Source organism: Anguilla anguilla, chromosome 17 (assembly GCF_013347855.1).
Source record: "Anguilla anguilla isolate fAngAng1 chromosome 17, fAngAng1.pri, whole genome shotgun sequence".
NCBI classification, from domain to species: Eukaryota; Metazoa; Chordata; class Actinopteri; order Anguilliformes; family Anguillidae; genus Anguilla; species Anguilla anguilla.
In genome coordinates, this window is record NC_049217.1 from 15,371,281 (window position 1) to 15,514,576 (window position 143,296).

General features: G+C 46.2%; 7 protein-coding genes and 2 long non-coding RNA genes across 15 annotated transcripts in view; 2 read left to right on the forward strand and 7 right to left on the reverse strand.

Annotated features, from left to right (window-relative positions):
• Window positions 1–1,184: 1,184 nt before the first annotated feature.
• LOC118216052 lies at window positions 1,185–27,882 on the reverse strand. The gene is made up of 3 exons (XR_004762959.1): window positions 27,821–27,882; window positions 4,440–4,560; window positions 1,185–1,341 (listed from the first exon to the last, which is right to left on the reverse strand). It is a non-coding gene; the product is annotated as an uncharacterized LOC118216052 (long non-coding RNA).
• Window positions 27,883–63,816: 35,934 nt separating this feature from the next.
• Window positions 63,817–66,166, reverse strand: LOC118216092 (cytochrome c oxidase subunit NDUFA4-like). The gene is made up of 4 exons (XM_035397112.1): window positions 65,977–66,166; window positions 64,868–64,956; window positions 64,614–64,674; window positions 63,817–64,125 (listed from the first exon to the last, which is right to left on the reverse strand). The coding sequence occupies exons 1-4, from the start codon at window positions 66,016–66,018 to the stop codon at window positions 64,069–64,071; spliced, it is 249 nt and encodes an 82-aa protein (XP_035253003.1). The 5' UTR covers window positions 66,019–66,166; the 3' UTR covers window positions 63,817–64,068.
• Window positions 66,167–68,076: 1,910 nt separating this feature from the next.
• Window positions 68,077–81,035, reverse strand: LOC118216847 (solute carrier family 35 member B1-like). Of its 2 annotated transcripts, none has more exons than XM_035398412.1 (9): window positions 80,896–81,035; window positions 79,268–79,371; window positions 78,467–78,597; window positions 76,430–76,460; window positions 75,234–75,394; window positions 73,477–73,603; window positions 70,772–70,878; window positions 69,323–69,476; window positions 68,077–69,202 (listed from the first exon to the last, which is right to left on the reverse strand). In XM_035398412.1, the coding sequence occupies exons 1-9, from the start codon at window positions 81,018–81,020 to the stop codon at window positions 69,150–69,152; spliced, it is 993 nt and encodes a 330-aa protein (XP_035254303.1). In that variant the 5' UTR covers window positions 81,021–81,035; the 3' UTR covers window positions 68,077–69,149. The 2 variants fall into 2 exon arrangements, with proteins under 2 accessions (XP_035254303.1, XP_035254304.1); XM_035398413.1 differs by having other exon boundaries at window positions 80,264–81,026.
• A 2,457-nt stretch (window positions 81,036–83,492) lies between these two features.
• On the reverse strand, window positions 83,493–95,563 carry LOC118216846 (protein FAM117A-like). Its single transcript, XM_035398411.1, has 8 exons — window positions 95,027–95,563; window positions 92,142–92,284; window positions 89,922–90,017; window positions 88,332–88,457; window positions 87,702–87,818; window positions 87,281–87,407; window positions 86,949–87,105; window positions 83,493–84,229 (listed from the first exon to the last, which is right to left on the reverse strand). Exons 1-8 carry the CDS (start codon window positions 95,142–95,144, stop codon window positions 83,983–83,985), a joined length of 1,131 nt encoding a protein of 376 aa, XP_035254302.1. The 5' UTR covers window positions 95,145–95,563; the 3' UTR covers window positions 83,493–83,982.
• A 4,628-nt stretch (window positions 95,564–100,191) lies between these two features.
• LOC118216359 lies at window positions 100,192–103,637 on the reverse strand. The gene is made up of 4 exons (XM_035397450.1): window positions 103,623–103,637; window positions 101,547–101,706; window positions 101,168–101,417; window positions 100,192–100,948 (listed from the first exon to the last, which is right to left on the reverse strand). The coding sequence occupies exons 1-4, from the start codon at window positions 103,623–103,625 to the stop codon at window positions 100,657–100,659; spliced, it is 705 nt and encodes a 234-aa protein (XP_035253341.1). The 5' UTR covers window positions 103,626–103,637; the 3' UTR covers window positions 100,192–100,656.
• Window positions 103,638–106,102: 2,465 nt separating this feature from the next.
• LOC118216482 (RUN domain-containing protein 3A-like) lies at window positions 106,103–126,989 on the reverse strand. Of its 3 annotated transcripts, XM_035397656.1 has the most exons (13): window positions 126,856–126,989; window positions 116,146–116,261; window positions 115,515–115,666; window positions 115,073–115,206; window positions 114,142–114,227; window positions 113,816–113,905; window positions 112,873–112,953; window positions 112,372–112,537; window positions 111,006–111,163; window positions 110,450–110,548; window positions 109,043–109,162; window positions 107,609–107,709; window positions 106,103–106,989 (listed from the first exon to the last, which is right to left on the reverse strand). In XM_035397656.1, the coding sequence occupies exons 3-13, from the start codon at window positions 115,582–115,584 to the stop codon at window positions 106,949–106,951; spliced, it is 1,146 nt and encodes a 381-aa protein (XP_035253547.1). In that variant the 5' UTR covers window positions 115,585–115,666; window positions 116,146–116,261; window positions 126,856–126,989; the 3' UTR covers window positions 106,103–106,948. The 3 variants fall into 3 exon arrangements, 2 of the variants coding, with proteins under 2 accessions (XP_035253547.1, XP_035253546.1); XM_035397655.1 differs by lacking the exon at window positions 115,515–115,666 and having other exon boundaries at window positions 126,460–126,906; XR_004763021.1 differs by lacking the exons at window positions 106,103–106,989; window positions 115,515–115,666 and having other exon boundaries at window positions 107,682–107,709; window positions 109,043–109,182; window positions 126,460–126,922.
• On the forward strand, window positions 118,928–124,265 carry LOC118216485. Its single transcript, XR_004763022.1, has 2 exons — window positions 118,928–119,389; window positions 121,307–124,265. It is a non-coding gene; the product is annotated as an uncharacterized LOC118216485 (long non-coding RNA).
• A 236-nt stretch (window positions 126,990–127,225) lies between the features above and the next one.
• rnf113a (ring finger protein 113A) lies at window positions 127,226–131,329 on the forward strand. Its single transcript, XM_035397662.1, has 10 exons — window positions 127,226–127,462; window positions 127,916–127,995; window positions 128,090–128,188; window positions 128,320–128,427; window positions 128,749–128,858; window positions 129,054–129,160; window positions 129,507–129,596; window positions 130,001–130,094; window positions 130,560–130,666; window positions 131,033–131,329. The coding sequence occupies exons 1-10, from the start codon at window positions 127,360–127,362 to the stop codon at window positions 131,098–131,100; spliced, it is 966 nt and encodes a 321-aa protein (XP_035253553.1). The 5' UTR covers window positions 127,226–127,359; the 3' UTR covers window positions 131,101–131,329.
• A 46-nt stretch (window positions 131,330–131,375) lies between these two features.
• LOC118216483 (STE20-related kinase adapter protein alpha-like) overlaps window positions 131,376–143,296 on the reverse strand; it is a 14,681-nt gene continuing 2,760 nt past the window's right edge. For 2 of the 4 annotated variants that reach the window (XM_035397658.1, XM_035397659.1), the window contains exons 5-15: window positions 140,862–140,890; window positions 137,975–138,077; window positions 137,416–137,537; window positions 137,030–137,138; window positions 136,527–136,650; window positions 134,613–134,784; window positions 133,865–133,969; window positions 133,348–133,595; window positions 132,956–132,998; window positions 132,186–132,357; window positions 131,376–132,149 (exon numbers count right to left, since the gene is read on the reverse strand). In XM_035397658.1, coding sequence (XP_035253549.1) covers window positions 132,202–132,357; window positions 132,956–132,998; window positions 133,348–133,595; window positions 133,865–133,969; window positions 134,613–134,784; window positions 136,527–136,650; window positions 137,030–137,138; window positions 137,416–137,537; window positions 137,975–138,077; window positions 140,862–140,890 — 1,211 coding nt within the window. In that variant the 3' untranslated portion in view covers window positions 131,376–132,149; window positions 132,186–132,201. The remainder of the gene's footprint in view (window positions 132,150–132,185; window positions 132,358–132,955; window positions 132,999–133,347; window positions 133,596–133,864; window positions 133,970–134,612; window positions 134,785–136,526; window positions 136,651–137,029; window positions 137,139–137,415; window positions 137,538–137,974; window positions 138,078–140,861; window positions 140,891–143,296) is intronic. The other 2 variants (XM_035397660.1, XM_035397661.1) reach the window with 1 other exon arrangement.

Here is a 143,296-nt window from a genome sequence, read left to right on the forward strand (position 1 = left end):
ACCACAACTTTTGGTCGAGGGTTCGGTCGAAAAGTTGGTCAAAATCAGGAAAATCTGATTCGCCTGTTGGGATATGGAGCCTACCCGTACAGGTTCGCAGACAATTTTCCCAAATCGCGAACTTTTTTTTCCCAAATCACGGACGATGTTCCGGAATCACGGACGATGCGAACGCATGGCCGCACGAGCCGAGAACGTGGAGATGCTGCGGGATTAGCATCGGGATTAGCATCGGGATTAGCATCGGGTTTAGCATCGGGATTAGCATCGGGATTAGCATCGGGTTTAGCATCGGGATTAGCATCGGGATTAGCATCGGGATTAGCATCGGGATTAGCATCGGGCTTCGGCCACGCGATCCTGGACGGGTCTGACGAGGCTAGACGGACGGACAGACAGACGGAGGACGGACGGGGACACGGAAGGTGAGAAAGGGAGGCGCAGAGGACGGGGCGAGCTGAAGGAGAAACAGAAATGCAATCATTAAGCGGCACAAAACCTAACGAGCAGCGAGGCCGGCGTGGGAAACTGCTGCTGGTATTTTGGGGTTGCCCGGGCAACTGGACTTAGGCCTGAGGATAACGAGGCGGCCGAGAGTCTGTGAGAGCCGGTGACAATGGAAGGAAGGGAGAGAGAAGAAACGAGAGAGAGTGCATTACAGGAAGAAGAGAGGACATACTTTTTACATCAATTTATTTAGACATCTAATATGTGTACAAAAAGCTTTGTCGACGAATCGATGACAAGTCATGTTTACAGAAAGAGAGAGGGAAGAGGGTAGAAGATAGGGGAGAGAGAGAGGGTAGAGAGGAAAGGTGAGGACAAGGTACAAGAGAGGAGTGGAGGAGAGAGAAGACAGGAGAGGGGGAGAGGCAAAGCATCGAGAGAACCGAATGAATGACCAAACAACTTCCCAATGCTCAAGCTTCATTTGGGGGTTGCCAGGCAACAGGCAAGAAAACTAGACAGTTTTGCTGTGTGTGTGTGTGTATGTGTGTGTGTGTGTGTGTGTGTGTGTGTGTATGGATAGTTGTGTGGGTACATGTGCATAGGTGATCGAGTGTATGGCAAGTATGTGAGCATACATGGGTGAGAGTGTGTGTGTCTGTGTATGTGCACCTTAAGCAGGCAGTAGTGGGGACTCCAGCAGGCAGTAGTGGGGACTCCAGCAGGCAGTAGTGGCGACTTAAACAGGCAGTAGCAAAGGGCTCGTTAGCATTTTGACAGGAGAGCAGAGCTCAAATTTCTGAAATTCCCCCTCTTGGCTAACGTTAGCTCGGGCGTGCCAGCAGGAGTCTGCTCCATGACCATGTCTCTTGGGGTAGCCTACAAAATTATGATCTAAAGCATAAAGGCAAAAGAAACCGTATCAAGAACATACCCCCAACCACATTCATGACTTCAAATGTGAAATTTTTCCAGAATTATCTTAGCTAATGCAAGCTAGGTATATGGTTTTGTGTTGTTTTATAATGTTATAATGTTACAGCTCGAATTTTTAGAAACTGAATGAAACGTAAGTTCTCCAAATCCTTACTTTATTCTTTTCTCGGAAATCTTTATCTAGCCAACCTGTCCAGGTTCCAGCAGTGGCCTACCTGAATAAAGACAGGTGGATTTGCTGGCAATGACAGCTTGAAGTGTTTCCTTGCCAAGCATGTTCCCTTACAGTAGAAATGAGACGTTTGAAAGCCACCATTCTGCTCATTTACTCTGGGAAACCCCTCATTTCTACACTGCAGTGAGCAGCACACAGGGCAGCCAGAGTTAACTTCCTTTAAATTGTTTTTTTGTTTTTAATACAGGGTTTATTAAAAAAGAGTAGGCTACATGTGCAAAGGAGACCCAGAAGTTAGACCTAGGTTTGCAACAATATTTTCATGACAAATGATTATGCCGCAAAAAAAGTCTGTTCTAAATTTTTTGTCATGTAATGAGACTTTAATATTTTCAAATATTTTTGTATTTTTTTATCAAGTACAAAATAGGAGCTTGTTTTAAGCTACTGTTTGCCTGACAAGTGAAATTTTCTTACCCCGTTGGCGAATCTTAAAATGAGTCTGAGGTCATTGGAAAAATTTTACCCCGTTTAGCAAAAGAATTAATAGAAATAAGTTTAAAATTAAACATAAAAATAAAATAGTTGTTGAGATTGACTTTTTATTTCCAGTGTAGCTGTCCAATTTCTTTGAACTCAAAATTTTTGATCTCGGAAAATGACTAACTGCGGTACAATTCCTTTGTAACGTACTACAAAGCTCAGCAAATAAAGAATTAGAGAAAAGATGCAGTGTGTAGCAATTTATTTTCAAATAGCACAGACGTACAAACGTATATACCGATATACACACAGTATGTGGGATAAGAAACATGGCATGGCACGGGCTATTCAAACGTCATAATTAAACTTTCCGTTCGAAGGACCGCCCTGATTGGCCGTTTCCAGCGTCGTTTGTCACAGAAGACATCTGTAGGGTCTGCTTTTCTATTCTAATCTATTCTGATGACACGCACACCCGGTGGAAACCAGAAGCACGGGGAAGAGAGTTAATTACATTAAGGGAAATGGGCATGTTAAATCAACTCTGACAACACTATGTACACGTGTGTGCGTGCGTGTGTGTGTGTGTGGGGGGGGGGGGGGGGTGCAGTTTTAAGACCACATAACCTCTCTGCAGGCGTGGGTTGGTCCCTGGTCCTTTCTTCTCTCTCAGCGCTCTCTGGTTTCTTGTCTTGTTTTCCCTTCCCTGCATATACACCGCTCCCGGCACGTATCTCCAGCTGAAGGCGAACCGTTGCCTGAGGCTCAGCTCGGCTAAAAATGAAACGCTGCACCTCCCGGCCACGTCCCCCCCCCCCCCGCCTCCTCCCCCTGCTTGGCCTTTCCCTCACCCCGGACGGCACCGTAGCGTCCACCTCCTCGTCTGCGAGGAACCTCGGAGCGGAGCTGCAATCCCTCTCCGAGAACATCGCGGCGGTCCGTCGGACGCGCGGATGCTTCCTGCGCAGCGTCCGGAGAGTCCGCCCCCTTCCTCACCTCCTGCTGAACCCTGCTCTCAGTCCAGGCCCTGCTCATCATCTCCCACCTGGCCGACTGCACTTGGCCTGGCCTCCCTGCCTCTGCCAGTAGACCTCTGCAGAGCATCCAGGATGCTGCGTGCTAGATTCTCAGCCTCCCCGGACCCAGCCACGTCACTCCCCTTTCTCACCTCCCTCCACTGGCTGCCCACATTCACTGTATGACCAAAAGTCTCTGGACACATCTCTGTCTGGGGCTGTTTTTCATGGCTTGGGCTAGGCCCCTTCGTTCCAGTGAAGGCAAATCTTAACGATACAGCACACAATGGCATTCTAGATGATTCTGTACTGCCCCAACAGTTTGGGGGAGACCCACTGCTGTTTAAGCACGACAGTGCCCCCCGGAAACCTTCTGACGCCGTCCGAAAACCCACCTCCTCAGCCAGCACCATCTCCCCTGACGCTCTTTAGCGACCCTCTTTCCTTCTTTCCCCACTTCCTTTTGGGTTAGAAAACGCCGCAGGTACAGCTGTGCGCGAACCGGTTAGCCGAGCAGCGCTATTTACTTCCGTTTATAAAACTGAAAACGAATCGTTTGGATTGTTAGGCAAACGTTACGCTCGCTGATTTAACGTTGGTCTGCCACGCCTCCTTCGGTAACGCCACGGTTAAATTCCGGAGACTAACACAGATGTTCTCCACTTTGCAATTTGCCCTGAATAAGAACATCTGCTGAGCGACCGTGATGTGATAAGTCTCAGCTCTGCGGCACCCATTCAAAATGAAAGCCAAAAGCAACGTGGGAGAATATGCTGCAATCGAGGACAGGTGCAGCTCTATGAAGCTGTCCCTGGACACTAGTGAATACCATGTTTCAGTTGAGCTGACTTGGCATTGAACTCCTTACATTCCTATATATGCTTTATATACTTAAAAAATATACATTTTATTGACCCCATGGGATAATTAGGCCTCTGAATTTGACCCATCCTAGTTACTGAGGAGCAGTGGGCAGCCACAGTGCAGCGTCCGGGGACCAACTCCAGTTCTGAAGCCAGTGCCTTGGTCAAGAGCAAGGGCAGGAGTATACCTAACCTGACATGCATGTCTTTTCCAAATGGACCGGACTAAGTTACAATTGACAGTCAATCAGAAACTAATAAGGAGAGATACTTCCATCTAATTCCTCATTCCATCAGTTCAGATGGAATGCTCGCTCGCTCACTCACTCACTCACTCACTCACTCACTCACTCACTCACTCACTCACTCACTCACTCACTCACTCACTCACTCACTCACTCACTCACTCACTCACTCACTCACTCACGCACGCACGCACGCACGCACGCACGCACGCACGCACGCACACACACAGGCCCCTCTATTCTCACTGCCCAACACCCGAAAGCAGGTGCTCACTTAGATCAAAGTTCCGCGGGCATCTGTGTGGCCGGATGCAGCCAGCACTGTGCCAGCTGTGCTGCCAGTCTGCCAGCCTGCCCGTCTGTCCGTCCGTCTGTCTGTCTGAGTGCTGGCTGAGCTGCAGGGAGGAAGCGGAAGAGAGGCGCGTGTCACTCAGGATATACAGTGGGACCGCCCCGCAAACCTGCTTCAGTCACTGCACCTGCTCGCCTCCACAGTGTGTGTGTGTGTGTGTGTGCGCGTGTGTTTGTGCGGGTGTGTGTTCCTTTGCAAAGCCCAGCTGCTGTTAAAAATGCTAGGGGAAACACTGGAAGGGTTCGGTCTCATCGCTCTCTAGCGACCCCCACTGTCTGCTCGCTAAAGCTGCACGCAAACAGTTTTCTGTCAGCACTCGATTGGCTGAATGGAACAGGGTGGCTGGCAAGCAATTAGACCCGCACCAATCCTGTAACCAGCGTCAGAGTATTCACCACCTCGGCCACACACACACCTGCACACACCCTCGTACACACGCATCCGTACACCGGCACACACACACACACACCTGCACACACCGTCGTACACAGGCACCCATACACCCGTACACACACGCACCCGTACACCCGCACACACACACACACACACACACACACACACACACACACACACACCTGCACACACCCTCGTACACACGCACCCATACACCCGCACACACACACACACACACATACACAAACACACACACACCTGCACACACGCACCCGTACACCCGCACACACACATGCACACACCCTCGTACACACGCACCCGTACACCCGCACACACACATGCCACACTCACGCCCCACACACACAGTCACACACACATGCACACAGACACAATTCCCCGGAGGGGCCAGAAGGAAGGAATAACAGAAGAGCAAGTGACCGCAGCAGTACGGAGGAAAAAGCAGAGAGCAGGAAGGATGGGTGGATATCCTCGCGACTGAAGAAAGAGGAGAGAGAAGCTGGAAGAGGGGATGGAGAGGGGGAACGAGAGGCCAGAAGGATGGGAATCAATCCCTGAGAGGAAGAGAGAGGAGGGAACAGGATGGAAAGGCTTCTGAGGAGCCGCACTGGAGCACTTGAGTACGCTCATAAACACAGCCTGAGACAGAGGAAGAGCCACATTTAGATCTCTACAGCTCTACTGCCACCCAGACAAGGCCCTGCAACTGCACACTGCAGGCTACACACACACACACGCACGCATACACACACTGCGCGCTACACACACGCACACATACACACACACGCACACGCACGCACACACACACGCATACACACACTGCACGCTACACACATGCACGCATACACACACACACACGCACGCATACACACACTGCACGCTACACACATGCACGCATACACACACACACACACGCACGCATACACACACACGCACATGCACCGCGCACCCACGCACACATGCACAGACACACACACACATGCACACGCACACATGCTCACACACATGCATTCACGCACACACACACACACACAGACACACACGCACACACACAAACACACGCACACAGCCATGCACTCACACACACATACTCACACACACACACCGAGTAAGAGAAGTGGGGAGAAAGTGAGTGAGGTGGGCGAGAGAGACAGAGAGAGACATAAAGAGAGAGAGAGAGAAACAGAGAGAGAGAGAAACAGAGAGAGAGAGAGAGAGAGAGAGAGAGAGGGAGAGAGAGAGAGAGAGAGAGAGAGAGAGACTGAGTGAGCAGGTTTTCATTTGACCCGCCATCTGCTTTATCTGAAATTGAAATCATGATTTGGATAGGAAATCACATTACCTACGATTCCCTTTCTAAGCCACTCATAAATACCTCTGCAACTACAGCCCTCAGATCCCACAGAGAGAAGCCTCAGGGGCATCAAACAGATGGGGGGAAAAGAGAGAGAAGAGAGAAGAGAGAGAGAGGAACCAGTGAGCCTATGTGGGTAAGCCTATATGTCTGTAAACTGCATGTCCACGTATATGTTCATGTGTTCAATGGTGTATGTTCTTTATATGTTCTTCTCTGTGCTTTGGCAACATAAGTTGTATCTTGTCATGCAAATAAAGCATTTTTGAATTTGAATTTGAAAGGAACAGAGTGAAAGAGGAAGGGGGGGTAGAGGCAGAGAGGGAGAGCTGCGAGAGAGGGAAGGGAGGGTAGAGGCAGAGAGGGAGAGCAGCGAGAGAGGGAAGGGGGGGTAGAGGCAGAGAAGGAGAGCAGCCAGAGAGGGAAGGGGGGGTAGAGGCAGAGCGGGAGAGCAGCGAGAGAGGGAAGGGGGGGTAGAGGCAGAGAGGGAGAGCAGCGAGAGAGGGGAGGGGGGGTAGAGGCAGAGAGGGAGAGCAGCGAGAGAGGGAAGGGGGGGTAGAGGCAGAGAGGGAGAGCAGTGAGAGCGGGGAGGGGGGGGAGAGGCGGAGAGGGAGAGCAGCGAGAGAGGGAAGGGGGGGTAGAGGCGGAGAGGGAGAGCAGCGAGAGAGGGAAGGGGGGGTAGAGGCAGAGAGGGAGAGCAGCGAGAGAGGGAAGGGGGGGTAGAGGCAGAGAGGGAGAGCAGTGAGAGCGGGGAGGGGGGGGAGAGGCGGAGAGGGAGAGCAGCGAGAGAGGGAAGGGGGGGTAGAGGCGGAGAGGGAGAGCAGCGAGAGAGGGAAGGGGGTAGAGACAGAGAGGGAGAGCAGCGAGAGAGGGAAGGGGGGGTAGAGGCGGAGAGGGAGAGCAGCGAGAGAGGGAAGGGGGGGTAGAGGCGGAGAGGGAGAGCAGCGAGAGAGGGAAGGGGGGGTAGAGGCAGAGAGGGAGAGCAGCGAGAGAGGGAAGGGGGGGTAGAGGCAGAGAGGGAGAGCAGCGAGAGGGGGGAGGGGGGTAGAGGCAGAGAGGGAGAGCAGCGAGAGAGGGAAGGGGGGGGTAGAGGCGGAGAGGGAGAACAGCGAGAGAGGGAAGTGAGGGTAGAGGCAGAGAGGGAGAGCAGCGAGAGAGGGAAGGGGGGGTAGAGGCAGAGAGGGAGAGCAGCGAGAGAGGGAAGGGGGGGTAGAGGCAGAGAGGGAGAGCAGCGAGAGAGGGAAGGGGGGGTAGAGGCAGAGAGGGAGAGCAGCAAGAGAGGGAAGGGGGGGTAGAGGCAGAGAGGGAGAGCAGCGAGAGAGGGAAGGGGGGGTAGAGGCGGAGAGGGAGAGCAGCGAGAGAGGGAAGGGGGGGTAGAGGCGGAGAGGGAGAGCAGCGAGAGAGGGAAGGGGGGGTAGAGGCAGAGAGGGAGAGCAGCGAGAGAGGGAAGGGGGGATTGGGGAAGAGAGGGAGAGCGCTTGCGCTGTCGCTCTCCTCCTCTCTCCTGCGCAGGTGTGTAGTCACCCCCCCCCCCCCCCCACGTCCCTCATCCCCCAGAGCTAACAGACAGCTCCAACAGGCCACACCCTCCTCCCCTCCTCCAGCCAATGAGGACTTATCGTATTTATCAGTGTGTGCCTGGCACTGCGTGAACGGGTGTTCTCAGTTTGATATCAACTGTGTGTGTGTGTGTTTGAGTGTGTGTGTGTGTGTGTTTATGCGTGTGTGCATGTGTGTGTGGTTGAGGGCCACTTTTCTCACCTTGAATCACACTTCCAAATACTGTGAAAACTACAGAATTTCATTTATAGCCCCATAACAGCTGTCACTCCACCACTTTCCTAGTTCTACTCTCTATTGCTACAGTTCTGCTCTCTATTGCTACAGTTCTACACACAACCACTTTGCTACAGTTCTACTCTGTTACAGTTCTACACACAACCACACTGCTACAGTTCTACTCTCTGCTACAGCTCTACACACAACCACCCTGCCACAGTTCTACTCTACCACCCCCCTACAGTTCTACACTTAACCACTCTGCTACAGCTCTACACTCTGCTAAAGTTCCATAGTCCACCACTGCGCTACAAAACCGCCTCCCCTCCCTCTCCCATCTATGAACACACAACATTCCACCACTGCAGAAGAAAGGCCATTTCTCTCCTTTAGAACAGGGGCAGTAAATGCCATGGCTGCAGTTGATGATTATCACTCTTCCCTGGACAGAGCAGGCAGTAGCATGGGGGGGGGGTGTCTCAAAGCGGGAGAGAGGATAAGAGCGAAACAGAGAGACAGAGCCAGCTGCTTTTCCAATTACAATCATCAGATCAATCAAACGCATGCTTTCCTCTGTTTGCTCCTTCTCGGACTCCATCGCGCTTGATCTCCCAGAGAGTGAGGGCTAGTGTTCTACAAAATGGCGGGAAATACTCTCCAACCTGACAAACCTACCACACGCTATGGACAAACCTTATGCCTACCACACACTATGGACAAACCTTACCCCTACACCACACGCTATGGACAAACCTTACCCCTACCACATGCTATGGGCAAACCTACTACCTACCACACACTATGGACAAACCCAATGCCTACCACACGCTGTGGACAAACCTTATGCCTTGCACACAATATAGACAAACCTTACACTTCCACACGCTATGGACAAACCTTATGCTACCACACGCTATGGACAAACCTACTGCCTACCACACTCTATGGACAAACCTTGCCTACCACACGCTCTGGACAAACCTTACACCTACCACACACTATGGACAAACCTTACACCTACCACACGCTAAGGAAAAAAAACAACTTCCTACCACATGCTAAGGACAAAACTGCCCTCTTGGGGCGTGCAGTGATATCACTACCAGTTGCTGTATCTCTTCAACTGAGAAAAACTGCGTAGTCTGTATTTGTATTTGGAAAGGGGGAGTGTCAATCGTGGTTATCTGTTCATCTAGTACTGCTACTTAATAAATGCAACTGTCAGTTTTTCGAGAAACGCATTAAAATGCGTTTTATCGCGCCCATCGAATCACCAGTTTTATTTTCCGTACCGCTCGTTTTCAGCTGATCTCATCTACCGAACACCCCCAGCCAATTTCAGGCAGAAAACGAATATGGTATTCGGGTTCAGGCACATCCCTACCGACTACCGCACACTAGAGCCAAACCTACACATAGTGTAAAAAATAAATAAATAGCCTAAATAAAACCTCCACAGACTACGCAACGACTACAAACCTACCGACAGACGTCCGAAGTAAAGCCCACCACATGCCGACGACAAGCCTGCCGGTTAGCGCAAGCTAATAGCAGACACCCCGAAACCCCACGGAGTGGCCGCCGTGTCCGAGCGCGTGCGTTCACCCGGTGGAGGTCGGAGCCGGCCGGACCACCGTCAGCGAGAACCCAGCCTGGACTGGCCCTCACCAGCTCGGCATCGCTGTGAAACGGCAGGGCCCCCCGGCTACAGCCCGGAGCGGCGTGAAGTAGCCTCCAGCGCTACAAATGGTAAATGGTAAATGGACCGCATTTGTATAGCGCTTTTATCCAAAGCGCTTTACAATTGATGCCGCTCATTCACCAGAGCAGTTAGGGGTTAGGTGTCTTGCTCAGGGACACTTCGACACGTCCAGGGCGGGGATCGAACCAGCAACCCTCCGACTACCAGATAACCGCTCTTACCTCCTGAGCTATGTCGCCCCCCAAAAGCGCGTCAGAGTTTGAGTAAAACCCCCAGGATCCTCGGCTAAGGGAAAGCGAGACGGGGCAGTCGAAGGTACGCAGGGCAAGCCACAGTTCCCTTTCACGGAGAACACGAAGGCTGCCAAAGCCTCGGGTCTTGTTAAGACTTAAGAGCGTGGAAGAAACTTCCGGATTTCTCCACCTTTAATGTGATGCCAAGGTCGCGCTTGTATCACCGGGAGATAAAACGCAGCCGGCGCAGTCTTCGAGGAGGCCGTGAGAAAACTTCCCCAAATAATCACGTTCCATAATTAATCAAAAATCGAGATGGGTGTTAAAGCGGAAAATGTACTCGGGCGAAGCCAGCGTGGGACGGCAAAATTATTAAAATGCCAGAGAGGCCGACGGCGGGTCGATTTCACGCAGAGAGACCTGGAAGATTCCTGGCGGTCCGTCTCCGTGCCCGCAGACGCCCGTCAGACCCTCGCGCAGTAAGGGGCACATACAGCGGCACGATGAGGGAGACCACAGCAGGGGGAGGCGCCCAACGCTGACTCAGACACGCGGAACGGACCGCGGCCACTGCAGGCGGGCGACGCCCAGGCGCGGGGATGCCGACGGCGACGGGACGCGATGGCGGCGGGCGGAGCAGTCGCGCGTAGCCGAAATCCAGAGGGGGGCGAGCCTACGCGGAGAAATAGCACGTTAGCGCTATGGAAGAAGGAAGAGAGGCCGATCGTCTCGGCCGAGAGCCGGCCTCGCCCAATCCCTCTGGGGTTAGACCGGCCGGCTTGGGTGCGGAGCTGATGGAGCGCCGCAGCAGGCAGAGTGTGTGGGGGAGTGTGGGGCGGGGGGGAAAGAGAGGCTTGGCAGGCCAGCTGTGGGGGGGTGGGGGTGGGGGGTGGGGGGCTTTGGCATCAAAGCGTCCTGGGCGGGAGATCCTTGGCCGTCGCCAGGATACAGATAGCTGAACTGACAGCAAAGGGAGAGGGAGCCGGGGAATATTGACCAGCCAATCAGGCCTGCCGCAGACACAGCACTGCCTGAACACAGAGCACACACAAACACACTTTTACACACACACACACACACACACACTTTCACACACACACACACACACACACACAAACACAAACACAAACACTTTTACACACACACACACACACACAAACACAAACACTTTTACACGCACACACACAAACACAAACACAAACACTTTTACACACACACACACACACAAACACTTTCACACACACACACACACACAAACACAAACACAAACACTTTTACACATACACACACAAACACAAACACTTTTACACATACACAAACACTTTCACACGCACACACACAAACAAACACAGACACAAACACACACTTTCACACACACACACTCTTACACACACAGCCGCGGGCACGCCGCAGCGCACACTTATCAGACGGACACACGGACAGATCACAGGCCTGACAGATCGCTCAGCCGCGGGACGAGAGACCGCAGCGGAACGCAGCGCTGGTGCCGTCGCGGCGGGGAGCCAATCAGCCGGACAGAGGGAGCTGACATCACGCAGCGAGCGCGTCTTTACACGGCGAAAGCGAAAGCAGCGCCCCGCGAGGCCCTTCCTGGGCGGCGGATACGCGTCCGGCACATCAAAGGGGACGCGCGCGGCGGAACGAGCCGCACCCCCCCCCCCCCCCGAACACCCCCCCTCTGAGTCCCGCCGAGGGTCCTCATCGCACGGCTTAACCGCGCACTTACCGCCATTCTCCCAGCATCCCTCCCTCTCCTCTGCTCTGTACTTCTTCTCCCTCTCCTCTGCCCTGTACTTCTCCCTCTGCTCTGCTCTGTACGTCTCCTTCTCCCCTGCTCTGTACTTCTCCCTCTCCTCTGCTCTGTACTTCTCCCTCTCCTCTGCTCTGTACTTCTCACTCTCCTCTGCCCTGTACTTCTCCCTCTCCCCTGCTCTGTACTTCTCCCTCTCCTCTGCCCTGTACTTCTCCCTCTCCCCTGCTCTGTACTTCTCCCTCTCCCCTGCTCTGTACTTCTCCCTCTCCTCTGCTCTGTACTTCTTCTCCCTCTCCTCTGCTCTGTACTTCTCCCTCTTCTCTGCCCTGTACTTCTCCCTCTCCTCTCTACTTCTCCCTCTCCCCTGCTCTGTACTTCTCCCTCTCCTCTGCTCTGTACTCCTCCCTCTCCTCTGCTCTGTACTTCTCCCTCTCCTCTGCTCTGTACTTCTCCCTCTCCTCTCTACTTCTCCCTCTCCCCTGCTCTGTACTTCTCCCTCTGCTCTGCTCTGTACTTCTCCCTCTCCTCTGCTCTGTACTTCTCCCTCTCCCCTGCTCTGTACTTCTCCCTCTCCTCTGCTCTGTACTTCTCCCTCTCCCCTGCTCTGTACTTCTCCCTCTCCTCTGCTCTGTACTTCTCCCTCTCCCCTGCTCTGTACTTCTCCCTCTCCTCTGCTCTGTACTTCTCCCTCTCCCCTGCTCTGTACTTCTCCCTCTCCCCTGCTCTCATCTCCCTCTCTCCCCTGCTCTCCTTTCCCTCTCCCCTGCTCTTCTCTTCCCTCTCTCCCACTCTCTTCTTCTCCCTCTCCCCTGCTGTCTTCTCCCTCTCCCACTCTCTTCTTCTCCCTCTCTCCCCCGCTCTCTTTTCCCTCTCCCCTGCTCTCTTCTTCTCCTTCTCCCATGCTCTGTCTTTCCCTCTCCTCCACTCTCTTTTTTTACCTCTCCTCCGCTCTCTTCTTCTCCCTCTCCCTTCTTCTCCTTCGCTCCTGCTCTCTTCTTCTCCCTCTCCCCCGCTCTCTTCTTTTCCCTCTCCGCTAACAACTGAAGCGCTAGCGGAGAGAGGTTCCATTTTTCCACTTGTTTTGTAGTTCATTCAGTCATTCAAGACCGGGGGCAAGCAAAATAATTTGGGTTGACGAGCATACCCCATACCTACACTGGGATAAGAGGTTGCCACTTTGCAGGGTTTCCAACAGAAGAAAACTACAATGACCTCAGAGCCATCCTCACGAACATTAACTTCTGTTCCTCATTCATGCACACAGAATTCTGACGCAACTTTACGCAGCCAAACAGCGGCCATTTAGGTTTTTTTCCCACATTTTCTCCATATCCTTCCTGTCAATCATATCCCCTTTGTGGTTTCAGCAATTTTTGGGCTTTGTCCTGCTTTCGATAGTCCTACTCATCTATATGGGTTTGGTTATGTATTAATAGTTTCGCTTACCCACAGTCAGGCATTTATTAAGTGCCTGATTTTGCAATACATCTATATGCACGTGATTGAACAATACGGATTTGTTTTGAATGAATGAACCATTTAGAAGATCCAAACAACACACTGCGTAGTAGCACAGAATCACAGGTTGTGTCAGCTACCTCGTTCTCCACCGGTAAAGATCTCCGTAGCGCGGTCATGGTTACGGTAAAGACTGACGATCTGGCCCGGCGTGCGGCTGTGTGTACCGCCTGTCAGACGGCTTCAGACCGCGAGCAATCGCAGCGGGTCCTCCCCGCAGACTCCCTAACACACAGCAAACACGCATCACCACCATCACCATCGCCAGAGCCGCACACAGCAAACACGCATCACCACCATCACCATCGCACACGGCGAACACGCATCACCACCACCACCATCGCACACAGCGAACACGCATCACCACCACCACCATCGCCGGAGCCGCACACAGCGAACACGCACCACCACCATCACCACCACCACCATCGCACACAGCGAACACGCACCACCACCATCACCATCGCACACAGCGAACACGCACCACCACCACCGCCATCGCACACAGCGAACACGCATCACCACCACCACCATCGCCGGAGCCGCACACAGCATCGTAAACACTCGCTATTTTCTTTTTTGTGGTGACAAATGATGTGATGTCACCCCGACCAGCTGTCAGTTCTGCCATCTGCTCTTGTTTAGGTGACAAGCTGCAAACGGAATCAAAAAACGCTTTTAACCGTTTTGTGGCCGACAAACTGCTTCTACAGAGCATCTTCAGCTCAAATGAAAACTTCACAGCATGCTCCTTACCAAGCAAACCTTTGTTGAGTAGGAGGCGGCTGTGTAGTATAATTGGTAGGGAACTGGTCTTGTAACCTAAAGGGCACAGGTTCGATTCCCTGCCCTTGTACCCTTGAGCGAGGTGCTCAACCTGCATTGCTTCAGTATATATCCATCAGTATAGATAGATGCAATGCAAATGCTATGTAAAAGTTATGTAAGTCCCTCTGCCTCTGCTAAATGCCTGTAATGTAACGTAATGAGAAGCTTTCCATTTCAAAGGACCGCCGCGTTTCTTTGTGATGTCAGCCGGAGGTAAACCAATCATCTGTAAATTGGAGGAGACGCCCGTTTTCCCGGGGTGCGAAAGTAAAGACTGACAGAAAAAAAAAAATATGACTGAACCCACGCACGCTACATTTGAGTTCTGTCACCTGTTCCACATCAGGAGTATAATTTTCCCATGAAAAAATATTATACGCCGGAGATAGTAAGGTTTTTATTAGACCTCTACCCAGCCAACCAGAACGAAAGCCGTTAGGAAATGAGAAGCGGGATCTATTAGATGCATCTTTCTGTCCGTCGTGACGTTAGCTGTAGTTGTCTCTGGGGACCGCGTGTGGATGTGTTTGTGTCCGTATTAGGCCTGTACGTAAGGTTTGCAACAAAGTATCAATCAACATCAAAAGGAGTTCCATGTGCTTTATGGAGCGTGCCTATTTCAAGGGCAGAACACCAAGTTCACACAAATGGGTTCATACGCACACTTGGGAAGCCGGCTCTGATGCGCTAACATTTAAAGAAGGCAAGATTGAGATCCACATTTTGTTGAGATAATTATTTATTTATTTATTTTAAGTAACAACAGTATTAGTGGGTGCATCCTCTAGGGCTCTTCTCATCTGCTGTATGAAATGAGGCGAGATTTAAATTTGACTGCTGTCAGGGAACCCACAACCAAAAAGGGTTTGTGTTGCTAGCCAGATACACCGGAAGTGCTAGCTAACCAGCAGGATGGATTACCGGACTTGGCCGGACTTCACGCCCATATAAGGATTCCCCCTTTCCCTAACTGCACAGTATACAACATGGCAGCCCCAAAAAAACTGCTCTTTCGCGGTTTTGAAACGCTTTTCACCAAGCCTGTGGGGTGGGAAGCCAATGGGTGACATGACAGTGACTTGGTCCATATTTTCCCTGCAGTCTGCGGCTGGAACTGCGCACGGGTATGAGCTGTTGTGCCCGTTGCGGGCCTGTTCCCGGGCAGACCTCGCGTGGGCGGGGCGTGCGGAGGCAGAGCATTGTTTTCCACGAGCCGTACGTCCAACCGCCGCTAACAGCCCTCATTAAAACGCACCGCTTCTCCGCGCCGCGCGGCTTCGCGGAGCTCGTTAGGCCGGCGCCGCGGCGGCTCGCGCGTCCGTAACGAAGGGGGTAGCCGAGACGGGGCGGGCGATGACCAGCGCACACGAGCAGATGGCACCCGAGGCGTGGGAGAGAGCTAGCCCCGCGGCGCGGCTAACTGGATGAGTCAACGGCGCTAAGTTTAGCCGACGTCTCTCGACTCGAGTGAGGGGCCGCACGCAGAAGGCGAAGGTTAATCTAAAGTTTATGCAAGAACGCAGCATGTGCGCGCAGCAGTTAATGATATTTAGCCTACGTCGCCTTGCCTATTTTTATTTTATTTTAATAAAAAGTAATATTTATCGGAATGCCAACTTTACTTTGACGCCGTCGCATGCATCGGCTATGACCGCCACTGGCAACCAGGCAATATCACCACAACCACCATGTGGAATTCTGGGTAGTGTACCATTTAATCCTTTGAAGGGTAGGTTCTTCGGAATGTTTTTTTCCAAAAAAATTCTAAGTCACTGTTCTAGAACTCCACTGCTTTCAACTGATTGTTGCATCAGCATTAGAATGTTGAGTTATGAACATTCCAATCACATATGTGAGATCTCACTCCTTAAAGGGTTAATTTCCTTTACTGTATTTATGTCCAGATCTATGGTTCTCAGGGTCTACTCTACACTGAGACTGCATTTTTCACCACTCCAAACCTCAGACTGCAGCACGATGCACATTTGCCAGCTCTCAGACAGGGAAATGAAGCGCGTCGATTAATTACTCTACACCGGCCTCTTCGGCCGTCCCTCATCGACATTTAAGAGGACGGATGAAACTCAATTTTTGAAAAATGTTTGTTAATTAGCGTACGCTGGAACACCGATCCATGTCTTCGATTTGGGGTTTCGTAAGTAGAAAATGACTGCTTGTCATCAGCACAATGCCCACTGCAAAAAGTGAGATGGATGAGAGAGAGGGGAAGAGAAAGAGAGACGGAGACTGAGACAGAGAGAGAGAGAGAGACAGAAAAAGAGAGAGACAGAAAGAGAGACACACAGACAGAAAGAGAGACAGAGAGAGAGAGAGAGAGAGACAGAGAGAGACAGAGAGAGACAGAGAGAGAGAAAGAACATGTTCTTGGCCCAACTTACTTTATGAAATCAAGCAGCTCTGATACTGAGCAGTAGGGGAGCGTGCGGAGGGGGGGGGTAGGGGTGTCCGATTCAAGTGGCAAGAATCAAACGCAAAAATGTTAATAGCATTTTCACTTCAGAGAAAGAGATTAGGGGGCGGCGCACGAAACGGCGTGCGGGAAGAGAGACGGGGGGGGGGGGGGGGGGGGGGGAGTGTCCTCGCGTGGCCTCGCCGCGCGGACGGAAAGCACGGCTCTCCGCGGTCCGCCTTCACGGGGCTGGGCACCACGGGCACCGACGCCACCGCAGGCGCAAACCCGTACCTTGCCACCGCCGCCGCCGAGCGTCACGGAAACGCAGCTCTGCGTGGAGGGCGGCGACAGACGCGCGGTGAGAAACCGTGGGCCGCCATCGCCGCGCGAAGGCCGTTCGGCTTTTGCCGGGTTCGGGAAACCTGCCGGGCGCTGGGAAGAAGGGCGGATTTGGGAATTCCACCCCCGGAAAGCGTGGATTTTCCAGCGAGCCCGCCGGCACTGTCCGCCCAGGCGGCGCGAGGCCATTACCCGCACCGCTCGCCCGCCCACCTCATGCATATTCACCTCCCTCATTACTGCGCAGGGAAACGAGCCGCGTCCCAGAATCCTCTGCGTGAGCGCGCCCGTAGGGGCCAGGAACAAGACAGGGTTTGGGGGGGGGGGGGAGGGGGGCAAGACACATGCCAGTCATTAACGTTACCCACAATCCTCTCCCACGCAGCGCGCGCTTGGCCTGAACCCCATCAGGATGACAGGGAGACCGTGTGGTAGACCGACGTTGTTTTACGTTGCGATACGAACGTTTCATATCGCGATACTTACATAGGTTCTAAGCGCCGACAGGCGTCACGATGGATGAACACACTCCTTACAATAACCGCGTGTTTCCCGTCATGACAGACGTGCAGCAGATTCAGCGTCGCCGCCTACTTTGACCATCGCGATAACGGAGTGTTCGCGCGCTTCGGTTTCGCGTGACGCACGCGCGTGGAGGAGCGTGCCTCGCGCGCTAACGAGCCGCGCGCTAACGAGCCGCGCGGGTTCTCGTTTCCCGCTTCCCGCCGCGCGGGCGATAAAACGCCGTAAAGCGGACCACCTGCGCTCGCTTCGCTTCTCTTCCTCGCCTCGCTCTCTCCTTTTTCTTCTTTCCCCTTCAGTCTGATCTCCTGCCTTTCATCACTGCCTGTTGGAGAGAACCAAAGACCACCCCCCCCCACCAGCTCCCCTCTCCTGGGGGCTCTTGCCAGACATAAGAGGACAGGGCCGATAATTAGGCGTTTGAGCGAGTGCAGACACACGCCGACGGTTTGCTAAGGCTAACGGCTGCCGGTGCGCTGATTGAGTCTACAGAGCAGAGCGCGAACGAGCGCGGCTTTACAATAAACCCCGTCCACCGGTGAAGTCACGAGAAGTTTCTTTTTTTCCGTTGTTTCTTTTCCTTTTAGCGCTTTCAGAACCGCTGTGCTGAGGTGGCTGTTAGAGAATCCAGTTCCCGGGTGCTAAACAGAGACTCGACGACCCCGAAGGAAAGCCCAAATCTCGGCTCACTCGGAACGTAGGCTCGGTTATATTCCAGCCCCCGCCCCACGGGGCAAAGGATTCTGGGATACCACCATTTAATCCCATCACGTTTCCAGGGATAAACAAACGCGGGACACGTAGGAATGCTTTTAGTCGCGGACGTACGCCTGACTACAAACCCCTTACGCTGCACAGAACAAAGGCTATTAGAACCTAGCGTCCAGCACAGTCGATATCAACGGTCAGGTATTTTAGATTCCTCGCATTTTGTTCTGCAAATTAAACCTTTCCGGCTGGTGTCCAACTTCTTTCGCTGTAGGCCGTCTTTCCGGCTCGGAGCCAATCAGTGTACTGTTGTGTCTCTCGAACCGCTGCTTGCTCTTCAAGCGAAAAGCTTGTGTTACAAAAAAAAAGATGGTCCGTCCAGGCTGCCATTTTTTAATTGTTCCTTTCTGTTCGTTTTCCTTTTTCTGTGGGTGTACGACCGCGGGGAGCGAAGAAGGCCAAACTCATTTAACGAAGGAACCGGTTTCCGATTCCCGTGACGGCTTTTTGATTGCGCCGCGCAACTCTGAACAGCGATTCACCGCGGCTAACGTACATTTTGAAATGACAGGCGAAACAAACGTTTTGTCATGCGCAAATATTTTAGGCAAGCAAAAAATTTAAAAAATGAACCAAAGAAATGCTCTCTTTGAAAGGCATCTGTAATCTTTCACATCTAAAAACATCATATGTAAAGAAAAAAAACAATCAATTTTATGAACGTTCCACGTAAAAAAAACTACATGTGGGAAAATACCTTCAATACAATATTTCAATATCAATACATTGCCTTTGCAGTGGCACTCTCATAATTTCTTGTACATAAAAAGTGTGAATGTATTCCTAACTTTTTTTCACTGAAATTTAGAGGCCAAATTTATACGCATTTGCCAGTATACAGGTACACAGGAGCTTTCCGTGTTATTTTCTTGTATAGAAATATCACACAGAGCAGTGCACTGCACAGCTGTGCTGAACTGACTGACACTTCCCTCGGCCACGAGGCCACAGATAATACAGAGCTTCCCCCTCGGACGTCCCCGTCCACAGACCGCAGCTCATTTTCAGCAGAGCCCGCTAACGCTCGCTAGCCCGTGACATTTGACGAGCGTCGTTTCGGAGCAATTACAGTTATTATTTCATCATTCCAGAGCGAAAACCATTTAAGCGTCCGGACTGAGCCCGATCCATTCCAATTTATCTAACACCGTTTCGTTTAAAGCAGAATTATTGCGCTGTTAACCTATCAAATTAACGAAGCAGAACCTCGTTTGTGAACCGTCCAGTGAACCAAAAGTTGTGCGGATCCAGAATTAGAATTACGCCCTGTCGAGCCCTTTATCATCGCTAATGGAAAAAAGGGGGTATTATGCCAAACAGACGCAAATCACACCGCCATTCATTAAAATCCCAGAAATACTATTAAATTAGTGCACTTGTGAGTCACTGAATTATACTGGTCAGAAAGAGCACAATTCAATGTTCTAATGAGTTCCTCATTACCATTGGTGTGATTATTGGTAATTTACTCTGATTACTGGTAGACTCATAGCAACCCATTGTAAATTTTAAGGCTGGTCACAAGGGGCTATTCCATCATGACATCATGAGCTTGTCACGCGGTAAGTTTGCCGCATATCATCACAGTTCACCACGGGGAAAGTATGTCATGACACAGCATGTGTATCAGTCCAAACAGATGGACGACAAAAGAAAGTTTTTTAAAAATAAACAATCTTATCGGACCGACGCTGCGGGTCCCAGCAGGAGAAGGACAGTGCGGCTGAGCCATGTGACCTGCGTAAGGGCGTTCCTTCTCACACCGGCTCAAGAGGTGTTATCCAATCACATTTACGCATCCAATTTAATTTAACGGCAAACGCTTCATTTCCTCAAATGGGGGCAAATTCACGGCCAGTAATTATGCGCTCCTTCTTTGCCGCGGTAACCCGAATTTCAGGAGAGCGAGCAAATGCGAACCGCCAGGCAAGCAATCGCGTGAGGCAGCAGGCCAAAACACTGCGCAGTTTAGTAGCACAGGGCTCCAGCATAATCATAGCCTCCTTCACTTAACATTTTTACAAGCTTTAAAACCATAATCCACACAAATGACTTGATGCAGCAGTGACAAACTCTCTCGACAATCGCACTGTCGTGAAAACATTTTGAAAATTGTAACACACACTGGCCCCGCCCACAGAGAGACCGACAGACAGACCCCCCACCCCCCTGCTTCTCCACGCAGCAAGCAGCATTCTAGCCGGTTCTAGCTAACGTGATCTATTTGACAGGTAACGTTAGCTTACCTGGCGAGCCTAGGTAAACTACCTAACTTCACCAATCACGTACGTTAGCAAACATTTGTTTCTTTCAAGAACTAGCCACCGAACTAAGTAACTTTTTCCCCCCTACACATTGTCTCCTTTTTCTACGTAAAAAAATCAGACACCTACTCCTATTTTTACCACTGACATGGTAAAAAAATAAAAAAATAAAAAATTAAACAGACGAGGAAAAAGAAAAGACTGATCCAAAAAGGACAGAGCACGGGCTGCAGGACCTGCAAAGGATGCCGTGAACTTCATTACCCTGCCCCGTTATTATTTCTAAAGCAGGAGATTAGCTCGGGGCTCCAGACCGCAGATACCTAGCCAACATAGCGCAGAACCAAATTAATATTTTTCTCACAGCGCTCGGCAGGCGGAGCGAGCGCACGGGATATTGAATTGCATATTTTAAAGGCCAGTTTTTCCCCGACCCTGGAAGACTTCTTCTGGTTCTCTTTCCCCGGAAAGTGGCAGAGGCGACGTAATTAATATGGAGAAAAAGCACCGGCGCAAGGACAAAAGGGAAGAGAGACGAGCCGGCTGTCGGATTTTCGGGACTTATTACACGGTCGCGGAGGCCGCGGGGCAAATGATGATGAATTCTTCAAAGGCGCACGGAATACGGCGGTTTTGTGAGGGCGGTGGGCGGGGCGGAGGAGTGGGGTCGGGGTAGGGGAGGCGGGGGGGGGGGGGGGGGGGGGGGGGGGGGAGGTGGGGAAGTCTTGAGTCCGTTCGGCATCTGGGAGTTACTCTGAGGAAGCTCAGCGTTTGAAGGAGCAGGCCGGCTCAGGTCTAAGCCCAGCTTCTGGGCCGTAGGCCCGCAGGTCTCCCCCGCAGACCGGGGACGTCTTTCGGCGTCTCGCGAGCAAGCGTTCCGCATGACCGCCAAACGAGTCACATTCCTTCCAACGCGAGGATTAAAGTGGTACAACTTGATCTGTCCTCCACACCGCCAAGCAGGAGAAGGCATCGTGGATCCGTGGATCCACAATGAGAACCCAACGCCAGAATTAGAACCAAAGGATTTAAGCATTAGCCTAGGAGGTCTGAGAAAGAGCCATTTCAAGTATTTCTACATCTAAACGAACTTTTTTGATATAAAAATATATAATAAAATCTTGTCTGAAAGCCATCGTTGCCGAGTACCTGAACGTTGACATCTCGTCAGAGAAATGCCTGCTTCTGCCGCAGCTTCTCAAAAGAGCTGACAGACTGCGACCGCTTCAGAAAACCCATCCCATCTGATCGAGAAAATTGCAAACATCAAAACTTTTGCCCGTCATATTTCAACAACAGGTTTACAATGAGCCGTTTAGACATTAGCACTTCCACCTTCTACCTACACTGAAGGAGCAGAAAAATTGTGAATCCACAAAACAGGTGGATGTGGCACGCATTTCAACCCGTAACAGAAGGCCATGTCTTAATACTGTCGGCCATTTTAGAAAATGCTTAACACTCAGCACAGAGATGCAGATGGAAACGCGCCGAGAAGGACAACGTGAACGGTCCCTTCTGCGACTTGACGCATTCAATTTAATCTCTTCATGTCTTAAACGGGTAACCTTTCAATAGGTACTTAAGGCATTTAGTCTCTTTAGTCTCTGTAAAATGAGGCTCAGAAGGGATTTGATGGAAGTGTTTAAAGTCCGTTTAAGGAGACTGCATGAGCTGGATCACAGAGAGAATTATGAGCCGAGCTGTCTTGGCGGCACCGGAGCGAAAATCAGATCAAAGTAAACTTCGTGCCGACAATTGAAAGTATCATCAAACATTAATGCAGAGAATAGCTCGCTGAGACTTATCCCTGAATTAGAGCGCTGGGGCGGGGCATCCAAGACCAAAGAATAAATGATTTAACTCGCGACGATGAACCTAGACGCTCTCCTTATAACTTTTTCATGGTGTCAAACTCTGGCTGTGCATATAGCCGATATTGTCAAGCTAATACTCCAGAAAGTTCAGTCTCAAGTCATTTCATTGTGGTTTTTTTTATTTTTTTTTTTGAGCGTCAAATACAAAGTGCGTAGAAAATGCCTTTCTTTAAAAAAAACAAAAAAAAAACAAAAAAACAAAAAAACAATGCTGACGCTTAGAAATTACAGACATCGCGCTGAAGATAGATGGAATGACCGCACGCTCCCCTTTCCAGAAAATGACAAACGGGCCCCTGCTTCGGACCCGGACGCATACACCTCCATCTGAAAAGAAAAAAAAAATGAAGGATTCAGAAGGACTGGAGCCCGCGACGCGGGAAACGGAGAGCCAGGTGTCTAACCAGGCTTTGTCTCAATGTGTTATGGATCTTTAAGGCCCGTGGTCTGTCTGGGACAAAACCTAAAACTATAATTGCAGCGGGGTCCGGATCGATACCGCTGCCCGGCATTACGCCTCTCCGAGGGCAATTTCATATTCCACTTTCAATTCCTCCTTTTCGAAAAAAAACTCAATTTCAGAACGGTATGAACTATTGATTTCGCCGGCGCAATTCTCTCCCTCTCTCTCTCTCCCTCTTTCTCTCTCCCTGACGCCGTCCGTCCCAAGGATCCCCTTCAAGGGGATTTGGCGGTGCTGCGCTGGGTGTTAATGCAGAAAACGGATCGTTCCTCTGCTGCGGAGAGCGGCGCGACCGCGGGCCGGCCGCTTCGACCCCGACAGAGAGGCTTGCGCTTTCTCTGCGACGGCTTTGATTCCGCGCAGGCCAGGAGGCAACGAAGCGCCCCCCCTTTAAAAGCCTCGCGTCGCAGCGGCCGCATAACCGACCGAGGCACAACCGCCAAGGACAAAACGGCACTTATTTCACCGATATCGGGAGAGGGCCCCAAATATCCACGTCGCCCAGAAGTTTGAAACCCTTACGTATATAAATTGTGATCGCATAAATTACAACACAGGAGGTTTCGTTAAATTAGATGCATTTCACATATTATTCATTTAAAAAAATGAAAAGCAATTAAACCAAACCAAACACGTTTTTTAAATGTATTTTTATGTCTTTTCTCCCCAAATAGGAATCCCCACTTATCATCGCTGCCGCCGCTGCTATTGATTCAGGAGCGTGCGGACAAGCTCGCTGCTGAGGCGCGCGATGTCAGCCGCCACTTAGCCCGTCGCTCCGCGGTGCGCGAGTCGGGCTCACGCAGACACGCGTCCGTGCGCAGGTTACCAGGCGGACCCGCGGGCGCCCTATCGACCAGCAGGGGTCACTGACGCACGGTGAAACCGAATCGATCACAGCCCGCTCGTGCTCGGTGCGACCGCGCGTCGGCCCGCGGGCCTGGGGGCCGTCCCTGCCGCTGGTGCGGTTCGGGTTCAGCAGCAGGCCGAGGTGAGTGCCTGAACAGGAGCCGCCACTCAAACGAGCAGTTACCAACATGAATAATTATTTTACGAGACCAGGGATACAGTTCCATCGCAACAGCTTTTGTGCTGTATTACAATTTCATTTTGTTCCAGGGCTCCAAACAAGGTCACCAGTTACCATCACTGTACAAATGACCAGGCATCCGAAAAACAAACAAGACCAGTCATTCCTTTATGCTAGGCTGATACGGAGCATGCTCATTGCGAATTTGACCCCTGACCCCATGATGCAGAGAGAACTAAGGTCACTGTTGTACAACTCCTGGACAGACTGCTCATGAAATGGAACAAACTGTTATGTCATGATACATCTTTAAATAGACCATCACTATGACGTGCTGATCGGGTAGTTGTTTTAGCACATCTTTTCCAAGAGTGGTACTTAAATCTGGGGAAAGATATTCTTCGGAACATTTCAGAATAAGAAACCCGTTTTTCTAAAACCGGGAAGCAGGAAGAGGCCGGCAGGGATTGACAGGCCTGACGTTCGTGACCGGGCGAGCTGAACAGGCTCGGGTCGAGGCCGTTTTAATCACGGTTGTCATTCATGTTCAAAGTGCGGTCGAGGTCAGAGAAAGAGCGCCCCGCTGGGAAATGGGCACCTTCGTTCTGCATACATTATATTTTCAAACCGGTCTCGGGGAGAGAAAAAAAAAAAAAAAAAAGATGAACCGCGTTAAAATTTGTGAAAGTCAAAGCGGGTCTGGGGGAAAAAAAGATGGCGCCTCTGCTTGCGGGAGCCCGGTGAGCGGCTCACGCTCCGATAAACAGCCGCTTAATCACTGTCACTTCCTGTCTCGTCTCGTTTACCGAAGGCGGCTCCCGTCGAGGGGCGAAGGAAGGCTTACGCGTCATCCGGGGCCCGCGTCGCTCGAACGCGGCGACGGGCACCGCCGAGCTCCGAGCCGAGCCGGAATTAGCCGCCGTTCCCGCGCCGCCCCGTCCGCGCGTTCCTTACCGTCTTCCCGCTCAAACGCGAGCCGGCGCGGGTTCTCTCCGTCTCATCCGGAAAGTTCCGGATGTGGGGGACGGCCTTTCTCTATTCGGCGGTGTTTACGGCGAGGAGCGAGACTTTCCCGCCAGCGTTTTAATGGCCCCCCGTGTTCCCTCTCCGGTACGTGGTTACGTAGACGGAGCCGGGGCTGGTCGAGAGTGGGGGCAGTGGCGGGCGGGGGGGTGTTGGAAGGGGGAGGCTGGTAGCGGTGATGAATCTCCGCGTTTAATGGCGACAGCTTTACGAGGCCTGCGGCACGTCCTTTGAGCCTAATTTATGTGGGATTCCATTTATTCCTCCCGAGCCGGGCTCCGATTGCTTTATACTCCATCTGCCGCGGAAGGCGGCGGCTCGGAGGGGGCGGGCCCGGCGCCGGAGCGCCTGCACCGGCGGGAGCCCCGCACGCGACCTTCCGCGACGGGCGTCGGCCGTTCGCTCTGGCTCAAAGAGCCGGCGCCGCCCCGGCTAACGCAAAATGTTCACATCACGCGGCTGGAACGTTTAGCGAATGTTCACGTTTCCACCGACAGCCTTAGCGCTTAGCGGAATAAACCCAGCCTGAGCAGCATCATCCCACTCTCATCGATAGGCTTAGGGTTTAGCATGAAACAAACAGCTGTGGAAGCTAGGGCTGGGTGATATACCGCACCGATAATTACGCAATGCTAAATGGTCGTCGCCACCATGTGGTGTATTGCCTTTCTTTTCGCTTTCCCTTTAATTACACCTGATGCGGAAGTAAAGATCCAAACATCAAAGTCTGAATGGAACGCTTCCAGAAAAAAAAAAGAAAAAAACGTCACCACTGTTACCTACTGGGTGATGATAAGACAGCCAATCAGCAGCAAGGTTGTACAGCTTCCATGTGATCATGTGATCTGTTTCTGTCAACGATTTATCAACTTTTCAACACCCAATATATAACAGTGGTGATATTTTGTTCCCCAGAAGCATTTCAAATATTTAAAAAATCCTCTGAAGCTTGGATGTTTGCTACTGCATCAGGTGTTATTAAAGAGAAAAGGTTACTGTCGCGGCATATAACCCAGTCCTGGAGACAGCAGATCCTTTTGTGTCAGTGTAACATTGGGGAACAACTTCACAGTGCAAAGAAACAAGCTTAAATTCAATGCCAACAAATGAATAGCATCACACCCCAAACGCGATGTCGCCCGCAGTTATAAGCCGTTGGTTCCTCATAACTTCCGTTGCTAGCCTAATCAAGGCTTAATTGTTCCACTTTACCATTAGTTACATCCCTGCAGGACACACTTAGCTGCTCTGCCACAGTGTGAAACAATAAAACAGCAGCTGAGTAGCAGCAGTGGCTAATTGCAGTTATACCAATCATTAACCCGTTATAGTGCGAACACAGCCACAGTCGTTTCTGTAAAGCACCTATGGCTTATTCCATGGCCACCATCTCCCCTTTCCCTGTCCATCACAATGGACAAGCTTAGCTTTCTTTAGCGCTAGAGACACTCAGCAGCCTATGGACTAGAATGGAGGGTGTGCAAAAGTAAAATTAAAGCAACAGGAAGGAAAGGTGAGGCGTGTTTTAAGGGAATGTAGGAAATTGCTTTCATATTGCCTAACTTGAAGGAGTTAAAGGAAGAAGCACCGTTTGGGGCCAAATAAATAAGGACATAACTTACAGAAGAACCTGCAACAGGACAGATTACCAATCGTAAAACTGTAGACTTCAGCCAACGTTTATTTTGAAAAGCCAAGCATCACAGAACACTCTAGACAATGAAAAACGCACATGGTGATTGTTCAGACCGGTGTTGTTCATCAGTTCTCAAACAGCTGACTGTGGCTCCTGCAAGCAATCGCAAAAAAGATCCACTTCATTACTCTCCTCCCTTCAGCGTCAGGTAGCACACAGAGTATGGTCCTATACAGCCAACAGGCCATTTCTCCCCAAAGACTATTTGTCAAGTCAATGTATCAAGCAGTTACTGCTGCCACTACTCTGTCCAACAGTAATTTGTTTACAGTGCTGAAACTTTACTGTAATCCAGCCAGGCACACAATCTGATGTTAGAAGAAATAACTTGCCATAACCTCTGACTTTACTGGGGTAATAGAGCAGCTGCATTCAAAAAGCATTCAGCACAACTGATTTTCTACATTCTGAAACCTCCCTGGCTCTACCTGGTCAGGATAATGAGGCCGACAGTCATGCTGTAGGCTAAAAACGGACCTTATCCTGCAATGCAGCATTACCTTTCATACTCTCCATGGAGCTCACTTTCTGGCACTGTGCACCCCAGCAGCGCGGCACTGCGCATGCAAAAAGCGTGCGACCGACCGCTATATGCCAGGATACTCAAATGACCACAGCATCCAGTGGAAGTGAACTGATTGGGCCACTGTTCCAATCAGTTCACTTCCACTGGATGCTTGCTCACAATCTGGCAAACAATACCATATATCGGTAATTTACGCACAGGGTCCTTAAATATAACAAACCCCAGCAATCCGATTTGTAACCTCATTTAACATAAAGAATACGTTCACGCATACAGCTCTGCGAGTAGGCTACACATCACAATAAGCAAACTTCATTCAAACACTACAACAACCGACCGTGCACTAGTTCAAAAACTTAATACAGGTGGCTATGATAACTTGTGAGCTGACAACGGTCATGTCTCACATTTACCTAGTTATCTCCATCTCAGCTAGCTTGCTTCCGAAACAATTACTGTTTTGAAGCGTAATGCGACCACAAATAAACGTGCTGACTCTGGTAGTGGTCCAAGTCAGGAATAGAGTTATTTCTACATTTTTTTTACATTTCACATACCTTCCTAGCTATCAGTAGGATAACTCACACAGCATGAACTAACTTAGCTAACGATAGCTAGCTACGTCTGAGGTGGAGAAATCACAAAAAGTGCAGATTATGCGTTCTGAAAAACACGACAGTCACAATCGTATCGCGTCAACTAAGCCCATAATAATGGTACATTAAGGCACACAAATAAAAGCGATTTTTGTTTTGTTTTCTTTATTTCGTTTCCTAAACTTACCTCTGATGCTGTTCCTTCAGCGTGTTTTCAGGCAAAAACCGTTACACATCCGGTTTACGGTCATGACGGCTATGACACGCCCCCCCAAAGGCACACCTCGAAAAACCATCACACGTGTAGGGCACAACAATTAGCTCTGTGATAACGGCGAAAGATAAAGTCCAGATAACCAACGCTATCTAGATGTGTTGCGTATTTTAATTCCGGATTAATTTGAATATTAATTTTCCATGTATTTGTTATGTGATGTACATTGTCCTCTCATATACATTGTGGTCATGTACAGTTCAGTGTTAATCGGAATCAGAAGAATGAGCAAGAATGGACAAGAATGTTTGCTCAATGCCTGATTGCTAAGAGCAATAAAATCTCATATTTCTCCAAGAAACATGTGGATACATTATCATAAGTTTGTTAATAGGAACATAACTAGAAGGTCAGAACTTCTCGATTTTTGTACTGCATTTCCAAATCACAAATGGAACCTTCCCCTTTAACAGCCACTCTTGTTGCTTTCTTTTTTAATATTCCTCTGCATTTTGTTTGCCATTGATATTCTTCATTATTTGTATCTCGTTCTTTAGATTTATTTCCAAGATTGCGAAGCTAACAAGAACACCAGAAAAAATACACAGTGGCATTTGTATTATATTCCTCAATATTGCCAGCAGCTTCGTTGTGGTTTCAAACCAATGAGCTAAAATAGACCTTCCAGAAAAAAGTTATTGTAATGAGCTACTTCATAACTTCGCCAATTTGTAAGTTGAAAAGTGGTGAACAATGGAAAAATATAAAAGTTTTGAATTTGTAAACATATCACATATGACACATTTATTTTCAGGAAGAAAGTGCTCACGTGACTTGCAAGGAATCATATTTGGGGAAGCTGTATTTTAAAGTTAAGTGTGGTACTCCGTCATTAATTAAAATAAAGGACAACAACCCTCCCCAAACAAATCGACAGCTCATAAAAAAATACAGAAAGAAAGTACAACCTGGAAGCTGGCCTACATTTGTATCCTACAACTATAATACTCACTTCATCCAGAGAGCACTTGCACCACTACTGGCTGAGATATAAAAAAATATAGAGCAACAAGATCTTATCTATACCATAATAGTATATCAATACTAATACTAATTAATACTCCCATTCTATAGTATACTGTAGCAAGAGACCAGAAACAGAGACCAGGCACATCCAGGAAAGCATGTTCATGCATGTTCCTGGTCTGTTATCAGCACAGTAAGCAACACCCATTGCACTTCAGTCCTGAAGTGTTAGATGTATTTCGACAAGATATTAGTGTTCCCTTTAAAGAAGGAGCATATTTGTGCTGATGACACCATTTTGCAACTGAAGTCATGTGAAAGCAGATAAGCGATATTCTGCATTTGTTTACTTTCATTCTGTGACCTACATAAAATAGGCCAATTGCAGGGGAAAAAATTCAGCCTTGCGAGAAATAAACTAAACCGCAATAGGGCGGCACAATCCTGTTGGCACTTTTATGTACTTCATGAAGGCAATTTGTTTGAATTAATATTTTCAATAAAACACCAATGGTATGATTTTCTGATTGGGCAAATTAGGCCATCTATCACAATATGCTGCCTATTGTTTTAGGAGCAATGTGTCACTATTAATAATATTTGTATAAAACATCAATGGTAGTTTTATGTTGGTGGCATCATTCTTTTCTTGCTGTCAAGAGAGTTGCGATTACTGGAAAGGAACTGCCTATCTTTGGCTATGAAGTCTCTCGGAAACCAGAACTGAGATTTCTTAGATTTGTTATGGGATGAATAAATGTAAATAATACAATTAGCTTAGAAGCATTTTCTGACAAGGTACAAAGGCCTACTGACTTATATGGCTACTAAAGTAGCACAGTTTACTTGCGGTAGTATTTTCCGTAACAAAGATCGATAGACATGACTACAAATTAGCATTACCGGTAGGACATTTCGACAAGGCAGTGCAAATCGACAGAACACCAGGTGTTCCCATTTGATTTGGCCCATATGCATACCGTTACTTCTTATTACACACCGGCACTTGTGTACATCCAATTTCAGGAGTATATTAATCATTCCATTGTTTTAATCATTTTATCATTTTAATCATAATCATAATTAAAAAAAAAAAAACATGCAGCCACAGGCACTTCCTTCTCTCTGCAGTCCACCAGCTGAGCTGCGCAGCCCCAACACTTCCTGCGCAGTTGGCGCGGACAGACTGCAGGTGCCTGCACCTCCAGAGGAGGATTCTGCTGTTAACCCTGCACCTCTTAATAAAAATATATTTAATATTATGTGTCCTATGTCCATCATATTATCTATACCCTCTTATACACCCAGGACAGGTTATTATGTAATACAATGCATAACATCAAATATTTCATTGAGATATATCAATTATGGAGAGTTTGATACTGGGGTTCTCAAACTGAGTCACTGGGTCCCCGGTGTAGTCTGGTTTTCGTTTCAGACACAATTGCAACCCCTGACTTATAACAAGCTCTGAATTATTCTGAATTTGGCCGTTTTGATGTGTATTGTGTGAAGATTTACCCTCTTAAGGTGACATAATGTCAGAAACAGCTCCGCATACCATGAATAAAAGTCCCATATTTATAGCCCAGGACTTTTAATCAGTTAGATCACCTAATGATTTCGTGTAATGTGTTTTGTGGCAAAAGATGACTTCAGAATCATTTTTCATTGATTCAACTGTAGACTGACAATTGAAATCAGTGGTGTACTAATAGTTATATGTATGGACACCTTGTCACTGATATTTAATAATTTGTGGAAAATAGAATGCTCAGAGTCTGAGAACCCATGAATTAGCATATGGTCACCTAATAAGATTCCATAAAGGTATTGTTAATGTGCTTTACTGTTTCTGGCAGTTATTTATCATATACAATAATAATGAGATGATGTAATAACAGTAAAACGTTGCATTGGCTGCCGTATCTTTCCCAGGTTTTCTGTGCTGAGAGGTATCATAATGAATAAATTGTAAGGGAAGACTGTGGGAAAAGTGGGTTAGTGGAAAAATAATTGGCTTCAAACAAAATGCAGCTAATTAGATATAAGCGTTGCGCTATGCTCATCTTCCCTAAAATGCGGAATCGAAAAAAGTTGCTGAATCGATAAACGCATATTTAAGGGATACTGGTGTGAAAGACAAATGCGCTCTTAATTATGAACTGAAAACTGCAAACCACGAGGGAAAGAAATAAACAACAACATCATATGTATCCCCGGACCCGGTGATACCAGGAACAAATAGTGTTTATGTTTCACTCGTCTAAGGCGCTGAACTGAACGCACTGCGTGTCGTCTCTTCAGTTTAATCGTGACTCTGGTCAATGTTTTGCTCTGTCTTTGGGACTGAGCACCATTTTTAGATAATAGTAAATTATCACCTAAAACTGTACACTACTCTAATGACTTTCAAGCGCGAAAGTCTGGCAGCCGGTCTGCAAGCAGCTCCAATCTGGAGAGGTTTTAATTGAATTATAAATAAATAATCATTTGAGGGAGAGAAGACACTGCTCTTTGGGGACACGCCAAGAGAATGCAGGGGATGTTTAATTAAAGCTGCAATGGATTCAACCTCCACAATCGCATAAAAGAGAATCTGCTTCTGTGTGTGTGTGCATGCATGTGCGTGTGTGTGTGTATGTATCTTTGTGTATGTGCATGTGTGCACTTCAGAATCTGCTTCTCTGTGTGTTTGTGTGTGTGTGTGTGTGCGTGTTTGTATGGCTGTCTGTCTGTGTAATTAGAGTAGACAGAGAGACGGGTGACAAATTAAAGGAAAAACCAACATAAAGTGTCTTAGTAAGGTGTTGGACCACCACGAGCTGCTAGAACAGCTTCAGTGTGTCTTGGCATAAATTATACAAGTCTCTGGTACTCTACTGGAAGGATGGAATACCATTATTGCAAAAGATATTCCCTCATTTGGCATTTTGAAAATGGTGGTGGAGAGCACTGTCTAACACCTCGGTTCAAAATCTCCCATAGGCGTTCAATTTGGTTGAGATCTGGTGACTGCGAAAGCCATAGCATAAAGTTCACATCATTTCCATACTCATCATACCGTTCAGTGACCCCCCCATGCCCTGTGGATGGGGACATTGTCATCCTGGAAGAGACCACTCCCATCAGAGAAATGCTTCATCATAGGATAAAGCATCAAATCACTCAGAATAACTTTGTATTTATTTGCTGTGACCCTTCCATCTAACGGGACAAGTGAACCCAAACCATGCCAGGAAAATACCCCTCACAGCCCAACAGAGCAACAGAGCAAGGGCGGACATGTAGGCACAGTGGTTAGCACTGTCGCCTCACAGCAAGAAGGTTGTGGGTTTGAATCTCGGCTTGGGGCCTTTCTGTGCAGAGTTTGCATGTTCTCCCTGTGTTCGCGTGGGTTTACTCTGGGTACTCCGGTTACTCCGGTACTCTGCAGTTAGGTGCACTCCTGCAGTTGCCCTTGACCAAGGCACTGGCCTCAGAACGGGAGTTGGTCCCCGGGCGCTGCACTGTGGCTGCCCACTGCTCCTAAGTAACTAGGATGGGTCAGAATGCAGAGGACAAATTACCCCACGGGGTTCAATAAAGTATATCTTATCTTACCCCCTCACTGTAGCGGACATGCATTCTGGCCCGTACCGTTCTCTTGGTGTACGCCACGCATGCACTCGCCCACTTGTCAAGAATGTGGTGAAGGATGACTCATCTGACGATATCACTTTTTCCATCTTGATAAAAAAATCGAGGTCAACTGGGCTTGTTCGGCATTTTTAAACATACCACAGAGCATGATAGGATGTTAATAACGTCATGCAGTACACCTGCATGGAAGCATCTGCATTCATTATGTTTCTCCGCTCATTTATTCAGGCTTTTCCTTTAATTTGTCACCTGTCCATACATGTGTTCTTTTGATGCAGGCCTAGTCTTGGTGACTCTAACATCAGCAAAATCTGGATTTTGCAGAATACTGCTACAGAAGAACTCCTGGGTATTTTCCAAAGACCCAAAGGCTATTCCTGGTGAGATGTGCACTTCTCCTCCTGAGCTAGCTGTGTGGGTGTGAAACAGTCTCTGGCTCTCTTAGCAGTACTACTGTGCTGGTCCATGAATGACTGAATCAGTGCATTTATTTGTGTCTGGAAAACTTCAGAGTAGAATTGGATGACAAATTGCTCTGAAGAAGTATTTGCTGTCTGAAAGGCTTCTAAATTCAGAAAACTGTTTTGAACCCAAGGGATGTTGTTGGCAATTTTTTTTTCTCAATATTTTTAGAATTGAGTAAGCTGTACTAAGCAAGACAAAAGAAAAACACATTTAAGCAGTTTTGCAATCTGCAAGGAAAATTAAATATCTTTTTTTTAATATCTGAAAAACAAAAGAATGGAAAAGAAAAATGAGAAAAAAAATCAGAAGCACAAGTACTGACCTTTCTCCCTTTTTCAGATTAAATGACATATACAAGATTGATTAAAACAAGCTAATCAGCATGTGCTTATAAGGTATTATAGTATTATGGTTTACAAATTATACTTACACATATTTTATGATCAAAATTTTTATTATATATCTCATATTCTCTAACCGTAATTTTTTAAAGCCAAAATGAACTTTTTGTCAGCAGAAAATTAAAAAATGAAGCATGCTGTTTACATTAGTAATCAAACTCCATACATTAACATATGGTAGCACTACTTTTTGCTGCAATTTTTAAGTCTTTTGGAGAAAGTATCCACCAGAACTGTACACTGTTTGGGAGTGATTTTTGGTCATTCTTCTCGGCAGATTTGCTCCAGGTTGTTCAGGTTGGTTGGATGACACGTGTGGGCCACGATTTTCAAAGACAGCTGCAGATTCTCAGTGTGTCTGAGATAAGGACATTGACTGTGCCACTCTAGGACATCCACCTTTTTATTCTCAAGCCGCTCCATTGTTACTTTTGGTTTGTTCTTGGGATAATTGTCCCTTTCCTGCCTCTCACCCAATGCATGCTGGGAAAGGCTCCAGCACCCCCTGTGACCCTGACCAGGATAAGAGGGTTAGATAATGGACGGCCGGATGGGTGGATGGATATTCCCCGTATTTGCTCCATCTATTATATTCTTCCTTCAGTTTAAAAAAAAAAAAGATGCCCAGTCCCTGCTTATGAAAAGCTATCCCCACAGCATGATGCTACCACCACCATACTTCACTGAAGGGATAGTGTTTCCTGAGGCAATGTGTTTGCACCCTCTGTTTGCACCCCACATAGCACTTTGAATTTAGGCCAAAAAGCTCTATCTTGGTCTCATCTGACCACAAAACCTTTTCCCACATCTTTCGATTAGTCACTAAGATGGCTCATCGTGAGTAATCACTTCTTTCTTGCCACCCCTCCATAGAGACAAGTTTTATACAAAGCTCTTGATATTGTTGACGGGTGCACCACGTACTTCACTTTCAGCCTCTGTAGCCCCTCCAGAGCCTTTCCCATCATGAGTCACATTTCTGTTTGGTTTTTTCACCCCGTCATGTGTTTTGTTTTGGGGCTGCTGTGTGTTCTGTTTTTTTGTTTTTTGTTTTTTTGCAGCTGGAGTTCAGGGCGGTGGTGTCTCTTTGCCGGACAATTTGGTGGATGCCGTGGAGCTGGGGATGCTGATGATCGCTACAGAGCCGAAACACAACAATTATTGAACAATGACAGCACGTCATTTTTGGAGGACATGGTATGTATACCACTATTCTTGCTTCTACAGCTTACTGTATGGTTGGACAAGCTGCCACCATAAGGGCTAGTCAATGGGCTATGTTGTGAGACCAAATCTCTGATATAGTCCTGCACAGACCTACCAATGTTTGGTGAGTTTTTCATAACTCATTCATAGCCACATTGGCAGAAGAAAAATAAATAAAGAAACAATACAGTTCCTACGCACCCACAGAGCTTGACCCCAAAACACCAACAACAGTAGTAATCATCATCATTATCATCATCATAATAATATTTGCTGAATCCAAATTCAAACTGCAAGAACTTCTGCCACTGCAAGATTTTCGCACAGGTGCGAACGAAAGCTCATACTGCAACATCAGCCGACGCGCAACACCGCAAGCCGAGAGAGGAAAAAACAACAACCGCGATTTTAAATCCTCCAGCGGGGCCATTTTGACTATTCCGAGCCTGTATGCGGCAGGGGGAGGCTCAAACACAGTCACAGACGGATAGAGAGAAGAAGGGAGCGGGGGGGAAAAAAGGAGGAATAAAGAGTGACGGTTTGTGATGAATGCCGTAATGAGGGTTTGTAATGCCCGGGATGGCGCGGGGGGTCGGCCAGCCGCGGCCCTGCCCTGGCGACAGTCGTGGCGGGATGCCCTTTTCCGCCGCGTGATTGAATCGCTGTCTCCCTATAATTACTTGTGGGGTGTCAGGTGAAGGCGCAGCTAATAAACCCTGATGGGGGAGTATTGAATTTGCACTTCAATTAGAGTGCTTATAAGGTGTGGATTACAGACAGGGCTCAGGGGAGGCTGCTTACTCAATTATAGACACCCCACACAAAAATGTGTGTGTGTGTGTGTGTGTGTGCGTGTGTGTGTGTGCGTGCGTGTCTGTGTGTGTGAGAGAGAGAGAGTCTGAGCATGTGTGTGTGGGACAGAGAGAGAGACTGAGCATGTTTATGTGTGTGTGAGAGAGCAAGAGATTCTGAGCATGTGTGTGTGAGAGAGAGAGATTGAGCATGTTTATGTGTGTGTGAGAGAGCAAGAGAGTCTGAGCATGTGTGTGAGAGAGAAAGAGAGAGAGTGAGAGAGGGGGGGGGGCTGAGGAGGCAGCATATTAGCTTTGGAGTCTTTAAGGTCTGGGCAATGTCCTTCACCGTGAATAGAGCAGAACAGAGTAGTATCTCTGACTACTCTTCATTTCAGACATGTTACGGAGCTCAGTACTGTAGCCCATTTGCATACAAACAGCGACTGTGGTTAGAGAGCTGTGACACTCACAGGTTCCCAAACAAAGTAGTGTGCTATTTATCAGTGAAAAGAGTCAGCACGCTGTCAAATGTATAGCGTAGATGGATGTTAAACATAATACAGAAAAAGATTGCTATCACAACTGGTTCAAAAAGAACAAAAGGAAAACCCCAGAATTGTGTGACAACATTACAATTTCTAATGTGCTTATGTCCCATAATACTCATCCACATATTTCACTTGTGGTTCCTCCGCATGAATATTAATTTTTTTCGGGCCTTTTTTTAAATTTTTTTACCCTGGCTTGTCTTAAAAGGTCTGACAATTCTTCTCAACAAGGCCTTCTCTGATAAAGGGGCGGGGGGGGGGGCTCCAAGAGGACTGTGGATAGCAAGACTGACATATGCAAATTAAGACATAAAACGTAATGAGGAAAAAGGGAAAGAAGTTCACCCCGGAAAATGGCACACTGCACGCGCTGACACATAACGCGCGGAAACACGAGCGAAATGCTGAAAGCGAACATTCGCGCGTTACTCTGGAGGACCGAGTCTGCCGAAGCCTTCATCTCTCCGCGCGTTCCCCGCTCCTGCCGTGTATAACATAATTCCCCGTCAGTTTGAAGAAGCTCTGGAATATCGGCGCCGAAGAAAAACAATAACAATGCACCGAGAGTCCCTGGATAGTATGCTGATGGATTATGGGTAAATAAGCAAATAACTCCATCCATTTAAAGGGGATTTGTCTGTTAGGGAGTGATAAAGGACGGCCGGCTGCGTATAGTTTAGCCGCAGCTTTGAAGGAAAAAGTGTTGAAGGACACGATCTGAAAAAAAAAATAAAGAGGGCGACCAGAAAACAATTAATTTTCTTTTTAACTTTTTGGCCACACTTAATAAGAGGAACTATGAATAATTTATTTGAATCAAACTCTTGATTTGTGTGCATCCAGTTTTAAAATACTGTATCTATAACGTTGGAGGAATGAACAAGGAAGCAAAAAATCAAAACATGCATAATCTTCTCTGGCACACCAGAGTTAGGAGCTCTCTGTGTTGAAACACTGAATACTCCATAGAAGAGCCATTAGAATTCGGAAAATAAAACGGCTTTGTCTGCACCAGGAATGCTAAGTATCTTTTTCTAAACCACACCTCAGCATAACTGAACAATAAACAGAAATGAAGAACCCAAAAAATTCAAATTTTGCGTTAAGCCGTAGATGTACTGGCCTACATATCAACAGTGCAGAAGAATGAGGGTAAAATATTTTTTCAGAGGAATCTTTCTGAACATGTAGCCAATGTTAGGAATTCAGAAAATGGTTTATGTTGTTGTACAATTGAATGGTAATCACCATATGCATTTTTGAATGTTTTTTTTTATTTTTATGTTGTAGGCCTACTTTGTATTTTATGTACGCCCAATTTCAGTTGTTCCCCTTTAATGAGTTTCCTCATAGTTATAAGGTCCTAGCCAATGCAGGTATATTTGGTTTTATTTAAAGTAAGTTAATGATTCCAAAAAATGTTTTTCGACCAGTAATGATTAGAGAGATGCTTGGCTAAAGCAATGTACAATCACCAAACCTGGCAAGGCTACAGGGTGATATTAGGAACCCCCTTTGCCCTGCCACTTCTCATTCTAGAAAACGTTCTATATATTCCATATTTAATTTATTCCTTACTGTATATTAATTCTACAACAAGCAAGTCATTCTTTATTTTAATAAAATTGATCAATCAACAGGTATCATTATAGACTCCGAAAAGTAAGACAAGATCAGTAAAATGAAAAATTTAACAGACTGTAAGATACCCTAATCTATGTATTATTATTATTATTATTATTATTATTATTATTATTATTATTATTATTAATAATAACTTCTTGTAATGTTTCTATATCGAGGATATGCATATGATATTAAAATGATTCAGAAGCATTCCCTATTTAATCTGGTTGGCCGGTTGACATACCAGCATTAAAGAGCAGACATTTCATTTTTATGGTGTCTCATTATCTCTGAGGTTGTGAAGCAGCAGGCATCGCTGTGAAACATGCCGGCTGAGCTCGCCAAATTATTGTCATTACGTTCACCAGTGCTGAAATTGAGTGAGGAAATTTTCCGCTTGTAAAAAAAAAAAAAAAAAGCAGCACATTATTATACAGTTGTTGCCATGTCATTCGGGGGTGCGTTTCACGGTAACAAGAGGGACTGACAATTAAAAACAGATATTTATGAATTTTCACAACTTTTGTATGAGGGAGCTCTGAGCATGCATCCCATGCAATCTCATTTGAATTTTAATTAGAAATAACTTTTTGCATCTTCATTAGCTGCCTCTCTAATTCCGAGGAAAGGTAATCAACTTATAAATAACCACTTCATTATATTCTCTGTGAGTCCTTGTTTTAAAGAAGGTACCATCAAAAATGTAACAAATACAACTGCTCATACATGCATTTATTTATTTATTTACTTATTGTCTTACATATCGGTTATTGTTTGTTTTTCAGTGAACAATATGCTGGGGATTGTATGCACAGAGTAGCAGTTGCTTTCTGTGAGGGATAAGGGTCTACGCCAATTAGCGCTAGCTCTCTCAGGGCTCCATTGATTAGCAAGCATACAGAACCTCTTATGCACCAAATCTGTAATGATCATACCACCGAATTTGTCGTGTACACCACACTCACCTACAAATGCTTTTGCATTAACTTTAATAGATCGCAAGTGCGGTACCAGAATGTTCTTTCAAGCTTTGCATAAAACAGCTCCCTTAACTAATGTTTAGGCGAAACAAGGAAGTGTAATGAATATTATATTGAAGAGAATTCTCCAGAGACTCTGAGCCAGTATTACTTGAGGCAAAGACACCAAGGAAGAGGGGGAGACCTATCTAAAACAGAAACAGAAAAATAAATAATCCACTTTTTGCATTGGTTTGCAAAAAGTAAATGCATGTGTGTGTTCGTGTGTGTGTGTGTGTGTGTGTGTGTCTGTGTAACAGACAGAGACGTCTGTTTGGCTGAGCATGACCAAGTAGTATAAACATTACTGGAACATAGTCTCTGTAAAATAATGAAAATATTTTAATAATTTAGCCTGCAGTGTACATAATCATGTCATAACAAGCAGTAGCCTGCACAGGACAAAAACACTGCTTTGAAGCAGCCCACAATGTAAAAAAGGATTAGCTTTTATTTAATTTTGGTATTTCCAAAAACCGTTACCGGATTAGGCTACGACATGACATATGGAGGAATATACTGTGTTGGAGATATATTTCTCCAGATATTATTAAAATATTTTATTACAAAAATATTGCAAAAAATGATGGATATGTTTTATATATAAAACACAAACACACAGAAATATGTTTCTTCTTTTTTCCTAATGAAGATTTTTCTTCCATGACAAATGAAAGGACATATTCCTTCCACACACTTTAGAGTCTGCACACCAAATAAAATTTTAGCCTCATGATTTTCCATGCTGGGTGATGTAGGCCATTTTATTGCCTGAAAACAATGAAACATTAACAGTCTTACAAGCAGGTCACTTTAATTATTCAACACAGCTAAACTGAGTTGTTCATCTTTGTAGTATTGTCACCATTCAACCCAAAAAAAGTTCTTTAAATATAAAAATGCCAGTGAAGGTAAGAACATTTTTGTGTGACTTTTTAGCAGTACAAATAGCATGCTATGTGTAGAACTGATCATACAGTGTGAAATTTGCGCACACACGGACACGTTATAAATGAGGCCATGTAGTAGGCCTACTGTGGGGCCCGAGAAACCAACATAAACGCTAGCTTCCCGGTGACAGCATCGGAGGCGTACACGCAGCAGAACTGCAGTGCTTTTCACGCGGATACAAACGGCGCAGCAGCGACTCCGGAGGCACAGCCGGCGATTCCAAATTAGGGTGAAGAAGGGAGGCGCAGGCTAGGCTATATGAGAGCTGCCCATTATAAAAGATAGATGGCGGGAGAGCGTGGTCGGTGCACGCGTCCTCTCTCTCTCTCTCTTCGGAGGCTTCGTCACCGTCGACAACAGCAAGCGCCGCAGCGTTCGCGAGCACCCGCGAGCCCCCCGCGGACATCTCTCACGTGATCGCTTCAGACGCCGCCGCTCTGGCCAGCGCCTCCGCCGAGACGCGGCAGCTGCTCGCCCCAGCCCAACTCGAACCGCTGGGGGGGGGGGGGGGGGGGGGAATCGCCGCGAGAGAGAAACAGAGGACTTCGAGTAAGAGAGAGAACAAATCCTTAACAAGCCCCGTTCGTCATTATCGTTTAGTTTTCGTTTTTTTTATCGTTTCATCGTCAGACCACACACGGCTTTTATCCTTCTCTGGGAAGGATTATATTTTTCTGATTCACAAAGTGTTTCGTGTACGAAGATGCCGAAGACACTATAAGGGAGTCCAGAAACTACAATCTGACAGTCGTATGGGGGGGGGGGTGGTTATTGTGGGCAGGAGGATCCAGGGAAATGAAGGACAGCACGGGAAGACAAAGTCTTCGATACACGATGGCAAGTGTTTAAGGGCAGAAGATCAGAAATCCAACATCTATGCGTTCCGCTCAACCCACCCCCACCCCCAACACACAGCTTGGGAAACTCACACTGATTTTCACACGCGAAAGAAACCCAGCAACTCCTCCTTCCAGGATTCCCACTGGGCTGAATTCTGAGCCTCTTCTTTGTTCAGATTTTTTTCTGGGCTCTACTGATCTTGGCTTTTTGCTGATCCGTAGTATTTGTGTTCGAGCTTTGAAACAAGTTGTATTACACTGAGAAAACCCCAAGATGGCCATTCCTTTGACTTGGCGCTGGCGTCTTAGTCACTGGCATTTAACAAGTCATTGGCATTCAGGCCGGGACACAGCCACTGTTCCCTTCAAAATCTCTACGCAGAAAAACAAAACTGCGTATTCAGTTATTTTCCATAAAAAGGCTTAATTTAGAAGGCAGCATTAAAAAGTTGAGCTTGGAAATGACAAATCCTCATTTGAATACAGCGTTCAGTTCATTTCATTTCACAGAGATCGTTCTTGCTTCCAACTTATCCTCCATGTGCACCTCGTTCCATGCTTCAAAAAAACAAGCCAATCTTAACAGCAATTGTGAGAAAGGTCACATGGTTACACCTACTCTGGTTATATGAAATGGCGGAAAAGTGTTAAATTGATTTTAAAGCAAAATGGCAAGGCATAATGAAAAAGACTTCACCAATTATCTTATGTTCACAGCTCTCACACACACACCATTTATAAATACATTTCCCCATGAATTTGTTTCACTTAAATTTTTGAGTAAAAGGGCTCATTATGCATGATTTTCTTACACACTCATGGATTATTTGCAATGACAACTGAATTTTTTAATTGTATAAAAGTGGGATATTAAAGACAGAATACACACACTTGCCCAGTAACTTAATCAGTGAAGGGTCTGTACTTAAAAAAAAAAACAGGCCGCAAATTCTTATAATAAAAAGTTCCCAAATGAAATTTTAATCCATCTAAACGGAGATTCCAGTGCCTGTTTTAGAAGTCATTACAAAAGCACATCCAAGAGTATGTATCTGAATACAACCCTTTCACTTCAAAATAGAGATACCCACTGAACAACAACCCAAGTTTCCTGAATGAGGCGGCTTGTGTTCGGGGGGGGGGGGGGGGCAGCACACTCTCACCAATTCGGCCTGCTAGTTTGTAGGGCTAACACGTCCACACACCACTATTAGGGTTGTGATCTGGACAAAAAAAACCAAGAGGCAATGAACGAGTGCTTGCCCCCTCAACCCAAAAGGTCTTCCTAAAGATACTTCAGATATGTCGTAAACAGCCTCAAAGGGATTGCTGTGGATATAGCCAGTGTTCTCTGTAAGCTCAAACACCTGCTTATTTATAAACACCAAACCTCGAGCCCGAGGATGAAGAGTAATTTAAATATGCCAATTATTGTATGCAGAGTGGTAACTTTAATATCAAAGATGGTATCTCGCTGAAGAAATATCTTGTTTCCTATCTCATTTTCCCTCCGCACTGGCCGCTGAAGAAGCCGGTTATTAATATCCGAATAAGCTGCGGAAATTGAAAAAGTGAGCGAGAAGCGTCGGAAGCGAAAGCCGCTTGCACGCGGCGGACATTGTGCAATTGGAATCCTAATTGGTTAATAAAGCCTGGAATACAAATTTCAGCATGGACCGAATTTCGGCTCACAGATTCCTGTCTGCGCGGAGATTCGGGGGGCCGGTTCCTCCGGGCAACGCGCCCGGCTCCGGCACTTTATGCGCGCCCTCATCAGCGAGACGGAGATCCAGCGGCACCCAAAACGCGCCTCGCAGCAACACAAGCAATAACGCGCAGAATTAAATGTCAGCCAGTGCGACAAAGCTGAAGAGTGACAAATATCAGTCCTGGTCGAACGTCACGGGGCACAATACAGAGAATGCTTTGTGCGTGAGTTTACAATTGCAGCGATAGGTTTTTATTATTTTCACAGCATCGGACAGTCAAAACACTTACACGCACGTAAAAGAAAAGGGCAGACAACTAATTATCTTGGTAATGCATGTAGAATTTACATTTACATTTGCATTTTTTCAATTCCAAACCAACATCTGATACCAGCATATATACTCAGATTGTTCATACACACTTGTGCTACACTTACATAAATCCATAATGAAACATTGTATCAACTCTCTCTATATAATACATTTAGCCACGATTGGAAATCTACACGAGTCGCCTAACACAATGGGCTCTATTTAAACGTCCTCAGCTCATGGTCTAGCGCGCATGGCCCAAGTGTCCAAATCCACTTTTGGGCATGGTTCAAATGGGCTGAACTGCGTCTCTTAATGAATAATACGCGTGTCCTGCGCGTAACATGCAATAAACCAGCCAGTGTCCTTCCCTATCCCTTTAAAAGCCACCTGCGTTTGCACTTTGGCGAATGGCTAATATAATGGCGGATTTAGCAAGACTTCGGAAAGACAGCTTTACCTCTGATGAAACAGACCTGCCCAGGTTAAAGCGCATCAGCAGATAATGCATGGTGACGACAGGGTTTCACCAAAGCTCTTTAAATTCCTTTTGTTCAGTTATGGAGTAACAGGTGAAATCAGCAGGGTTTTAATGGTTGACAGTATGGAAACCTATAGTCATTGTAATTCTTCAAATGTGAAGAACGAACAGGGTTAAAAGCATGTAAAAATGGTGAAATTTGAATCAATCTTTCCTTCTTGAACGGTATTGAGATGTAAAAATCCCTGGGGCCCTATTTTAAAAGCATTTTAAGCAAAAAATGCATTAATGTGATTTCAGTTTTTTTTTCAAATAAAATGCAGTATTCCCTGGACAAAGTTTTTGGCTTTTTTGTCAATCAAACAAACCATTCGGTTTGCTAACCAGGCTTCTGCCAGCTGGTCCCTCCTCACACATGCTGCTTCTGCTGGTGTATCTGTGTACACTGGCATCGGCACACGCAGTTCAGCAAAGGTCTGTAATGGGACCTCAGTGTCATGCAGCACACAGCACCCCACAAAGAATACTCCGACCTACTGAGGCCTGTACTGCTATGTTCCTCCTGACTTATCAGAGCATTTGAAGTGCATTTTCAGCACTGCAAACGTCCTCTCTATTACACTGTCTGTTTTCCTGAGTTTTCCATTCAATGAAAATTCACGCACTGTCGTTGGCATGATATATGGCGCCATTATATATATATATATCCATGTCTTTAATGGATAGCCATTACCTCTTAACAGCCATGTGGGGATCCCCCGAAACACTGGGGGGGGGGGGGGGGGAATCCCCCGAAACACTGCAGGAATGACAGTGTTGGCCAATACCAGAAGACATGGTTTGAATCAGGATCATTTGCAAATGTACGTGTGACCTTAATTTATATTTATTAGGAGTATCAAGTAAGTATTCGAAAATATATCAAGTATCTTGATACATATTAGCTCGTAATCTTGAAATTTGTACGCATGTTTGTGTGCACCCCTGTGTGCGTAACAGACAGGAGGGTGCATGCATGCTGTAGTAGCACATTACTAGCTTAAAGGCATTCTATGCAGGATTTCCTTTTGCCTTGCTGTGGCCTGTGTTCACAATCAAAGAAGTCTCCTCCTCTGTCTTCAACCACGCCAAGTACCCCACCTAACATTACTAGTTGGATAGTTAGAGACAACATTAGTACCGTGAAATGAGCGACCATGAGAAAGAGTAAGAAGGAAGATTCAATTATAGCTTAATAAATTCCATTAGGTTGAATGTACAGCTTAATTAATTTGATTATGTTGAACGTAGTAGTGATTTTATCCTCGGCACTTTTATTTTGAAAGTCTTCGTGGCTATGTTTCAGCTGCATCAAAACAGTAATACAGCAACAATGCTCCTCAACACACCTCAAGATGAGTGCAAGTTCATTTGCTATTTAAACGACTTGGGCGCTGGACAGGAAAATGGCATCTGTGTCGGTCTGAGGCTAGCAAAGACACCGCCACATAGTAGTGAGTATAAGGTAGCGCCAATTGCGTTATGACGTCATTCAATCGCGTGACAGACCCATGCCCCCATAATTCCTAGCAAAATAAAAAATCAGGAGTTGGTTAACATCGAAAATGACTAGCCGTAACCGATCTGTCATTTTTCTGTACTTTTTTTTTCTCTAGCTGGCAGCTGTCCAAGGACTGCGGAGCAATAACAATGGCTGTGCTCATTAATGATGATATCGACTTCCCAATTAACTCTCATTAGGCCACACCACCGCTGCGCCGCGGATTAGCAACGACCGCGCTCACCGATCATCTCTGGCTGGACCTGACAGGAGCTGTTAGCGCAGGAAGGTCCCTTCAAAAGAGGATACAGGGGGAGAACAGCAGATGCTCCATCCGCAAATCCGTAACTCCGCTTAAATTACCGCTGCTCTAAATCCCGCGTTCGCTTCAAACGGCTTACGTGATTACACGGGATAAGTGGTGAAGGGAAGATCTTTGACGGCCGGCTACCCAAGCGAGCGTGGGAGGGCAGAGCTCCGGGATCAGGGCAGGCACGCGGGGGGCCTCCGCTTGCAGGCTGCGGGGCCGCGGCTGGGTTATCCGATGCCTTCCGCGTCGCAGGGGGGATGGAGAGATTTGTTCCACTGGCGCTCTTTTGCCTGCCTGCCTGCCTGCCCGGCGCGGCGGGCTCCCTGTGCACGCGGGTCCACCAGCGCCGTTAGCGTGGAGCTGACAGAGTGGAAATGTGACCCAGCGTTAATGTCCCAGGGCGAGGGCAGCGCTGACACCGTCATCCCAGCGGTTTTACCCCGAGGGCTTCGGTACCGTGGCGAAGATAGCGTTAGCTTTGTGTGTGCGCCCCTCTTATTCGATTCTGCAATGGCAGTGGGGGAGTAAGACAGAGAGAGTATATATATGTGTGTGTGTGTGTGTGTGTGTGTGTATGTACCTATATGTGTATACATATATACACAATCACATTATTCTGTTATTACTATTTGTCATCTGATGTTTCATATGCTCCTTGCCATGCTTTGGCAATACAAATGCAAATTTTTTCATGCCAATAAAGCACTTTGAATTTGAGAGAGAGGGGGAGAGAGAGAGCGAGCAATATGACACAAAATGCAATAAGCAGCAATATGTAACAACAGAAGGGAGGTATTTCAGCCATATTGCCAAGCCGTGGTCTTTGTGTCATCTTGGACGTCAGTTTCAAAAGATTCGAAAAACGATTCAGGTTTTCCCCTGTCGAGTAGCAGGGCAGAAACGCCGTTATTAGAAAGTAATGGGGTAGAAATTTGTCTGTAAGCTTCGGTTGTTTGCTTAATTACAGATCTATGAACAAAATTGACTCTCATTTGTGTATGTAAATCAAAGCTGAACAAAGCTCCGCTTTTGCACGTCGGCTGCGTTCGCTTTGCGCGCTACGCGGCTTCCGCTCAATTTAACTAAAGGGGGATGAGGGCTGTGTAAACGCGCGCTTGATTCGCGCATTTAGAGTCTATTTGGACTCCGCAAATCAGCTGGGGCCCCGAGAATCAACTGACTCCGAAAAGATATAATTGTTTTCCAGCTCGGCTCCGTGAACCTTGTCTCTCGCGCAGACTAATTTGCGAGGTCTAGTGAAGCGACGGGACGGCGGTCTGAAAGTGTTTACGGAATGGGCGTGGCCCGCCTTCTGCGCCCAAGATTCCGCAGGCTGCCGACATGAGAGCAGCCAAATGTGCAGAGGCTGCAAGTATGCTCCACACAGGACACCAGCCAATCACATGTAGGCTACGTGTATGTTCTAGAGTAGGACACCAGTAAATCATATTTAGGCTGCATGTGTGTTCCACAGCACAACACCAGCCAATCACATGTGGGCCAGTTGTGTATGGTATGCATGTTACAGGGTAAAATTTTGCAGTAGCACTGAAAGCTTTAATATGCAATCTGTTCAATATAGGACAAAATACGGACTGCAATGTGTTCAAGGCATGCACTGACCTGTTCTGAGTACTGTGTTGTGTCCTGTTCACCATGCAGTCCTCAGTTAGATGAGCACAGTTCAAAACCTAGCGCTTTAGCAGGGTGCGCTACTCATGAGTTCTCCCACCAGTCCAGTCCCATAGTCTGGAATCATACTGCACAGCTGTCTGTAATAACAGATAATTTGGCTCTTTGAAGAGTCGATACATTGGAATGTTTTTTATGCCAGTGTTCTAGAACTCCACTGCTTTCAATTTACAATAGTGGTTGTTACATCAGCATTAGAATGTTGAGTTAAGAACATTCTAAACACGTATTTGTGATTTTGCACCATTAACTGTCAAAGGCAAAATGGCATTAGTCTTGTATTACCACGTATGACGGCAGCAGCTCTGGTCCTGAAGGGCCACAGGATCCTGCGGAATGTTCTTCACTCTAGTGTGTTTCTTTTGCACCTCGGCACCTTGAACTAATGCACTTGTTGTACGTCGCTCTGGATAAGAGCGTCTGCTAAATGCCTGTAACGTAATGTAATGTAATGTTCCCTTGAAATCACCTGACAGTACACACGAGGAAAAGCCGGTAAGGTGATTTAACTGCGTAATCAGCAGCTTTAATTGATCAATCGAGTGCTGAGCAACAACAAACACCTGCACACCCCGAGGCTTTCCAGGAAGAAGATAGAGTTTTTCCACACACGCCACACGCTGATGAAACCTAAAAGCCTCCGGGCGCTCAGCGAAACACGTCTGAGGTACAAGATGTCCGCGTCTCTGCAGATAAGCCGCTGCAGCGGTAACGCCAGCGGGCAGCGTCATTAACGAAAGTGTCTCGGACCTCATTTCAAATGTAACGGACCTACGAACGTGATCCAAGTCTAATTCTCCCGCATGAATACATGCCCATTTCTCTGAATACGAAGGCCTGATAACACTGGATATGTTCCTACGGACTGGAGCTGCGTCGCCGCTGGGCATGCTAACACAACAACACACTCATCAACAGCTCTGTGACGAATACCGCATAGCCGGCAGCAATGCCAATTACTCCAAATACTTGTGGTCTATCACGAGATTAAACAGTCAAAGACACTGAACATACTCTGTAATAGCCTCCAGTAATAGCCTTTGCCAATCAATAACTAATTTCATAATCATGGCGAAGATAAGACTACAGGTCGCATTTATGTATGTCTCGTTTGCTTCAACACTTGCTATTAGTTTTGCACGGCGATACAACGAATCAGCAATAGCGATTAGAAAATCTTTCTCCTAAAGCCTATCTGTTCACAGTCTGTACAGTGGGCCTATTTACCTTGCTATTTATTTTCACACTTGCTATTAGTTTTTCACGGCAACACTACGAACTAGCAACAGCGATTAGAACATCTTTCTCCTGAAGGGTTGCTGTTCACAGTTTGTATATATCTGTAATATCTGTCATGAGCAAATTAAATCTATGTTTATATTAGTTGTTTAGCAGCCACTCATGTGAGATAAGTATTATTGCCTGAGGGGTCAAAGTGTCCTATTTATAAAACCAGCGATGAACAGTTTGAAATCGCAAAGGTTAAGAATTTACTCCTTGGATTCATAAGGTGCTTCTTCTTCCTTCTTGTATTAGAGTTATAATTTGTAAGTATGCAAACCTGTATGTTTGGGCACTGGTGTAGATTTTCAGTGTTAAGGTGTATATGCATCTGTGCATGTGTGTGTTTGTTGGAGGGGTAGCTTTCACATTAAAACAAGATTAGACTGATCGCATTTTCCTCTATAATGAAGTTGTTTGCTTTATTGCTGAGATCTGTTCCGCTTGTACATTTAACCCTCCACCACCACCAATATTTAAAGTGTCACCTGTATTGACAAGAACTGTCCACTTAAACTGCTCATTTTATGATTTTCCCTTGACATCTTCTCAAGTGTCCACAAGTATTGACCTCAGTATGTTCCGATGACAACTAATGCAGTTGCTCTATACAGTACATACATAGTAGTTATTAAGTTGGATGGAGGCCGGTCTCTGTTTGTGTTTTCCCTTACATTTAAAGCATTATTTCTAGTATATGTACTCTTGGGAAATATATCTTGGAAATAACATTGAAATGTTTGTTTTGTGTTTTACTTTTTCTCAGCCAGTAAACACCTCGCAATATTTTTAAAATCCTTTAAACTCCAGTGTGCCAAACGAAAATGGGATTTGCCATGAAAGAATAGTTTTGGTGTTAACTGGAAGACAAATAATAGAGTTCCTCCTGATTAAGGCATTTCAAACAATTCACACAAATGGGAGTTTCTTGATTTTTCTTCTGCCAAAATGCAAATCTGAAATATAAATGAGGCCAATCTCTAAATTTGGCCAGACTTTAAAGATAATATCTACAAAGGTTAGACTCATTCTGCAGAATTTCTTACATTCACAATTGTTTCCTTGTAGGACAATAGTATACAAAAACATGAAAGGAATCATTTGTGAAAGGCTTGGCTCTGGGTTTAAGTAAAACCATGTAATTAGTGTCTGAGTGATTTGAGGAAATCTGTGAAATATAATTCATATATTAATTTGGTAACACTTTACATTAAGGTACAATTAACTAACACAAGTTAATGCATTAACTAACCCGAACAAGGAATGAACTGATCTATTAACATTAATTCATGTTAACTAAGCCATTAGCAAAGGTGGACTAGGAGCTAGAGGTTGAGCACGTAGGTTTCTTAGGTGTAAATTATGTGGTATTCATGCAGGTGTTACACTAGTGCACAATCTGTTCGTGTTAGGAAATACTTCCTTAAGTATTTCCTGTCAGTATATGAAACATTACTAGTGATGACCAAAAGGGAACAAATGATAGTTTAATGACATTGAATTAATGTGGAAGAGAATGGTTTTGATAAAATGCAAAAAAAAAGAAAAAAGAAAAAAGAAAAAAAAAGTTTTCCTTGTTAACAAATACCTTGTAAATAGATTAGTTCATTCTTTGTTCAGGTTAGTCAATAGAACTTTAATGTAAAGCACTGCCATAAATTCTACTTTCAGTCATCATTTGTAAAATTTGTATTAGAGTGAGTAGATACTGGGCTGGATGAGGCTGAGATAAAGTTTGTAAAGACAGTCATTTTGTAAACATGACCACGGATACCTGTGAATGTTGTATTTTGTATGTTATGCCGCCCAATAAACCTTAGAATGACTGACTGCAGAGCATTATGAATGTAGCGTAGTATATAGTGTAGTATAATCGGTGAGGAGCTGGTCTTGTGACCTAAAGGTCACAGGTTCGATTCCCACACCCTTAAACTACATTGCTTCAGTATATATCCAGTTGTAAAAATGGATGCAATTGTGTAATAGTCGTGTAAGTTCATTCATAAATATCTCAAATTCCGTGCTGCCTACATAACCACCAATGAGCCCCTATGCTCCTAAGACCCAACAATTCATTTTTCTCCCCTGTAGGGGACATGAATCTGGATCTGCATTGTTAATCTCAAGAACCTATTACACACTGCTGAAACCTATACTACAAGACATATTAAATTTTTTTAAAGTACATAATATTTTTGAAAATGTAACGTGTTTGTCATCCAAAACAATTGTAAGCTGTCAAAAAATTTAAATATTTAAATTAAAAGCTGTTTTCTATCTGGTCTCTGGATGCTATAGCACATGGGTCAAGCAATACAAGTATCCCCCTCAAACAAATAAATGTTGTTAGTAAAAATAAAATGCATATAGATTTTTTTTTTTTTAAAACAAGCAGATATTAAAGTACCAGATATAAAAGCGTTTGTGGAAATTCTGAAGGCAGAAAGCAGAGGGGAACAAGCCAGTCATCTCGTAAGGGTTTCAGTCGCCATTAAAGTAGGCTAATTATAATGCTGTAGAAAAAGTGTGGCAGTAACACCAGCAATGCGATAAATCTTTTCATAAAAACGGGTGGGGGCATTTAGCATAATCGTCTGTGGCACTCCGTGGCTTTAATCTAAGTTATAGGCACCATCAAAACTCGTCGCAGCCTTGCGGACCCACCAAATCACGATTCCAGTACACTATGATTCATAAACCGCAATAAACAGATTCAGGCGCGAGCTGCCCAACCGGGAAAAACTTACTGGGGGACAGGGCCAGCGATATCCAGAACCTTGGACAGCTCTACACCAGGCGTGAAATTAATTTCGATAACTGCTCCCGAGCACCAACGAGCTTTATAATGTGCACCAAAAGGTTACTGAAATTTTGAAAAATTTTCCTCGAAAAATTATAAAGGTCTAATCTACCATCATTGCTATAATACACGCAATAAAGTGCAACCGAAACCACCCATGTTGAACGGAATATGTTGGATTCAAATACAATTTGCTGTCCTGCCTGAACTCTCGGTAAACTCAGTCGGCGCCTTACTGAATTACGGAACTGCAGGAAATGAAGACACGATGTGTCAGTGGGCTTTCTTAATGCGACATTTAGTTAAATTAACGACACCGACTCCACGTCATAGTCAAAAGTATAATTAACCCAACCACGCCCAGCATTGAACGTCATGGAAATCCCACGACTGATTTGGAAAAAAAACGGATTGAATTAAAATAATTACATTTTTAAAACTGAAATTATAATACAACTTGATATTCTATGCCTGGGAATTTTCTTTTTACTGAGGGGGGTGGGGGGGGGGGGGGGGGGGGGGGGTGGTCAGTAACAGCGGGGATTGAAAATATTTGGGAAAGGGCCTGTTTGGGTAATTCCTAATGTCTGGTGAAAAGACGGGCTACAGGCAGCGGTCCAGCGCTGCCTTTTCGCGAATGAGATTCTGAACTGAGTCCGCCATCTTCTGGGACACACCAGGTAGGAGATTAATGTAATTCACTTCACGCAGCTGCTTGTTGTCCTGAGCCATATAAGAGCTCTCTGTTCGCCAATACTAATATCTGTTATGACTGCCTGGATGGCGGTATCTTTGTAGCCAACCCCATACGCGAATATTGGGTTACCTCTCAAAAATCAATAAGTCAATAAATAACTGGCCTCACGAAAAAAGCTTTTACTTTATAAATGTCCCAAATATTTATTTTCTGAAAGTATGGGCGGTGAGGCCAACATTGTAAAAAAATGTTTTTCTTGTCGTTTTATTTTATTTATAATTGCTTTGATTAGAAAAGGTGACACTCAATGGAACACTCATCGGGTCCTCGAGGCCAATAGTAGGATAGTGCTGCTTTTCATTCGTATGCTCTATTCAGGATTGACTAGACTGAATCTGTGACAGGAGGCGAGTTAAATCTCTGGCCAATCAGTGGCATTTATCAACTAGTTAACTATCGGGTTGAATTTCAACAAATTAAATCTCAACATGAGCTTAGATATGTCAAGTATTTCCTGTGTGTGCGTGTGTGTGTGTGTGTGTGAGAGAGAAAGAGAGAGAGAGAGAGAGAGAGAGAGAGAGATGTCCCCCATGTCTCAATTAGGCCAGTCCCCTTTGCACTGTACCTTGTCAGGAAGAACGTGATGGGACGGCATTTGACGTACTGTAGCACAAAGCCATGGTGAGTGTGGCCAAGGGAAGACGGGTCTTAAATGTCAGACCTATCACTGAATATTAGATGATAAAATGCACGGAGCTAGAAACACTTAGCCGTCTACGGCCAGGAGCACCGCTGCAGCACGAGACAAATGACTTTTAATAACGGCAGCATTTCGACCGAATTGTTTAACATTCCGGTAACGGGAGGCACGCGGTCGGCTCTGCCACTTTGCGTATTCACGGCACGCTTTCAACGAGCTATAAGCGCCGGCGGAAAGACACAACTCCCCGCCGCCCTAATGTGGACAACATTAATACATGTAATAACACCTGGAACTGCGCTTCGCAGCACGTAGCTATTGAGGAGAGAGAACGATGCCTCAGAGTGGTGTTCTTTATGTAAGACCACGGAATAGCTATAAGAGTTTGTTATCTCTAGCTATTATTATCAGAATGGCTCCAGGCGCAGGGTAATGGCCTTTGTGATTAGGTTTCGCTAACCTGTTTCCTTGATGATAATGGTTAGATTAAGCACTAATGATAAATACAGGGGTGAAACTGAGCCAGTAGCCTTCGGTAAACTGCATACAATTGTGAAAACAACTGCTGCACCGGAAAGAAAGACACATGTAATACAATAAGTAGTGTGTCTTGTAGGATATTAATTAACATCTGTAATGGTATGAATTTTAATATTTGTACACATCTGGACAACAATAACCGCACCGAATCAAAAGTAGACGTCCTGAATTTCTTACCTAAGGTAATGAATTATATTGGCGCACTAATTAGTCATGTAGGCCTATTATAGTATGATGATAAGTGTCCTGTAGGGTCCACCATGAGCTTGAGTAATATACCAGCATAACTGACTTCAGGAATTTGATTGGCTAACTAGAAAAAAGAATAATGTTAATTTCATTATTAATAATAATAATTATAATAATAATATATTGTAATAATAATGATTATTATTATTATCATCTCATATTTTCATGGCAGGAAAATAAGCGATATCAGAATGCATGAGTATATGTCACGCCCATGCATAAGATAAGCAGGCAGTATCTGAGGCACTGTGTTTGTGTTGTGATGAATTGTGAAGGCTCTGTGCGTTTGTGTGTTGGTAAATGCATAATGAGCAAGATGGGCAGCGAAGAAGAAGAAGAAGCTTCCCTGCCGGGCTCAGGTGCAGAGACTGGCAGCAGCTGGGAGGGGGAGGGCACACCTGTCCCTGGCCCTCTTCACTCCCCGGCTCTCCAGATGGAGTCCAGGGCTCTGTTCTGTTTCCCAAAACCTGGTCCCCGGTCCGCCCCTCTGGGTCCCCACAGGGAGGCAAAAGCCAGGGAACACACACAGGACTGTGCCACACCAGCCAGTCTGACCAGGAGGCCAGACATACACCCTGGCTATTACTGTCATCAAACCACACGTGTGGACAAAATTAAGCACCGCATATTACGGTAAGCTGTTTTAATTCAGAGACATTTCTGGATTCTTCCAACAAAAACCAACAGCTTCTCCGCATATTCTGGATATTTCTAGATATCTGCCATCTGCTGAAAATTGTGGATACCCGTAATGACAGTTTCAGATAATTCCACGTCAGCTGCAGACAAGTACTGCTGAATTGCAGATATCGTCAACTGAATTGTGGAGATCCACTTCTGAGCTGCACACTTTGCCAGCTTCCTTTTTTAAATTATAGACCTCATATTGGATTCCTGGATATCTTGATCTGAAATGTAAATACCTACAGTTAAGTTACTAATGGTCGCAACCGAGTTACGGGTGTCTACAAGTGAACTGTAGATCTACGGTCCGCTTTTTAAAAACTTTTAACTGCAAATGTCCAAAAATATAATTTATATCAAGACAAAAGTGCAGCCATCCAGGGAAATGAAAAAAATGTTGAAACAGCTTACCGTGGCACATTTAGATACGACAAAACAAGCAGATTTTTGTCAAGCGCACATTTAAGACATCCATATCTCTCATAAAAGAAAATGAAAAGATCAGTAATGTAGGTAACACAAAACATCAGCAGTTATTAAGGCGAGATCTGCTGCATAGTGCCTTATACGGCATGACCTCCAAAAGATCTCACCAGTGCCTAAAACATTCAGTGTAATTCTAGACTGCTGTACAGCCCACAAGCAAGGCCCCTCACATTAAGAGCCAATAAACAAAACCAGGATCCCCAAAGCAGCTTCAAGGTTTTCAAATGCGCTATTTTAAGGGGACATTTTGTTTCATGTTGTCAAGTGGCTATCCATTCAGTCAGTCTTAATTTTCTTTCAGCCAGCCCGTAATGACTCCGTCGAACACTTCACGGAATTAAATTTAAGGGGAACAAAAGGAAGGAAGGATGAACGCAGATGATTGAAAATAGATGCAAGGCAAAAGAAAATAGGAAAGTTTACTCTTTAGTCACCTTCACAGTGACGTGAGATTTTTTTTAAAATGACATCCCTTGACAGGAAACAGAAATCCTGTGGGAATAAAATTATCTCTGGGGATCTGAGACTGCAGGGAAGGAGTAGATGTGGCTCACCTGTGAAAGGTCCAGCCGACAAGAGGCACTGGAGGTTTGAGCCACAATGATGTCATCAGACTGATTAGAATGGGCCGGGGGGAGGCTGGGTTGGAACAGGCCTTAAGTGGGTCAGGCCTATGGTGGGTTTAAGTGGGCCAGGGCTAAGTTGGGTTAAGGGGGCCAGGGCTAAGGTGGGTTTAAGTGGGCCAAGGTTAAAGTGGGTTTAGGAAAGCCAAGGCTAAGGTAGGTTTAAGTGCGCTAGGGCCTAGATGGGTTGAAGTTAATCAGGCTTAATGGCAGTCAGGGTTCCTCCAGTTGATACATCACTTCCTCCCAAAAATGCTCCTGTGCCTTTAGGATACTGCACCACATGCCAACAGTGACAGACACAGCTCTCCTCCAATCAGAACACACTCTCCTGTCGTCAGCACATTTCCTCATCAGCAGTGACACATTTTGATCTTCATCTCGGCAACATTATGCACGTTTGCCTTACGCGAGGTTACCCAGGTAATCACATCTCAGGACTTCTATTTCCAGCTCACAAATCTTCAGACGCATATTAATTGAGAACTGCGGCCGTACATTATAAAGTGCACGCGTTTCACAGACCTCGTATCGAACATACTGACACACAACAAAAGACAGATGTGGGGGTCAAGAGACAGATGTGGGATCAAGAGGAGATTTGTGAGTAAATTAATCCCTTGAGTACACCCACCGTGCAGTTCTGTCATGCTTCACCTCCGAATTCATTTCCCATTTCAGATCTTCGCTGATTTGTGACTTCTTCCCGCACACATGCGCACACACCCGCCCACCCACCCACACACACACACCCAACACACACACATATACACACACACACATACCCACTCGCCTACCCACCCACACACACACACCCCTACCTGCAAAATTCTCCAGATGGGCCACATCACATAACCCTGCACCCTGAAACCATATAGACTTAATCAGCCAATGCTAAACACACAGTGCGTCAGTCCATAGCTCAGACTGCCTGAGGAGTCATTCAGGAATAATTACTGCTGTGCGATTAACTCAATGAAATGCACGCGTGAGAAAAAAAAAGTGGCCTTTGACACACCTGGGGCGACTGTCTCTCATCATTATGGCCATTGACAGGCGGGGGGAGTCATTGATGACTCTGAAAGGGGGGTGGGGGTTTTAGGAACTGAGGGCTCCACAAAGGATCCCCCAGAGTACGGAGAATAAGAGCGCCACTTATTCTGCCTAATGATCAATTATTTCCGGAAGCCCGGCTTTCAGAGTGACCTGCCCTGCGGGTTTGGGAGAAGAGAGGCCCGCGCGCATCACGGTCAACAAATAACCAGCGACGGGGACGCGGGAGTCTCAAAGCATGCTGGGAGTTCGCAGGGGATCGATGGGAGCTCATTGACAGTGAAAGGCCCTCCTTGCTCTCACCGATTTTCCACAGACTCAGGTACAGATAAACAATTAGGACTGATATTCTCCGTAAAAAAATTACAGTTGAAGAGGCCTGGGCGAACGGGATATAACTATCCTCATTAGAATATTTCAGTGCAGCTTGTTATAAATCGGCACGGAGGTCTATCGGTGCGTAGCTGTACAGCTTTCACCGGCTGAGAGGAGTGGAAACTCTCATGCTAATAGCGGCGCTCAGAGTTTGCACTGGTCAGGACGAGTTGGGTTTCACTCTTTGTCATCATCAGCGCTGTCAGTGAAAGCGGGGGGAACTCTACAGAGATGTGACACCGTCAGCACATTACCCAGACACTTATCGCGTGTCACCGCAGAAGAAGGGAGCGGGAACGGGTCCCGCAGGCCCGCCAATTTGCGCTCGCGGGACGGAAGCGGAGATGAGAGACAAAGGGAGGACGCCGGCGCGGTTTGCCGCTCGCTTCCTTCTTTCGGGGGCGAGTTAATCAGCTGGCAGACGGGGGCCCCGGCGAGCGAGCGGGCGAGCGGGCGACACCCCAGGTAGGCGCGGGTTTGAAGTTTTAATGATGCCAGATGCCGAGGCGTCGGCCGATTCCGCGGGCTGCTAACGACGCCGCCGGAGCCGTACGCGGGCGGGCGGGCGGGCGGGTTGGGCGGGCGGGCGGGCGGGCGGGTTGGGCGGGCGGGCGGGCGAGCGAGCGAGCTCCGCGGGCGGGGCGCGCCGGGTTGCCGCTGGCTGGGGATCCAGCACCGGCGGCGCGGGCCTGGCTCTCTTTGAAGAGCGGCGCATTTCCATATTTCATTAAGCGCTGGCTGGAAAAAAAAAACCCAGCCAGCTGTTCTATTTCCAGCTATTTAAATTCTGACCTGCTTTTCACCCGTCAAAAAAAATTGAGGGGGAATTAAAATGCGGACGCGGCGGACGGAGCGCAGGCTCGCCGGTGTTCGCTCGCCCGTCTTCGCTCGCCTCGAAAGCTCCGCGTTCGCTCCCCTCAGCCTCGCAGGAAGTGGCCGACCTCACCGGCAACGAGAGACCCTGCGGCGGGAAGCCCGCCTGTCTGCGTGAAGAAACAGCGAGCGGGGCGGGCGCGTCTCCTTTTCTAATTCAGGGAGACTGAACGCGGACTTCATCGCGGGGTACGCAGTAAAACGTCCAGTGTTAATTCGACTCTTAACAGACAACATTTGGCCCTACGTTCCGGAGTGTTAGTGTCGAATTGACGCTGGACATGTTGCCGTGTGGACTGCAGCGCTGCCAATGGTGGGAAATTCGCACACGTTTCATTGTGTCGGCCAGTAAATCCACAGGGCGATGCGCAAGCAGCCATTGCATTGCCCTAGGTATGGGAGGGTTCCGGTCGGTCAGCATTTCGTTGCTCTCTAGTGACCCCTAGTGGTCAGTCAGGGCGACGGAGGGCTGCATGTTAAAGCTGCATGTGACGGGTCTGCCTCCGACTCCCCTCTGTGCGAGATCAGCTGTGGTCTGTAGTGGCGACCCTACGTGTTTTGGAGGTCTGTACTCTACTAAGTGGGGTCCGTCCATTCTAAATAAAGAGGGGGGGGATTGGATATGTGCAGCCGCGCGCATTGGGTGCCAAGTTTATACATTTTTCTTTTTTTAATGTTAAAAATAATGAACTGTAGATATATATTTTTATTTTATTTTTTTTGTAAATCTGCGGTAGAAATCAATCAAACTGTAGCTTCCCTTCCCACATGCTCAAGAGATACAGACTGGTGTCGGTATACAGGAAGTGATGAAATAGCACACCTGCAGCAGGAAATTGTGTGCTTCTAGATGACTGCCCACGCAATTCTTAAATTTGAAAGTAAATTACTGATAACATTGGAACACACAGGCACAAAGCATGGTGGCGTGTAAATTTCCAGTTGTATCCGCTTCGAGGCTGTCCCAGTTACTTCACATGTAAAATATCAGCCTGTTTAAAAACAACCTATTCAAAGATGGGAAAGCAGCCCCTTACTGAAAACATTTCAACTTCTCACAGGTCAGATGACGCAAGGTTGTGCACAGCACCCTGATTTGGCATCTGAATAGCGTACAAACAACATCATGTGCGGGGGAACTAAAAGAATCGTATCCGATTTGAAAGTACCTCTAAATTTTCCACAGTATTATTAGGAACCGAAAGCCTTTGCGTTTAGCTTTTAACCCCTTAATTTTCCACGGTCTCTAACAATTTACCACTAAATCAACACTGACATCTCAGTCGGTTTGCATTCAGCAAGCAGGACTTCATTGGAACCAGTGACATTGCCATGGAAACAGCCTGATAAGTGTTCAATTTCATCACCTAAGTGCGCGCTGATGTGTCTGTGCATGTGCGTGCGAGGGTGTCCAATTGTACGTGCGCGTCAGGGTGAGTGTGTGCGTATGGTCGCTGTGTGTGTGTGTGTGTGCATGCATGTGAATGTATGTGTGTCCATGTGTGTGTGTGCTTGTGTCTGGAATAGTGTGCCAATGGGACATACAGTAGAGGGAAAAGGCAGTGGGAGGATCTAGCCATCACTCAAATCTAATCAGCATCTAGCATTCCCATTAAGGCATTCCTCCCACCTCTCTACAGACCTGAGTGGGTACCACACCCCCACCTCTCCACAGCCCTGAGTGGGTACCACACCCCCACCTCTCTACAGCCCTGAGTGGGTATAACCCTCCACTTCTTTATAGTACTCAGTGCTAACTCCTGAAATCAAATATTCTATTTTCATTATCCAGAAATACAACAAGTAATAAGTAATAATTCACAAATTAAAGACAGAATTGGATCTAGCTATATAACTTGTATTGCAACACCCATTACTTGAATATTTATACCCCTGAATTTGGCATGTCCAATCACAGCATGCCATGCCAAGAAAAGCCATATTTCTTGCACAGACAGTGAGCTTTAGAGACTCAAGTCAGTAATCAAGCCAAGTCTGGAACAATATTGACTGGATTCAATCAATATTTGTCTGGTACCTGTACTTTGGCTTCTTCACAAACACAGTTTGGTGAGAAGTAGTCACCAAATTTTACTTCACAAACTGTATTTGGGAAGACAAAACTACTGTTTCCATTTAATCTTAAAATTAAGTTAAAGACAAAAGTTGATTGAATTCAAGCCCAGGTCTTGAACAGTGAAAAACTTTAGGGATTTTCCGGAATCTTCTCCTCCAAAGCTTCGTTATTGAAAACTTCAATTAAACATTCAGGCACATCTCCCCAATCACATTACCACCAACAAATGCGCAGTGCTCTTTAGTCACTCACCCCCGCAATCTCCACAGGCCCGAGTCATTACCTTTCGCTCGTCTGACTGGATTTTGGAATTCCGTAGCTTACATTTACAGACCCATTTTCACATACGAACTAGACAACCGTGGGGTTTTTTACCGTTAAGAAAAGAAATCATGCACCGACAGGCAGAGGACGTGTCATTTGAGAGATGTTGTTTTGAATTCCTTTGTGATTCAGACCAGAGACGCTACCGGAGTGACCCAGAGGAGGTAATTCACAGCGGAGCGTGTCCTTCACTCCTGTTCTTCCGCTCATTATTTCTGCAGCGGCTCTTGCCGCACGGGCAATGGAAAGACAGCGTCTACCGCCAACGGTCAGGGAGCAGCGCGAGGGCAGGAGAGCAGTACCCCCACAGACTTTTATCTAATTCACAATTTGCTGGCGGATGCATTCCGGGCCATCGGAGAGCCTCCACTGAAAGTCGTCCGTGTGGACACGAGCCGTTTCAAGTTTCTCAAACTAAAAAAAAGGAAAATGTTTCGCGTAAATGGAACGCTGTTGATATAAAAACGTGTTTCTGTACTGTTAACCATAGCTTTGTGTGATTAATTTGCTCTTCTCGCCCTGTGTTGTAATTTGAACCTTATTTTGTGAATACAAGACGCTTTCATTTTTTTCAGAGCCTATCGACTTTCGTTATCCCCAAAGACAAAGCCTACTGTAACCTTTATGAGACGGGTGGTTGCGGTGAAGGCTTTTACGTTCAAGTGCGAAGTGGTCCTTCCTTGACATTTTCATTGAGGTATTTACATCTGTCTTGCAGTTCTCCAGACTGCGAGATTTGCATTATCTCCTGACATTTAGAAAGCAAGCAAATTCTTCAAAGCCAGCCTTTCAAAGATAAAGAGCACATTTACTAATCCTAAAATACTGTACCAAATTACAGGCATTATTGCAACGTGTGATTATTTCATTTTATGTTGCTAATGCATGCCACTTCCTACAGGGAACTAGAGTAGGCTATCGTACCAAGTGAGCAGTTGTACCTGAAAGAGAACACCCTGACTAAACCACTCCGTGAGCTCTTTCCTACAGATCTCCACAAGCGCTATGTTATGTCATGTAGGTCTCACTTCAGTACTGCTTTCTGCGTAACTTTTCTTCATCCACTGTCAGACAGACCTGGGGTTTATGTTCACCTTTACTACGATACCACTGGTGAAAACAATATTTGTGTTACACATCAAGGGTTTGGTTTTTGCGTGATGACTTCCATAAACAATTGGCACACTTTCTGGAGAATGCCCGCTCTTTTGAGGAGAGGTGGTGCCCACCCATCCCAGAAGGGCGTCACTCTTTTAACTAGCAATGTAGCTTACAATCTGAATTCCCCAAAACTACCTCTTGGAGTTAAGGCTAGGCCTCAGACATTTTGCCTTACACTCACAGAAAAAAGGTACAAAAAAGTGCCTAAAAATGTATGCTTGTCACTGGGGTTGTACCCTATATATAGGTACATACAAATAATTAATTAATTAATGGGTTACAATAAATTAGTACCTTTTCTTTTGATTTTAATTAAAAAAATGCCCCACAAAAGTGAATTGCCACAGCTCCAAACATATGAGGCTTGAAATGAAGGGAGTCTACAGTCTATAATCAGAAATCTAAATCTAATAGCCCATCCGACTGCACATTTATTTCATTAACACTTGCTTTAATACCAGGCTGCCTGGCCCTGTTCCTGATTATCCACCATCCTGTAGATTTTCACTCCAACCCTAAGAGAGCACACCTCATTCAACAGCTAAAGATCTTGTTGAGCCGCTAATTACTAGAATCGGGTGCGCCAAATTAAGCTTGAAATGAAAACCTACAGGACGGTCCATCTCCAGGAACAGGGTAGGGCAGCCCTGTTATTAATATTTCACCAATATCCTGGTTATATTTATCATTGTTTTGCACATTAGAAATTGAGGCACTGGTCATTTTTTGGGGGTTGTTTTATATTAGGATTACATAAAGCGTATATATGCCAAATATATGTTTTACATAACCCCTGCAGACTGGTACTCCAGCATCAGTGCTGCTATTGGTCATGTGACATCTGGCAAATGTACCTGGGAAATAGGCCATGTCTGTCTTGCAAATTGGGCTTTGAAACACTATTAAATACAGTAGTAACCACAAATGCAGTGCAGTGCATAAAAATGTGGACTGTGACGCAACTTGTCATTTTGGCTCTGCACTCCAGCACATTGGATTTGAAATAAAACAATGAATATGAGGTCAAAATTCAGATTGTCAGCTTTAATTTGAGGGTGTCTACATCCATATCGGGTGATCTGTGTGGGAATTACAGCCATTTTATATATAGTCCCCCATTTTGAGGGAGCAAAAGTAATCAGACAATTGGCTGCAGTTTCAAAACATAAAATTAATGTTCAATTTAAATACGCATCACATGATTGATATTCAGAAATGCTAGATTGTCAAGAGCTATATTGACAGTGAGCAGCAGAAGACTTGTACCGACATCTGTCAGTGACAAGTCCATTGAAATAATTGAAACAAATATTAAGCTATGCAGCACTGAAATAAAAAAAATTACCATTGCTGTAAACTATCATGAAATAAAGATGTAAACCATCATGAAATAAAGATGTAAAATGGCACCATTTTATATCACGCGATAATGGTTTTGCAGGGAGTATTCAGCAGTAAACTCGGCCATGTAAGGAAATTCGAGGGTGCTCAGTGTGTGGAGTAGATGAGCTTGTTCACATGCAGCAGTTTTAGGATGATTTGTGATTCTGACAAATCATGTAAGAAGGATTTAGGATTGCTTATTTGTGAATATGGACATACTATGAAGCATTCATAGGAACATTTTTAAAAAAAAACAATGTGTGTGCTCACACTTAGAATTAATTTCAAGATTTTATACATGGGGCCCCTCATTTCTCCTTTCAGACCCACATTAATATCACAAAGTGGCCTTTCTCACTTTCGCAGCACATCTAAATCGAGGGAGATATTGTTCCAGAATTATGTCGAAAAATGTCTGGCTTTCATAGCCCATCAGCTGCACTGCTGTAATGCTATACTATTTGGCTGCACTAATTTAAGTCTCTTAACTGGTTCAGAAAACAGCTGCTGGGGTACTCACAAGAATCACAAAATTTGGGCAGATGCTCGCTTTGCTTGATTGGGTTTCAGTTAAATTTAGAATCGACTGCAAGACTCATCTAACTTCTAAAGCTTTAAATGGTTTTGCTCGAGAATCTCTCAGAGTTCTTTGTTCATAAAGGTGCTGGCTATTAGAAAGTTTGAAGGAAGGACCAAAATTGCAATGGGAGGCAGAGCCTTCTTCTGCAGAGTTCCCATTTTGTGGGATGATCTCCCTTTTTCGTGTTTGGGCTTCAGACACACCTTTAAGCTTAGGCTCAAAACTCACCTTAACTTAATCTCGTAGATAAGGACGTGTGGGAAGGGAGGATCGCGGCCATAGATCTGTCGGGTCGGTGGAGCTGATGGTACCGGCGCCCTGTGGCCGCATGCGAATGCTCGGGTTCGTCGGTCCATACCACTGAAGGCCCGTCAGCCCAGGATCAGAGTCACGGATGTGTGCTGTGCAACCACCTTCCACAATTCTTCTACACACGCTGCCATAGCACAGCACCCTGGGGCGTTTCTGTATCACACTCAGGCCACTACACGTGCAATGCTTACCACTGTAATTATTTCGTTCTGTTCTCATTCCCTGGTGTGTCTGTCTCGTTCACCCATCCCGCGCTCACAGACCTATCCAGCGTCAGCCTTTCTCCTGGTAATGCAAACCGGAGGTCCGGATGCACCACCTCGCCCCCCCCCCCCCCCCGACCCGCGTAATATGCATTTCTTTGCTCTTGGACCCTGTGTTTTATTGGCTAGGTCAAAGCCTCGGGCTATAGTCTGCCCAACCGCTGTGTTTGCAACGGGCCCCCCGTTGGGTTCCTACTGAGGTTTCTTCCCACCTGGGAGGGGGGGGGGGGGTCTGTTCATGCCCCCTGTTGGACTGTTCTTTCTTCCCAGTGGGGAGATTTTTATTTTATTTTTTTTAAACCTCACTTGCTGGTGTTTCAGAGAGTCTTGCCTATTATGAACCCATTTCCTGTTTTTCCTGTAAAGTGTTTTTGTAACCGTGTCTCCGTAAACGGCACGCAACAAATAAAACTGTACGGAGCGTGTGCTCAATCATACGCGTGTAGCGTTTCGCTGAACGAGCTGGTTTGAGACGCTGAATGAGTTTTCACGTCGTTTCGCGTTTACGGTCCGCATTCAATCAGCGTTGGCCTTTGACTTCCGAGTAAACGCGAGCGCTATACTTTTTCCTTCACAAAACGTCGGGCGACTTCGTTCCAGTTATCGCCGAACCCGCCTGCCGTTTGCGAAGAAAACAGTCGTGCTTTCGGTTGCTAGTCAGTCACAGACAAATGTTGACTGAACACCCGTGGGCTTTGCTGCGTGTGTGCGGTACCGCTGTGCGCACGAGGGGCTCCGGCCCCCAGGGAAAGCCGAGCGGGGGAGGGGGGGTGGGAAGACAGCTCACGCTGCGACCGCGTCCTCGTTGCCCCTGAATGGGTTGGCTCAGTCGTGAGGAAGGCGCCAACGTGGGCACGCACGCCTTACAACTTGCTTTAAGCAGGAAGTGAACCATTTTTTTTTTTTTTTAAATCAATGAGAAAAATCTACACGGTACAACAGGGAGCCAATGTTAGAAGACAACCACTCGTGCGACCATCTTGAAACAGTAGGAGGTCGTCTTGTTTATTAAATTGCTGGACAACCACAGGTATTACAAAAAGGCTTGAACCATTTTGTTGTAAACAAAGCACAGTTTTGCGTCAAGGGTTGAATTGTGCGGGAGGCTTCGTGCACCCGTTGGGGTAAGCGTCTTGGCTTCTGCTGGCTACAGCTTAGCTTAGGTTCCACTGAGCGCAGAGAGAGAGAGAGATGTTCCTTTAGAAATCGGGCCCGTTCTTCTTCAGTTTGCTGTAGTCCATGTTCACAGCGTAAAACTGCAAAACAGATCAGAGCATTGGGAGCCAGCACTGAAAATACACTTCAGCAGACACCAATCCATACATTTTTTTTTTTTTTCCAAATGCACTCGTTATCATAGATTTATGCATTTAAGGTCATTTGCAGCTCAGCTTGTTCCTCTATTCAGAATAAGGTGGCTGGTTGTGTGCTGTGGATGAGGGCTGCAACCAAATCTATCAGGGTTCTAGAACATTATCTTGAGGATGACGTAAGGTTAAAGCGAGAGAAACACTAAGTCACTATTATCTAATGACTGTTCTCTATTACACACAACGTTAGCTGTGTTGAAAAACCATGTCTCAAAACAGGAGACAACATGGTTGGATCATTCTGATATGTTAGAGTCAGTACATCTCAGGGTGGACACATGGGTTGCCCTTATGTTGCATGTATTTGACAGACGTTCATACTGAATGGGCTGAATCGCCTGATGTCGTCATTATGTCATATTATGTTGTTATACCTTGTAACGGTGAGTAGGCAACATTTTGTTCCAGGGTTCAGGGTTGTTTTTGCGATCCCATCTGCAAAACACCACAATCAAATTACCAACCCATGCCTCAACTGTCACAACTTTAAGCAAAAATAAATAAATCAAAAACGAGGTGGAAAATTTGTCGCTGCTCTGTGTTAGCGTTTAAATCTGCCAATATAACAAATGCGTCAGCACCGAACAACCACTGAATCACACAGACGGACAGGTAAACGAGCACTTACGAGACTTCAGGGCTGCGCAAGGCCAGCCTGCTCAGGTAGAGCATGGACATCACTGTGCCACCGCCGATGAAAAAGAACAGTGGAATCAACTGGCGAGAGAGAGATAGAGACGCAGCTGAGAATCACAAGTCCAACTACGTCACTTCCAAAACAACGTTTGCGGCAGGTTGGGCTCAGGCTGGGATATTGCCAAGTGGTCAACCACATAACGTTGCACGCTTTAAATGTATTTGAATACTTCTGGTATTTCAGTAGAGCACATGTGCAAAACCATTTCCAGTTCAATAAAACGAACAACGCCACATGACAGCAGATGGGCCTGGCTAGCAAGCTAAATCGCTAACGTCAGCAAATTTTGTTTTCAAGTAATGTGTCGTTTGCAAATAATCGAGTTGACCAGGAGTGGCTAGATCAAAGGAAACGTGCAAAGACTGCAACAGAAACTGCCATCTGTATGATGGACTCTGAAACTGTGGCATGTCCTCATGTCACCCCTCGCCTCGGCATTCTTGCACACCTGAAATACTTCTCGGACCAAGCTTTACTCTGTCTAGCTACTGGTGTTTAGCATAGAACATACAAACAACGCAATTACGTTACCGTTCAGTTAAGAAGTTTTATCTTCTTTAAAACTTTAATCTATGCATTTACATTTTCACAAAACTAGCGACCCATCATTTATAAACGACTGCTCTAAATTTGGGAAATGGGAAAGTTAACTTTAGCTTTGGTGTAACTCAACACGCATAATCAGGCTTGCTATCTAGCCAAGCTATGCTAACTTAGCAGGAAAGAAGGGAAGCAGTGGGCGATCTAATGTAATGTTACTTAACGTAGGCAACTATGTTCTCACAGATTACTGAAAAAACTTGCCAATTAAATATTCTGATTCTGACTGACAATTCTATTTACTCGTGTATTGTGATGCCCACTTATATATTTTGTTGGCTGAAGAAATAGGCTTAACAACAGCTAAACAACTCCAGTCCGACAAATGCACTGGATTCCACTGGGTCGTCGCCAGATAGCAAGGCCGCTACTCCACTTTTTATAGCCCCGATTGTAATGCCCGTGTGTCAGTAAACAACAGCGACCTTATCTGTACTTACTGCTGGGTGGTGTTTGAGTTGCCGACGAACTGTATGAAGCATCCTGGCAGCAGTGTGTAACTCTCCCAATCGTTCTCCCAAAATGTACGACGATAACTGAATTAGCCGTGGCGTCGCCAAACTCGAAACGTAGCTTTAGCTTTGGTTGCTACGTAGACTAAACGGATTAGGACCATAGACTGAACAAAATTCGAGGGCCTTTATTAGGTAGTTTTCAAACCATAACACATCGGGAACATATTGATTAGAATATCGTTGACTTATAATTATCGCGGCTATGTACAGTTGTGCAGTCAGGATTTTAATTTATAGTGTGCAAAATAATTTCATATTAAAGTGTTTTCTTCAGGCAGTGAGATAAACACCTAAAACCCTGGGCGTTCAAGGCCGCGCTGTCTGGTTTGCGGTCACATTTATCGAGAATATTATTCGTACTTTTCAAATTTGTCTCGCCGTTCAATGAAAGGCATTCATGCATGCTTGTTTCAGTTCGCATTCAAGGCTAGCGTTTTATGTTTGATCACGTGGGCTTTATTATTTAGTTGTCCGTTTGGCCACTTTTAATTGCAAGGTTAAACGCATTAGTGGAAATTCCATCTTGGTTCCAGCCTGGTTTTAAGCTGGTCCAGCTGTTTTGGTGATGATCAAGCAGGCAACAATGTGGTTGAGATAGCAACTATGTTGGCAAGACCACGTTCAGCTGGTGGGCCAGTTCGGTGCATACAACAGGCATCACCAAATTCGAGATGGTATCCAGCTTGAGCAGAAGCTGGTTCGGTTCCATATTAGGCTGTTAGCTGGACGTTCTACCAGGGTATTGCTGCCATGTATTGCCATTACATTAATAATGATAAATAAACAAATAAATAAAATGAGATGGGCGGTGCGCCCACCTGTCGTGGAAGATGCACGTGCGTGAAGAGATGCAAATGCGAAAGACCGTTCCTAGTGTCTGCTTTTGACGCTAGCATGCTGAGCAAAATTCGGCGAGCAATCCAATCTACATTTCCCGACTGATTCATCGAGTGCGTTGTGCCACCATACTAGCTGATCCACATCAAAATATATTGGCCCAGGTTTGGCACAGCATGGGGCCTTCTATGAAGCATCTATCTCTCACAGCGGCAACTACACAGACACTTCATTACAGGTTGTATGCCTTTCACATGTTCCAAATGTAAAAAGTAACAAACGATAACAAAAGTAACAAATCCCTATTCACTCACTCAGACGTGTCAAGACCTCCATTACTTCATTTTTATGCATCACCACTCAAAATGATAAAGTCAGAATTGAAATGGCCCGTGCTGATTGCACTCAGAACAGACACTGTAGATCTTCATCAAGCATGCACAAGTAACCAGGTTAAGTGATGACGCCCTGCGTGTCCCTTTCCCCAGCACTGGATACACTGCAATATTCTACAGGGAAAGCAAGGTAAGCGTTTGAACACTGATCGTCTTTCAAGAAAAGTTACTACTGTACTAAATTTGGTAGTTAGAGAGTTTAGTCATTTATCAGCCGCATTGTGTTGTCCTCGCCTACACCATGGATTAAAACTAAAAATCTGCATTACAATCCAGCATCATTTTAATTTAAATCAGGAATTCGCGGCACATAATCGCGCTGGTAAACGACCCGCTTTTGACCGCGTGGCGTTATGTCTGGTTTAGAGCGCAGCTGTCGCCAGACACATCGTCAGCTCCGACGCAGAGCCGGTAAGCGAGGCTACCACCGTTTCAGCCAGGATGCCCCCCAGGCTGCTTGTTCGAACAGCGAACTGGGCAAATCTCGTTTGCTGTGCTGACAGCGTATCCCAATTCCTCCTTTAATCATATTGCGCCCCGACACCCAGAGATGCGCGCTTCCTCAAATTCATTTTCACACAGAATTGAGCATTAACCTTTCCGAAGAGTTTGAGAGAGGGAGAGGTGGCGATGACATCACTGCTGCGGCACCCGTGAGAGCAGGGGTGTGTCTCTACCGGGCTATGTGAAATCTTATTCTGTTCATCTTGACAGCCCTCACTGGATAGTGTAACATTATCTCTTCCCCCCCCACACACAGACACACACACACAAACAAACACACACACAGCGATGTCCATAATATTCTTTCATTTAATTTGTGTTTATCCCAGTGAGACGGGCACGCATGATGTTGGCAAAATTGCTCATTTTAGAAGATGCTTCATTATTCTTTCCTAAATCAAATGTATAAACAACTTGGCAGCTAGAATACAGTACAGCTTTTCCCTTCATTGTCCTTCAAAATTCATTTCCTAAACAAAATAATTTAATTAAAACTACAACGGGTAAATGTGGATACAGATTAGAAGAAAATAACAGGGAATAACAAAACATAGTTCACAATGTGCTAATAGCAATGCAACTCGCACTACATAATTAGGGTTCAGTTCAATTAGCAGACTGGATTCCTCCGGCATTTCTCTCCTGCTATGTGAATGGAGGCATGTATACAATTACAGTACGTACAGACGTGTAAACCAAGTACAAATACAGCAATATGTTCGATTCGCCCGCTGTCAATTTCAAGCACTTGTCGTTTCAGATGGAGGACGGAAGTTGGCGACGCGCCAACCATTACGTTTTCTCGGCAACCAAGGGATATTAAAATTCAAGAAGCAAAAGGGCTCCAGCAGACGAGAATTCGATGGGTGACAAAACAAGTGACAAAAATTGCTTGTGGAAGCTGAAGTCCAAAGCTGGTGACAACCTTTAGTTCTGGATCTCATCTGAGGCATGGATGAAAGGGAAACGTTTTTCTCAATGGGATCACCTGCTGGAAACGCAACAGCGCACACCCCTCGCCCCCCCCCCCCCCCCACCCCCCTCTCGCCTTCACGTCCGAGACGCGGTTGCATTCTAAGGGAGTGCGGTATCAATGTAGTGACCTGCTGATGGGACACTGAGCTGGCGGAGGTTGCAGCGGTTTCCAGTCAGAAAGCAGGGAAAGCGGCTGACACGCTACGTTTCTTAGCGTCTGCGCGAGGTGCGGAGGTCCGGTGTTGAGGTTGGAAGTGTTGAGTGACTCCTCTGGAATGGAAAGATGAGGACAGGATTGCATCTGTCTGTCCGTCTTGTCTTGTCTGTCTGTCTGGCGGTTTGTCAATCTGTCTGTAGTGTGACTGGGGCCCACACAGGAGCAGGGACTCAGTGTGTGGTCTTCTTGGGCACTTTCCCGAACTTGGCGTCCAGTCCCAGACCTAATGAGAAAACAGACACACAAGGGTAGGGGGGGTCAGCTCAGAGAGGACCTGGGGGGGAAGGGGGCTTATGGTTGTTGACGGGATCGGCCCGGAGCAGGTCCGGCGTCCGCCGCTCACCCAGGAAGACCAGGACGGTGCCGACCCACTGCACGGAGGTGATGACGTTCCCGAAGAGCAGCACCGAGCCCAGGATGGTGAAGAACTTGCGCGTCGTGGTGACGATGGAGCAGGTGAGCGGCCCGAAGTACACCACCGTCATGAAGATGAAAGTCTGAGAGAGAGAGAGCGGGGGGAGAGGGAGGGGGGAAGAGAGAGACAAAGAGAGCGAGAGGAGAGAATGAGAGAGAGAGAGAGAGCAGGGGAGAGAGAGAGCGAGAGGGAGGGAGGGAGGGAGAGAAACGCATCACTGCTGCAGCTCTGAGCTTTGGAAAAACCGAAAAGAGGACACGGACACTCGGTCCCGTCGGCACAAACTGGAGACACACACACACACACCCGCGCACACGCACACGCACACGCACACATACACGCACCACACGCACACGCACACATACACGCATACACACGCTGAAGATACAGAGACACACACACACACCCGCGCACACGCACACGCACACATACGCACGCTGGAGATACAGAGACACACACACACACCCGCGCACACGCACACATACACGCACACACACACACCCGCGCACACGCACACATACACGCACACGCACACACACACACACCTGCGCACACGCACACATACACGCATACACACGCTGAAGATACAGAGACACACACACACACCCACGCACACGCACACGCACACATACGCACGCTGGAGATACAGAGACACACACACACACCCGCACACACGCACACATACACGCATACACACGCTGAAGATAGAGACACACACATGCGCATGTGCAAACACACGCATACGCACACGCACTGAAGATAGAGACACACATGCACACTGGAGATACAAAAACACACACACACACACACACACACACAGGAGCAGCATTTACTCAAAGCAGCTGCTGAACTCTGCATGCGTGCCTGTGCATCTCTCTAATCCAAACACTAATTACAGCAGAGGATTACGCCGTCTGCTTTGAGAAACCGACTGCACGTGCACGCGCGCGCGCACACACACACACGCGCGCGCGCACACACACACACACACACACACACACACACACACACACACGCGCGCGCGCACACACACACACACGCGCACACACACACACACACACACACACACACCTTCATATGCATTCGTGCACACACACCCACGCACGGACTCACACACACCCTCATATGCATATGTATGCGCACACACATGCGTACACACATACACACGCGCACGCACACCCTCATAAGCATGCACGCACACACGCGTACACACACACATACACGCACACACACCCTCATATGCATGCGCATACACACACACACACACAGTACTCACACAAACATACACACACACACACACACAGTACTCACACACAGATGCCCACACACACACACACACACACACACACACACGTTGGCCGGCGCCCCCTGACGTACCTGTCCCAGGGCGCTGGTGAGTCCGAAGAGCAGGATGTTGTAGAGGATGCTCGGATAGCGGTCAGTGAAGCTCAGGAACTCCCACAATTCTCCCGTCCACAGAATTGCTGGATGAAACACAGGGAGAGCAGGGTGCGGGATTAGGAACAGCACTGAGCTTCCAGCTGTGTGCGGTGTGGGTAGGGAACTCAACTCAAATTTAACCTGAAGCACTTCAGTTAACTCTACATAAGAACAACGCACACAACTGGGTAAGGGACTTCAGTTAATTGTGTTTGCAGTGTCTTTAAACAAACGAATGAACAAACAAATGAACGAATGAACAAATGACCGAACGAATGAACAAACAAACGAACGCCTGGAAAACTACAGTAACCCGAGACCGCAGCACTGCTTTCACATTTGAAAAAACAAAACTAACTCAACCGCACCTCTTAACGCTCGGTCACAAAGCTCTCTGTAAAGCCGCAGGTTCTGTGAATTAAGACCGCGAAGGAACTTCGGCGTCGGCGGTCACTGCCCAGCGTTTACCCAGAGAGACGTTTTTAAACGAACGCCGGCAACCGTCAGACACTCGACCGCTTCACCAGGCTATCACGGGTCTTTTCGGGGAGAGTGCGAACGAAAACGCAAACGAAAACCCGTTCGGACGCACGCCCTTACGGGGATGCATACGGCTCACTTCGAGAAACCGACCGTCTGCGTCCAGAGCGCCTTTCAGAATGGCGCGGAACTCCCGACGTTTACGTACGGAACTCACGTTCCAGAAGCCGTGTTTAAATGTCAGCAAGGTACGTCACTTTGTCAGTCGCCGACGTTTGTACGCGTGAAGGCGTATTCCCTGTGGCCTGCAGTTTGGACGTGTGTCGTGTCGTTCTTGTAGAGGCACGCGCCTACTGGACTCCTTTGCTTTGTGTATTACTGGCTCAACTCTCCTTCAAAAGCCAGACAACTGAAGAGTAGGGTAGTTTTTACAGCTCGACTGTCTCTCCAGCAAACTTACTTTAGCTCAGAAAATCACTCTATCCGATGGCACAACCGAAAAAAAAAAACATGTAGGGAACTTTCCAGAAAAGATCTGAGCGAGATGTATTTTTATACGTCATCGATATGTGAAAATCAACATTCCGAATAGGCTAGCCTCCCATTCAAAACATGGTACTTTGAATAAGGCATTTACAAAATGTCTTATTGTGAGGTGCTGAAGTCGAAGTTAGTGTAATGACGTACTACATATAATAAGTTTGTGTGCCGTAAATTTGTGTTACCTTACAATTATTCAATTCAATTGTCTACCTTTGAGAAGGCAGAAGAAATTAGCTGTCTGAGCATCCATATTTGAAGTGCCAGACTTTCAGTGAGATCATTATCTTAAGATCTGAAGTCTCTTCGCTTCTAGACAGTTTTCTCCAAAAAGTTCCAACCCTCGCCCGAATCCACCGCAAAGCGCAAGCTCCCCCTAGCGGCCGCACGCGCAAACAGCAGCTTGTTTTCTTCCTCGGCGGCGCTATTCCTGGAAGAAACGAGCCGGCGCATTAACGCCGAACCCGGAGTTTAAAACCGAGTGGTAGTTTGGGGCGATGGAAGCGCTAATTATCGTCCGCGGCAACAGCGATCTTCTCCTCAGCCGCAGGGCAGTGCCGCGTCGCGTTAGTAACGCCGCCGAGAGCCGGGAAGGTGACGGCGGGCTCCGCGGCCAATCGGGGGAGAGGCTCCTGGCCCTGCGGAGCGGCGTGTGGGTTTGAAGAGGCTCGTTCCCAATCGCTTATTTTACCCGTCCTCGCCTGACCCCAGAATACGACCGAGGCCCGCCATCTTTGAGGACGTCTTCCGATCCGCTAAACGCTCCTCGGAGGAGCGGGGAGGCTCCCGGAGGGGGTACGCGAAGCACGGTCTTTGCGCAAGTCTTTTTTTTAGGAGTGGAAAGCAGTCCTTGCATCTCTTACTCACGTCCTCCATTTGGGCGAAGCTAAGGAAAGGACACGAGGAAGTGATGCAGGGAGAGAAAATAAGTGATTGAAACAAACCCAGTTAAGGCGCTAGGCTAACAGGAAGACAGGCTGACTGGGGAGAAAGAGACAGAGAGTGAGGATAACTGGGGTAGAGAAACAGGGAGAGTGAGGATAACTGGGGTAGAGAAACAGGGAGAGTCAGGATAACTGGGATAGAGAAACAGGGAGAGTGAGGATAACTGGGGTAGAGAAACAGGGAGAGTGAGGATAACTGGGGTAGAGAAACAGGGAGAGTGAGGATAACTGGGGTAGAGAAACAGGGAGAGTGAGGATAACTGGGGTAGAGAAACAGGGAGAGTGAGGATAACTGGGGTAGAGAAACAGGGAGAGTGAGGATAACTAGGGTAGAGAAACAGGGAGAGTGAGGATAACTGGGGTAGAGAAACAGGGAGAGTGAGGATAACTGGGGTAGAGAAACAGGGAGAGTGAGGATAACTGGGGTAGAGAAACAGGGAGAGTGAGGATAACTGGGGTAGAGAAACAGGGAGAGTGAGGATAACTAGGGTAGAGAAACAGGGAGAGTGAGGATAACTGGGGTAGAGAAACAGGGAGAGTGAGGATAACTGGGGTAGAGAAACAGGGAGAGTGAGGATAACTGGGATATCGATAGAGAGGACAGACAGGAGGAGTGAAGAGTGGGACAGAGAGAAAGGGGAGACCTGAGGGGTGGTGGCGGAGGGTCATGTGACTCACCCATCCCCAGCCACAGGGTGGACCACAGGTTGATGTTGAGCATCATGTGGTTGGGGCTGGTCTGGTATCGGCCCCGCATGTGGTCCTGGGACACGCCCGTCAGCCCGTCCAGCGTCAGGGACAGCAGCTGGGCGACAGCACGGTTACGGTCAGTCACGGTCAGCACCGCAGACCACCAGGGACACAGACAGAAAGTGAAACGCTGACCTCGACTATAAAAAACCAAAAAATCACCCCGGTTTTCTACTTCAGCCTACACACAGCTCTACTAGCATCAGTAACGACATCTAAATGGTTTGGGGTTACATTTACCCGCTCCTGGGATGCATTTGCATTAGATATGCGTGCCGCGCAATCCTTACATATAAATGAAACATTTATTTTACATAAAACAGAGAAAATAGCGAAAGAAAACAGTTTCCCCGCCAAGGAAGGCAAACAGACAAAAAAAACCCCTTTCCGTGTTTCCTTCCTCAAGGCTAATCTAAAACAGTCGCTCCTGGGGCGCGATTCGATTGTTCTGAATTAATGCGGCAACGTTCCGGAAAACATCCGCGCTCAGCGTTTTCGGGCCGAGGCTGAGAGAGATCAGAGCGTTTCGGCGTAACCGCCTTCAGCAGCGAAACGGCGCCGCGCGCAGACGGCCGTCTCACGCGCGCCCAACGCTACAGGCGCTACGCGGCCCACGAGCGAACTAGCCAATCACCAATCGGAGCCTCCATTCGCAGGCTGTTAGCGCTTAACTGGCGACGGCGGATCCAAAAAGCAATGTGCGTTTCAGACATAATGAATTGCAACCCTTGCTTCAGCTCCTGCGGTTAAAAAAAAAAAGAGGTACACGGATCCTAAAGGAGTCAGCGACTGCATTTAAAGTCCGAACCGATGTGGAAACGTCTGGGAACCTAAAGTCAATCGTGGCTGAACAACATAATGACGTTGCAACATGACGTTGTCTACAATCGGCTGAGACTTCCACAGGAGCTTAACATTCGCCAGAACCTTCAATCTTTTCTCCATCAGTGTCGTACTCGGAGGTAAGGAACATTTTCAACCCTGATGACGCCACAAACAGACCGACGCACCGAAACCTTCCAACTCAAAGCTAATGTATAACCTTTTTAAACTCGTCTGAATCTTCCATCCAGATTACCCTGTAGAAGCACACTAGCTTGTTGAGCACTATGTAGCTTTTATCCTTAACAAAGTGACCGTTTACAATACATTGATGAATGGAATTTCATCTTCTGAAAAAAAGCATTCTAACATTCAATATTAAAACGAAACAAATGTGTTTTTGTCTGCTGAAGTGCAGCTTATTTTCTGGAGGTGCCCAGATGCCCAGATTTTTTTTCCTGGTGGCAGGTGGATGACTAGTCGGATGTGCTCTTGTTCGGCAACATCTCAAATGTGATTTGGGGGGGGGGGGGGGGGACAGCCGATTTTGCAGTTTGGAAATTCCGCGCGATCACGAGTCAGACGAGATGCTAAAGGGTGAAACATTTCACCTTTTCCGTTTACTTTAGGGAAAGTCAAAACTCAAAGGGGATTGACGGACGTCATACTTCACGCCTGTCAGTACGCTACTACTAATATTTTCGCTCGTCGAGAAACAACCAAGGAGAGTTTTTCCTGTCAGAGGGGAGACGCAGGCGCGAGCGCTAAAAGCCCTGACTGTAACTGGAGGCCAGCGTTACGGTAGGCAGAGAGCGCCTCGGACACGGGGGCGTGCGAGGGAGGGAGGGAGGGCGGAGACGCACCAGCAGCGCCTCCCCGAAGCCGAACAGGTGCTCCTCGGCGGCGGCGGCGCCCTTGTTGGGCTTGTACAGGAAGAGCGCCACGCCGCTGACGATCAGGAGCACGCACAGGTACTTGGCCATCGGGTACTTCTTCCGCAGGATCGTCACGCCCAGGATCATCACTGCGGGAGAAGGGGGGGGAACGCAATCAGCGGCGCGCAGGGTGGGGGGACCGTGATCAGGGGTGCACACAGCAGGGGAACCAACATCAGTGGAACACACAGCATGGGAACCAGCATCAGCGGTACACACACCATGATTAGTGGCACACACAGTAGCAGGAAGAGAATCAAGAAAACATTCAGGAGAAGGGCAGGAATTCAGGGATTCACAGAGAAGCACAAAGGGGCAGTACTGACAGCAGGAGATACTGACAGCAGGAGACTGGGGTCAGTAGGTCATATTGCAGGGAGCTGGGGTCAGTAGCTCATATTGCAGGGAGCTCAGGTCAGTAGCTCATACTGTAGGAGACTTGGGTCAGTAGCTCATATTGCAGGCGGCTGGGGTCAGTAGCTCATATTGCAGGGGGCTGTGGTCAGTAGCTCATATTGCAGGGGGCTGGGGTCAGTAGCTCATATTGCAGGGGGCTGGGGTCAGTAGCTCATATTGCAGGGGGCTGGGGTCAGTAGCTCATATTGCAGGGGGCTGTGGTCTGTAGCTCATATTGTAGAAGACTGGGATCAGTAGCTCATATTGCAGGGGGCTGTGGTCAGTAGCTCATATTGCAGGGAGCTGGGGTCAGTAGCTCATATTGCAGGGAGCTGGGGTCAGTAGCTCATATTGCAGGGGGCTGGGGTCAGTAGCTCATATTGCAGGGGGCTGGGGTCAGTAGCTCATATTGCAGGGGGCTGGGGTCAGTAGCTCATATTGCAGGGGGCTGGGGTCAGTAGCTCATATTGCAGGGGGCTGTGGTCAGTAGCTCATATTGCAGGGAGCTGGGGTCAGTAGCTCATATTTCAGGGAGCTGGGGTCAGTAGCTCATATTGTAGAAGACTGGGATCAGTAGCTCATATTGCAGAGGGCTGCAGTTTATACACCAGTTTATAAAATTCAGTATGGCCAGTAAAGTAATGCGGTCAGATGTGGTGGTAAGGTCAGACAAGGGCACGTGTGTATGCGTGCTCTTGTGCAGAATATCGTACGCAAGGCTCACCTACCTGGGATCGGTTTGCAGGACTTCCCCAACACCTGTGGGAAGCATGAGCGAAACGCGTGAGAAACATACTGCAGGTAGCGTGAGCAACATAAAGTACACACAGGACAATGGCAGCCTTCCGAGACCCACAGAAATCAGCTCTCCCAGTATCCAGGGAAACGAGGAGGAAGAGGCCCATGGCCCCGCCCTGCTGGGCCTAGCCCCGCCCCACAGACCCGCCAGTACCACCCCGCTCACATCCTGCCGAGCCACACCTGCCGTCTCAGCCTTTGATTGCCCACATCGCAGTCCTTGCAAACGAAGGACTGCTCCTCAAATACATGCTGCCCTTTGCTACTTATAACATTACTTATATTATTTTAAAAATTAAATAATAATTCCAGAAAAAGGATCTGAGAAACTGATGCTCATTAAACATTTTGTTGCAGGCAACAAAAAAAAACAAAAAACTGAAACACCAGTGTAAAGTCACTTAAGAGTGACTTTCATGTTACATGCACCTCCATCCAGCACTTATTGTACTTTGTATCATTATCTTGATGCTGTAGCTTGCCATGCCTCTTAAGTTGACTTAGCATAGGTTAGGTCAGAGAGTAATGTTTACTGTGCGAACTGGACTTAATGTGTTCATGGCTATGAATAACTGTTACATAATGAGTATTGTTAGACCTGTGATTTGTAGTTGTTCCAATGACCTTCGGTGTGCACTCATTGTACCTCGATTTGGATGGAAGACTCTGCCAAACAAACGTAATGTAATGTGACAGTGTGCACACGTGCGGCTGGTACGGCCTGTATGCACTGCGGCAGAGTCTACCAGCGCGTGGAACTCTGCGACAGGAATGCAACACCACTTCCACGAGAAACTCGATCGCCTCACGCGCAGTTGGCGGAAGTGGAAAAAGCTCTCGGGCGCAGTTCCAGAATCTCCCATAAATGCCAGCCTGGATTCAGGTCTGTTGACTGAGAAGGCAGTGACATTTGGATAGCGTCAGTGTCACGCTCCTCTAAGCGCTTGGGGACTACACATGCTTCACGGAATGGGCTTTAGCACTGGGAGAAGAACCCCACACTGTCGACCCCGGGCCACTGGGGAATGTAGTTCTCTGGGTTAGCGGGACGCTTGCGCTTGGGGGCAGAAGGGCGATTTCCTTATCACGTTTCCCCGCTGCCTGGTGGCCCCGCGGCCTGCTCTCTGTGCGGTTCTCCCCAGACCCTTCCTCAGGCGACCGGCCGCTTTCACCCCGGGTTCAAGTTGCAGCCGCCCTCCCGTTTCAGTGCGGTCTGAGTGGAGCGCAAGCTCCTGCCCCTTTTCTGATGATGTCATTCCCCCAGAGTCCCGTGCCTTAGAAACCACCAGCCATGAAACATCAGGAAGTCGAGTTGCCTTGGTGACTGAACCCAACATGCCCCAACAATCAGCTCACTGAAGCCTCCTCTTGCAGCCACGCTGCTATAACTACTGGCTAACAGGTCTGTCCAGATTTTTTTATCCACTATGCATGCTGGGATATGGTTTAATTAATGTAGCACACCTGTGTGTTAGGCTCTGCTTTGCAAGTGCTTTGCTCATTTTCCTCAATCAGTACGGTCTCCTTTCTTATATATTGTTATTACCTTACTTACAATCGTCCGGCATTTCTCCAGTTTCTAAAGACTGTCTAAAAATACCTGCCAGTGGTTTAAAGATGATCTCACCTGACTCTGAGTACCCTTGGGTCTATGCTGTCAGGGCCTGCTGCCTTATTTGTCTTTTAGTTTATGTAACTTAAAGGACACCTGGGACTGTGGAAGGGCTCAGGTGCAGCTGTGCTGTGTTTGGCTTCAGCCAGAGAACGTGCCTCCCGCTGTGGGCGTGGCCACCCAGCACCATAGAGTGCAGTACAAGAGACCAGAGTGGCTCAGGAGACTGGGGTCAGTCAGAGAGTGGAGAGTAGGACGGAGCTGCGCAGTGGCCTACAGTACCACAGACGCATGGGGACGCAGTGGTGCACGAGGGAGGGAGATGTGAGGTGCATTGTGGGAAGGCGGAGCAGACCTGAGTGGGGTAGTTGACATACAGCAGGGCAGAGTTGCTGGACACCATGGCTCCCAGGTAAGAGAGCGAGCACGCCACGTAGAGCCAGCTCCTAGTGTGGTCCGCCTTGGGCCTCTCAAAGAACTGAATCACTGAGGATCAAGGCAAACACATCACATAGAAATCACTACAGGACAAGCACATTACACACAGATATCATGGAAAACCCTGAGAAGCAAGGCAAACAAACCACACACACATCACTACAAGACAAGCACCACATCACATACAATATCACTGAGAAAATAAATATAACACAAGGGGCAGACTGTCTGCCCTCCTTTTGCATTAAAGTTTTATTTTTTACTTTTTGCTTTATTGAGACGGGTATAAAGCAGACATGGTAACAGATAGAGAAGGGATCACAGCTCAGACAACAATGGCAAGGTGCAAAGCCCTCTGGGATAATCATATATGGCTTGAGTGGACTGCACTATGGACCACGCCACACATATCACCCCATTGGGGCCTTTCTAAGGGCATGATAATCTAACACCAAGTGACTGCTAAATAAAAAAGGTCAGGATAACCTAAATTGAATCAAAACGAGCACAAAATGACACATGGTCCAGATCCTGACACATATTTTTACCACATAACCAACCTTCACAGGGAAATGAGTATATATGGACAATTCAGGACCATTTCCGGGTCAATCTGATTGGTAACAGCAATGAAGACACGAGAAATACGGTCCTGTGAGAACCGGTCTATAAAGATGCACGGCAGTGCGTGTCGGGTCAGCTCAGGTGATCTACTCACAGCACTTGGCGAAGGCAGCATTGATGATGCACTGAATGAAGACGAGCGTGGTGGCATATCTGAACTTCTCCCGCGCGTCCCCCTCGCCGTACTTCCCCCTAGTGCTAAATTTATCCGCATCCAGAGATTTAGAGAACAGTCAATGGCTTTCGCAAAACACATGTAAATATCCAATCTGTTGGGCTAAAATCGTGATTTAGGCCTACTCCCTTTAGGCTAAAAATATTTAAACTACCGCCTGGAAATCATTGTGCATAAAAATATACTTACTGTCCATTTGATCACTGTGAAACAAAACTCGTTAATGACCGTTTTCAGAGTTGAGTCATCGATATGAACATCTGTTGCATGTGCAAAGCGCGAATTTTCTTACCTGAGCAAAAGACCCAGCTTTCAATTATGAACAGTGGTAACATGCGACACTGGTTTTATGTTATTGTTTAAGGTTTAGTGGTGCAGGTGCAAGTTTTCTACTGTAAGTTGAGTAAGTACATGTTGACGTTTACAAACCAGTTGGTTCTGGAGATCGATTACCCTGTCAAGCCTGTTGTAACGGGATACCGCATTAGACGATTTTAGAACGGTATCGTTTCTTGGGCACTCGCACTCGCACTCACACGAATGACAATGTACTGGACTTGCTGGACACTACATGAAGACAGAATCTAGTGATTTTGGAGCTTCAGTGAGTTTCATGTATGATACAAATGTCCTAGAACAGTTTTCAACAACGTTTCATCCAAACGTTAAAATATCAGCAGGTTATTACAGCCCTGCCTATTTCATATGTTGGGATGCAGTATGACACTGAAAAATCATTAAGCATTCGGAGGTTAATGCAACGATAATTGAAATACTTCACAAACCTATTTACATTATATATTAAAGATAACGTTATCCATTTCACTAGTCAGCTATCACCAGCTATATGCTGACGCGACATTAAACAATTAGCCTAACCAGAAATAAGAAAGTAATGAGCGTGGTATAGCTTACATTGTTTCTTGCAATATGCCATAGTAAAAGTAACACACAAAAACTCCAAGAAAGCAGAAGATGAATCGAACTCGTTCGTTCTGTAACAGCGACGCCTTCTCAGACCCCTTCCCAGCCATGCTGCCCCCGATCAGTCCGGGTATGGACACCGACACAGCCCCGCTCCTCGCTCCTGCGTCCCGCTCCACTCTCACAACGCTCACAAACCCGGAAATGGTGGCGTCGTGACCCCAGAAAGGGGTTAATAATAGTCTCCGTTATTTAAACTCCACTTTCAGTATGGAGGTCCTACGAATATTGTTCACCGATCCCACAGAAGTGTCCAACTAAGCGAGCCAATTTACTTCGATCCGGTATTTGTGGTGCTGAACAGTCGGTCGAAAAGTAAGCTATTTACTTTGACGTTTCAGTGAGACCTCGCATGAAATCTCAGATTTTTGCCAAACTAACGTCAGCTCAAATTGCACCTAGCTGCCCAACACTTAATACCAGTTACAAGTACCGGGTAAGTGAAAATTCTAGGGCTTCTCGCCAGCAAACGAGTTCCGCAGTCCTTTTTTAAAACCTAAACATGATGTCCATTCAGTCGTTTATGGCAAAATAATGCTTGTAATCCCAGGTGTCCAGTTCACCCTCTTCCTTCGCCACGGTTTCTGAGACAACCATCCCGTTTTCCCTCTCCTCTTGTAGGCTGGAAAAGCTGGAATTGTTGACAGCAGTGGAAAGCGGCGTCACTGTTAACTGGGACCAAATGCATCGGACCAAATAAATTACGGGAATCCCTAACATTTGCCTGCATTGCTTCGTTACATATTTCCCCATTTCATTTTTTTAAAATTTATTTAATTTCTTGAATTTACGTTTATTGGTAAATTATGCTGCAGACACCTGATTGAAAAGGGATATTGGTATTATATATTGTTCAACTGGACCCTTGCACATGAACGATCATTTACATTAGTTTTCCTCGTTGAAGTCTGGTTGAAGCTCCCGATGAATCCAACTTAAATCAGTATTTATTTCTGCAAGTAATATTACAGCCCTTGCGGGGCAGACGTAAGTATATGCATACATGCAACTTGAAAGTACAAACTTTTACCGCAATGGTCGTCCAATAAGAAATATTATTACGGCACACTTGATGCCATTTTCAATGCGGCATTCCACGGGGCATACCTTGGATAAATTCAAGGACCTTTCGATACCCTGTCGCTAACCATTTGCGTCTTGGAATGTGTAGTTTTTCTATTGGTCTGTGAAATAAAAATGTTTAGTTGGATTCATACAATTGGAGGGATGTATTTCAATTCTCAGCCGCTAATTTAACCGCACGTGTTCACCAAAGGTAGGCTACCGGAGCCACGAACGCTGATGCTGGCTAGGCTATAAAGCGAAAGAGCGCAGCCAGTTGCGCATAATCGTGATTGTTACTCAAACCTAGGTGTTGATTGAATTAATAATATAGACATGACTGATACGCAAGCCGCCAACACTTAGTTTTACATAATTTTTCCTTTTGAACAACAACAAGCTGATATTTAATCAACTTCAGAGTGCTGCAAAATTTATTTATTTTCCCTGTAATGCTGTTCACAAACATCTACACAGCATATATACAGGAAGATTTACTCTCCATATTGAATGAGAAAAACAGTGCATTGTTCATATACATCTTTTGGTCAAAATACATTACAAAACGTCAGTAAGATGCCAAAAGTGGAAGAAAAAAAAAAAAAAACAGCACTATTGTTTAAGCATATATTTTAACATACATAAGTAGTATACAGTCCGTCTAATTGGCTTATTAAAGTGAAATTCATGACAAAATAAATGGTCTGAAACAGAGTAAGGCCTTACCCCAAACACGTTGTGTCATTGAAAAAAAAAAATCTGGCTAAAAACTCATTTCAAATTGGTTCTCTAGAGAAACGTGCCAGAGTGTAAAAATAGAACTTTATAAACAAACTGATTATCATTATCCATTTGAAGCAGAGCCTGGGGGAAATTACCACAGGTAAGTGTGTGACTATTCTGCTGTAGCCTATACTCTGAAGGTCATAAATACAAGACAGATGTAAATCTTTGTTTAGAGGTCTCGTCTCACACTTTACAAAGCCATGCTTTAGGGGGCCAGGGGTTGCTGCTGTTGTTGTATGGGACTGTCCGTTTCACGTCTCAGCGTTTTGGCACAACTCAAACCAAACAGAAGCACTGGGCAGAACATGCCACGGGCCTGGCAAATATAAACGGAGCCATAGGAAATACTTTAAATGTCTCACTGTTTCTCAGTGGGACGACATTATGTATTGGACCAGAGCACACTGTTGAAGCATTTAAATGCTGTCAAATTAAACTGAAGCAGAAAATGCCTCCGTACCTCAAAACTGAACAACTTCAAATTGTTCATAAAGCATCATACTTCATCGCAGTGCACTCTGCTTCATACCTTGCAGTACATTCGTGTAACTGCAGTTTTGTACAATTTTTAAGTCTGAAAAGTTATAACCCTGCCTTTATTTATAATACAGAGCTCCCCATCCTGGGTTTGACTTCGGTTAAAAAATGAACATCCTTTAAGCTGACACTGCAAATAAATATTTAGAATTAAATATTAAAACCATCCAGCATTGGTATTTGTGGTATTTTTGGTTTGTTTCGAAGGGATAATTTAATCTCAGATTGTTACATTAGATTTTTATTTATTTATTTTTATTTATTTTTAAACACAGTGAAACATTGCCCATTTACTGTCTCAGTATTTCTCAAAGATTGGTGCTAATAGATGTCAGACACGAAAGGCTACAGCGAGTGATTTGATCATGGGGCGTATGTGGCACTGTTAACTAAATACTGCTACTACTGCAGCAACTGCTGCTGCTGCTGCTGCTTTCGAACCTTAGCCTTGCTTGTGTCAGTACCTGAAGCGACGCCAGGTCTGTTCTGCTTCGACGTGGCAAAGCGAAAACGGACCTGAGCGCCACGCACGGGAAAGCCTCACGGGCACCGCCATCGGCTCCGGAAGTTCATAACGATCAATCGATTGGCCACATTCAGACTACCAGCGGTCTGCCCCGACGTTCTTAGTTTGTTCGTGTTTCAAGCGCTGGAACGCCATTAAGAACGCTTGCCACCCCGCCCCTGTGACATGCAAGCAAAATGGAACCACAGACTATTGCCGTCCATTAAAGCAGACAAAAATGTCAACATTTTTTGTCTTCAGTGTCTTTTCTATCAGGCTAACATACAAAACACAGTGAAGTTTCATTTTTCTCATTGAAAGATGTGACGCCTGGCTTCGTGCACAAAGCCAACAAACAGTGTGTACAGTGTGACGCACAGGCACAGTCTGTGATGCGATAGGTCCTTTAGCCGTCATGTGATAGGCTTGCCTACGAGGCAATAGGTCCTTTAGTCCTGGTGTCACAGGCACAGCTGCAATGCGATAGGTCCTTCAGTGGTCCTCATGTGAGATGTCAGTGTTCCTACTGTCCAGCAGGTGGGGTGTGTGAGCACCCAGAGGGAGTGAGTCTTCGTACTGACGTAAACACAGAGAGAGACCAAAGCAGTTTTGACTCAGAATCTGCACAGAGGTGGGAGAAGCACTTTTTTTTGTGGATCGATTTGGGGTTCTTCCTCCATTTGGGGGGAAAATCCTCGCCGAAAGACGGGAGAGCCGGTGGCTGTTTCACAGTCTCCGCCTCCTCCGCTCCGCTCCCCAATCACATGGCGGTGGTGGCAGAGTCCGGGAGGGCTCCCAGGTACCCGCCCACCGCGGGAGCCCCGCCCTGCCCCGGGCGGGCGGCGACGGGGGACACCGATAGGCTGCGGAACAGGATGTCCATGGAGGGGAGGAGGGGCTTGAGCAGGCTGACGGGGCAGAAGGCGGAGCCTCCGTGGGGAGTGAAGTTTACCTTGTTGGGGTCGGGGCAGGAGGGGCGTGGGGCAGCCTGGCCCTCACACGGAGAGCTGGGGGGGGGAGACACTGATTAGCAATGACCACTTATCCTTGCCACCAATTACACAACCAACAATGACTTCCTAAGAGCATTTGTTTTCCTCAGTTATCAGTTTTATGGGCCAACATTGTACAGTAAATGGATAAGTGCCAAATGACTGTAATATAATGTCCCCCAATGTGAGTGCAGCGCATTTGTAAAACACGGATCATTCCCAAGCTGAGGGGATGAGGTGTTCCAGCAGAGGGCAGTGTTCCTGTGTACCACGATCCCCATAACCCTGGTCCCAAATAGATACTGGCTGCTTTTAAAGCCTGCAGTAACATGAACAGGCTTTGTGTATTCAGTGTGTGTGAGCGTGTGTGTGTGAGTATGTACACTGTGTATATACAATGATGTGAAAAATAAATTACACCCTCTTTTGGAGACTGGAACACACATGACTAATACCTAACAGTAGAAACATCTAATCCCATGTGACTCATATCACACAAAAAATACTTGATTTATAACAAAAATAAGCCAACATGCATAAACCATTTGTGTGCCCTTATAGCTCCCATATTAATAAAGAAGGTAATTAGAACCAGGTGCTGCTAATTAAGTGCAGGTGTTTAGTTGATCATCAGGAAGTGCTAGCACCTGTATATAAAAGCAGACAGTATGACAGCTTGGTCTGGAACATTCAGGTTTACCATGCCAAGGACAAACAATGTGTGCGATGATTTCAGAGAAGCAACTGTTGCTCATCAGCCTGGGAAAAGGATATGAAGCAATTTCCAAATAATGTGAAGCCCGTCATTCCACGGTGAGAAAGACTATTTACAAATGGAGAAGAGTTGGCAGTCTACCCAAGAGTGGGTGTCCCAGCAAATTCACCCCAAGAGCAAACCGTATGACGCTCTGAGAAAGAGCCCTAAAACTACATCCAGGGACCTACGACCTCCGTCAACACGTCACATGTTAATGGTGGAGCCTATGAAAAGACTAAACGAGTATGGCACACTTGAACAAGGTTAGCCAGGAGAAAAACCCCTCTCTTCAAAAAGAATATTGTAGCACAGCTAAGGTCTGCTGAATTGCACCCAAGTCAACCACAAGACTCCCGGAAGCCTGTCCACGGGAAGAGACAAGGCCAAAGTGGAGTTGCTTGGGCGTAATGCACAATGCCATGTCTGGTGAAAACCAACCACCGCATATCACCTCATGAACCTCGTGCCAAATGTCAAGTATGGTGGGGAGGGCTGATGACTTGGAGCTGTTTTGCAACTACAGGAACTGGGTGATTCACAATCACTGGGCTCACCATGAATTCCTCTCTACCAGCGTGTCCTACAGGAAAATGTGACACCATCTGGCCGACAGCTAAAGCTTGGCTGAGAGTGGAATCCTGCAACAGGACAATGACCCAAAGAGCACCAATCTGCAACTGAAAGGCGGACAAAGGGAAGACTCTGGGCTTTGGATTGGCCAATCAAAGTCCGGACCTCAGCCCCACTGAGATGTTGTGGGAGGACTTTAAGAGAGCTGTGCGTAAAGGAATGCCCTCAAACGTCAATGAGCTGAAGCAGTGAGACTGATAAACCAGGATAAACCACAGCGAGTGAATCACGGGGTGAACCTTTTTTCCACTGAAGACTTCTGCATGTTGACTTATTTTCAGTTGAATAAACAATGACAGAGTAAAATCTGTTGCTTCATTTGTCACACAAGGTCACATTTATGTTACTGTTGGTCAGGACATGAGGGTTAGTTTTGTTCTAATGTGTAAAACCATAGAATTGTTGTACTTTTTTCCACCACTATACAAGGGGTATATGCATTTGTGAGTTTGTGTGTGCGTATATGAGAGCATGCATGTGTGTGTTAGCATGGTATGTGTGTAAACAAGTGTGTGTTTGTGTGCACCTGTCGGTACAAGTGTGTGTAAATGTATTAAAGTGGGTGCGTGTGTATATAAGTGTGTGTGCGTATATTACTGTGTTTCTGTGTGTGTGTATAAGCATGTAAGTATATGTATTTAAGTGTGTATGTGTGTATATAAGTGCGTATGTGTGCGTGTGTGTGTATATGTATATAATTGTGTATGTGTGTATGTATATTAGTGTGTTTTTGTGCGTGTGCACGTGTGTATATGTATTTAAGTGCGTATGTGTGTGTATACGTGCGTATGGGTTCGTGTGTATATAAGTGTGTGCATGTGTGTATATGTACATGTATATAAGTGTGTGCGTGTGTGTGTGTACATGTATATAAGTGTGTGCGTGTGTGTGTGTACATGTATACAAGTGTGTGTGTGTGTGTACATGTATATAAGTGTGTGCGTGTGTATATGTGCATGTATATAAGTGTGTGCATGTGTGTATATGTGCATGTATATAAGTGTGTGCATGTGTGTATATGTGCATGTATATAAGTGTGTGCATGTGTGTGTTTGTGCATGTATATAAGTGTGTGCATGTGTGTGTGTGTGTGTGCATGTATATAAGTGTGTGCATATGTGTGTGTGTACATGTATATAAGTGTGTGTGTGTGTGTGTGTGTGTGTGTGTACATGTATATAAGTGTGTGCATGTGTGTACATGTACATGTATATAAGTGTGTGCATGTGTGTATATGTACATGTATATAAGTGTGTGCATGTGTGTACATGTACATGTATATAAGTGTGTGCGTGTGTGTATATGTGCATGTATAAGTGCGTAAGTAAGCGCGTTTGAGAGACTCACAGCGCTTCCTCACACACGCGCACTCTCTCGCAGCCCTCGGGCGGCTCCCTCTGGAAGCTGCAGGTCTTGCGGGGACGCGGGGAGCAGGGGGAGGGCCCGGCGCTGCCCGGGGGGGGCGAGGGGGAGGAGCACAGGGTCCCGGAGTCCGCCGTGTCCGCTGCGGGGAGAGGGGACAACACGTCAGTCCTTCAGCATCGAGAGGCGGGGCTTTGGAGGGGGAGGGGTGGGGCCTAGGAGTGGGAGGGGCAAACTCACCTGTTTCCCCCATGGATCAGAGGGAGGAGTGAGGGAAAGGGAGGGGCGGGGCCTCAGAGGGGGAGGGGCCGACTCACCTGTTTCCCCCGCAGAGCAGGGGGAGGGGGGAGGAGAGAGGAGTGCGGGCGAGGGGTCGCTCTGCGAGTCGCTGCTGCACCTCTGGGCGGGCACCGGGGCTCTGTGGCCGTCCGGGACGTCCAGGATCTACGAGCAGGGAGGGCAGAGTGCAACACAAACATGAGCTGCCCCGTGCCACAGCACAGTCACCACTCTGCTCTGCAGGGACAGCGCTGAGGTAAGCTGCTGGAATGGTGATGGCAGCGCAGAAGGACTGTGGCACACCCCCTACAGGGAGGAGTCACTGCGAGAGGAGGAGGAGTCTCGGCAGAAGGGGGGAGGGGCCGGGCAGCAGCAGAGTCTATATAACTACAGGACAGGCGCATATCTGTTCATTGGGAGCGAGGTCACAGCGGCAGTCACAGTGCTCTGGGTACAGACCTGCGGTCGCTCTGCAGGGCTCTCGTGCACAAACACCCTCTCCAGCTCCAGGTTCAAACCCTCCACACTGTGGCGCAGGCGGGGGGTCACTCGGCACAGGGGTGTGAGGGGCATCGTCTGAGGGGTACACACACACGCATATATATATATACACACACACACACACACATATATATATACATATATACACATACATATATACACACACACACACACACACACACACAAAGCCGGCCCAGTGTGGGTACAGGTTTTCATTTCAGTCCAGCACTACGACACCTGATTCAACTAATTAGCCAATCACGGCCTTCAATCGAGACCTTGATAAAACAGAATCGGGAGCCTTTAGCGCCGAGCTAAAACAAAAACCTGCACCCACCCCGGTTAGACACCCCTAATGAGTCTAGTTGAAATTCTCTGCGTCGGCCCTTTTTGGATAAGATTTCGGACACCCCTGTTCTGAAGGAAGCACACAAGGTTACCCAAAATGGCAGGAGTGGAAAGCCTGATGGGATTGAAGCTGAACGTGCAGCGTGAATGAAAACAGCAGCGGATTCATAGCGAGCGAGACTGAGGGGAGTCATCTGAGAGTGGGGAAGGGGGGTGTGTGTGGGGGGGGGGGGGGGGTACCTGCGTGGCCCCCAGGGCGTGGCCCGCGGGCGGGGGGTGCTGCTGCTGCTGCTGGGGGTCCCGCCCGTGGCCCGATGGGACCCCGTGCTTGGAGCGCTTCTGCAGGTGGTGTTTGAGTTTGGCGATCTGTGGGCGGAGCGGGAGGAGAGAGGCGTGGGTTTTACTCCCCCTGCTGGGGGAAGGGATGCACTGCCACTCTGCACTGCTTACCGCTGCAGGCCAAACGGCCAACAGGAGGCAGCAGAGGGCCTGCTGAACGGAATGTCTGACAAGAGGGGAGTGGTGCCTGTGCATGTGACATCACACAGTGCTCTAAAAGCAAGGGAGAACACAGAAAAATGGCTTCCCAAAGGACAAAAATATTCAAACACACATTACTCTCACTCTGATCAAACACACATTACTCTCATTGATCAAAACCACATGACACTCACTGATCAATCACACATTACTCACACTGAACAAACACACGTTACTCTCACTGATCAAACACATTACTCACTGAACAATCACACATTACTCACTGAACAATCACACATTACTCACTGATGAAACACACGTTACTCTTACTGATCAAACACAGTCTCGCTCTGATAAAACCCATTATACTCAATCTTATCAAACACACAATACTGTCACTAATCAAACACATTACTCTCACACTGATCAATCACACATTACTCTCACACTGATCAATCACACATTACTCTCACTGAACAATCACACATTACTCTCACACTGATAAATCACATTACTCTCACACTGATCAATCACACATTACTCTCACTGAACAATCACACATTACTCTCACACTGATAAATCACATTACTCTCACACTGATCAATCACACATTACTCTCACTGAACAATCACACATTACTCTCACACTGATCAATCACACATTACTCTCACACTGATCAATCACACATTACTCTCATTGAACAATCACACATTACTCTCACACTGATCAATCACACATTACTCTCACACTGATCAATCACACATTACTCTCACTGAACAATCACACATTACTCTCACACTGATCAATCACACATTACTCTCACACTGATCAATCACACATTACTCTCATTGAACAATCACACATTACTCTCACACTGATCAATCACACATTACTCTCACACTGATCAATCACACATTACTCTCACTGAACAATCACACATTACTCTCACACTGATCAATCACACATTACTCTCACACTGATCAATCACACATTACTCTCACTGAACAATCACAAATTACTCTCACACTGATCAATCACACATTACTCTCACACTGATCAATCACACATTACTCTCACACTGATCAATCACACAATACATCCATCCATGCTCTGGAAGCCCTTTAATGCAGTTTGCTCTCCTGCTCTTAGAATGCAGTGCATTAAACCAGTGGCATTCAAGCCTAAGTAAGCGCTTTAAAGCTTTCTTTTCTCCAGTCCAGAGCAGCTCTAACGCAGCGCGTCGCTCGGTGAGGAAGCAGCCGGGCTCCTGCAAAGGGAAGTGCGAGCGGGGGGGGGGGGGGGGGGGGGGGGGGCGGGGGCGGGGGCGGGGTCGGGGTGGGAAACACTCACGTCCTTCAGGTGCTCCGCGCTGCCCCAGGATGCCGAGCGCTTGTGGCCCACGCCCGCCCTCCGGCCCCGCGACTCGTCCGACCAGGTGCTGGGCGTCTGCGGGCGGAGAAGAATCCGGAACGTCAAGCCCAAGGCCGTCCCCGCCCCCGCCCCCCCCACCCTCGTCACCGAGGCAACTGCTTTAAGGCCCCCTTTCCCCAAACCCAAGGACCCAGAAGAACAGTACAGCAGGCTACATCAGCAGAGCTGTACAGTATCAAGGCAACAGTGACACAGGCTCAGGATCCCTGAGAATGAATGTTCCAGGATCAGCTCTTCTAACCCTAACCCAGCTCCTACCAATTTATACCAAGCGTGGATTCTGATCCAGGAACAGTTTGAGGACAATGTGCATAAAACACGCAGACAAAGCTTTCACATATCAGCCCAAATCCCTCTGCCAGGGATTTCTTATAATAAGAACCCTATAAAAGTGCACGGACTTCCTTCCCCGTTAAGGGCAGGCCCTTCGGCATGAAATTGACGAGTCGGCAGAAATGAGAATTTCCCAGGGAATTCTCAGTATTCGCTCTGAACCAGGGCAAGTCCGCGCCCAGCCCTGCTGTCTAACTCGGCGTGAAAGACTTCTGAAAAGAAAACTCTTTTTTTTTTTTTTTTTTTTTTAAATAGACAGGGTGAGCCGTGGGTTATTTAAGGTCCGGCGAGAGCTCGAATGAAGCCAGGTATTAGTGGGCAGGGGCCAAAGCGCCGGAATTCCAGCAAAGCGTTACGCAACGCCGCCGCCGCCGCCTCCTTGACTCCGTTCACCCGTGAGCGGCGTCCAGCCTTGTTTAGGGCGCTAAAGCTAACGCTGACGTACTGTACATATGTACTGCACTCATGGAGTCCCTTTCTCCCCCTAGATACGGCAACCTGTGCTAGGCGCTAACACCGATGCTGGTGCACAGCAATGTCAGGCACCGAAGCTAGCGCTGTCGTGATGTGCACTAATGCGAATGCTGGTGCGCGACCATGGTGGGCTCCAATGCCAATGCTGTTGTACAGTCATGTTTGACGCTAGCACTGTTGCACAGCCATGCTAAGCACAAATGCTGCTGTAGAGCCCTGTTAGGCGCTAATGCAGCCGTGCAGCCCTGTTAGGCACTAATGCTACTGCACAGCCATGTTATGCACTAATGCTACTGCACAGCCATGTTATGCACTAATGCTACTGCACAGCCATGTTATGCACTAATGCTACTGCACAGCCATGTTAGGTACTAATGCTACTGTACAGCCATGTTATGCACTAATGCTACTGCACAGCCATGTTATGCACTAATGCTACTGCACAGCCATGTTAGGTACTAATGCTACTGTACAGCCATGTTATGCACTAATGCTACTGCACAGCCATGTTATGCACTAATGCTACTGCACAGCCATGTTATGTGTTAATGCTACTGTGCTGCCATATTAGGCGCTAATGCTAACACTACTGTACAGCCATGTTAGGCGCTAATGCTAACACTACTGTACAGCCATGTTAGGCGCTAATGTGACCGCTGATGCAGACACGGCGTCCAGAGTGTACAAAGGGGAGCCAGGAAGCCCTGCCCGCCGCTCACCGTCGCACTCCGTGGCTAAATAAATAAGTGCAGGACACACAAATAACACACATTCCTACGGCGGCTCTGGTGTTGGGTTGCTGCACCTCACATCATGGGACCCGGGCTATAAAAAGCGCCTCCGCGCTGCATGCGTTGGGGGGGGGGGGGAACTCCGCTAGGCCTGAGCGCATGGGAGAAAACTCCGGACGACCGTTCTAACGTTTCATTAAAAACACCAGCGAGAAGGGAGGGAGGTGAGTGGGAAGGGCGATGTGTACAACAGGGGCGGAGACAGGGGAGGGTCTACGTTTGGGGCTGCTTCATCCAGGGTGGCCTATCAGAGTACATGATCTAATTCTCCCATATGACTTCCATTTAAACTTTACACGCAGAGAATATAAATCAAAGCGGAATTGCACAGGACAGGAAAACAGATCTGAGTGATTGCCAGAGTCTTACCCGTGATGCTCTGTGCAGTGACATTATGACCAGCTAATTTCTGCACTTTGTTGACCTCGCCCCGTCAGGGGTAAATGGGGTTTAGCCTGGCCAGGGGGGGTCTCAGTTTACCACCATGCTAACAGGCTAAAGGGCTAATACTGTGCAAGCTCCAGGCTTCCGGTTGGCTCACCTGAGTGGCTTTGTCGTTGACGCAGGAGGCTGCCTGGTGCGGCTCCTTGGGCCACTGGCCCTGCAGGTAGGGGCCCACCATGTTGTCCAGAGACAGGGTCCGGCGAATGCTCGGTTTCGGAGGCCGTGACTTGGTCTTCTCAGCTAAAGGAGTAACAAAAATGTACCTTTTTAAAAAATAATTCTAATAATAATTCTGCCGCGCTTAAATTTAAGTGACGTAATATGATCCACACCAAACATTAAACCAACATCTCAGACACCATAGAAAAAGACTTTGCAATGAACTATGGGAAATGGGGAAATGGCTGCATACACCATCTTAAAGATAAAGATAGGAACATTACATTGGTAGACTGACTTATCTTACAAAGCAGGGCGTTAAACGCATCCTGTTTTGGGTTGTTAGTATTTTTGTCAGCAGACAGTAATAATACATTTTGTTGGGCGGGTGAATTTTTCCTTTAACAAAGGAAGTTCTTAAACTTGTCCAGGACTTCCTGAAGTGCAAAATCAGTTTTTCTGACTGAAGTGCATAAAGGTGCAATGACTCAGATCCACAGCAAACACACCAGCCACCACTCTATGCCTGCTCTTACAGAACCTATCAGAGCAGGACTGCTACTCTTCGACACTCATAGAACCTATCAGAGCAAGACTGCTGCTCTTTGACACTCATAGAACCTATCAGAGCAAGACTGTTGCTCTTCGACACTCATAGAACCTATCAGAGAAAGACTGCTGCTCTTCGACACTCATAGAACCTATCAAAGCAAGACTGCTGCTCTTCGACACTCATAGAACCTATCAGAGCAAGACTGCTGCTTTTTAATTCTTATAGAACCGATCAGAGCAAGACTGCTGCTCTTCGACACTCATAGAACCTATCAGAGCAAGACTGCTGCTTTTTAACTCTTATAGAACCTATCAGAGCAGGACTGCTGCTCTTCGACACTCATAGAACCTATCAGAGCAGGGCGGCTGCCCTTTCGACACTCATAGAACCGCTCTGAGCACGACTGCTGTTCTTCGACACTCATAGAACCTATCAGAGCAGGGCTGCTGCTCTTCGACACTCATAGAACCACCCTGAACAGAGCATAGGTCAAAGAGCGGCAGTCTTGCTCAGAGCGGTTCTATGAGTGTTGAAGAGCAGCAGTGTTGTCCTGACAGGGGTTCCACGAGGGTCGAAGAGCAAGACTGCTCGTCTTGACCCCTGATAGAACCGCTCTGAGCGAGACTGCTGGTCTTCGCCCTGTAACAGGTGATGGGACTTGGGCCAGCTGAGGCACACAATATTCCTTGCGGTGCTCCAGCAACCGAGCTGGGAATCAATTCCAATCAGGCATTCTGACAAAGGGGTCCAAAAGAAACATACCTAAAAACAGTAAGATCAGATTTTATTTATTTTTCTTAGGGAAATGATTCACAAGCCCTGCCCTTGACCCCCCCCGTAGGGCTGAGCAGAGCTAGGTGAGTACTGACAGTTGAGTAATCCCCAGCAGGTGCAGTTCTAACACAGCTACCATTCAGCTCCGCTTCTGCCCGCCCCCGCCAACACACAGGCGTGCGCACACACGTACACACGCGCACGTGCGCACATATGCACAAACATGGCACGCAAAAACACTCATACTCAAACACACAAACACAGCCTCCCCCACTAACACACACACATGTATGCAATAATTTTCTCTCTCTCATACACACACACACACAGACACACACAGACACACACAGACACACCTTCCACCAAGCACAGCTACAGAGGGCAGGCGTGATATAAAAATAAACACTCCACTGACCAGGCAGGTCAGAATGCCCTTACACCAGGAACTGTGAGCTGGCGGTTCCCCATGCTCAAACGAGCTGTGGGCTAAGTACAGTCTGATACATTAGTGTGAGAGGCAGGGGCTCCTATGAAAACAAACTACATTCTCCTTTCCACAGCCAACATTCATCGAGCTCCTGAATAACCAGGATGGAATTCTCCCCAATTATTCATAGAATACTAAATTTCACACCCTTTATAATGCCTAAATCGCAGGTAGAGGGACTTGGTTATGTCATAAGAATTATACATAAGAATTACACATCAAGAGCTTTAGCAGTTCTTGATTGTTGATAGCAGGAGAGAACCTTCAATAAAGTCAGACATTTAGAGGTCTGAGAGTAATATCCAGATTAATGAGGTTAACAAGAATCAGGGGGAAAAAATACATCCCTGCAATACACACCCCTTTCTGTGAGTCAAAGGGAGAGTATTGCCTAGGGTGGCATGTGTGTGGCCATGAAAATCTATTGGTCTTTATAGTGTTTTATTCTTAAAGCAGTAATGCAGGACTCAAACGTGAAACGTGTGTGGTCAGATATAACGCATGTAAACAAAAATGAATGGACTAAAAAGTTCCAGCACTTAACCCTGAATAAATCACTACACTTTCCTTGATCTATTATAGCCAGCTGACGGTCCTGATCAAAACAGTTTAAGAGCTGGCTGGTAAATTAGAAATTAACTTGTTAGGCTAAATCCCTCCTCTCTCCACTTACACACTCACACATGCATGCCAGGGTAGGGGGAGCTAGTGCTTGGAGCACATTCTTCTGTTGAATAACTTAGCCTACAGACGTGGTTTGACCCAGTGAAACACAAACTACTGTTTTAGACCTTTCAAATGTGTGGTAACGAACTGGCATTTAGCCTACACGAGCTGACCATTGTAAAATATTTGACGGTCACTTACCGGACATTATGCGTCTTTCCAGCAATTCAGCCACGGCAAATATTTATACACAGCCTAACTCACGCTCGTACTAGGCTGCATCCAAACTGCACACTTTCTATGACTGTAAAGTGCATCTCTGTAAAGTCATTGGCATATTTACCTGTCTTGGCATCCCTCGGACGCGGCTGGGCTTTGTTGTGTAGCTGGAAGGGGACTGTGGCTTTGAGGGGTTGAACACCCGAGGTGCCCCCCCTGCCAACTCCACTTCTACAAGACATCCTTAGTGGAAGCCTCTGCAAACCGACCACACTTCACAACTTCAAATAACTCAATTATCTGACTTTTTGAATATACCGTGAACTTTTACTTAATCTGTTCGAAGTTACTCACAGAACTTCGTAAGTGATTTCGCCTTGTCGGAAACCTAAGTTATGGTTTTATCGCGAGGTAACAAGCAAACGCTGCTGTTGGCTAGCTCGACTAGCAAGCCTGCTAATTTCTTTTGTGATGATATGGACCTATTCCTAATATTTTCCCGAACTAGGTATCAGCTTGAGCTCGCAGAAACAGCTAGCCACTATACACTTTAAATTTCACTAACAGACTATAGGCAAAAAACTTGATTTATTAACGTTTTTGGTTATATTGTGTAACTTCTCCACTGCTTCGTCGTCACACGTCCAACTTGCCACTTTTCCCTGCAAAACTGACAACAGCAACACGCTCGTGTCCCTTTAGCTTCAGAGGGCAGGGTCAACGCCAACTCCCTGAGCTGGTTGGCTGCTTAAAAGTACTACTTCAACTTTATTGGTCAAAGGAAGTATCATTTTGCCGGGAATGCCCACAAAAGCTGTGTTTCAACCCACTTATTAATATTCATATTGTTCCTTAAAATCCGTGGATTTTCCTGGGAAGTTTTAGCTTCATCTCGTGGAAATGTTAACACGTTATTGAACACATTTCTTTTGCCTCGCGCTGTACTGTATGGGTTGGACAATTTGACGTGTGTTTAAGGGTTTTTTTTGTTTTGTTTATTATTATTATTATTATTATTATTATTATTATTATTATTATTATTATTAATAGAGCGGAGTCTTAATTTAAACTGACGTCACCATTCAAAGCCTTGCATAATGGTCACTTTTGCTTCAGTTTAGAAGTCTTATGTCAACGGCTTCAACCACTCAATAAAAAACCTCTCCTGTAACTGTAGGCTAGTCTTTGAATTTTCATGAGATTAGTTTCTGAATGGAGGCAAGTCTATTATACGTTTTTGTAAACAGGCATTACACCCTCTAACCCGACTAAAATCATCATAGGAAATAACATGTTATGAATTATTCTTATAATAATACGTTTATGAAGGCCCAAAAGGCATCCACAGTGCTGATCACCCAAAATGGAAGTGAGATGTGACAGCTCCATATTAACAGACAGCATTCATGTGATTCAATCCTTTGCCCTCCTGGATCATTATAGATGGGTGACCAGGACCGCCCATGCAAGCAACCAAACACAGTGTCTCAATAAAGTTTTAATTTCCTATTCATTATTTCTCATTTTGCTTTGTTGCAACGTAAACGAAAATATACTTAATATAATATTAATACTATATAAGCAACTCTCTGTAATGTCAAAATGAAATAAAGGCCTGCAATCAATCAACATTTGTGCTAAACTTTGACAATTAAATGCAGAATTTTAATGATCACCAAAATAACTTGCCAAAATGTGTGAAGAAAAATGAATGCTTGCATTTATTTGTCAGTCAAAGTTAAAGATATATGTTGATTGAATCTAGGCTAAAGTATTTAGATGTCTTCAGGATTATATTAAAAATAGAAAATGGCTTGATGCATCATTTTACATTTTTTTCAAATTTAATCAGGAAAACCCCATTGAGATTGAAATCGCTTTTGCAAGGGGGACCCTTTTGCATGAACAACCTTGACTGGGGCAGTCGTCCATTTTCTTGAGAAATGACACTAAATACTATGAGGTCCTTCTATGGCAGAGGTGGGTAAAGAGGGCCATATCTGTTTCTGGTTTTCATGCCAACTTCTGGCTTGAATTACTTAATTAGCCCTGCATCTGACATTTTAGCTATATTTCTTGATAAGCGTGTGACCGATAGCCAAATACTTTCCTTGTGTCCCTATATGAAACGTGAACCAGCGTTGGTATATACAGCCAATTGGTGGGAACAGAAACCTGCGCGTACACACTGGCCCTTCAGGTCTTGAATTGTTCACCTCTGTTCAATGGTGATTGTGAATCTATCCGTGTTCAACTGCAGACTAGATATCACTGACTGGGAGGTCTCAGAACAGAAACAGCAGATGGGATGAGTCACATTGTTGTGAAGAGCAATAAGCTGGCAGTGACTCATAAAGGTTACATTACAAGCATTTAGCAGACACAGCTTTTTGTTGTTGTTTGTTTTGCTGTTTACTTATTATCCATTTCCTGTATATATACAGAAGCAATGCAGTACTTTTCTAAATGGTACAACAGCAGTGTCCTACCTGGGAATTGAACCTGCAGCCTTAGGTTACAATGCTAGTTAACCATATAAACATTACACTGCACCGCTGCTAGACCCTAGCTAAAGGGAAGCCCCCTCTGAGGTGAATAAAATAAATAAAAATAGTTTTTGCACCATAAATGTTTGAATTTATTATTTGTAAGGGGGGTGGGGATTAAAATGCCAATGGATCAAAACTTTAACGTGTAATAGGACAAAATGTGAGAAGTTCAAATGGGGTGAATACATTCAAAAGGAACTGTATGGCTAGTCCTAAAAAAAAAAAACAGTAGCGCACCCAAACCAAGTATCTTCTTGCTGTGAGGCGACAGTGCTACCCACTGAACCACTCTATATACCTCAGAATGAGCTTATTGTGCCAGTAATGTATTACCAGCTACATAACAGAGCTGGCATGAGTATATTTTTTAAAATAGTAATTTTAATGATTATTTTTGCATTTTAACTTATATTTCAATACTTTAAAGCAATGTTTTTTGTGGGATCAATATGTCAACAAATATTCCTTATTTGAGCACATTTATTTGAGATATTCAGCCAGGGAGATTATTATTATTATTATTATTAGTAGTAGTAGTAGTAGTAGTAGTAGTAGTAGTAGTAGTAGTAGTAGTAGTAGTAGTGGTAGTAGTAGTAGTAGTAGCAGTAGCAGTAGCAGTAGCAGTAGTAGCAGTAGTAGTAGTAGTATTATTATTATTATTATTATTATTATTATATGGGGGTGACATAGCTCAGTAGGTAAGAGCGGTTGTCTGGCAGTCAGAGGGTTGCCGGTTCAATCCCCTGCCCTGGGTCTGTCGAAGTGTCCCTGAGCAAGGCACCTAACCCCTAATTGCTCCCAAGAAGCTGACCGTTGGTGTGCGAGTGTGTGTGAATGAGTGAATAAGAGGCATCAATTGTAAAGTGCTTTGGATAAAAGCGCTATATAAATGCAGTCCATTTAGTAGTAGTAGCAGCAGTCATTTTTTTGTGTATAGTTATTTTTTAATGATGCTTGTAATAAGGGACATATTGCAAATGTATGGCCTTTTAGAGGATTTTATGTTACTGTCACTAGGGGGCAGGCCATCCTAGGAAATGCACAAATTGGCACATTGTAAGTGCTTGGCCTCCACCTAACTGAAATTTAAATTTAAATTTAAATGCATGGATAGACAAGTTCCTGTTAATTGCACTTATATCTGGGAAGTAAACGCTGAAATTCCATGATCACTGGGAGATCAGAAGCTCAAAAGTGGGTAATGAATGGAGCCACCTGTTTGTCTCCACCATGTGACCTGCAGGGTTTTACACTTGTTTTTCAATGGTTGTCCACCAAGGGGACTCCAACTCCACAGTCAAGTGACTAATCGCACAATCGAGGGCTGTCCAAGTCCAGTTTTAATCTCAATAACCATATATTATTCTATGTTGAAACCTACCCAAAAATGGACATTCAATTAAAATAAATATTTTTGAAAATATTTTCACTTCAACGCACTTTTGTCATCTAAAGACACTTGCATTATGTCAAGAATTAAAACACTTGAACTTTAATGTTGTGGGGTAGTTCTGTATTTATTTCTCCAGAGAAATAATAGAATCCTGAACTCCAAATGGCACCAAGACATTTTGGTTAAAAACCTGCTTCCCACTGCCAGGAAGTTCAAATAGGTCCTAAATGGATCTTTCGGCAGGACAACAATCTGCCAAAATCAACCAAGAAATGGTTAACTGACCACAGAACTTTTAATCTAAATCGGCAATCTAAATCTCTGGATTTGATCCCGGTGAAATTGTGCTATAAATTGAAAGAGGGCAGTCCAGAAGTGCAAAAGTATTAATAGATAATGACTAAGCAGTGTTATATTTGCGAAGGCAGGGGACAAGTAGAAAAATAAAATATAGTCAAGCATTATTTATCATATATGTTCATCTTTATATATTTTATGAATATGTGAATTATTTCAGACACTGCATGTGGCTGAAGTTACACAGAATTAGTATAGAGAAAACTGTAAACTGCATTTTAGTGCAGAAGTTTTTTTTATTATTTATTCATTTATTTTGCAACCGTAATATTCACAATATTATCTTGTTTATCCTGTACATGTACAAGCAAAAACATCTTTTGGTTCTGTTAAAAGTTCAGGAATGAAAACATCTCCAAGAGATCAAATAGCAGTTTTTCAGCAGTATTCATAAACCTTTATTTTGGCCCCAACTGGCACATGAGAGCTTAAGACAACCACTTAAATTATGGATATAATGTTTTATACGCCAAGAATTTATCCAGTTTAAGTGTATGCACCAGTAGAAGCGATATATAGATCACCACATTCAACGTGACAAATGATGATTCATCAGCAATTTTGAGAAATTATTTTCATATTATCTCTACTGTACTTGGATTTTAGGGTCAACATATCAATGCAAACAAGGACACACAATGTCACTGGTGGGTTCTGTTCCCAAACTGTTAGATAAGGCACTCGCGTCATACATCAACAGCCTGGAACGCAATCCATTCTTGGCCTTCAGAGTCAGACCTCCCTAACAATCAGAGAGAAGTATAAGAGTTTTTAGCTATTAAACTCACACGGATGTCTAAATTACATTCTTTTGCCTAGCATACCCACTGAGTGGGCAGAGCAAAGCTACTTACATATTGCATGTTTTTAAACCTGGGTCAAGTACGTTCTTTTTTTAAAAATTCAAATACCTTTCTTCACTTTACTGATCTTGTCTGGTGTATTGGAACAAATTAAATACTCTCAAAACGCAAACCTTGCCTTCTGGTCATATTGGCAGGCTCAGTTACACCAGGCAGGACAAACAGAGCGCAGAAAAGTATTTGAACACAAAACAAATATGTACTTGACCCAGGTTCGTACGTGCTGTACATCAATGCAAATTTTTTAAATGGGGAGAACAGGGCTGTAAGTGGTTCTGGTAAAGGTATCTTATATAAGTCACATTTCGGGTCGATCACAAATCATTACCCGTGGTCCAGATAAAAGAAGCATGGTTCCCCTGTTACATCCAAGAGCCCATCTTTCATCTGCATGGAGGGTCATTTAAACATGCCACCTCCGTGGTGGTAAAGCATTTTTCATGACAATTGCAAAAAATACATAAATAAGAAATATGAATCAGTTGTTTTCCCTTTCTTGAGAAAATACCAGTAGTAAGAAAGTGCTTTCGATAATGTTGATATGAAGAATATCATCACGTTCAGGTCAGTCCCAGGGAACAGTGCCCCGCGGTCACAGGCGGTGGAAGCTGATTGGTCCGTCGTGGGCGTCGGTGTCTCCAGCGAGGCCTCTCGCCATTTCTGGGCAGCAGCTCACTTGCACGAACTCTAGGGAGGGGTCGTCCCGCAGCGCCTCCACCAATCGCGGCGCCGCGTGCCGGCTCAGCGCGTGGCCCCGCCCACCGCACGTCCTGGGTCCCCAGTCGAGGAACAGTACCGGACGCTTCCGGAACTGGGAGAGGGTCCGCCTCAGCTTCTCCAGAGCCACGTGGGCGTTGTCGGCTGCCCTGCGGAAGCGGTTGTACCTGGGGGCCACACAAGCGCACAGGTATAGATACAGCTCACCTGTCACACACGTACAGGTGTGTCAGTCATAGACAGGGGAATGGCCGGTCGCTCCTCTCTCACACACAGGCTAGAATGTGCCATTTTCAGGTGGAAAGGGTTAGCGATTAGGATAGATGGGATATGGTGGAATACTGCCACCGTGCATTGGGTCAGTGCGGGAGTTGGAGTTTCATTACCTGCGGTTGAATGCGCTGAAGGCGGCCATGGTTTTATGGCGCAGTTTTTCCTGTTCCTCAAGAGGGGGAAGCGCCCCCGGGGCATTGGGATCGGGGGTGGAGCTAACCAGAAGCATTACGCCGGAGCAGCACGGGAAGCTCCTAGAATAGGGCGCCTCCTGATTGGCCGCCACCCAACAGATGAGCCGTCCCCAGGGCGCCAACGGGCCGTCGCTTGCGCCAGTCACTAGGGGGGCGGGATCAGGGTCAGCTGTAGAGAGGGAGGAGAACTCGGGTGACCTATGAGAATGTGTGAGAGCGACGGACAGAAAGACCCACCAACAACACGGGCGCTGAAATGTCCTCTCGTGCAAAAGGCGGGACGCGCCGAGCTGCTCACCAGCAGGGGCCCTGCACAGCGTGGGCAGGCAGTGGAGCCACTGAGCCCGAGGGATCCCCCTGAAGTGGCTGATGGCGGCGAAGCACAGGCAGAAGCCCACGACGAAGCCGCTGCAGAACATCGCCTTCGACACCCAGGGATGGGCGGCCATCTTCTCCACCTGCACGAGGCGAAACCCGCAGAGTGAGCGCCGCACGCCTGAGAAACACTGCAGCCGCCACACACTGCCTCCGGTCAACCACCAAGTTCAATATCGAGCCACACACACTGCCTCCGGTCAACCACCGAGTTCAATATCGAGCCACACACATCGCCTATGGTCAACCACAGAGTTCAATATCGAGCCACACACATCGCCTATAGTCAACCACAGAGTTCAATATCGAGCCACACACATCGCCTACGGTCAACCACCGAGTTCAATATGGAGCCACACACATCGCCTCTGTTCAACCATCAAGTTCAATATGCAGCTACACACACCACCTCCAGTCAACCACCAAGTTAAATATCGAGCCACACACATCGCCTATGGTCAACCACAGAGTTCAATATCGAGCCACACACATCGCCTACGGTCAACCACCGAGTTCAATATGGAGCCACACACATCGCCTCTGTTCAATCATCAAGTTCAATATGCAGCTACACACCACCTCCAGTCAACCACCGAGTTAAATATCGAGCCACACACATCGCCTATGGTCAACCACCGAGTTCAATATGCAGCCACACACACTTCCTCCACGGAACCACCGAGTTCAACATGCAGCCACACACAATACAGGGCTCTATGCTAACATTTTCTTCCAAGGAGACCTAAGTTGAAAAATATAGGAGCACAATGAATGCTCCAAAATTATTTCTACATTTGGCACCCATCGATTTTCAAGAGCAAATGCTCCTAAAATGGGAGCTCTGTATAGCCCTGCAGTAAACCACTGGCACTAATATTCCACCTCCCAGCCAGAACTCTCAGTCTAAAAAAATAAGTCCTGGTATTTCTGTGGAATTTACCTTGCTAATTTCCACCTGTGCCCCCTTGTTCTACTGAGAAAATACCCAACCCAGTTTGACTTCATTTTATTAATCCTTTTATGAATTTAAAAACCTAAAACAAGTATCCCAAATTTTAGTCTTCTTGTATAGTGCATAAAGAGATTCGTTATCTAAAGTCTTTTCTAACAACTTAGATTTCGTACATTTCATAGCAATTTAGTCGCTCTTCTTTTAATCGTTTTCCAGAGCTCTATAGCTTTCTAATGCAGAGTTCAGAACTGCACACAATACTCAGTTTGACCTGCTAAACATAAATGCACAGTCAGACACAGAATTATGTAGTCTCGATGAAAAAGATTAGAAAATAAACATAGATAAACAATATTTTATGTTGAACATATGGTAAATGTGTTAAATACTGGTCATCTGAAGTTTCCTCGAGCAAGACAACTAACCCCCTATTTACCATTCATGTTATTGATACGCTCGTAATCTAGTAGGCAAATACCAATTTTGTACAGAAGTAGCCTAATATCGGTGAAACACTGACTTACACTAAATACCGCATTTTTGTATTTCTGAGAGTAACCGTTTTCTAGTACTCAATGCCGCTCTGGATAAGAACGTCTGTTGAGTGATAGGAATGTAACCTTATGTAAAAGTGTTGTTTTGTCCAACGTTGATCGACCGAATATATTAATAAATCATCATAAAATCATAAAACTTCATATGCGTTTATCACATACTGCAACTCCTTTCTAGCGCATGCTACCTCTGAGATGTGAATAACCGCTACACCTGCAGACCAGGTGTTCACACTTTAGCCTATTATTGAGGCAATAACGTCGGTTCTTGCAACTTTGATGGAGAAAGAATCAAAAGAATACCGACAACTGCCTGCATATGCTTATTTTCTAGCAATTTAAAACTCTTTCAGAGTTTTCATAAATGAATTATATGACCATAGAAGCAACACGTGTATTCACTTATCATCTCTATATCCCATCAATTAAGAATTTGTTCAAAAACGCGAATCGTTCGTCCGAAAAAAAAACTGCAGGGCTGAAAAACACAAACCATGCCTAGGGGTTGTTAACGTCACCCATAATTATTAAATAAGAAAGCCCGAATATAAAAACATAAAAACAACACACCTGTACGGCATTGAGCCACTGGAATCTTCGCTCTAACATGAATATTTAAAAGGGTAGGGAATATTTTGAAATCAGAATTAATTGAATTACTATAATGTATAGCCTATGTTTTACTTAGAATTTTTACATTTCTGAAAGATTTATCCTCCTACCTGGGTAGGCTAGTGCACTAGGCTACGTCTCCAAAAAACGATTCTCCGGTTGAACAAATCTGTCATCGGAATTACTTTCACATAAGAGTGCGAAGAGCAGCTCGATCGAAGGGACGCCGTTGTCCCAAGAAGTGCGAAACGTCTACGCGCTCGGTCGAGCGAAGGCGTACCAAGTCAAAGCGTATAGTTTTGGCACCTTCCCAGCCAGTATCTGTTCCGGTACGGCACTTACTAGCGTCACCGCTTCTCAGGTTGACAGTCTTTTAAATTAATTAAAAGAAAACAGCCGACAGCAGAATTTGGCCACGTTGTTTGACAACATACGGATGTTGAGTACTTCCAATCAGACTACTTATTTCAACTGTAGGAGCACTAAGCCTGTTCTTTTTTTTAAAACAAGCAATCTGAGGGGATTCTTGCTGCGAAAGGTGTAACTACAATTTAACTTAAAAAAAAAAAAAACTTTTTTCTTTCTCTCTCAAAACAAATCAATTACTCTCTGCTTCTTTCAAAACAGATAGACTGCTATTTTGTAGAAACAGGTTCTAGTGGAATATATCTCATACAGTCAGCCAGTTTAAAATGAAAAAGAAGTGAGACATTTGGTGCACATGTTTATGTGACATTTACTGAACTCTTTTACTCAGGAAGAAAATTAAGGGGGGGGGGGGCGCTTCATACTCCACAGGGTGTTTTTCCCAAGTTACCGACCCATCTCTTGCACAACTGCACCTGTGTAGATTATCCACGTGCGCTGCCCTCAGTTTCATTTTAAATCTGCTTCTGAGTGACCTGTTTTCTAGGCTGATCCCTCTTGCAAAAGAGCTCATTATCTCGAGACAACTCCCGATTAAAGAAATAACACGGGGAAAGCGAGGAGCGTGGCGATATGGCGAGAAGGAACTGGCAGCCGGCTTAGGACAGTTTGGCAACTGGGCACGTGATTCAGAAGAGACAGGCTTGGTTCCAAGGTGGGGCTCACCTGTTGTATTCTTCAGCAAGGTAAACCTACTTATTAGTTTACCTCAGCAAATTTCAAGCCATAAAAACGGTTTGTTTGTTTTGAGAGCACGCCTTTTAACTCATTGTGTAGGCTATGACGGAATCTGCCAAGTGCATCGTAAGTGCGACTGCCCGTTGAACAATGGGTTCGGTTTTTGGCCCAGTTCCTACCGCCAATTCACAGGGTTGGCAGTGATTACATTGGATAGCATTTAGCAGATGGTCTTATCCATTAGCAATTTAAGGCTTACATTGTGTAATGAGTGTCTTTCATTGTGTAACGAGAATACAACAGAACGTGTCCTTGTAAATTAACCTGAGACTTAATTTATTCATCCAAGGGGTATCCTGAGATAAATGACCTCTTCTGCAAGATGTAAGACCTCTCTCACGAATACTACTTCCTCAGAAGTGAATACTGGTATTGTGAATATATCCAGATTCCAGAAAGGTGTCAGTACTAAAAAATTTAATTCAGTCTATTTGTCAATTTTGAAACGTGTGGTTTTTTTGATTAAATAGGAGCACCGAGAATATGTAAAATTATAACTGTCGAATGAAACTTTGAAAAATCATTCCTTCCACAAAATTTCACAACGGCCGAGCGGTGAATAGGACCTATTCCTTGGAAACCACAATTGTATGTCTCTGCGGCTTCAAACGATTATGGTGATGAAACCAGCGTGCAGAAGAAACCCTGAGACAGACAGTCGGTGTGAATCAGAAGCAGGGCTTAGTTTGGCATGTTTCTAAAACTCTTAAAGGTAACATGATGGTTGAATGTGACACTTGCCAGTTGTCTTTAGGCAACAACAAAACAAATGTAAAATTTGAAAATGCCTCTGCTGATCCCCGAGAACTTTTAACAAACACATGTGACGAACCAAAAACATGCGATCGTAGGATAGAATGATTTTTCTTCAGATTGCTGAAAAGTGGCATCTTTTAAGAAGATTATTTGTCAGTAATCCGCAGGTATTATACCGGTGTCAGGTTACAGTGTATCAAAATAATTTATTGGTTCAGCTTTGCTGCTTCTTTAGAGGATTAACTGGGATTGTCACACCTGGACTTCTTTTACCTGGAGTGGCTACTGTTGCGTACTGGAGGATTGAAGATGAGGTCAGTAAATACATGCTCCAAAAGCCAGTGTCAATAAAATATTAATGTTACCATGGAGAGAAAAATGACTCAGGAAACAAACATAATTATTCAAGTGAAGGAACATGACTCAGAAATAGGCACAATATAATGATTTCACAAAGGATGACAGTTTTATTGTGAGAGCTTTGTCAGTTTTCCAAACAGACAAAAATGCGCAGAGTGCACAAGCATAGAAAATGCATAGAAACTGGTGTTGAGACACACTGAAGCTGTAACTGGAAACCATAAATGACAACACAATTCCCAGAGATTGTGTCTACAGATGCACAAGGTCTCCCACACGTATACACCTTTTTAACAGGAACACGGGTTCTTAAAAACGAGCTTCCGTTTAAAAACTGAACAGCGGCCTCTCTGTTACTCCTTCATGCACTTGGACACGGGCACGACCACATTTGCCCTGTTAGACGTGCCTTACGGACGACGGAAGATCAATTCAGCCTCTGGAGAGAGATATTACAAGTGCAGATGAAAAGATTGCGATTGGGACTGTGGGAAAACAAGATGGTGGTTTTGTATACCTCAAAATGGTGGTCTTGTATACCTCAAGATGGTGGTTTTTTATACCTCTGCTGACTTTTCGACCTGCAAATATTCTTGACGGCCAGTGGGATTCCTGCCAGAGAATGATCCGGAATGGAAATTGGTGGAAGGAATTGTTGTCGAGCTGTCATTCAGTCCTCCCCCCCCCCCCCCCCCCCCCCCACCACAATCACATGGGCAGCATCCCAAAAGAAAGGCTAGCTGGCACGATCATTTGTTGGCACCATAGCCTGTTAGGCACATGAGTGCATAGTGTCTGGGATTGGCAGTTGACTGAATACAGGCGGGGGCATCAACGGCAGGTTGTTGGCCAGGACTCGGCACTCCCTCAGGGCTAGGTTGTGGCACCTCTTTGCCAGAAGAGAAGGGAGGCAGATCTTGGCTGGACTTAAGGCCGGCCAGGGAGGTGCATCTGGGGAGGGAGGGAGGCTAGGGGGGCAGACAAGGGGGGGGGACAGAGGAGACGCGGCCTTTACCTGGGACAGATTAAAAAAAGCAACTCGGAATTAACGCCAACTGCTTTGTTAGGCAAATGCAATTAAAATTTTCAGGAATGCACCACCCAAACTGCCCAGTGCAGATGCAGACAAAGCAGAATATTCAAATGAGAAGCTACAATTATTAACGCTCACATCAATACCGATGCTGACAAATTGTGGGGGCATGCTGGGGCCTGATTTGTCCTGGAGCGTGTGGTTTGACACAAAGTCAATAACGTGCTTTCCCATCAGGTTTTCAGGGTAAATGTAAATACCCTGCAACGAGCACGCGATGTGTGACTGTGTATTTTGTACGAGTGTGTTTGCACATCTGTGCATATGTTTGTGTGTGTGTGCGTATGTGCGTGTGAGTGTGTGTGCACGTATGTGTGCGGGTGTGTGTGAGTGTGTGCGTGTATGCGCGTGTGAGCGTGTGTGTGTATGTGCGTGTGTGTGTCAGTGTGCGTGTGAGTGTCAGTGTGCGTGCGTGCATTCGTATGAGTGTGCATGCGTGTGTGTGCGCGTGTGAGTGTGCATGTGTGTGAGTGTACGTGCGTGTATTTAAATACCGGGCTGGCTCCAGGAGCCTCCACTCGGCCTCTCTGTTTTCTGTGAGTCAGACCGACTAGTGGCCTCTGTGGAGCTCAGCTTCAGACCGTGGAAACTCCTTCTGCAGAAAGAACGCAGACGGACAGACAGACATCAGTGTACATCAGTATGTCATCTCCCAGTTAATACACTGTTTACAGTTTAAGGGTGCATCTCCCCAACAGACACCTACAACCCGAAGACACAGGATGCATGATAAGTACAGGCCTAAAAAATATAATTTGAGTCTTGGGTGCCATTAAGTCTGCTTTGTCACATATTCCCCAGATATTATCAGAATAAAGTACATCTTGTGCACTGATTAATAATATGTAGCAGCCAAGAATGGGAGACCAGGAAATAATAATGCCAACAGAGGCACTAATTCAGCCATTATACCACTGTCAATAAACTACTGCCTACACTATCGATTTATAACCGTGTCCACTGTGTGCATATAGTGTATGCGTATACGTCAGCCTAGGTCAAATATTCCAAACCGTTTAAAGAAGTCGTCAGCGTGTCCTGTATTGCTCTTGTCAAATATCCAGCTGCTATTATTTTGTGTCCTTGTAGGAGAGGCAGCGTAATTTCCATATTTTCAAGTTCTTCAAGTTTTTGAGAGTGCTGTTTTTTTCCCCTTATAGCCATGGTTAGCATCAGGCCTAGACTTGAACACCAAGGGGTGTACACGTCTATTATATGACCTGGATAGCTGTTCCACAAATTGACTGTGTAAAAAAAAAAAGCTTCCTTATATGAGCGCAGAATATATTATACAGTTATTTTCACCATTGCCATGCTGTCCTGCTGATAGAATCTAACCTGAAGATACTGTGGACTTCAGTATCTTCAGGTTACAGTGTAGAGAAAGTTTATGTCTTTGAATTACAGAATTTTAAAACTGGTGCGTCATTCAAGAAATGTAAGCTGAAGGGGGATGAGGGATACCTGTGCACTGTTGTAAAAATGAACAGCAAGCATTTACTGCAAAATACATTCCATAATGATGTGCAAAAGCAAATGTTTTGTGGTTTGATTTGTCAATCTTGATCTCTGTTATGAATTAAAACCTCTGTCAACCCCCCCCCCCTTTAGTGTCCTTTTTGGCAAGCCTGAATATATTCATTATGAAAAGTTAACTTACGTACATTTCATTGCAGGAACCAGTTTAGTTGTCCTTCTTTGTACTTTATCAAAATTTTCTATATATATATATATATATATATATATATATATATATATATATATATATATATATATAAAACCTTCTTTGATTTATCTATCAGTGTGGTATAGCATTGAATGAATGCATTAGCCTAAGGTAAGTACCTTAGTAAGTACCTTTACTAAAAATAAGCATAGGAATGGAAAGGATGTGATTGGCGAATCCTGCTCAAAGTTTGGTGACACACCTGCGGAAGTTCTTGACGTCTTTGTGGTCGTTGAAGGTTTGGAGTGAGGACCACTGGTTGACCAGGGGAATGGGCAGTTCCTTGGCAAGGTGGTTAGTGTCACGGGTGATTACAGCAGCCCTAAAATGGGCACATCAAGGCTGCATAATTGGTACCTGCAGCTGGATGTGGCTATAGTGAACAGGTGTGTGTACCTGCAGCTAGGTGCAGCTATAGAGTACAGGTGTGTGTGTGTACCTGCAGCAGGGTATGATTATACTGTACAGGTGTGTGTGTGTTTGTGTGTATACACCTGCAGGAGGGTGCGGTCATGCTGTACAGGTGTGTGTACTGTACCTGCAGCAGGGTGTGGCTGTATTTTGCAGGTGTGTGTGTGTGTACACCTGCAGTAGGGTGTGTTCATATTGTACAGGTGTGTACCTGCAGCAGGGTGTGGCTGCATTTTGCAGATGTGTGTGTGTGTACACCTGCAGTAGGGTGTGTTCATATTGTACAGGTGTGTACCTGCAGTAGGGTGTGTTCATATTGTACAGGTGTGTACCTGCAGCAGGGTGTGGCTGCATTTTGCAGGTGTGTGTGTGTGTGTGTACACCTGCAGTAGGGTGTGTTCATATTGTACAGGTGTGTACCTGCAGCAGGGTGTAGCTGTTTTTTACAGGTGTATGTGTACACCTGCAGTATTGTGTGTTCATATTGTACAGGTGTGTACCTGCAGCAGGGTGTGGCTGCATTTTGCAGGTGTGTGTGTGTGTGTGTACACCTGCAGTAGGGTGTGTTCATATTGTACAGGTGTGTACCTGCAGCAGGGTGTGGCTGTATTTTGCAGATGTGTGTGTGTGTGTGTGTACACCTGCAGTAGGGTGTGTTCATATTGTACTGGTGTGTACCTGCAGCAGGGTGTGTTCATATTATACAGGTGTGTACCTGCAGCAGGGTGTGGCTGTATTTTGCAGATGTGTGTGTGTACACCTGCAGTAGGGTGTGTTCATATTGTACAGGTGTGTACCTGCAGCAAGGTGTGGCTGTTTTTTTACAGGTGTGTGTGTGTGTGTGTACACCTGCAGTAGGGTGTGTTCATATTGTACAGGTGTGTACCTGCAGCAGGGTGTGGCTGTATTTTGCAGATGTGTGTGCTTGTGTGTGTTTTTCTGCAGGGTGTGGTTACGTGTACAGGTCTGTCTGTACCTGCAGAAGGGCGTGGCTGTATTTTACAGATGTGTGTGCTTGTGTGTGTTTTTCTGCAGGGTGTGGTTACGTGTACAGGTCTGTCTGTACCTGCAGCAAGGCGTGGCTGTATTTTACAAATGCGCATGCTTGCATGCCTTTATCTGCAGGGTGTGAGAGCTAGAGTGTCAGTGTAGTCGTAGCGTAGAGTGCCATGCCTACTGGTAGAGTGAGCACACGCACCTGGGATGCGTCAGCGAATCAGCCCACTTGCTTAAAGCTGCGTCCCTCTCCACAGTAGGGGGCAGAAGCGGGGAGCAGGCGCGCTGAGAGAGAGCGAGTCTGTCCATCAGATAGAAAGAGAGAGAGAAACCAACATGGCTGTTTACCTGGCCAGCTGAAGAAGAGCGAACGCTGGAAAGCTTTAGCTGCTTCTATTTTGTTATGTCTACGTTATTTGAGTTTATTGTTCTTTGCCCTGGACCCCAGAGGGGAAGGGGTGAAGATATTCCTTTATTTGTTTATTGGCCTGTTTGTGGGTGTAGAATTGGCTCTTTGGCTCTCTTAACAGTATGTGGAAATGCACCATGGCGACGAAAACTGAAATGTCTTTACATGGCGCGTGACAGTGTGGTTATACTGTAGAGGTGTGTTTGCGTATAAGTCTGTGCGAGTTCCTGCATGCACAGGGACGTGTGTGTGTGTGTGTGTGTGGGGAGCTCATGCATGTACAGGGACATGTGTGAGCCTGCACAGGCGTGCGTGTGCTCGGACGCGTCCCACAGGCCCCCTGGCTCACAGCTGTGCCTGCAGCTCCAGCACCACGCTCTCCAGCTCCTGCTTCTGCTGCACGCTCTGCCCCTGGAGCTCCTCCAGCTGCTCGCCCAGACGCCTGCTCTCCTTCTCCAGCTTCTTCAGCTGAGACTCCCGCAGTCGCACCAGCTCCTCCAGGTAACCCTGCACCAAGCAGCCAGACAGAGAGACAGATCAGCGCAGACCAGAGGGAGGGGCGGAGACAGATGGTATAGCACACAGGAGAAGGAGGGGTAGAGACACAGTATAGCACACAGGAGAGGGATAGAGACAGATGGTATAGCACACAGGAGAAGGAGGGGTAGAGACACAGTATAGCACACAGGAGAGGGATAGAGACAGATGGTATAGCACACAGGAGAAGGAGGGGTAGAGACACAGTATAGCACACAGGAGAGGGATAGAGACAGATGGTATAGCACACAGGAGAGGGAGGGGTAGAGACAGACGGTATAGCACACAGGAGAGGGATAGAGACAGATGGTATAGCACACAGGAGAGGGATAGAGACAGACGGTATAGCACACAGGAGAGGGATAGAGACAGATGGTATAGCACACAGGAGAAGGAGGGGTAGAGACACAGTATAGCACACAGGAGAGGGATAGAGACAGATGGTATAGCACACAGGAGAGGGATAGAGACAGATGGTATAGCACACAGGAGAGGAATAGAGACAGATGGTATAGCACACAGGAGAGGAATAGAGACAGATGGTATAGCACACAGGAGAGGGATAAGGACAGATGGTATAGCACACAGGAGAGAGATAGACAGATGGTATAGCACACAGGAGAAGGATAGAGACAGATGGTATAGCACACAGGAGAGGGAGGGGTAGAGACAGACGGTATAGCACACAGGAGAGGGATAGAGACAGATGGTATAGCACACAGGAGAGGGATAGAGACAGATGGTATAGCACACAGGAGAGGAATAGAGACAGATGGTATAGCACACAGGAGAGGAATAGAGACAGATGGTATAGCACACAGGAGAGGGATAAGGACAGATGGTATAGCACACAGGAGAGAGATAGACAGATGGTATAGCACACAGGAGAAGGATAGAGACAGATGGTATAGCACACAAGAGAGGGGTAGAGACAGACAGTATAGCACACAGGAGAGAGATAGACAGATGGTATAGCACACAGGAGAGGGAGGGGTAGAGACAGACAGTATAGGACAGAGGGAGTAGAGCACAAAAACAGAGTAAATATTTTGAGCAGAAATCATCTGGTTTCGCCTTTTGGGCGTAGACAGTCTCACGCTGCATCACTGGGTATAAATGACCTTAAACTGTGTTCTTCATCCTTCGGACGTGGGCGATCTTAAACCCGGGCGCGTCACCTTTTGGGCGTAGACGATCTTGAACCTCTGCTCCATCTTGCGGCACCTGCTGCTCCAGCTCTCCTCGAGGGTGACCAGGGGGATGTAGGGGTGCTCGGAGACGCTGTCGTCACTGGCACCGCTCCCCACGCTACACCTGTCTTCTTCATCGCTCAGGTACTCGTAGCTGCACAGAAACACCTGGGAACTCTCAAGAAGTGCCCCTAGGGGTCGTCACATCTGCATCGTATCTAGAAATGTCTTATTTAGAAACAGAAAATAATTAAATTAACATTAACAAGAAACAACTGAGACAGAAGTTATAGCCCATTTTTTATGGTCAAGCCAATAAAGCATAAACAAAGACAGATAACTCTTAACTGCCAAGCTCTCTCTCATATGCAGGTGCACACACATCCACTCACACACACACACACGCAACTGCACACACACAAGCACAGACACAACAGCACGAAGCTCTGCCCTCTGCCATTTGCCAACAGTGTCGTAGGGTGCCCCCACCTCTGTGTGGACTTCAGATAGGGTGTGTAGTCAATCGTTGTCACAGAGTTTCCATCCAGCCCTTCCCCTTTCAGACAGAAGCTGGGGAGAGAAGGCATCATGTAACTTAAACCTTTGAAGTCTGAGATCAGAAATATTCGAATCCTGATGTAACAATCACTACTGGTACCTGAAAGCAATGGAGTTCTTAGACACAGAAGAAAAAAAAAACATTCCACATTTAAAACTGCAAGGAAGCAACCATTCAGTCATTCATTTAAATATCTATTTCAAACTATTCTAAAGTTTTCCTATGCAGACAATGGGGCTGATTGGGACTAAAGGTGAATGTAACGTACCCATCCCGAATGAGAGTAAAATGACTGTTTTTCACAATGAGCTGCAGCTTGCCAGTTTTCCACTAGAGGGACCTCTAGTCCTCAAGCCATTAGTCACAGCACAATACCCATTCAGGAAGAAAACAAGCTTTTGATCGCATTTACTGTTGGCTCTCTCGCCAGTCCTCTGTGGGAAAAGCACTACTGCACACAAACGATATGCAGTCTCCTCAAAGAGTGCTTAAGCAAGTCATACAGTGCAGGCCATTGTGTGCCTGTTTCTGCACTGAACAGGTCTGTTAGCCCTAAGGCTCTGTGTGCTGCTCTAGAACAGGAAGGCTACAAAAGATATTCAAAGTGTAAGAGACTATGATGGGGTGTGCGGGGGTTTGTGTGTGTGTGTGTAAGGGAGTGTGTGTGCGTGTGTGTGTGTGTGTGTGAGGGAGTGTGCACGTGTGTGTGTGTAAGGGAGTGTGTGTGTGTGTATGTGTGTGTGAGAGAGTATGTGTTTGTGTGTGTGTGTGAGTGTGTGTGAGAGAGTATGTGTTTGTGTGTGTATGTGAGTGTGTGTGAGAGAGTATGTGTTTGTGTGTGTGTGTGTGTGTGTGTGTGTTTGCATCTCTCACCTGAAGTCTATGGCACTGAGGCCGATCAGCATGCCAGTGAGCACGGTGGCCTCTTCCCGAAGCATGATGGCACCATCATCATAGAACCTTCTGAAATGTACAGACAGAGGGTGCGTGTCACAGAACAACATTAGCCCTAACCCTAACATTAGCTACCACAGGTGGGTTCGTCTGATTGTTCCTCTTCAACTATAACCCATCCATTAAGCCTCCAGCATGGTTAATAGGCGAGAAGGTGAGTTTGTCTCATCCACACCTTATTCTCCCTTTTGAGAACACGTTTTTGAGGTTTTGTGATTTTGCAGGTACAGTGTCATGCTGCTGACCTGGTCGTTTGCGAGTCCCTCAGGGCTGCTGCGATATATTCAGACAGCCGCTTCTCCATCAGAGCCACTCGAACCCAAGCTCGGCCCTGCACGGAGAAGGGGGATGTCACACGTACCACGGACTCTGTGTGCTGCCACTCCGGCCATCTCTGCGTTATTCTGCTGTAACCCCCCCCCCCCCCCCCCCCCCGGACCACAGGAAACCTACACACCAACACTGTACATGCCACTCCCAAGTCCTGATAAACAGCCATTCACACAGTGGTATTCTACATGGCACAGAGTCCCCAAGTCCTGATAAACAGCCATTCACACAGTGGTATTCTACATGGCACAGAGTCCCCAAGTCCTGATAAACAGCCATTCACACAGTGGTATTCTACATGGCCCACGGTTATCAAGTCCTCATAAGCTACTGTTCACACAGTGATATTCTACATGACCCACTACATGATTCTAAATGACCCTCAAGTCCCCGTTAGCTACTTTTCACAAAGCAGTACGCTGCATGGCCCAGAGTCTCCAAGTCCTCATGAGCCGCTATTTTTTCACGTCTTGCCTAGCTGCTCCATGTCCTCCATCCCTTTCAAGTGGCACACAATTCAGCCGCTCGTTCCGTCTTTTCCCTCCCCTCCGCTCTCTCACACTCTTCCCTTCGGTGACCCTTATGCCGCGGAGCTGCTCTTTTCACACGTCACTCAGACGCCTTAAAGACGTGCGCCCTCCCGCACCTGGCACTGGCGGGCATCGCCACGGAAACCCAGCCTTGCTCTCGGGGACTAGCCCGTGATGTAACCCACGGAGTGACAATGACACACTGTCCCTGAGATAAGGCCCCGCACTATGTCAGGGGCCCGGGCAGCCGGGGGCAGGAAGGAGCGCCCCCCCCCCCGGCTTTCGCGTGGGTCTGTCCTCGGGCTGCAGCTCTTGCCTTGGCGCGCGACGTGCCGATGTTCTCCATGTTCTCGATGCTGCCGATGCAGTTGTTCTGCACCTTGTCGCAGGCCAGGCGGATGTAGTCCCAGAAGCTGCGCTGACCGTCGTAGCCAAACCATATCCCAGGACCTGATCAAAAAAAAAAAAAAAAAAAAAAAACCAGGCTCCGTACTTTTACAAACAAGCCATTCAAATCAGCTCTTTTACAAACAAATACACATTCAATTTAATGTAGATATATAACCTCTTTAAATAGCACAGTATATAGCAATATAATGATATTAAAAATGTAATGTGTTCACATACTCTTGAACAAAAAAAAAAAACACCATAGAGAAATTAACAAAATAGGCCGTTGGGTAAGCAGCATTTTTGATGAGGATGACTGCTCTGACCCCAGGTTGAAAATAGCGGTTAAGTAATTTGCAGTTGCTCGCCTGATTTGCTTGCACTTTGAATTAATGACATCACAATCCTGGAGCAAGCTCTTCCGCCTGCTGCTGCCATCTGCTGATGATGTCATTCCCTCAGAGTTCCGTGCTGACATCACCTTAGACAACCGTGGTTCATGAAAAATCAGCAAGTTTGGCTGTTTTGAGAAAAGATCCCACCAAATCCACCTCAATAATTACCTCCGTTTTAAAATCGCTGAGACCTCTTACAGCCAAGCTACTCATACTGTAAATGTAGGTACACAGGTCTGTCCAGAATTTGTGGACATGACCCTATGCACGCTGGGATGTTATTTGCATTACTAGTGTGGTGGCCTTTGCTTTGCATATGTACTTAATGTCTATATAATGTTTATCCAGGTGTTTCCATTTTTTGTTCACTACCTGTAAAAATTGTGGGAAACATTCATTACTTTTGAGGGTCTAGATATTCAAATATACATTCGATACGATATCAAGCATGATATTCTTGCACTTGCTACTGTTGTTGGTTATCCGTTTAGGTGCCACTGTCCGAAGCTTCCAATTAAAGTTTGAAAAAGACGAATTCTCCACTTCTTAGCCCTGCCTTGGTCCTGTACGTTATGTAGGCCACACCCCCCCCCCCCCCCATTACCTTTGAAACGGTGGCTAAGGACATGCTCCAAGATGGCGGCGAAATTGACGAACTCCTCGGACGAGTCGTCGATGGGCTCGGCGGAGTACTTCTCCAACAGCGTCTTCACAGAGAACCTTCCAGAAACGAGAGACAAAGAGAGCTCTGTACGCGGTGGCATGTGTACCCTCTGCCCACCTTCAACGTGGGCAGGCCGATTTACATGTAGGACAACACCGCCCTCGCTTTGCCATGTTCACAGGCAACATCGGGATCACCAGGGAAAGACGGCGGGGGATTGCAGTTCTTTTGGGTTTCGGTAGCTAAAAAGAGAGGCGCGCGCTAACCGGCGAGGACGTGGACACATGCAGAAAACTCTTTGACATCATGGCCGGTCCTCATTTTAAATAAGGATGTTGGAACGATGCCATAAAGTTGAGTGATGTCATTACCATTTGTCTTGTGTACAACAATGTGTCCTTCAGCCATTCAATGGTGCTCCTAAGACCACAAAACAATCGCTCCACTGTACCTCTCTCTGGCTGCCACTGTCCATTTACAGCCAACACACAAACTATCGCTGGCCTTCTGCATAGTTCGCATCTCGTTGTACAACCAACGCACCACTTCGCATAAAATGCCGCATTCCTTAGAGCCTGATGAGAGGATCCATTTTGGATTTTGTTGCTGCAGTCTGGCGTAGCCTGTGATCTGGAATTCATTGTAAGTGGTAGGTGTACTGAGTAAAAACAAGAAGATAGCAAAAACACTCATGTTAAAGTGAACTTGTATGAACTGGCCTATACTGATGTCATGGAACTGCTATTTAAAATAAATATTATTGTATATTAATATACAGTAATCAGATGACTGTGAAACACTTAATACTGTTCCTTATACCTAATACCTCCTAATATTAGACTGTGGTTTGCTCTACTCCATGTGCTGGCAGCAGAAGTTCTGAACATATTTTCTGTATGAAGAAATGCAACAGTACCCAGCTAGACATACACTGCAGAGCATCCAAAGCATAACATACCATAAAGATAATAAATTCACTCAGAACTTAACCAATTTACTTAACCCTCCTGTTCTGTTCATTTTTTAGGTACAGCAAAAATGTTCCCAGTGATATAAACATACAGGGGGGGTTTGCAAATACATGAAATGAACCATTTTCATTTAGAATGTTGATTACACTAATTAAGGCCAGTAGAAGAAGTTTCATACTGAAAAAATAATTTTAAGTATTTTTCCTAGATTTTCAAACTTTAAAAAGGGTCAATTTGACCCGCAACATAACAGGAGGGTTAAACCTTAATTAACAAGTTCCAAAATAGTCAGAGAAAAACTCACAACTGAAAGTCATTATTTCATATGCTACAATTCAGCAATGCAATCTCAAATTTTGGGAATGCTAGCATGCCACTGAAATTTTAATATTGATTGTGTACATGAAGTCATCCCAAAGTATGTATCAGTAGATGCAATCCTATCCGGCTGGGCAGACCTTTATCTTTGGATGATGTTTACAGCTGATGGAGCCAGTGACCAAGGCCATTCAGAGCTAAAAATACCAGCTGGGCCATTTCTTCCTGAAGAAGTTACATTCATAAGCATTTATTTCATCTCCTTCAGCTGCTGCTTTGAAATGGAATAGCAATGAATTCCATCAGTGTAACAGGCTTCTCTCTGGCCTCTTCTTTCTTTCGCTTGATGTTTTTGTCATTTGCATCCAAAAAGCTTCAAAATTCACTACGTTGACTATGCGGCATACTGCTTTCTGGGTACTCAGAACTGTTTCCATAACAATGTGTTAGAGAGCATTATGGAAACTGTATTGCCAGTACCAGTGCTGAACCAGGCATAGCTATAGTACCACTGCAGAACAGGGCACAGCTACAGTACCAGTGTAGAGTAGGGCAGTACCAGTGCAGAACAGGGCAGTACCAGTATAGAACCGGGCATAGCTACAGTACCACTGCAGAACAGGGCAGTACCAGTATAGAACCGGGCGTAGCTACAGTACCACTGCAGAACAGGGCAGTACAAGTTCAGGACAGGGCAGAGCTTCTGTACCACTGCTGAACAGGGCACGCTCCACAGGGCATACTCTAGCTGCAGTTCCTGTGCTGAAAGCAGGAATGCAAGCAGAATAAGGCATTTGACATCACACCGGGCGGGTGTTTACTATAGGAACAGTACGGGAGCAATGCTACGGAGCCGAGTGATGTCACTACCGATTGTTCAGCGCGCAACAATGTCTCCTTCAGGCATTCAATAGTGTTCCCATCTCGGCAAGACAATCGGCCTACTGTACCGCTCTCTCTGGCCGCCACTGGCCCTTGGCGAGTCACATGGAACGTGGTCCCGCGTCTCTGAAAGGCTAGGGCTCAGTGCTGAACGAACGCGCCGCGTTAGAGAAGGACGGCGTCGCCTTCCACATACTGCTCAGATCTGCCCTGGTTTCGCGGCCGCAGCTCAATCTGACCGATGACCTGGCGCTGAGCTCTCCAGGCGATGCGTCGCGCTGACTGAACCTGAAAACCGATGCTGAGGCAGGACCAGGACCGTCTCCATGGGGAACACCAGCTTCACCGAGGGCAAGACCGCCATCGCCATGGGCAACTCCAGCCTCACTAGGGGCAAAACCACCATCTCCATGGGTGGCACGACCCTCAAGCGGGGCAAGACCACCATGTCTTTGGGCAAGTCCATCCTCACCCGGAGCAAGACCAGCACGTCTTTGGGCAAGGCTAAGTTCAGCAGGCGGAAGACCACCGTCTAGATGGATGGAGCCGCCAAGAGCAGCACGACCGGCATCCACACGGACAACACGACCGCAAAAAATCACACAGGCAAAAGCAGCATCCACACACACGAAACCGCAACCGCAACCACAGACAAGACCGAGGACTTTGAGATCAAAACGAGCAATACAACGGGCATGATCACCATTTCCACGCGCAAAACCACCCTCTCCAGGGGTAAGATGTCCATCAGCATGGGCAAAACCACCGTTTCCAGGGGCAAGACTATGATCACTGTACACAAAAACAGTTTCACCAGGGGCAAGAATTCTATAGCACTGGACAATATCATCATTGTTAGGGGGCAGAAGGACATCTTTATTGAGAAGATTACCATCACTAGGGGCAAAGAAACACAATGTCATCTGTACTGGGAATACAATTTGTGATCTACCAGTAGGCCTGAAAGGTTTGGATCCTTTACTTTGATCACAGAGGAATATACCAAGCAACAGGTAAGTACTATAATCTTGTTCATCTCATTGGAAAAGCACTGCTAACATAAAGCCATGGTCATTCTGTAACAGAATAAAAATACACATAGAACATTATTCTTGGATGCTGAGAATCGCCATATATTTTCACTCCATTTGAAGGCTTTTCTTCAGTTATTGGTCTAAGTACTGCCTTCACAGGACAGAGGGAGAGAGAGAGAGAATGCACTATGAAGTACTTATGTAATTATAAAGAAAAAAATTAATAATATGAAAATAACCACACTTTATTTCCATTATTATGGTCAGAAAACAAAAAACCCTTTTGGAAGTGGAATATACTGTGAAATCTCAAAATGAAATTAAATATATTTAAAACACCAGAAAAGGTACTGCAACACTTCACAATATATATGGGCTACTACAATAAGTGCCACTTTCAGATACTGAAATATATATTTTAAATACACTGATATTAAATATATTTATCATTTTATTTTCCAAAAACTTGTACATATGCACAATCCATATGTACAATATTTTGTAGTATATTCAATGTCCAAATGGAAACTCACAGATTCAAAATGAAGATTTCTGAACATACAATTTCATGCTACCAAATTTCAGAATGAAATATGTCCATATGTACTTTCCTCTCTGATACAGATGGCTAAAACATCATACTTTAAACTTAAATAAAGCCAAGTGTCGTGCCTCGTTTTGGCTTTTCTTATGCAACTGTGTTGTCAGAGCACAAATTCTGTCAAGTAAAAATCCTGATATAGAAAAAAAAATGCTATTGTCTTGCAAAATTTCAGCTTTGATAAAATTCCTGCAGATTAGCCACTTAATTTGCACTTTTTCACTTTCACAAAAAGCTTAATACTGGAACACACATAAACACAAACACACAGACACAATAAAGCTATTTAGAGTTTATTACCTATATCCCCATAAGACCCCATAAGAAGAAATGTTAAGTATTTTAATTTTTGACATAATACAAGTGTCTTGGATGAGAGAAACGTGGCAGTGAAAATAAGTATTTTTAATTATTATTTTAATGTCATTTCTCTTGTCCTGGTTTTTGATATTAAAACCATGCCCTGCGATGGATTGGCAACATGTCTAGGGTGTATTCCTGCCTCTCACCCAATGCATGCTGAGACAGGCTCTACCAACACCCCCCCCCCCTCAATCCCCCCCCCCCCCCCCCGCCCCCACCTAGCCACCCCACCCCCCGCGACCCTGACCAGCAGGTTTGATAATGGATGGATGGCAATTAAGACCAGAGACTCATGTCACCTACAGGGGACAAAACTAATTAAATGAATTGCCGGATATTAAGAGGATATATATTTTTTTAAATAAGACAGCAGGGTGTTTTTCAAGAGTGCTGCATTGTCAAACAGGCAGGTAGTGGAAGATGCTTTCCCTCCAGTAATATGTTCACAAAAGCTTGGTAATGCTGTGTGTGTGTGTTTGAGAACAGTGGTTCCACTTGCATGTAATTTTCACTTACTCGGATATACAAATGCTGCTTGTTCTGAATATTAAAAAACGCACATAATTCAGAAGAATGTCAGGTGGGTTTCTGTGGAGGCATCCCTTGAAGAGATTATAGTTACAAGAAATTATGTGAGGCCATTAAGAAAGATGTATGCTATTAGCCACAAGAGCCATTGAAGAAACTGATATTAATAGAGGGCAGAGTGCCAACTGTAAGCACTTGTGTAAAAATGAGGACACACATTTGACATGACACAGGTCAGATTAATATAAGAACAAACTGAAAACTGAGTGATGTCACTGCCAATTGTCTTGTCTGTAACAATGTGTCCTTCAGCCACTGAGCCAGTGTTCCCATCGCGATACAATTGGTCCACTGTCCCAGCCAATAAAAAATGACACTCTCTGGCTGTCACTGTCCACTTACAGGTCAAATGGAATCTATCCCTAGCGTTTCATTGGCTGCCTTTCAGTGTTCAACCAATGCATCTGCAGAGGTGAAGAAGATGAGCCCACTGCCCCACAGAAGGACGTCTCCGCCCCGGCCCCAGGACTGGTTCTGTTGTTTAATTCCAAGTCTGCGGTTCCCAGAATTGTATAATAAATATCTGTTTCTATGTAACCAAGCAAACTATTAGCTCGTCAGGTTGATCTTCTACTAGAATCTGTAGGTCATATAGGGGGAATATATTGTATTTTGGGATTTGCAAAGGTAGAGGGTCCAGGTTTGCATAAGCGAGTGTAACAAATTAATAATAATTAGCACTAGCTAATTGGATTTATTAACCTCCAGCTCAAAGCTTCTAATCATTTTTCATGCCTTCAGTTTGAGACCACTGGGAACCTTCATATTCTGGGCTCTCGGAAACATTTGTATTTTTGATTTATCCTGAATGCATTAAAGCTTTTCGTTTGACCCTGGTCTCAGCTGCCTAATTTTCCATCAGAAAGCTTTTGCTGTAGACGGCTTAGTTTGCCCCACCATTTTACCACCGTGGTCCTAAATTTGCATTTGTTGAGAAATATCACAACTGGGAAATTGTCAAACAGTTCATCATTTAACCAAATACTTGGTTGGCCCTCTGTGCGCATTAAAGATTAGTGAATCCCCCCATTAAAGAGAAAGATTCCACTGGAGGTGGGGGAGGGTTGGGCTTGGGTGGGGTTGTGGGGGTGGTGGATTTTGGCAGCCAAATACCCGGGTGGGTGGGAAAAAAATGCCAGAAGGGGAATTGTGAATCTGTGTTGTGAAGAGGGAGTGAAGCCAGTCCCAGGTGCTCAGTGGTGTGTGGAATCAAGTGAGGGGTTTCTGTAGAGCAAGGTCTAAGGAGCTGGTGGACTATGCAGTACAGTGCCCCATGGTTTTCTCTCTTTTGGTCGGGTGCCTTGTGTGAGGACTCCTCTGTGTTGCCGAGTGTCAGGCAGCGACTGGTATCCAGAACTTTGAGTGGAGCTTCTCAACAATGCACAGAGCAAAACCGACTTGAGCAGACAGAGAAGGAACTACGCCAGAACTTCCTTTGGACAGATCTCCGGGTTTCGTTTTGGGAATGCTTGAAATGAGTAACAAGGCACATTTTCTTTTCCATTTTAATGGTATTCCTCATACTGGCCGGTGGAAGAAAGAAACAGATAACGTCTTTGAAAAGGTGGAGAGGTGGAGAGAGAATGGAAAATGGAGCTGCTTATGGAAGAGGGATGGAACTGAGAGCAGCTGACTACATAGGATGGCAAAGTGCAGACAGGAACTGTGACACTGTAGGCAAGCCAGGAAACAAGAGCCATGCCACTGAGCACAAAGAGCAGAAAGCTACTGAGTCGATGTCGATGTTGAGGGTGACTGAGGGTGAGAATGACCTGAAGGAGATGGTGAAAGGCAGGTGAAAATGGGTCAGAGTATGTTGAGGAGTGCTCTGGAGGGTTGGGCTGTGGATCTGAGTATGTTGTGGAAGGTTCTGGACTGGCTTGGCCATGGGGGCCAAAAGGAAGGTGCTGGTGTGAGGGAGGTGGAGGGAAAATCTCCGCAAGACGGAGGAGTTGGTGGACTTGCTGCTCTCATTCCTATCCCCACTTACTTGGAAGACATAGCTGTAAACATACATTCAATTGTGGAGGACATGGCCATTTTGCAAGTTTGGGAGGGTAACAGGAGTAGACTTCACTCAGAACACTGGGCCACTGAGTTTGAAAATATGATCGTTCCAGGGCTTTAATAGAAATTAGGCAGTTTGTCCAAATTAGGAACAAGGTTTTTCCACAAAAACTGAAGGGCAACACTGATGCAAAAATGAAAATAAAATAAAATAGCCTGCATGTCCAGAGGAGAATGTTTCACTTACAGGGAACTCAGCAGCCTGTCAAATTTTCAGATTTTGAGTGCCTGAGCATGTGCAGAAGGGCGGAGGGAAACAGATGTATTAAAGCTGATGAGCAGTTAAAGCAGCTAATTGTAATAGGGAGATTCAATGTGAACAGAAGTCCAGGAAGCGCAGATGTTGATACTGTACTTTGCCAGATGTGCAGCTCGTTGGCATGGAAACCGGGCATACAGATGATTGGGTGCAGGTGGCTGAGCCCCGCCCTTTGACCACAGCGCGTAGTGCTGGAGGAGGAGGGGGGTCCCACTCGGCCGGATGTGTGCCTCGGGGGCACTGGTAGATGGTCATACCGAAGGGAACCTGGCACCAGCAGGTTGGGGTTGGGAAGTAAGTGCGCCTGCGCTAGCATAGTGTCCTTTAGCTATGGCATTGCCCAGTGCTTCCGCCATGCCACGCCTCCCTAGATGCAGGGCGCGTGCCACTACACCTACAGGAGGCGCTGAAGACCGAGAAGCTCCATGTCCTGGCCATCTTAAACAAGTTAGCAGTGAGGGGGTTATGCTTGTCACCTGTCCTCTGAGCGTACCACTCTGAGGCACTCCCAGTGCCATTAGTCCGGGAGCAGCGCAGAGGTGGGCCATCCTAGGACTCTGGCCCTGGGACGGCTACTTAGCTTGACTGGGAATGACCTAGAAACCTCCATTACTCAAACACAGCCCCAGAACAATATCACAAACATGAACTTCTGTGTAACCAATGTACACCGTCCATGCCATAATGGAACCTTTAGGCGGCGAGGAGACTCTGGGCACTTGCGAAGGGAGAGGATCCAGAGTAACGCAAGCAGGTATAGGAACGAATCTCACTTAGAGCTGCTACTAACCCGAATTAACAGCAGTAGCGGAATCCTCCCCCTTCAGCTTGGCATTTCTAACAGTTCTGCTTGCCTTGACGCTGTACAAACGGTCGCTTCTGCTTGGGGGAGGGGGAACCGAAATGTCAGGAGTCGGGAAAGGCCGCTCTGTATGTCGGATTTATCCTGCCTGTATTAAAGTTCGGTTTTCACCTGGTGTCAGTTGCCTTATTGTCCTGAACAGTGCATCCCAGAAGAACTTTCATAGCATTGCTCACAAAGCTCAAAAGTATGTTTGTGTTACACTGATCTCCAAAACAAGACTTGTGACAGTTTTGTCATCAACACGGGCAATACCAGCATAACTGTCCACTGTTACTTCGGGGGGTGGGGTGGGGGGGGGGGGGGGGGGGGGGGGGTGGGGTACCCACACTGTCAGCAAAACCACTATAAATGAGACCAAGAGTGACATCTCAAATAAATAAAATAAAAACACCATCACCAGGAGCAAAGGAACCACATCTACAGTGCAGAAAGTGAGCTGTGATCCACATGCAAGTTTGAATCGTATCAATCAAGACAAAGCAACAAGTAAGAATCACAACCTTACTTCAGTGAACCCAGATGGTGCTTGCTTACACCAGTCTGACACATGAAATTTTGGAGTCGAGTACATTAATGCAGAAATAAAGGTACAACAGTCCGAATGACTAATACTTTATCAATGCAATTAAACAAACAGAGGGAATTGCCTTGTGGACTACCTTATACTGAAATTGTAAAACATTTAGCAAGGTTTTAAGCCAAGAATCAAACCAGAAATGTAATATATTTTCTTCTCTCTAAAATGGTGGGTGTTCTGACCCACAGTTTCAAAACAAACATTTTTGATAATCCAATTCCTGAACTACACATCAAACACAAAACACTGGATAGCTAGTACAGCAGAGACAGTTGGCATAGTACAGAATTCAGAATGGCAGTGTATACTTATGCTATACAATTTCTTTCAGTTTTAAAATCACCAAGCTAGCTAGTTCCTCAACCTATTTCCACATTGTCTATGCCAATAAACACACACCATGTAGCAGTCACCTGCAGTGCAGTAGCACCAGCATTTGAACTGAGGTCCGGTATTAAATAAACCCCTTCAGTGTCCTCAGTTGAAAGCTTGCTGAGTATGCAGCTCCCTCTAAAGATTGTGTCTGGAATTGTTATTTTTGAAGTTACCTTGACAACTTGGCTACATAGCAATTTACCTTTTTGCAGCATTTAGTCTAATCCAGTGGTTCTGAAACCCAGTGTTGGTTTTTTGTTTCAGGCTTAACTTCAGTTTTTTTTTAATTACAAGCTGTTAATTGTAATTAATTAGACACTTTCAATGTCTGTTGAAGGATGATTCCATGGCCATATTATTTCAGAAATTATATGCATACCATGTAGAATTAATGTTCTATATTAATATCATATGACTTTTAATCAGTCAATTAATGCTTTAATGTACTGTAACGTACTATACGAGAAATTATCACTTTAGAAAGAGGTTACATTTAATTTATTTAATAATAATAGAGTGGTGAAGTCAGCTTGATCCTAATTTCTGGATACCCATAGCCACTGAAACTTAACCTTCTTTGGAAGATGAAGCTTTCAGAGATAGAGCAAATGGCAACAAGTCCAATCACAGTATCCAAATTAATCCAAAAGTACTCTGTAGTCTTTCTGTGTCTAGATAAATGTAGATTGCACTGAGTTTACTGATATATTTTATTAGACCGTCAGGACACTAATCTTGGCTGCCTGGGGTGGCGGAGAGTGTCCTTAACTGGGGAGGTTGCAGTCATAGCAACGACACCCTTCGCCCTCATATCGGCGAGCCTACGCAAAGCCACTGACACAGCCTGCTGTGAGGAACAGCCGATACACAGCATCCTTCAGCGCACTGTCCAAAAACAGTGAGGAAGACAGCCAACGGGTTATTCTACAACACTGATGAGAAAAATTGCGTGTGTTTGCCACCTTTGTTCTTTTTTGTTTCAAAAATGAACGAATAAATACATAAACAGACGCAATTGTGAGATTCAAAGACAAAGGAAACATTCAGTCCAAAACAAGAGCACAGTCACGCATCAAGCGAATGACCAAAATAACGGAATTTAATGGACGTGAAAATCGCCTTGCTCAACATACAGGACTGAAATGTTCACCGTTGTCTAACTTGTACGCTACATTCGAAATATAGCCTACCGGTTATAATCTTCTACCTACAGTAGGTACCTAGCCTACTGGACTGTAACACGAATCTACTCAATTAGACTACGCTTTAACGTGATAATGATTTACAATGACATATAATGAGAGAAAATAAAATACGTGCACGTTCTACAAACGCCGGGCACCATAACCTGTACCTGCAAACTGTGAGGAGATTTTTACGTTCCACGGCGACGCTCCGAGAAGATGCGTTTTTCGACGACAGACCCATAGCCATCGCTGACTCGCGGCTCGATTCAGATGTGGCACAAGACCACAGTCCCTGTACCATGGACCACCTGTCCGGAACACCTCGTCATGCAAAAACACCCCGACTCCACGGCAGTCATGGGGGGGGGGGGGTCTCGAGTCTTAAAGGAGATGGTTATAGCGTTAATGTAATGTAGAAAGGGTGTATCTGCGTGTATGGATGTATCAAAGAGGCCTCAGAAATTCCCTTCAAATTCTCACACCCAAATGTGACCCCTTGTGACGACAATACCCCCGTCTTCTGCATGAATTGACTTCATAACCGATATATCGACAGTGCTCACGTTTTTCGCTGCTATCGGGTTCTGCTGCTTCTGTGCAGTCCTATCTTCACCAGTGGTCCTCCCCTCCCTCACTTAAAATCGATGACTTCACCACAGACGCTGCAGTTGATGTAGGCCAACTCCATTTAGCCGCCAGAAAAACAGGAGCTCTACACATTTTAGCCGTTTTAATTATTATTATGATTTAATAATGATTTGAAATAATGATACATTATTTCAGACCACATCGAATGAATGTGTGTATCTGCAAAACGAACTTAATAAAAATTTCCAAATATTCCCTTGATACCAAAATATCTTATCAGTTCCTCACGAGGCGTAGCTTATGGGTAGGCTACTTGATCCTATAATAATATTATTGTACTGAAAAATCACAAATGTAACCCGGGGTAATCATCTGGTCGCAGGAGGTAAATTCCTCGACGGTCTCAATTGGTGACACCAGAGGTCGCTGTGTTAAACTTCAGCGCTTTTACTTCCGTTTGTTTTCAATCAGACGGAAAGATGGCGGAATCGGATGAGCCCAAAGCTACCTGCACTTTTCTGTTTAAAAAATCAAGCAAGAAATTCGCCGCCAGGAAAAGAAAAGCAAGTGACAGTGACAAAAGCAAGTGGATCGATTACGTTAAATGTATCTGACTATGTAGTTAGTTGGCTATTTTGCCGAGACATTGTTCTCTTACTTGGAATTTGCTATGCTAGCTAGATGTAGCTAGCTAAATTAGCAATGCGTCTGCGACGCATTCAATTCACTAGCTGTATATTGCTTGGTTGTTGTTGCTATTGTAGTTTGAGTCTTTCCAGGTGATGTTAAGGAAACACATTTGCATGCGACCGGAAACGTTGGATACGTCCATCAATTCTTCAGTTCAGACTCAAATGTAGTTTGAGGAGAGAGTTTAGCTATTTAGCTAACCTAGTTCTACATGTGCTACAGTTAGCTAAATAGTCTAGGTCATTTACAAGCCGTCCAAACGGGATAGGTAAAGTCTGAAAGGTATTACCGCTGTGCCTTAAAAGAAATCACGCCAGTACGAACGTACCTATGTCATTTGTTTAGGCGGCAACAGCGATGAAGACAAAGGCACGGTCATAAGAAGGCAGAAGAAGACCAGCGTCTCTAATCCAATGATTCAGAAGGTAATTTCTGAAGTGTTAATGTGCATCTGCCACCTGCCATTTAAACTTGCATTGGCCCTTTGTTGTCATGTTGATATCCGGATTTCCTCCCCAGTCAAAGCGGACAGAGCAGGAGAAGCCGTCCTCCAGTGAGAGCGACGATGACAAAGAGGACAAGAAAATCACAGTAGAATATAAATCTTCGCGATCCGCGGTAAGAAACGGGTGGATTTTACTAGAATTTAAGATCTCGTACGTCATTGTAAATACGCGTCTTGTAAATACGTTACAAGTGTGCTCAACGAGTTTAGAAAAACTTAAAACCCCAGTTTCTCTCTTTGGCAGAAACCGGAGGGTCCCGAGGATATGGGTGCTACTGCGGTTTACGAGCTGGACACTGAGCGAGACAAGGACGCACAGGCCATCTTCGAGCGGAGTCAGAAGATCCAAGAGGTGAGACGCTTTAGTGTAAAGTTAGACTTTCAACAAACGTGTAATTTGATATATTCGCCTAGTTTGTGAACAGGATCAAACCAAGAAAAACAAATGTTAAGGGTTATAGTTCAAGTGTAGGTAGTTTACACTTAGTTTACCATTTTTGTGCTGTTACCCATTAGTGAATGAAAGAAAAACGATGTTTAAATGAAAATATAAATGTCTTGTGATTATTTTGGCTCAGTGCATTAATAAGTAGGTCATTGCCATGTATTCTTTTAGCCAGTGGTTTTTTGTGCTAATTTGATGAATCTGGGCTTGGATTGATTCTTCCACCAGGAACTAGTGGGGAAGGAGGATGATAAAATCTATCGTGGTATGAACAACTATCACAAGTTCATCAAACCCAAAGACTCCACCATGGGAAACGCTTCCTCCGGCATGGTCAGGTGAGCCTTTCCTGCGTGTCTCTGTGTGTGTGCGCGCTCACGCCTGTGTGCGTACACATGCCCGCTACTTACACATGTGTGTATATATGAACGTGCACGTGTCTACGAGCATGCACACGTGTGGGTGTGTGCCGCCTTGAAATGTCAGCTGCGCTTGAGATGATTTTGCGCTCTCGGTTCCTCTTCCCGCTGCAGAAAGGGCCCCATTCGGGCTCCGGAGCACCTGAGGGCCACGGTGCGCTGGGACTACCAGCCGGACATCTGCAAAGACTACAAGGAGACCGGCTTCTGTGGATTCGGGGGTAAGATTTCGAGGCCACAATCCGCCATTGTGGACCAATACATGTACTGCAACCTACCGTGAAATAAATGTAACTAAATTAATGTATTCATTTTTTAAGTTTCGATTTTGAAAAGATCATAGAAATTGTTTTAGTTCCTGAAACTTGATAGAAGTATTGGAATTCACTTCCAAAATGTCGACAATGGCGGTTAAATGCCTTGTGTTAAATGTAAAAAAAAAAAATCAAAACTACGACAGGACCAACCCACGATGTGATGTGACTGGACGTCGCAGGTACTTTTGGCTGTGCAGACCCCGGTGATGGTATGACGGCAACAGCGCTGTAACCGTCCGTTTCCTCTCAGACAGCTGCAAGTTCCTGCACGACCGCTCCGACTACAAACATGGCTGGCAGATAGAGAGGGAGCTGGACGAGGGCCGCTACGGGGCCAACGGTGAGTCTCGTCCGTTCCGGTGTTACCGTCCACCCCGCCCAGGCTTTACCCCAGGCCCGGCCAGCGGAGGATGGAGTTTGGGGAGTTTTTTGAGGGTTCAGGCCTGGTTTCTGCCTGATTCTAATTTCCCTTCTGCTCTCCGTAAATCATCTTTGTGACAATACTCTGTAAAAAAACGCTATACGAAATGAGTTAATTTGATGTTAGGCAACAAACTCACATTTGTACATATTAATCAGGTCTGAAGTCCTTTCTATGCTGCAAGTTATAATTTTGCTTTCCAGTTTTTTACAGGCAATGTGAATTTTGGGTAATGTTTTCAGATCGTGTTTCGGTGAATGCGCATTTCGTGCAATGCATTATGGATGATTTCTATGGCAAATAATGTAATGTTTTTCCTTCAGATGAGGAGAATTACGAGGTGAGCAGCGATGACGAGGACCTGCCCTTCAAGTGCTTCATCTGCAGGGAGTCTTTCAAGAACCCCATCATCACCAAGTGAGATTCCGGCCTGTTATCAGTGTGAAAGCACCAAGGTTGAACTTCATTAGTACTAACACTGTAGCTCAAGACCACCGTGAGATACATTCAGGAATCAAAATCCAGTAGAACTTTAAATATACCCAGATGATTTTTTTCATGTTGTGTTCATAGCACAAAAACGGGCATCACAGTAGCCTGTGAGTACAAATGGCACATCCCAATATTTTACTAGACAAATTCTGTGAGTTGTAAGTTAAAGCAAAAAAAAGACCATGTTGTAGTTGTCACACTTGTAGTGTCGCTGTGGTAGTATCAACCCTGAGAAGAGGTGTCACGGTTGCAGTAATATTCACCCAGAGAGGAGTTTGCGCCGTAGCGGCTTCCTCCTAGCGAGGGCCGTTTCCACGGTAACGGCGTTCGCCCCCCCCCCCCCCCCCCCCCCCCCCCCCCCCCCCCCCCCCCCCCCCCCCCCTGTTGCAGGTGTCGGCACTACTTCTGCGAGGCCTGCGCGCTGCAGCACTACCGCAAGTCCAAGCGCTGCTACGTCTGCAACGTGCAGACCAACGGCGTCTTCAACCCGGCCAAAGGTGAGCGCCGCCCCCCCGATGAGACTTATTGTTTTTGAAATGGGACTGACTTGTCTTCAGGGAGTAATTACAAGTGATCTGCTGCCTACTACCGGCATAAAAATGACATACTTAAGAGTTTGACCAGAGATTCTAGAGTTTTGTGAGCTGAAGCCTAATAGTAATATGTTGTGCACAGCGCCACCTGCATGCCACATGGAATTTCACTTCTAATTGCTATTAACGTTTTGTAGTTCTTGTGCATTTTAACACCCCTAATGAGTGGTTTGAGTGATTGTTGTTGGAAGTGTAACTGCTGAAAAGGGAAGGGGGGCGGAGTCTGACAGTACTGCTCCTTACCAAAGTGTACTGCACCTTTCCACACAGAGCTGATGGCCAAGGTCCAGAAGCATCAGGCACAGACAGACCAGCCACCCTCCGATGACGACGACTAGCACCAGACCTCTTCCCTGACCTCCCACCATTTAAAATTAAATCAAATTAAATTTTAATTGTATAGCAGTTTTTACAGAAAACCGCTATACAAATAAAATTAATTTTAGGTAAATTGAGGTTTTCTTTTTTCTTTTATTACCGAATCTGTTTTTCTTTTATGTTCCCGTTTAATTTGTGGTGTACAGTATTTGAAAAAATTTTTTGGAATAAATGCTCGGTTTTGATAGACCCTGGTCGGATTCCTGTGGTTGCGTAGGACCCATTTCACACAGGCTAGCGAGCGAAGTCAACTTTATTCGCCACGTTCAGCTGCCGAAGACCTTTGCCTCCAGCTCACCTGTGCACCCACTCGATATGCAGCTATTGACCAAAATACTGTAACATTCGCTTAGCAGTTAGAAATACGTAACAGCGACAGACGCAGAAAAAGAGTCTTCGGTTCCGCTAAGAGCTGAAAAAAAGTATCCGAATCTTTACATGAGGTAACAGACTTTCAAGTAGAAGAAAGGGTGAATACACAAAGGTGAAGGAGTTGTTCACAGACAGGCAAGCCTGCGTAAGAGTAAAAGACTGATATCGGGTAACAGACGTGTCCAGTGGATGAACAGCAGGAGACTGAAGGAAGTTTTTTGCGTGGTAAGACTGGTTGGACGCGGATTCGTACGACGCGCTGAAGAGTAGTGATGCAACGACGGGCGGCCAGCGAGGCTCGCCGCTCCCGTCAACGCCGGCGAATAGGTGTGCAGAGGGAAACTAAAAAAAAAAAAAAAGCCTTCCGGCGGTTTTACAGGGCCCCGAAATCGGGCCCCGCGACGGCGACAGGAGGAAACGCCTCCCCCGCGCGACGAGCCGTTCGGAGGAAGTGTCCGCTCGGGCTGTTGAATGAATCTTACAGCCTCTGACGCGAGGATCGTGGGGAGGGAGGGGCAATGAGAACTGAGCCCTCCGACGCTTTTCCCAGTCTCCTCAAAGTCCGGAATTTTCCGCTTGGATATTTACAGGGGTAATAAAATTAACTCTTCTAAGACCGCCTCCAGGTAGATCCCGCCCCCCCCCCTATAACCCCGCCCACTCCCCCCCCCACCCCCCCCACACCGCTGTCAGAAGTCCCAGTCGTCCACGTCCAGCTGGCTGAGGCTGGACTCCAGGCTGGCCACGCCCGAGGGGGAGTCGGGCGGCTGGGCGTTCTGGAAGCTGGTGATGGGCGAGACGGGGCGCAGCAGCTCGGGCAGGGCCTCCGACGGCCGGCGCTTAATCTGCGGCGGGAAGAGAGAGGGGGGTCTGCCTCGCAGCGCAAACACGCGGACTACGTTCTGTTACGCGTACTTTCATACTCGTTAGTACACTTTTCCTAGCATACTAGCTAGAACATACTTCATAGTCTTTCAGTTTTACTAGATTTAGAATACTCTTGATGTCATCACTAGCATCATAATACCTTTGTCCTAACTGAAAAAACAAGTACAGTATTTGTACAGGTACGTGATCAGTTAACTAGCGTTGATTAATTAATAACGGACACTTTTCATGATATATATTGTTAAAAACAACACAAGATGGCTATTGATAAGTTACTTTCAGAATGATTATGTCTGTAAACAAATTCCTAGTTGCTGCCATGTTTAGCACAATGATCTCTGTGGGGAAAAAAATAGTACATGCAAGTCTGTAGCAATGCATACTTCTAATTTTGCCAAGTATGGAAGTACACATCCAGGGACATCCAGGAGTACATACTTGCTGTCTGCACACTTGTGTTTATCTTGCATCAAACTCGGAAATATGAGCAGCTGCATTAGGCTGCGCCTTTATAAAGGCTTCTGCTGTGATGTAACAGGGCTTAGCTCCACCCACCTGTTTGAAGAAGGAGTGGCCGAGCAGAGCACTGGCAGAAGGCCTGGGAAACAGGAAGTGGTCATCACATTTAGAAAATAGCTACTAACCAGCAATTCATTTACAAATCTACCTATACAACCATCAAAATGCATTCTAAACATTTTACAGGTTACATCCTCCTGAGAACCAGCAGAAAACTGAGTGTCTTAAGTGTCTTGGATGAGAGAAAATATTTTCAGCATAGTCAAATATATGGTTCAGATTAAGACCAGAGTCTCCTGTCCCCTATAGGAAACGGAAAATAATTCCCAGGTCTTATATATAATATTAAAATGATTTAAAAAGGGAATGTGGAAGTACTGGCGTTGAGGCAGGAAGTGAGGCGGGTGAGGCCAGCGAGAGAGCCGCACCTTCTTTGGGGGTCCCTCTGGAGGCAGAGCTCCACGAAGGCGTGGAAGTGGGGGCTGAAGGTGCGGTTGTAGGGGTGGCTGGAGGTGGAGGGGTCCCCGTTAGCGTGGCGGGCCCCACTGGCCCCGGGGCCCTCGCAGATGCCCGAGTCGGCCCCAGAGCGAGAGGTCTTGAGCGTGAGCTCGTCCGTGGGGATGGTGCTGGTGTCCAGGAGGCAGGGGACTGTGCCGTTCAGCTTCTCCAACAGCATCTGAGAAAGAGAGAGAGAGAGATGAAATGAGGGAGAGAAGAGTGTAAGAGGGGGAGAGAAATAGAGGGAAAGGGGGAGAGAAAATAGGCATAGAGCAGTGCAAATAAAGAAGTGCAAGGGGGAATGTGAGGGGGGAGAAAAGGGAGGGAGGGGGAATGATAGAGAGAGATAAGAAGGAAAGGGAGAGACAGGAATACCTGTGTAAGTGCACACAGCAAGCGTTCAGAAAGCCTTGCTCCCCCACACACAGGCTGGCACGCTGAGCTCACCTGGGTGGCTGGCATGTCCTTGAAGGGCACGTGTCCGTTGGCCAGCTCACAGGCGGTGATGCCCAGGCTGTAGATGTCTGAGCGAGAGTCATAGCCCAGCAGGTTCTGAAACCGCCAGAGAGAACATTATTTACCACGACACACTCCCTGGGACACCACTCACTGTGCCAATTCATTAGGATAGATGCTGCTGGGATTATGCAGGAGCTAAATACACTTTACTTTGGTGGGTAGAAAAAGTGTGTGTATGTGTTGCGTATGCGCATGTACGCAGTGTGTGTGTGTGTCTGTGTGTGCGCACAAAGGGAGAGAGAGAGACTTTGTGTGCACTGTGTATGTGTGTTTTTGTGGGGTGTATGTGTAGTGTGTATGTGTGTTTTTGTGGGGTGTATGTGTAGTGTGTATGTGTGTTTTTGTGGGGTGTATGTGTAGTGTGTACGTGTGTTTTTGTGGGGTGTATGTGTAGTGTGTGTGTGTGTGTTTTTGTGGGGTGTATGTGTGTGTAGCGTGTATGTGTGGTTTGTGGGGTGTATGTGTAGTGTGTACGTGTGTTTTTGTGGGGTGTATGCGTGAGCATACGCAGATTGCATGTACAGTGTAGTGTGTATGTGTGTTTTTGTGGGGTGTATGTGTAGTGTGTATGTGTGTTTTTGTGGGGTGTATGTGTAGCGTGTATGTGCGGTTTGTGGGGTGTATGTGTGTGTGCATACGCAGGTTGTGTGTACAGTGTGTGGTGTACGTGCGGTACCTGCTGCAGGACCTCGGGGCTGAGCCAGGGCAGCACTTTGACGCTGTACTGGGGGAAGTCGTGCACGCTCCGAGCTCGCTGGCCGTGCCGGATCAGGCTGAAGATGCTGCGCAGCCCCGACAGGATGACCTGCCCGTCTGCAGAGATCAGCACATGGCTGGCCTTCACGCTCCTGCACAGAGAGGACACCGCTCAGTACTGAAACATTACACACCACTCACCACTCAGTACTGAAACATTACACACCACTCAGTACTGAAACATTACACACCACTCACCACTCAGTACTGAAACATTACACACCACTCAGTACTGAAACATTACACACCACTCAGTACTGAAACATTACACACCACTCACCACTCAGTACTGAAATATTACACACCACTCAGCACTCAGTACAGAAACATTACATACCACTCACCACTCAGTACTGAAACATTACACACCACTCACCACTCAGTACTGAAACATTACACACCACTCACCACTCAGTACTGAAACATTACACACCACTCACCACTCAGTACTGAAACATTACACACCACTCACCACTCAGTACTGAAATATTACACACCGCTCACCACTCAGTACTGAAATATTACTCACCACTCAGTACTGAAATATTACACACCACTCACAACTCAGTACTGAAATATTACACACCACTCACCACTCAGTACTGAAACATTACACACCAGTCAGTACTCAGTACTGAAATATTACACACCACTCACCACTCAGTACTGAAATATTACACACCACTCACCACTCAGTACAGAAACATTACACACCACTCACCACTCAGTACTGAAACATTACACACCACTCACCGCTCAGTACAGAAACATTACACACCACTCACCACTCAGTACTGAAACATTACACACCACTCACCACTCAGTACTGAAATATTACACACCACTCACCACTCAGTACAGAAACATTACACACCACTCACCACTCAGTACTGAAACATTACACACCACTCACCGCTCAGTACAGAAACATTACACACCACTCAGCACTCAGTACTGAAATATTACACACCACTCACCACTCAGTACTGAAACATTACACACCACTCACCACTCAGTACTGAAACATTACACACCACTCACCGCTCAGTACTGAAATATTACACACCACTCACAACTCAGTACTGAAATATTACACACCACTCACAACTCAGTACTGAAATATTACACACCACTCACCACTCAGTACTGAAACATTACACACCACTCACAACTCAGTACTGAAATATTACACACCACTCACCACTCAGTACTGAAACATTACACACCACTCACCACTCAGTTCTGAAACATTACACACCACTCACCACTCAGTACTGAAACATTACACACCACTCACCGCTCAGTACAGAAACATTACACACCACTCAGCACTCAGTACTGAAATATTACACACCACTCACCACTCAGTACTGAAACATTACATACCACTCACCACTCAGTACTGAAACATTACACACCACTCACCACTCAGTACTGAAACATTATACACCACTCACCACTCAGTACTGAAACATTACACACCACTCACCACTCAGTACTGAAACATTACACACCACTCACCACTCAGTACTGAAATATTACACACCACTCAGTACTCAGTACAGAAACATTACACACCACTCACCGCTCAGTACAGAAACATTACACACCACTCAGCACTCAGTTCTGAAACATTTACTCACCACTGTGAAATAGTACTGAAATAGTGGTATTTTTTCTTCCAGTCAGCAATTTTTATTACCAATAAACATTTATCCTTTCTCACAGTTTTTTTCCAGGGTACCCAAGGCAAGAACAAAGAGTGACACATCCATAACACATACATATTAGCAGAGTGTGTGCAGAGTGGACAGCAGAGGGCGCTGTGACTCACCGGTGCACGTAGCCCATGTGGTGAATGTAGTCCAAGGCCTTGAGCACCCCCAGCAGGACGCAGGCGATGGCCAGCTCACCCATGCCCTCAGTGAAATGGGTGCTGATCAGGTCTCTGGCTGAGCCTGGAGGTGGAAGAGGGCGCACATCAGGACACACAGTGGAGAAACACAGCACAGCCCACCCCCCCCCCACCTCCCAAAAAAACTGCACTATTCCCTCTGACTGCAACTCTAATCACTACCCTGAACAGCAAAATCCCTTTCCCTCTGTGACTCACTCTGCACTAACCACTCCTCCAACCCGTCCTAACCCCCTCCCCCAAACAACAATATACCTTGCCGTCTGCAACTCGTACGACCTTATCCCCTCCCACTGTACCGTAAACCACCTCCTCCCTCACACCACCATCCCCGGAGCCGGGGCCGAATTTCCCCCCCGTTCACTGTAAAGCAATTAGGAGGTCATATAATTAAAAGGGCTATAAATGCACTGCATTGTTACCGTAGGCCAAGAAGGGGGTGATCACCCAGAGCTCGTTCTCTGCGATGAAGATGCTTCTGTAGGGCAGTATGCATGGGTGATGGAACAGCTTCGACACGTGGAGCTCCCCCTGTAATCACAAGCCATATTACAGGGCTATTTTACCCTTGTTCAAAATTTTGCTGTCCTTTGTCCTTTTTGTTCTATGAATTCTATGGTACACATATTTCTATGGTACACAGGTTTAAGAATTACTCAAGCGAATATCAATTTTTCTCTGCACCTTCTGGTTCAAATGATTTACAATGCGTTCTGATTGATGTTTTATCATGTACACATTGCTGAAGGACAGAGAGGAGGTTAAATTTTGATGTGTGGTAGACGGGTGTGAAGGCCAGGTGAGGCACCTGTAGGTAGTTGACCATGTCGTTGGTGCAGGCCTCCAGGTCGATGCGGCGGATGGCTATGTGCTCCCCGGTGGGGCGGTACCGCGCCAGGTTAACCGTCATCAGGTCCTCCAGCCCCCTGCCTGAGAGAGACCGGTAACCAGCGGCAACCTCGACACGGCGTTTGCACTCGAACCCTACCGCTGAACACAGCATTTACACTCAAACGCTACTGTTCAACACAGCGTTTCAACTCTAATTTTAGCCCTGAACACAGTGTTTCCACTCTAATGTACCACAGAACAGTTTCCTCTGACAGCCCATAATCCGCTTTCCGAGGCCCCTGCAGCTGCAGGCTTGTGCAGTCCTCCTGCTAAAGCAGCTAACGGCGTCGGCTGCAAACGATAAAGTTTTGTGATGCTACTTATCTTATGCTCCCTTCCGGAGAAAGCGGGAGGCCAGAAAGATTGCGCTTAAAAGATGCACACTAATGTAAACAAGTCATCCAACTAACGCAATCCAAGTAAATGAGACACACCGGTACAATGTCACCACAAACATTGTTCATCGGGACACTGACCGATGATGGTGAGGAGCTCGTAGGAGGACCGGTCGGGTAGGAAGGTTCCCATGGTGACCTGGTGAGGGATGGAGGTCAGAGACTCCTCGCTGTCTTCATGGGGCTGAGCAGGAAGCGTGGCAGGGGGCGGGGACAGCGAGAGAGGCGGAGTTAGGAACTGAGATGCTCATTTTCTCAGATGACTTTGTGGGTGTGGCATCCAATGACAGCTTCCTCTGTGTTCACAGAAATGTGCTTTTCACATAATGGGGATTTTAAACTCTTGATTCTAACCACTGACCATGATGTGCGATACGCATCATTAACAGGTCAACAGATTTTGGCTGGGGGGGGGGTATTAAGTCGATGCAGGGCATTAACGTGCCACGCTACTTTAACCTGCCCCACATTTAGTCCAGGTAACACTGAAATACTCTCTCTCAGTGAGAAGAGGATCGTTTTATGTGCATTATGGGAATTGGAGTTTAATTTCCTCATCTTGTGTGTATTGATCCACACCCCAAAGTCATCACATTAGCCCAAGCCGAATATCCATCCTCTAATGCTGTTGCAGAGGCCCTGTGCTTATCAATGCCTGACCATACATGTTGCTCTCAAAAATAAGCAATTAAAGATTCAGATCCTTTTCTTAAAGCCTTAGCATCAAATTCCAGCCTTGCAGAAGACTGCACTGCTCCTGCAAACCAGTAACAGTGTTGAAAACTACACTTGCATTTTTCACTTCGACCAAATTAATCAGTCCACATCTGGATAAATGAGAAAGCCAATCCAGAGGCTGGAGTTTGATGGACAGCAGCAGCCATCTCAGGGAACAAGAGGATACTGCCAGGCATCCAGGCGCAATGGGTCTCCACAGAGACCAGCACAGCATGGTCAGGACAATTTTTACATTTGATTTTCAGATCTTAATAACCACTGGTGTTAGTGTTCAGATTGCTCTTAAACACCACAGGCAAACTGCACAAAACAAACTTACATCAATAATACCACTCATAATATAAACAACAGCTTTAACAAGATACACTAATAACAAACACTGATGTTACGCAAAGTGTCCTGATAACAAAAAACGCTGGATTTAACAGCAAATAACGATAACATAAACACAGGATTAACAGCAAATACTGATAACATAAACACTAGATGAAGAGCAAACATTGATAACATAAACACTAGATTAAGAGCAAATACTGATTACATAAACACTAGATTAAGAGCAAATACTGATAACATCAACAGTGGATTAACAGCAAATACTGATACCAAACACTGGATTAACAGCAAATACTGATACCAAACACTGGATTAACAGCAAATACTGATACCAAACACTGGATTAAGAACAAATACTGATAACATCAACACTGGATTAACAGAGGATGCTCATAACATAAACACTGGTTTTAACAAAGGATTACGTGAGACTGGGAGTTCCCCAACGGCTGTCGGCGAAGTGGCCGACTGCAGACCTCTGTTTGGTCGGCTACTTTTGGACACGTATTTAAACCGCCCCAATTAATTTAACGAAATGATGTCACCGGAAAAATTTTTCTCCCTGCCGCAAACACCTTGTTTACTTTTCTCACCTGGCTGGCTACTCAAAAAAATTGGGGAACCCCCTGTTTACCCCCCGTCACAGGGGCAGAGTTCACACAGTTGAATGTGAGCTGGTAGACAGACAGTGAACAGGCCTCTCAAACACAAACACGGATTACATTAAGTCAAATTAGTGGGGACCAAAGACCACCGCGTTCAGAGCACACAGGGTTTCATACAGGCCAATCCTGACCTGTGTATGATTCATACAATCTGCTGATTACCATCGTTCCAGAATATTCCACACACTACATTTACATTCTGCTTTAACAACTGTTCACACAAAAAATTCTGGACAATGCAAGTCTATAGGAGAACTTCCCCAGAGCGATAAAGTGAAGTATTAATTTTTTCTGTCGAAAGTAGAAGACTGTACAAAGCCAAAAGTACTTCTTAAACTCATATGAAACTTTACTAATTAAACTATTCAATTTGTACACCCAAGAGACTAAATACTGCACATACCTTGTGTAGACCCAAACTTGACCCTTCTGTAAGCTACATTACATTTATTTTATGACAATCAACAAATGTCACCTACACTCCTCCGGACTCCAAATGTATTCCCCATTCCCACTCGGCAAGCCACGCCTTTATTCCACATTCAAATAGATTAAAACAGCCTCCATTCAAGCCTTCATCTTTTTTTTTTTTAACCTTTATTTTACCAGGAGAGTCCCAATGAGACAGAATCTCTTTTACAAGGGAGACCTGGCCAAGAGGGCCGTTCAGTTATAAAGAGGGCCGCTCAGTTATAAAGAGGGCCGCTCAGCTATCTGGCTATATCTAGGTCTGGATACCGTAAGGCCATCCCTCAAATGCAGATCCTGGGTCAGTTTCAGCTTTTATTTCTGAATAATTGAATAATTGTTAGCCCTAGCATTGAGCTGGGTTAAATTATCCTGGAGCAGCTACTGGCACCTGGCACCCAGCACCCAGAGCTGCCAACCTGCCAAGTTGCTTCTGCGCCTACCGGACGCCATTAACTTTGCGTGTACCACACAACTCTGTTGCCGAGCACGCTCAGTCCAGTTTCGGGCCGATGTTTCGGGCTTTCAACGATGGTTGAAAGAACCCCTAACAACAGGCCACCCCTGACCACTCCCCCCCCCAGTATGAAACCCTGATGGCAGGTGAGACACGGTGAGCTTCAGGAAGAGCCGGAGGACAGGATGAGCCGGTGCCCATGCATGACGGCGCTGAGCCATGACCCCTGCACACGCACGCACGCGCACGCTCACGCACACGCACGCACGTACGGAGAGGAGCTCAGCCTGAATTCTGCACTTACTTTCCTGTGAGAGCTTCCCTGAGCTTGCTCTGGGATGGAGAGACCACAACCGTTAAATGAAAACAACACAACAAAGAAACACAGCGTCTGGCTCTTTAACTAAGGAACAGCCTGCCATTGCATTGATGGAGCGCATAACAGCTTTGACCTGCAAATTCATGTGCAAAGCAGCGCGGTTCATTAGTAATGATAAGCATGTTATGCCTCATATGGAATTACTGCTGGCCCAGGGGCTGCATTGATAAAACCTGTCAGACTAGTTGCTGACCTAGGATCAGTTTTCCCTGGTCTTAAGCCTATAATTATCCATTATGAGCTAAAAGACCAAACTGATCTCAGAACAGCATTTCTACTGAAGAACACGTTATAAACAAGGCGTTTTTATGTGCTTTGCATAACCTCATGAGCAGTGAATTATCAGAGCTTGTGGGATCCTCCGTTCTTCGCCTTATCCCTTCACGTATTCCCTAAAATCACTCGCCCCACCTCCGAGAATCCACACCGGCAGGGCGTCTCCGGCACACAGGCGGAGAGGAGTCAGGCGAAGCGGGGCAAAGGCCCATTGGGGTCGATGCCACTGTCGCTTACACCCGATGCAAAATTGATCAGGGCGTCCGGTTTCAGCGTGCTGAACAAAGAGGCCGAACAGGACCCCGCTCGCGATACGACCGGTCCCCTCAAAAAGCGCCCCGCCTCGCCAGTGCATTCGCTTCACATTGTGCCCACGGCTCTCTCGCTAACCGCACCGTCGGCCACGATTATTTCACACAACGCTGAAGATCTGAGCTGAAGGCGCAGTAAAGACAGACTAATGACTGGAACACACCGCGGAGGCGATAAACACCGAAGCGAACGGACGCGTGCGTAGACTCTGACTCCTCCCCTTTCTCTCCCGCCGTGACCGGGCGGCAGGAGCACGGAGGAGCCGGCGGAACGATCCGATCAAACGAAACCGCCGGATGCGCACGCAGCGAGACGAACGTGCAGACGAACGTGCAGCGGGCAGGCAGACGAACGTGCAGCGCGCAGGCAGACGCAGCGCTCAGGCAGACGAACGTGCAGCGCTCAGGCAGACGAACGTGCAGTGCGCAGACAGACGAACGTGCAGCGCGCAGACAGACGAACGTGCAGCGCGCTCAGGCAGTGGCCTAGCAGCGAAACGCTGGTGACGCAAGCTTGGGAAGCGAGGCTGTGCCGGTGGCTTTATGGGCCCTGAGGTTCCCCCGATGGCCCTGCAAATAAACAGTTTACCCTGCGAGGACCTTCCGCACCTTTCTGCTACCTCCGCTAGCAGCTCATAATAAAACCCTTCTCCTATTTCCCAAGCCAGTTGGCATAGAATTCTAAAGTGGCAATAGTTAAAGGGATTTAGTAATGCTGCTCAGTCTGCATCCGTCGTTAATTATCCATGATGAATCTATTAGCTAAAATTAAATAAAGCAATTAAATGAACTAGAACGAGACAATATAATCTAGAAATTAAATAAAACAGCATCAGCACTCATCAGATCGTAATGATAGCTTGAAATAAATGTCATACAGACAGCAGTACAACTTTTCTTGCAGGACAGGTGTCCTGCATTGAAATGTCTTCGTGTTTTTTTCAAGTCGCCTACTGGAGACCACTGTCTGTACGCAAGAAATGGTGCAAAAAAAAAGTTTCTGGTCTCCTGAAGACCAAAACTTTACATTCTAAATTTAGCTAAATACAGGGAGATGACGTCTCTTGTTGATGGTGGCAGTAAAGCCAGACCAACGTTGTGTTGCCATCACACAAAGTCACCAGCTAAGCCCTATTTTGAGCCAGAAAAAACACAGACTACAACACCCCATAGTTTTACCTTCGACTCAAAGTTTCCCCAAATGAATAAGTAAAAACGAACAACAGTCATGGCTGTCTGCTTCCGGTGACAGGGTTTTTTTTTTTTTTTTTTAAATGTGCCACAAGCCTCTGCAATAGGGACAATCACATCTAGCCTTCAAAACCAGTACCATTCCTGGCTTTCTTTTCAACCTGAAGACATCAACAACACTGAACACTGTACAGGGCATGCAAAATTAGATTTTTTTTATTTCAGCTTTGCATCTGTACAGCCAAGTTGTATCTTACGACTGAAAAAAAGAAAAATAACATACATCAAATAGTCCATACACAGTATACGCTGTATAACTATTTGGCATGTCATGTTATGTCATGTAAGTTACACAAAAGTTCTGGTCGGTGTGGTACATGCATATTCAAATGTGGCAGGGTGTTAGCTGACATGAGTCACCTTCTTCATTCAAAACTTGCTTAACGTTACCTAGCGTCCCTGGCTAATACGCCGAAGTTACCAAGATCACACCTCGTCAGGACTGCACACGCCTTGACCCACTCCCATCCCATTGTTAGGTCTTTATGACCGTTTTACAGCTACCTGTTCAGACAACAGATA

Bases quoted from the DNA above. Each gene is read 5' to 3' on its own strand.
- LOC118216092 (XM_035397112.1), bottom strand. From the start codon at position 66,018: ATGCTTCATACAGTTCGTCGGCAACTCAAACACCACCCAGCA. The intron at 64,957-65,976 runs GTAAGTACAGAT...CTCTCTCGCCAG, and splicing joins AACTCAAACACCACCCAGCA to TTGATTCCACTGTTCTTTTT. The intron at 64,126-64,613 runs GTATAACAACAT...TCTGTTTTGCAG, and splicing joins TGCCTACTCACCGTTACAAG to TTTTACGCTGTGAACATGGA.
- LOC118216847 (XM_035398412.1), bottom strand. From the start codon at position 81,020: ATGCATTTGGTCCCAGTTAACAGTGACGCCGCTTTCCACTGCTGTCAA. The intron at 79,372-80,895 runs GTGAACTGGACA...GGATAAATTTAG, and splicing joins AACCGTGGCGAAGGAAGAGG to CACTAGGGGGAAGTACGGCG. The intron at 76,461-78,466 runs GTCTGCTCCGCC...TGCTTCCCACAG, and splicing joins ATGTCAACTACCCCACTCAG to GTGTTGGGGAAGTCCTGCAA.
- LOC118216846 (XM_035398411.1), bottom strand. From the start codon at position 95,144: ATGTCTTGTAGAAGTGGAGTTGGCAGGGGGGGCACCTCGGGTGTTCAA. The intron at 92,285-95,026 runs GTAAATATGCCA...TTACTCCTTTAG, and splicing joins TCCGAGGGATGCCAAGACAG to CTGAGAAGACCAAGTCACGG. The intron at 84,230-86,948 runs GTGAGTCTCTCA...TCCCCCCCCCAG, and splicing joins CGCGTGTGTGAGGAAGCGCT to CTCTCCGTGTGAGGGCCAGG.
- LOC118216359 (XM_035397450.1), bottom strand. The intron at 101,418-101,546 runs GTGAGCAGCTCG...CCCTCTCTACAG, and splicing joins GCTGTGCAGGGCCCCTGCTG to CTGACCCTGATCCCGCCCCC. The intron at 100,949-101,167 runs GTAATGAAACTC...TGTGGCCCCCAG, and splicing joins TTCAGCGCATTCAACCGCAG to GTACAACCGCTTCCGCAGGG.
- LOC118216482 (XM_035397655.1), bottom strand. From the start codon at position 126,593: ATGGTACAGGGACTGTGGTCTTGTGCCACATCTGAATCGAGCCGCGAG. The intron at 115,207-116,145 runs GTAATGGGGGGG...TTTTTTGATCAG, and splicing joins CCTTAGCCACCGTTTCAAAG to GTCCTGGGATATGGTTTGGC. The intron at 112,538-112,872 runs GTGGGGGCACCC...GTTTCTGTGCAG, and splicing joins TATCTGAAGTCCACACAGAG to CTACGAGTACCTGAGCGATG.
- rnf113a (XM_035397662.1), top strand. From the start codon at position 127,360: ATGGCGGAATCGGATGAGCCCAAAGCTACCTGCACTTTTCTGTTTAAA. The intron at 128,189-128,319 runs GTAAGAAACGGG...TCTCTTTGGCAG, and splicing joins ATAAATCTTCGCGATCCGCG to AAACCGGAGGGTCCCGAGGA. The intron at 129,161-129,506 runs GTAAGATTTCGA...GTTTCCTCTCAG, and splicing joins CGGCTTCTGTGGATTCGGGG to ACAGCTGCAAGTTCCTGCAC.